The sequence below is a fragment of the Halichoerus grypus genome, chromosome 5 (genome assembly GCF_964656455.1).
Source record: "Halichoerus grypus chromosome 5, mHalGry1.hap1.1, whole genome shotgun sequence".
In the NCBI taxonomy this organism is placed as follows: domain Eukaryota; kingdom Metazoa; phylum Chordata; class Mammalia; order Carnivora; family Phocidae; genus Halichoerus; species Halichoerus grypus.
The window spans coordinates 58,680,216-58,783,591 of record NC_135716.1 but is presented as its reverse complement, the minus strand read 5'-3'; the positions used below and the strand labels follow the sequence as shown (position 1 = coordinate 58,783,591).

The following is a 103,376-nucleotide window of genomic DNA, read 5'->3' as shown; positions in this document are numbered from 1 at the left end:
CCTCAATGGTACCCCCTTCTCTTTGCTTACCTTTCTTTTCTTCCCTTCTCTTTGTACCCCCCCCACCCAACCCCCCCCCCCCCCCCCCGCCTTCCTGCCTTCCTTCCTCCTTTCTCTCCTTTACAATCACCATATATCACCTGCATAACAAGGGAAAGAAATGATTAAGAGCAATGTCAACAACGTTAATCACCCCCACATGGCTGTTAGCTTCCCCCACTAAAGTCTGCACCGGGGCAGGGAGAGGCATGGTTGGGCTGGGCTCTCACAGCTTCCCTCCACCCTCGGGCTGGGGGGTCTGCCACAGGCTCCGTTTGCACTTGATCCGTCCCCTAAGTGCTGAGTTGAAGGTCATCAAGCCCTTCCATGTGTCCTGCGCTTCTCCAGCTGCCTGCCCTGCTTGCTAGGCATGGTATCATGCTCTAGCTGCTGCATTTCTTGGTCCTGTGTGTCTAGGTCCCCACCCCCATGGTGGCCAGGGCTCTGTCATCAGGGCAGAGCAGGGCAGGGCAGGAAGGCTCTCAACCCCTTTCAGTGGGATCATTCACTTCCAACCTAGACACTTTCTGTGCAACTTATTAAACAGACACCTCCTCTTGGTCTCCAAGAGCTCAGGGGGAGCTCTGTGCCACGCCAGCGAGATCACTGCCTGCCCCTGACTGCGGGAGTGACCAGAGTGACAGCAAATGACAATTCTCGTTTTCTTCTCTCCGTCGATACTGTGGATTGTATCACCAGGCCCTCCTGGTGTGAAATTCAGGATGTTCTTGTTACTGTTCGGTCTTAACATTTTTCTATTCTTCCTGACTTTGATAGTTCTCAGGTTTTGGAATAACTTCTTAGGGAATTGTGCAAGAATCCTCTTTTCTAGCAGTCACTCAGAACAAGACAGATCACACCCTCTGGGACATCAGGACAGCTGGTGGTCTTGGAGGATGATGCTTGGGCCTTTGCCCTGTGACAACAACGCCCTGTGGACACCGACACGAGCAGCAGGCCGTACCGTGGCACGATGAGCCGGAATGTTAGCCTATGGGACACTGCCGGCCAGAGCCTGAAGACGCTGCGCTCTTCCTTCCCCGCCCCTGCCAGGGCTCCTCTCGAACCCACTAAAACTTGATTTGCAAAAAGGAATTGAGAAAAAGAAAGGGGTTCTCAATTTTATTGTAAAGTGCTACAAAGTGGCTACGTATGTCATGTGATTGAATCGCTAAGATTTTACAAAACCAAGAGGCTTGCTGCGGAAGGCATCCCGCACAATATCCCGCAGCTGGTCAGAGAGAGCCTGGCATATTGGCTAGGTTTCATCCTTCCAAGAGGATGAAAATCGCAGCCTCAGGATCAGACAGCTGGGTGACCTTGTGGATAGCACTCAAATCTCCAATTCCTCAGCCTTAAAAAGAAGCTGATAAGAATGCCTAGTGAGAGAGATTTGTACAAATCCAGGGAGATAAGCATATACTGGGCTTGATACATGGTGCCAGCACATGGCGGGCCCGCAAAAATGTTAGCTGTCGCCGTCTTAATAAGCACATGCTGATAATGCTGATGAGAGCAAAATCATAAGAAAAACTTCTCTGCCTCTCAGCAGTCACTGTCCTCGGCCCCTCTAGGGTTGGCCAGGAGTGAGGTATTTTGAGCTGGGGGCAGGAGGCAGAACTGAGCCAGGGCGGAAGCAAAGTACCACAGGGCATTCTCGCCAGCTTTCTAGGCTGCGCGTGATAAACCCGCTGGATAAAAGGCAAACGTGAGTTGTACCTGCCTTTTCATTATCGATGATGCATCCTGAGAGATTGCAGGGAAAGCAAACTTTACACAAAACCATATTTTAAACTCACAAGGGAATTTTCCATTTTTTAAGAGCCTCTTTCCAGTTAGTCTTTTTATAATATAAATTATGAATAAGTTTATTAAATGCAAGTGATTGTTCCATTTCTTTAAAAGAGGATGTCCTGAAAGATTTTTTAAATTGCCACTACGTTGATAGCATTTTTATAGATGTAACTGAGTGGGGAAAATGATCATCTTAACATCTGGACCCAGTACTCCTAGGGAGGAAACATTTTTGCGCAGGAAAACACAGTGGAAGCCACTTAGGGACACAAAACTAGACTCAGAAGACTCAACCAAAAAATTTCACAGGGTTAAAAATAAGCAGGCTTAAGGGGCTCCTGGGTGGCTCAGTCGGTTAAGCGTCCGACTCTTGATTTCAGCTCAGGTCATGACCTCAGGGTCGTGAGATCGAGCCCCATGTTGGGCTCCGTGCTGGGGGTGGAGCCTGCTTAAGATTCTCTCTCTCCCTCTCTCTCTGCCTTTCCCACCACTCCTGTGTGTGCTCTCTCTCTCAAAAAAAAATAAAAAAATAAAAAATAAAAATAAATAACTAATAAGCAGGCATTTGGAGGTAGGAGAAGAGCAGGGACTCTGGGGTTATTGAGCAACTCAGTGTAGTAGGAATAGTAGGGGTGATGGTTAATTTTATGTGTCAACTTGCCTGGGCAATTGGATTCCCAGATACGTGGTCAAACATTATTCTGGATGTTTCCGTGATGGTGTTTTGGATAGATTAACATTAAAGTCAATGGGCTTTGAGTAAAGTACATTGCCCCCGGTAATGTGGGTGGCTCTCTTTTTATCAGTTGAAGATCTGAATAGAACAAAAGACTGACAGTCCCTCCTCCACCCCAGCCAGAGAGAATTCCGCCCGCAGGTGGCCTTTGGACTTGAACTGCAACCTTAGTTCCTTCCTGAATCTCCAGTCTGATGGCCTTCAGGCTTAAACTGCAGATTCTGGACTTGCCAACCTCTGTAATCATATGAGCCAATTCCTTAAAATAAATTTCTCTCAATAGATCAATTGATCCTACTAGTTTTGTTTCTCTGAAGAACCAGATGTATAATATTACATGTGAAGTTGTGCTGCTGTGAAGTCTATCTCCACTCCATTTTCTCAAACACATTCAGTCTGCAACCCACCAACCCACCCGCATGCCTTGTTCAAGTGGTTTTGTGTGTATTTGTGTGTGTGTGCACGTATTTGTGCATGTGTGTGACCCAAAGGAATGATCTAAGTTCTGTGTCTGGGTTGTCATAGCACAGAACAAAAATAACACCTGACAGATGGCAAGACGACCCTCAACCTGAACCAGTTCAGGAAAAGCAAGAATGTGAAGCCAGAAGACTCCATGAGAAAAAGCCTTTCTTTTGTCTCCCCAGGAATTTTCGTACCTTCAGGGAGAGCAATAGGTCCACAATGTTCAGCCAAACTCAAGGAGCTCTTAAAAGATGGCGCAAGAAAATTGCCCCTCCCTCCGCCTCCACCAATCTGGACATCTGTGTTCCATAAAAACCAAAACATTTTTTGCTTTTAAATTCAGACTACTTCCATGTTAATCATCTTCAGCTAACATGCTAAGAAGCAAAGCTAGGTGATAAAACGTCACTAGTGACCACAGCTTGCTTCTAATTATTCATACTCCTCTCTGAGATTAAGGGGGAAACACACCAGATAAATCAAACAAGTGAAATAAAACACGAAGAAAGGCAATGTGCCAAAAAGAATGAGTAAAGCATCTTGATTCTGTGAAAGAGGAAAGTGAAAAACGCCTCCCACTATGGTCCTGAGCACCCCACTGTGAATGCTGCGTTCCTGCTGGACACCTCAGTGGCCCCCTGGCCCAGGCAGGGATGGAAGGAGAGGAAGAGCCATCTTGGATATTGCTGGTACGGGGGCCACCCACGACCGGGCTAGCGTGGGGGCCCATTCCCTGGGGTTAGCAGAGAGGACCAAGGTCCTTAAGGCGGCATGAGACGACAGAGATGCCCAAACTAACTAAAAGTAATTATCTGAAAAAAATGACACTGTACGTGTCAAGGGGAAGGACACAGATCAGGATGAACTTCAAATGTATGTATCTTAAGGGAGGAAGAAACAGTCACCTAGGGACTGAACAGTGCTCTCTAGTCCAACAGAATTCATTTCCAAAGTGTGTCTTGACAGGTGCGTGGCTCAGTTTGCAGTATGCCAGGTGCCTACCGCAACAGTGGCCTTTTCTAGTTGCTAGGAAACCAAAGTAGAAGTGATGGTGTTTGGTGCTCTCAGACAAAAACTCGCCCTCCTCCATACAGCTTGTCGCATCATTCTCTCCATCCGGAAGTTTGAGAGGGGCGGAACACCGTTCTTAACTGCCTGAAATTAAATCCAACCTCACACTAATATTTTTTTTTCTCTCTCTAAACCTTGTTACACAGAGTAAGTCTGTATGTGACTCAGAGGCCAAATGAAAGAAATGGGAGATTTATGACTTATTTTTAAAACCCAAAACAGCACATTCTTAGGGTTAAGTAGAAAGATCACAACCAATAAAAGCATCTAATCAGTCTCATTAGTATGTTCCTTTAGCCACATTTCTCTTACTCAATAGAGCATGTCTCCCCTGAAGAACCGGATTTCACAATAACACATGCAAAGACCCGAGGAGGAATCTCTGTGATGCAGCCAGGACCCATCAGCCCAGGGAGCTTCTGCCTCAGAGGGAGAAGAAGGAAGGGCAAATGTTTAAAAAGGAGCTTCAAGCCTCTGACATGTGCACCTACCCACCAAGCTTAATAAAGTTTCAACAAGGGGCGCCTGGGTGGCTCAGATGGTTAAGCGTCTGCCTTCGGCTCAGGTCATGATCCCAGGGTCCTGGGATCGAGCCCCGCATCGGGCTCCCTGCTCCGCAGGAAGCCTGTTTCTCCCTCTCCCCCTGCCTCTCCCCCTGCTTATGTTCTCTCTCTCTCTCTGTATCTCTGTGTCTCAAACGAATAAATAAAATCTTTTAAAAGTAAATAAATAAATAAAGTTTCAACAAGGTACCCTTACATGGATCTACAGGTGAGCTGTACTGAGCTCCAAATGAAGGGCTCATTCTGATCCTGTGGGAGCTGGAGCAGGGTTTCTTTCAAGAACCAACTAGACTTTGTCTACAGTTGGTCTTGGAAAGAGAGAGACTCTGGCCCTCCCCTCAGCGATGGTAGACTTCTGCTTGGTACTGTGAAAAGTCCTGTGCCCGAGAGTCCAGAAGCAATTGGCAGTCATTTGCCTAATAATCAAAAGAGTTAATACAGTTTTATTATCTCAAGTTTCTGTGGAATGAAATAGTGTTTTTGTGACTTACAGATGCTTACCAAATCTAAAATCTTCCTCCAAGGGATCATTGAAGTCTTTCCTCTGTGTTCCTGGCCACAGCTTCTCTGTCTTCTTTATGCTCCCTCCGCCTCCTCCATCTTATGTCAAATGGGTGACCTCTTCTATCGCCCTCCTTTCCCTAGGTAACCCCATCCAGGCCTGAGACCTTAAATATCATTTCTGCACTGTTAACTCCCACAGGTGAATTGTCAGACCAGGACTGTCCTCTGACTTTGGCTGTGAGTCCCCAGCTTCTGACCTGATACCTCCACTTGATGTAGAACTTCACATGTCCAACACGGAACTCTTGACTTGGCCTCCACATCTGTTCTCCTACCAGGAGGTGACATCAGCATTCATGCCATTGCTCAGACTAAGCCTGGGAGGCATCCTCGAGTCCTCCCTCTCCCTCCCTCTCTTCATCTAGTCCATCCTCAGATCCTCTCGGCTCACTTCTAAAATGTGTCCCAAATCCCTCCTTTCCCTCTGGCGCCACCCGAGTCCAGACGAGCATGCTTTCCTGACTAAACCGCCTTGCTAGCCTCCTCAATGGTCTCCCCACTTCCACTCTTACCCACCCTAAAATGCATTCTCCACAAAGCAGTCGGAGGGAGTTTTTAAACATGTAAATGAGATCATAACACTCTGTTGCTTACAACCCTCCGGGGAAGCTCTGTTCCCACTGAGGTTGTAGAAAGCCACGGGAGAACTGAGGTCCCCTAACAATGCGCACATGGCAGATAATCCACACAATCATAATTTTCTTGAACCCATCAAGGAGCTGAGGTCACAAGGCAATCAAATAAACGAAATCCTAAAGAGTAACAAGCCCTGTGAGGGAAGACGAGACACAAATATTGTTTCACATTCAACAGAGCAAGGATGGAGGAGGTGGCTGCCTTATAAGTATGTGGAAAAAAATGATCTAAAATTGTGACATATTCTTAAAAGCCAGTGTGGGCTAGCACATCAGTTTGGAATAAGTAGGATCACCAGACACAAGGAAAGTTGGCACTCCCTCACAAGGTCTTTACCACTGGCCTCCACACAGGGTTCATGAGGAAAACTGGGGAAAGAGCAAGGGACCAGAAACAGACCCTCTTTGTCGTATGAGAATAGCTGAAGTCCCAACCAAAAAGATAAGAAAACTATATGCTGTCTATAAGAAACCCACTTTAAAAATAGGGAAATACAAACCGATTAAAAGTGAAAGGATGGAAAAAAAGATATACCATAAAATTACTACTCAAAATAATCAGAAGTGGTTACATTACTATTAGAATATCAGTATTTCAGAAACAAAAGAAACTTACCTGGAATAAGGAAACACATTGCATAATGACAAAGTGGTCAATTCATCAAAAAGATATAACAATCCCACATGTGCATGCACCTCACAGAGCTTCAAAATACATAAGCTGATTGAACAAAAAGAAAAAAATAGATAAGTATACAATTATACTTGGAGATTTTGACATTCCTCTCTCAATAATTGATAGAAAAAGTAGACAGAAAATCAGTAAGGCTATAATGACCAATGCTACTAAACAAATTGGCCTAATTACATTTAAAGAACACTTTAACTAACAACATCTGAATACATATTCACTTGATGTGCTTAGGAAATATTCACCAAGACAGACCATATTCGAAGTCATAAAAAAAGCCTCAACAATTTTTTTAAATTAAAATCATATAACTGTCTCTTCTCTGACCACAGTGAATTAAAAGTAGAAATCAATAACAGAAACATATTTAGAAAAATCACACAACACATTATATTAAACAATATCCTTCTAAATAATCCTTGATTAAAAGAGGAATTCACAAGAAATGTTAGAAAATGTTTTAATAAGATTAAAAAGAAAACATATCAAATTTAAGGGATGCAGTTAAAGTCATTCTTAGAGGGGAATTTATAACATTAAATGCTTACATTAAGAAATAAAAAAGACGGGTGCCTGGGTGGCTCAGTCCATTAAGCATCCGACTCTAGATTTTGGCTCAAGTCATGATCTCAGGGTTGTCAAGTTGAGCCCTGTGTCAGCTCCACACTGAGTGTGGACCCTGCTCAAGATTCTCTCTTTCCCTCTCTCCTGCCCTTCTCCATCCCCCTCTCCGCACCCACGCACACTCTTTCTAAAAAAAAAAAAAAATAGTTAAAAAAAAGAAAGGAAAAATGATCTCAAATCAATAATGTAAGTTTTGACCTTGAGAAACTAAAGAAAGGAGAGCAAATCAAGCTCAAGCAAGCAGAAGAAAGGAAACAATAAGAGCATATATCAAGTAAAATGAAAATCAATACAAATCATCAATGAAACCAACAGCTGGCTTTTTGAGAAGATCAATAAAATTGATAAACTTTGAACCAGTCCAATTAAGAGAAAACAGAAATTTTGAAAGACAACACAAACTGCTAATATCAGGAAGGAAGGAGAGATCACTGTAGATCTTACATATATTAAAAAGATAATAAAATATTGTGAACTATATATCAAAAAGTCTGATAAAGTCCTTGAGGGGCACCTGATAAAAGAATTGTATGCAGAATATATAAAGAGTTCTCAACACCTTATAAAAAGTGGCTCAGTCTGTTAAGCGTCTGCCTTCGTCTCAGGTCATGATCCTGGGGTCCTGGAATCGAGCCCTGCATCGGGCTCCCTGCTCTGCGGGAAGTCTGCTTCTCCCTCTCCTCCTGCTCTCTCTTGCGTGCGTTCTCTCAAATAAATAAGTAAAATCTTAAAAAAAAAAAATGGAAGTGGAAAGAATATTTCCCAAACCATTTTATGAAGCCAGAATTACCCTGATACTAACCTAGACAAAGATATTACAAGAAAAGAAAGCTACAGGCCAGTATCCCTCATGAAGATAAATCCAAAATTTTAGCAAATCAAATCCAAAAATATATAAAAGGGATAATATATCATGATCAACTAAGGTTTATCCTTAGTTAAAGGGAATGGTCCAACAATAAAAACATCAATCAACTTAATCAATGCAATATTAAAAAGAAAACTGAAACTAAAACAAATCTATGATTATCTTAATAGATGCACCCAAAAAAGGGGACGAGCACTTTACAAAATCCAATACTCACTCCTGAGAAAAGATCTCAACAATCCAGGAATAGAAGGGAACTTCCACATTCTGATAAAGGGTATCAGTGAAAGACCTACAGCTAACACCAAAATGGATGATGGAAGACTGAATGCTCTCCCCATAAGGTCAGGAACAGGCAAGAATGTCTTCTCACACCAATGTACTGTAGCCAGTTCAATAAAACAAGACAAAATATAAAAGATTGGAAAAGAAGGAGCAAAGTCCTTTTGCAAAAATGTTATTAGAATAAGTGAGTTTAGCAATGTGGCAGGTGCAAGGTCAATATGCAAAAGTCAATTGTATTTCTATATCCTAGCGACGAATAATCAGAAATCGGAATTATAAAGAGCAAAATCATTCATAATCGCATCCCCCAAAATGAAATATTTAGGGATAAAAGTGACAAAACGTGTAAAACTTGTAGCCTCAAAATTACCAAGTATTGCTGAGAGAAATTTCAAAAGATATAAACCAATGGAGAGACATATGTCTATGGATTGAAAAAAAAGTTGATGTCAATTCATCCCAAATTATCTATAGATTTGATGCAATCTCGTTCAAAATTCCAGCAGATTTCTTTTGTAGAAATTAACAAGCTGATTCTAAAATCTATACGGAGATTTGAAGTACTTAGAAAACAACTTTGAAAAAGAACGAAGTTGGAGGACTAACACTATCTGACCCCAAGACTTACTATAAAGCTACAATAATCCAGACAGTGTGGTATCCGTGCCAACACGGACAAATAGATCAATGAAACTGAATACAAGTTCCAGATACAGGCCGCTATATATGCTTAACTGATTTTTGACAGAAGTGCAAAGGCAATTCTGTGGAGAAAAGATAGTCTTTTCAACAAATGGATATCCATATGCAAAAACGTACTTAGATTCACACCTCAGATCATATACAAAAATTAACTCAAAATGGATTATGGATCAAAATGTAAAACCTAAGACTATAATACTGCTAGAAGAAAACATAGAGGAAAATTTTCACAACCCTGAACTAGGTAAAGAGTTCTTAGATATGATACCAAAATCTCAATCCATAAAAGAAAAAAAAAAATGGTATGTTGAATGTTATCAAAATTAGGAACTGCTTTTCAAAAGACACTGGTAATAAAAATTAAAAGATAAACCATGGACTGGGAAAAATCTACACCTGATAAAAGAATTGTATGCAGAATATATAAAGAGTTCTCAACACCTTATAAAAAGGAAACAATCCAGCTTAAAAAAAAAAAAATGGGCAAGAGAGTTGAAGACCCAGTTTGCCAAAGAACAAATATGGACATCATAGAAGCACATGAAAATATGCTCAGTAACATTAGTCATTAGAGAAATGCAAATTAAAAACACAATTAGATACCACTATATACCTATCGGAATGGCTAAAATTAAAAATCTTATACAAAAGATCTTACCAAGTGCTTCTAAAATGTTGTGATTATCAACTGCTGGTGAGAATGTGAGCACCTGGAATTTTCTTACTTGCTGGTGGGTATGAAAAATGGTACAGCCACTTTGGAAAAGTTTGGTAGTTTCTTATAAAGTTAAACGAACTCTTACAATATGCCCAAGCAATCCCAGTCCTAGGTATTTATCCTAGAGAATGGAGAGCACATGTTCACAAAAAAATCTGAGTTATGTTATAGCAGCTTTAGTCACAACCAACAAAAACTGAAAGTAACAGAAATGCCCATCAACTGGTGAACAGATAAACAAATTGTGCCCTATCCATACAATGGAATACCACTTGGCAATCAAAAGGGGCAAGCATGCAACAACATGGATGAAAAGCATTATGCTAAGTCAAAGAAGCCAGACACAAAGGGTGACATACTGTAGGATTCCATTTATAGGACTTTCTGGAAAAAGAAAAACTAAAAAGCCAGATTACAGTGGTTGCAAGGGTGAAGTTGGGGAGAGGGGATTGACTACAAAGGGTCACAAGGGAACTTTTTGTGGCAATGGAAATATATCTCTTGGTTGTGGTGATATATTATGTGACGTATGTACACTCATCAAACTTATCACATTGTACACCCCACATTTCCCAAAGAATACGATGGATGAGGGTGGGATTGACTCCAGGTTAGCCGCTTGCAAGGGGTATAAGGGACAAGAGGCTGAGGAACTGGGGATGCTGCAGGAGAAATTCAGTCAGGGCTTCTGAGAACCCAGCCCATAGCTCGTAAGATGACCAGAAGTCCTTACCAGAAGCTTTGTTCCTGTGTTCCCAGTGTACTTAGAGACACCTCAACCCAAGGGAGGGAGCACTGTCCAGTGAGAGCGAGAATCACATTACTTTCCTCTTGGTCTTTGATTCACAGTTAAATTTAATCCTAATGCTTTGATAATGTTGGTGATAAATGTGTTGCAGCCCTTTCATAAAATAGGGATCTAACTCATCTGAACTTTACTTCCTGATGTGTGGACCAACAAGACAATGGGCAACAGTGAATTGATGTCATTTCTAACCAGGATCTGTGAAATCTAAATAAGTATAAAGGATAAGATGATCTAAAAAGGAAGCCCTCATCATATCTGATGAAATTATTAATGTCTAAAAGACTACCTTTAAAAACTAATGACAACGGAGAGGTAGTTTGGTAACAACATTAGGAATCAGATGACTTGGGTTTTAGATTTGGTTCCATAATTAACAAGCTGTATGACCTTGAGAAAACCACTCATCGATATACAGAGCAAAAGGATCAGGCAAGGTGCTGGTTAAAATTCCTTCCAATTTTACAGATTTATCTTTTTGAGGATTTGTATCAAATCTCAGGCCCATCTCAGTACAGACGTATAACAAGAACTTCATAAATGGTATTGAACCGAACTGAGGTGAACATTAGGAAACCACGCAGAAAACACATAGTTACCCTTGAGAGAAGTCATGGGTCACATCTGTGCACACATGTGAAGCCGGAGACCGTCACAGAGAGAGAGTATCACCAGGCTCCTCGGTGTCTCTCCCCCTCTCCCTTCCTCCCTCTCCCTCCCTCTCCCTCTTTCTCTCTCTGGTCTCTCTCTCTATCTCTCTCAGGTCTCTCTTTAAAAGCCTTCCAACTGATTAGGTCAGACCCACCCAGGATACTCTAACTTGAAGGCAACTGATGAGGTACTTTAATCGCATCTTTAAAACCTCATCACAGCAGCTCTTTCTGCCCACAGGTCCTGTCCCCGTGCTATAGTAAAACCACCTTTGTGCACCAAAAGAAAAATTTTTTTAATTAAATTAAAAAAATAAATCTCTTCACAGTAGCATCTTGATTAGGTTTGGTTGAATAACCGGGGAGAAGTGTGTGTGTGTGTTACAGAAGCTTCCCTTCTATTTTCCAGCTCTCGTGAGACAATATCTCTTGTAACCTGCTCTACTAGAAGCATCCTAGAGAAGGAATTCTGGATATGGCTGTAGTTTAGCCCAGCCAGTCTCTCTCCCACCAGTGCCTAGGAAAAGGTCGCGGAGGAAACTAATAGTCACAGCCACGCCACAGCAACCACCAAAAAGCAGCACAGTGTAGATGTTAAAATACCAGCACTTGAAACCAGGTTGTCTTGGCTCGGAGCTCAACTTGTGGGTAATATTGTTCTTGGCAAGTTTCTTTTTTTTTTTTCTTTTTTTAAAGATTTTATTTATTTATTTGACAGATAGAGAGACAGCAAGAGAGGGCACACAAGCAGGGGGAGGGGGAGAGGGAGAAACAGGCTTCCCGCTGAGCAGGGAGCCCAATGTGGGGCTCGATCCCAGGACCCTGAGATCATGACCTGAGCCGAAGGCAGTCGCTTACCGACTGAGCAACCCAGGCGCCCCTCTTGGCAAGTTTCTTAATCTCTTTTTGTCTCGGTTTCTTCTTTAGTAAAATGAAAGAGGTAAAATAGCACCTAACTCGTGGAGATGCTGGGGGACTAAACTGAAAAACTGCGTGGACCAGGAAGATGAGATTGCACGCTGGTACCACAGCAGCACGCACTATTATTATCATCGTGTGCTTCATACTTTGCACACCTTTCCTCATTTAATAGCTCACTTCATCGTCAATAAATGGTACACATCTACTGTGCAGCCACTGGGAACAGAACGAAGGACAACAGCCTTGGTCCCTGCCCTCAAGGAGTTTGCAGTGAACAAGTGGAGAAATCAGAAGAAGTCATTCTAACACACGTGATAAGCACTATTAAATTCACCATAACCCAATGGGGTAGGTGATACTATCACTCTTTTATAGGTGAATGAGCCAAAATGTATTGAAATTAAGGAGTTAGCTCAGAATTATATAGCAGACCAGTTTGCCAGGGCTCCCGTAACAAAGTACCACAAACTAGGTGGCATGAACAACAGAAACCTATTGTCTCACAGTTTTGAAGGCTAGAAGTCCAATGTCAAGGTGTCAGCAGGGTTGGTTACTTCTGAGGGTTTAAGAGAGAATCTGTTCCATGTCTCTCTCCGAGCTTCTGGTTTCCTGGCAATCTATGCAGCCCTCGGCTTGTAGAAACATCACCCCGATCTCTGCCTTCATCTTCATTCACAGGGTGTTCTCTGGGTGTGTGCGTGTCTACATCCAAATTTCCCTCTTTTATAAGGACACCAGCCATAATGGATTAGGGGCCCACCCTACTGCAATATGACCTCATCTTAAGTAATTATATATGCCTGACTCTATTTCCAAATAAGGTCACATTCTGAGGTATGGGGGTTAGGACTTTCACATATACATTTGGGGGGGACACAATTCAGCCCATAACAAATAGATACAAGGTAGCAAAATCAGGGGCCAACCCCAAGTCTGTCTGATCTGTCTGACTCAGAGGCCACGTACCATGCCTCTTCACTCTGGGTAACAGATGTGTAATGGACTATTGAAAGAAAACTAGGGACCTCGGGGTCCATCCTTGACCTGTGAGAAAGCCCTGTGAACAACAGCCTACCTAATCTCCCAATCAACATTTTGCATGTGCATCAGACTGAATGGCCCACTGGTATTTTTGACTGATACTCTAATTTGTGAAGCAAAATGTCACTCCTCATTTGGTGAAATCTAAAGCTCATGTGCACCAGAAACTTAAGACCCATAAAAGTATCAATGTAACCAATTTTGAATGTGAAGCATCAGGCTAATATATTTGGCAACTGTTTGCCCAGGTAAAATTAGCCTGATCCTTTGCAAGAAAGATTAAATTGGTCAGTTAAGATGTGGAGAAAATCTAATTTCTAGTTTAGACAAATCCAAAGGTGTTAGCTGAGAATACTTTGATTACATTTCAAGCATACTGGTGGTGTTTGAACCATGCTTCTGCTTCTCTCTTGAAATTGCTTCATGATTTTATTGTTACTCTCTTTTTGCTTGTACTAAATATTGGGGAGGTAGTGCTTAGGCCAGTATTTTTATGTGATTTGTAATATTCCTAACCATAATTTTAAAGCTTCAGTTCCATACTTGTGGTACATACGTTTGCCTGACTTGCTATCTACGAGTCCCTAAAGAAAAGCGTTTCCAACATTCATCTCAGAGAATGCCATATGGAGGCTATCGATAAATATGTGGAGAACTGAACCATATTTCCAACATCTTTAGGTACGGAATGTATCTGAAGACTAATGAACAAATTATAATCAATAAAAATTCATTTATTAGTTTCTGTCACTTGAAAACTTTTTAGGGAAGATTTAGGTTCTTTCACTTTGAAAGAACTAAAGTGTACATTTAAAAAAATGAATAAATAAGATGTATGCACTTCTATTTTAGCATCAGTGATCATTTAATTAAAGTCTTTTGCTTTCTACAAAAGTATGAATAAAGACTGCTATTCATGTTTCAAAAAAAACCAAGCAGGATCTGGAGTTTTGTTTTATACAAGAATATCAAATTTTATGATTTTGCTAGCAAGCCTTTCCTGTCGTAGATATCACCTATTGTTTTGTCTTTAACCTTGACCATTCATTCTAACGTGTGCACAAGGGCAGGACAAATGCTCACTAAATGACTACACGAAGGCCAGGCCTCACCATAGAGAAGGCCAGTAAAAATCTCACCCAATTCAGACACATGGGGAATAAGTTTAACCACGGCATGAATACAGTACATCATAGTGGCTAAACGTTTTGGGTTTAGAATCAGAAGGATACGAATTTGAATCCCAGTTCTACCATTCACCTGCTGTGTGAGATGGGGCAAGTTACTTAACCTCTCTGAATCTCATCTGCAATGTAAATATCATATTTATACTTGCTTCATAGGGCTGCGAGAAAATTAAATAAGGTAGTGGATATAAAGCATTTAGCATCCTAATAAAATAAGGGTTTAATAAATGATAGCTATGATTAAATACTTTATGAAGGGAAAAGTTTGAATTATAGAATTTTTATTACAGATTTATTACTTTAATATACATTTAGTAATGGGGTGCCTGGGTGGCTCAGTTGGTTAAGTGTCTGCCTTCGGCTTCAGTCATGATTTCAGGGTCCTGGGATAGAGCCCCACATCAGGCTCCCTGCTCAGTGGGGAGTTTGCTTCTCCCTCTTCCCTGGCCTCTCCCCACTGCTTGTGCTCGCTCTTGCTCTCTCTAATAAATAAATAAAAAATCTTCTTAAAAAATATACATTTAGTAACTAAATTACACACGATGTCTAATTATCATAATTTTTGACATAATTATCAACAGACATTTCTTTTTTTTTTTTTAAGATTTATTTATTTGAGAGAGAGAGAGCAGGGGAAGGGGCAGAGGGAGAAGAGAGAATCCCCTGCTGAGCAGGAGCCTGATGCAGGGCTGGATCCCACGACACCAAAATCATGACCTGAGCCGAAACCAAGAGTCGGACGTTCAACCGACTGAGCCACCCAGGTGCCCCTCAAAAGACATTTCTGAAAACCTATTTTTTTTTTTTAAGATTTTATTTATTTATTTGACAGAGAGAGAGAGAGAACACAAGCAGGTGGAGTGGGAGAGGGAGAAGCAGGCTTCCCGTGGAGCAGGGAGCCCGATGTGGGGCTCGATCCCAGGACCCTGGGGCCATGACCTGAGCTGAAGGCAGACGCTTAACGACTGAGCCACCCAGGCACCCCTGAAAACCTATTTAATTCAGGGCACTCAGTGCCCTGGGCTAGAGAAAAGAAGGGGTAAATAATTATTTAGTTGAAGAGATAGGTTTTAGTATAACCTAGTAAAGATCTTGAAAGGATGTCTTTAAATGACTATGTAAAAATGACTTGAATTAACATTTTAGTTGTTTGTATGTCAGCTAGAGCTTATAAGTACCTGGAAAAATATTTTCCTAAGTAAAATAATCTTTTACTTGTATATAAGTATATGCTACTAAAGGTCTATGAAAACTCATTTTATTACAGAGACTACAAAATTAAATTCTAACTAGTATCTGTGTGGATGGCACAAAATTGAAAATGAGCAGTCTGAACTAATGTGGGGTTTTCTCCTTACGTGTGTTTGTAAGCATGCAGCATGACATTTATCTATAGCACACACAGGGATGTGAACAAGAGTGCTCACAGGAGATCCAAGCATTTGGGTTCAGTCACTTTTAATCAAATTAGTGGAAACTTAGCACAAGAAAAACCTCCACTAGGTAAAGGCATGTGTGAAAGGCTGGTGGGCCTGTGGGCTACTCAGATTAGAAACATCCTTCATCCATTTTACGACTGGCAACTTCTAAATTCTTTGTTATTTCGCGTTTTAGGAGTGTAGAACTATGTTTTTGTTCCCCCTTCTGACAATTCTGGACATATCTCTGGCGCAGAACATTTCTCTGGTTGACAGGTTGGAGCTGAGCCCTCAAGATATGTCTCTTATTTAGGGCTCAGGAAATGGATCCTTTTCAGAGTTCTGGGTTATCATTAACTATGGACTGCCCCAGGATGAATAATATGGTGCTGGGCACGATGCTGTTCATTTTGTCAGTCCCCTGACATGATCTCCTCCTTTGGATGCAGTCAGCTATTAAGCATCCAAGTCAGTGCAGAATTCAGTATTCATGAGGATTTGAGCGGGCAGCAGCATAGAGGGGATTCCAACACATTTTCATGACTGAGACACTTTGAGGGAGCCTGGCTGACTAATAGAGAACAGCCTTGACCTTCAACCCTACAAATTCAAATGCAATTTGTCATCCAATATAAAATGAATTTGACCATGTGTAATCCTGCATGATGGAGGGATCTTGTCCCAGAAACACTCACAAACATGAAAGAGGGGCATTGAAAAATAAAATCCACAAAATGCTTGAGAAGACTCATCAATATGCTAATAACAAATTCCTTTTCTAAAATAATGGGCAGCCCTGTGATGCCATGGGTCGTAGAGACTCCATCATCACAAAAAGCTTGGAAGTGGGAAATTGCTGCTCCTTTTCTTCCCTCCGTGGAATTTGAATTTTGTTTTTATATTTATCGTTCATGCTCTCCTTTAATAATTTAAAATTTATCATCGAAAATTTTGTTACGATTTTTGTGTTCTACCTCTCTCTGGATAACTGAAGAAGAAAGGTTGAATTGGAATAGTCTTTCTGGTGTTTAAGAAACTTCTTCTCTGAGGACTTTTCTGAGTGGATCAGGAGCCAGGACTGGATGGAACTCATCCTCTGGGAGAGGCTCAGAGACCCAAACCTGAAATTAAAGCACCAAATCCCTCAAGCTCTGTGAGGAGGTGTCCTGGGGCTTTCAGGAATTCCACCTAGGGACTTTTGACAGCCTCAGCATTATCTTACAGAGCATTCTCAAAGTAAATCCCCTTTTCACTTCAGTTTCTAACTGGCTTAAGTATCACCATTAATTGTGTAGCAGATATAAAGACTGGAATGGCCTGGAAGCCCCGTGTAAATCATGATACGCATCAAGTTCTTTAAGTTGGTATTTGGAGTTCATTATCAATGTGCATGTGAAAGCTTACAACAATGAAATAGAGCAATCTTATATATATTAGAGCAATGTTATAAATAGCTACAAATAATTCTCCAGTGGATTCTTTGCACTTACACTTGGATGATAAGAGTAAAGAAGAAAACTCCTCTGGGTTTACTCTGTCTTATTTTATCATGAAGTGTTGTTTTTTTTTTAATTTCTTTCCTTGCAAGATCAAGAAAATATTCAAAAGTCCCACTCCCATCTGCCAGAGACATCTCTTAAGGCATAATAAGTTATCCTCAGTCTTGTCCTCTGTAATTATAAGAGGAGTAACTGTACTTTTCTAGAGTTCTACTTGAATGGGAAACTCAGTGGCCAAAAATTGACCGTGACCCAAAGGAATTATTATGCTGTTGAATGTGTGAAAATGTGGATCTTTTTCTAAAAAGAGCAATCATGGAAATTATATTGCAAAGCTTTCTTTCCCCCCTTTTATAGATATGAAGCTGGCCCTAAAATATAACAGGAAGAGTTTTGCTGCATATCTTTGTCATAAACCCTATTTATGGGGGTCCTGTCTTCCTCACCTCCCCATACACATCTCATGCCTTTGTCACGAATTCCTCATTCCCCCATAATAACAACGTACACGCTCATACCTCCAAGCCATTGAATAGACCGTTTCCTTGACTTGACCTTCTTTTCTCTCCTCTGCCTGGTAAATCCTCCTCCCAATGTTGAGAATCTCCTGCAGGCTCACAAGCAGAATTAGCCCCTCTAACTTCTGCGCTCATGCAGAACTGTACACACACTTCCATTTCTGCACTTGAAACTCAGTGTTAGAACTGGTGGCTTGTGGGTCTGTATTTTCCTCAGTGAAGAACTAAAGGGACAAATTATCTCTGTGTTCCTAATTTCTATCCCAGTCCCTATCCTTTTCCCTTCCACAACATAGCTAGTGCTAAATCATTCCCTGACAGAAGTAAATCAGTGATAATTAGGGGAACCCGTCTTTCTGTCACACTATGGGCCCAAACTTTGACACTCCTGGAGAAGACTGTACTTCTCATTCAATAAAAATACTGGGATTTGTCTGCAGCACTTCATAATCATTGCCAAATCGTTCCATCATACTCAGCGCACTCCAGCCCCCAGCCTGATCCTCACCTAGTGGGACTGTACTGAATTTGCCATTTGTGCCTACAGAGTCAATATTCACATCTCTATACGATTGGTGCTGGGGAAAGGGAGTCTAAACCACACACTGGGATGCGAATTGATAAGTGCGACTTCCCTCACGTGGCAAAATCAGATGCTCCAATTGTTCTTTTTTTTTTAAGATTTTATTTATTTATTTGTCAGAGAGCGAGAGAGAACACAAGCAGGGAGAGTGGCAGGCAGAGGGAGAAGCAGGCTCCCTGCTGAGCAGGGAGCCCGATGCAGGGCTCGATCCCAGGACCCTGGGATCATGACCTGAGCCAAAGGCAGACACTTAACCAACTGAGCCACCCAGGTGTCCCTCCATTTGTCCTTTTTGATAAACAAATAGTGAATATAAGTTCAAATACCACATCAAGATATAATTACACATGTTGCAGCTCATTCTAGGCTATATGCTGCTTGAGAAGAGCAGCCTGTCTTTTCTACCATCTCACACAGGGTCCCATGTCCTGGAGTGCAGCAGAGTGGTTGAGAGCATGGGCTTTGGCACAGGACAGACATGGGCTCAAATCTCAGTTCTACCATTAACTAGCTATGGGACCTCAAGAAAGTTACTTAAATGCTTGCGCCTCATCAAAACATAGATAAAATAATAATAATAATACCTGGATCATTGGGTCATTGTGAAGAATCAATGAAATAAAATAATGTTTGCTAAGTACTTGGTACAGGACCTGACACAGACTGGGCAGACGACAATGATCGTTACTAACCTGAGCACCCCCTAAACATTCCCTGCTTTGGTCTATCCTCGTCTCACGGGTCTCCATGGAGATGTCATACTCCCTCTTAGCAACCTAACAACTCTTACGGTTTAGTGTTCTGACTTTGGGTACTACTTCCTTGACAACCAGGGGGCAGAGGTAGGGAGGGGACAGTGAAAGTTGCTGTTTTCAAGACGGAGGCATGATACAGTAAGCCACTCACTCACGGATGATTTCAAGTGCATGATTCATAAATGTCTTTTCCTGTGCCAGTGTTGAGCATTGGACAATGCGGCTGTGAATAAAGACAAAACCACTGGGAGGGAGGAGAAAACCACTACGGAGCTGGCAGGGGTGGGTGTGTGGAAGGGAATCCTAGATTGTGTGCTCTTTTCTTGAATCAAATATTGGATATTGGTGTCCTTCACTTGGAAAGTAAAGGTGGAAAAGAAGGGGCCAGTGTAAAGGTTTATTTAAGAGAATATGCATCAACATTTAAACTCTGATATGAGCATGTACTTATTATCTTTCAAAAACGTCCTCATTTTTCCCTAAGTCAGAATTGCCAACTGTCACCAGGTAATTTAAGGAATCAGAGCTTCTACCCTGGTGGGACAGAGTTCAGGAATGCTCAGAAATGTGTAGCTAAACACACTCGCACCCCCACCCCCACCTTAACAACAGCAGTTCTGGGAAAAGGACTTGAGCTGGGTTCCCCTCCCATCCCGTGCCCCCGAGAGGGAATGCTGAGTCTCAGTGGAGGGCATCAGTGTCAGCCCTCCACCTCAGATTCCTTAATCTGATCCTTAAGAGGATGCAGAGAAATCACAGCGGCGGCTTGTGATTTTCTTTGTTGTCAGGAGCCTGCAAGCCTTCTTTCATCTTATTAAAATTACACCCTTTCTGCTAAGATAGAAAAGAAAACCAGGAATTGGTAATTGTATCCCAGTCAACCCCTTCCAGGACAAGGGTATAGAAAGGGGACGTGGCTGATCTGTCCTTCTCGGGTTACCTTACCATTCACACCATGCTTCCATTTCCCACACCACCCCGACACTCCAAGGGTTTTGCTCAACCCCCGAGAGGTGGGAACCATCCTGAAGGATTAAAATAACACAATCAAACACCATGTGGTGGCCACTGTGTTAAAAACTTTACATACGTTATTTTACTTAACTCTCCCCATACTCCCAAAGTAGTAGGTGTTGTTATTACTTTGGGGTTTTTACAACTCCAGTTTCTAGATGATACTTGGGGAGGCAAAGAAACCAGACAACAGTGAAAGAGCTAGCGAGCGTCAGAGTGGGGATTTGGCCCACAGGCAAGCTTGCCCACAGGCAAGAACTGTATCCTCCTTACCTTTAAATGTGCGCTGCATTGCCTTGCACATGGTTGACTCAGTGGTTGTTGAGTCGATTTAAATAATTTCTCTCTAAAAAAAGAAATCTCTCTATAAGCAGAAACTATACACTTAGATGGAGATACTCACCCAAAGCCATCTACAACTTCTACTAAAGAATTCAGGAGGGGCCCCCGGGTGGCTCAGTTGGTTAAGCGTCTGCCTTCAGCTCAGGTCATTATCCCAGTGTCCTGGGATCGAGTCCCACATCAGGCTCTCCGCTCAGTGGCAAGTCTGCTTCTCCCTCTCCCTCTGTGATCTCTCTTGCTCTCACTCTCTCTCAAATAAATAAAATCTTAAAAAAAAAAAGAATTTAAGAGTAGGCGTCTCTCTAATTTTGCCAAATTACAAGAAAAACTCCTTGAGCTATTACGGCTTTCATAGGAATTCACAGAGTGAATTGTAACAGGAATATCTTTTGTTCCCCACTTAGGGGGCCCCATGTCCAAAGCATAGGCTTGCCACATCGTACCACTTGGGTTGAATTTTCATTTCAGTATATGACTGGGACTCTATTTGTCCTTGGCCTTATCTAGTCTATACAAGCAATACCAGAGTCCCTATATTTCCCTGAGAGCTTGCAACTCCTTCTCCAAGACCAATTTCCGTTGTTGTTGACGTCATGATAATTCTACTCTTTCCACGAGCTCTGCAGTTGAGATAGATGGATCTTCTGGAAACCACCCTTTCTAGGCACCAGCACAAGCGTTCACCAGCCCTAAATGTCTTGAGACCTATGCTGACTCTCAGGCGTCTTGTTGGGGCTCAAGCATCTGATCCTCAGGACACAGAGACCTTTTTTTAACTCCTTCCCACCTGTTTGGATCAGAGTCCTCCGCAACACAAAGGAGCTCGTTCCTCCTCTGCCACCGTAGAACCTGACAGCCCATCAGCTAGAGTTTAGCAACAGAAGGATCCTGATGCCTAAATAGGTCTGGTTGGCCTCCCTAGGATTAAGGAAAACCTGACCTTAGAAACAGAAATTCCTTCCACTCTGTCCTGGGAAGTTAGTATCTTCCCTCCTCTCCACTACTGGCCAGCCCATCACTGTATCCCTGCCCAGAAGAGGGGGCCTCTTACACCATGGCAGTGGAAAATAATACACAAGTAAGGCCTCCACAGCTCACTCCATGACTTGTGGTTTTGCTGCGCCATCCTGCCGTGGGTGCCGTGTGGATCATTCTTTTTCCCCTTTTGTACAAAGCTTCAGAATTTTTTGCCTATGTGTTGAGATGGCAGGGGTCAAGCCAAGAAGAGAAAAGTAAAGTAGGACAGAAGAAAGGAAGTTAGTCCTGAACAAAACAAGAGAATTTAAGACTGTCAATGAGAATGTACTTAATGCCACTGAATTGTACACATAAAAATGACTAAGGTGGTAAATGTTCTGTTATGTGTATTTCACCCAACACACGAAAGGATTATACAAACAAAACCTGTAGTGCGGGAGGGATAGTTGTCAGAAATTGTTTCAAGTGTGTGTGGCATTCCTTCTAATGTGTAAATCATCTTGTGAATATATTTAATCTGCTAAAATACATTGACATTGAGTGAAATTGACTTGTCATAAGCCAGAGGTGTCTTGTCTTTTCTTCTTTTTGTTGTTGGTGTCAAAACAACACCCCATAAGCATAGACTTTAAGTCTGTCACCTACCTCAGAAATCATCACTTTTAGGATGAGGTCCCCTGAGGCATTATTTCACCAGATCCAGTTTTTGGAAGATAGGTTTTTGATCTCTGTTCATTGTGCACATTGTCTCAGATTACACCGAGGCTTATAGCGTTGTTGAAAATTACACACTGATATCTCTTTAGTTTCAGATAGAAACATAGCACAAGCAAAACACTCTTAATGTCTCTCATTACTGTCTGTTTTGTGTAGAGATCAACTTGCATTCCCAGAAAAGGAATTGTGCCCACAGCTGGGCACGCACACACTTTCTGTGTTTCGCCAAATACCTTGGTTAAATCACCAGGTACCAGTGGCAATTTCTATACTTCTTTAAACACAGGCATCAGTCAGAGTACAGACCATAAGCACTTTGAAAAAGACATACATTAAGAGGAAAGAACTGCTCGAGAAATCACAAATATTTATTCTAAAGCAGGTCTTAGTTTAACTTTCTTCTGACTCAGGCTGTCTGCTGACATCAGCCATTTATTCAACATCCCAAACCCATTCAAACAGGAACCAGCTCCTCCTAATTCCAGTTGGCAGTCCTCTCTTACTTTTTTTTTTTAAGATTTTAGTTTAGTTTAGTTTTAGTTTTTATTTAAATTCCAGTTATTTAATATACAGTGTAATGTTCGTTTCAGGTGTACAATATAGTGATTCAACACTTCCATATATCACCTGATGCTCATCACAAGTGCATTCCTTAACGCCCATCACCCAGTTACCCCATCCCCCCATCCACCTCCCCTCCAGCAACCCTTAGTTTGTTCCTATAGTTAAGAGTCTCTTATGATTTGCCTCCCTCTCTGTTTTATTTTTATTTTTATTTTTATTTTTCCTCCCTTTCCCCTATGTCCATCTGTTTTGTTTCTTAAACCACATGAGTGAAATCATATGGTATTTGTCTTTTTCTGACTTATTTCGCTTAGCATAATACCCTCTAGCTCCATCCACATCATTGCAAATGGCAAGATTTCATTCTTTTTTATGGCTGATTAATATTCCATCATGTGTGTATCTATATATGTATATACCACATCTTCTTTATCCATTCATCAGTTGATGGACATTGGAGCTCTTTCCATAGTTTGTCTATTGCTGATAATGCTGCTATAAACATCGGGGTACTTGTACCCCTTCGAATCTGTACTTTTGTATCATTTGGGTAAATACTTAGTAGCACAATTGCTGGATGATAGGGTAGTTTTATTTTTAACTTTTTGAGGAACCTCCATACTGTTTTCCAGAGTGGCTGCACCAGTTTGTATTCCTGCCAACTTTGAAACCAAGTTCCCCTTTCTCCACATCCTTGCCAACACCTGTTATTTCTTGTGTTGTTAATTTTAGCCATTCTGACTGGTGTGAGGTGATATCTCATTGTGGTTCTGATTTGTATTTCCCTGATGATGAGTGATGTTGAGTATCTTTTCATGTGTCTGTTGGCCATCTGTATGTCTTCTTTGGAAAAATGTCTATTCATGTCTTTTGCCTATTTTTTAACTGGATTATTTGGGTTTTGGGTGTTGAGTTTTATAAGTTTTTAAATATTTTGGATACTAACCCTTTATCGGATATGTCATTTACAAATATCTTCTCCCATTCCATAGGTTGCCTTTTAGTTTTGTTGATTATTTCCTTCACTGAGTGGAAGTTTTTTATTTTGATGAAGTCCCAATAGTTCATTTTTGTTTCTGTTCCCCTTGCCTCAGGAGACATATCTAGTAAGGAGAAGCTATGACTGATCTCAAAGAGGTTACTGCCTGTGTTCTTCTCTAGGATTTTAATGGTTTACTGTCTCACATTTAGGACTTTCATCCATTTTGAACTTATTTTTGTGTATGCTGTAAGAAAGTAGTCCAGTTTCATTCTTCTGCATGTTGCTCTCCAGTTTTCCCGACATCATTTGTTGAAGAGATTGTCTTTTATCCAATGGATATTCTTTCTTGCTTTGTTGAAGTTTAGTTGACCGTATAATTGTGGGTTCATTTCTGGGTTTTCTATTCTGTCCCATTGATTACTACAGCTTTGTAATATAACTTGAAGTCCAGAACTGTGATGTCTCCAGCTTTTGCATTTCTTTTACAAGGTTGCTTTGGCTATTCAGGGTCTTTTGCGGTTCCATACAAATTTTAGGATTATTTGTTCTAGCTCTGTGAAAAACGCTGGTGGTATTTTGATAGGGATCACATTAAATGTGTAGATTGCTTTGGGTAGTATAGACATTTTGACAATGTTTGCTCTTCCAATCCATGAGCATGGAATGTTTTTCCATTTCTTTGTGTCATCTTCAATTTTTTTCACAGTGTTTTATAATTTTCAGAGCATAGATCTTTTACCTTTTTACTTGGATTTATTCCTAGGTATCTTGTGGCTTTGGGTACAATTGTAAATGGGATTGATTCCTTGATTTCTCTTTCTGCTGCTTCATTATTGGTGTATAGAAATGCAACAGATTCCTGTATGTTGATTTTGTATTCTGCAACTTTACTGAAATCATGTATCAGTTCTAGTAATATTTTCGTGGAGTCTTCTGGGTATCATATCATCTGCAAATAGTGAAAGTTTGATTTCTTCCTTGCTGATTTGGCTGCCTGTTATTTCCTTTTGTTGTCTGATTGCTGCGACTAGGACTTCTAGTACTATGTTAAATAACAGTGGTGAGAGTGGACATCCTTGTCTCGTTCCTCACCACAGAGGAAAAGCTCTCAGTTTTTCCCCCTTGAGGATGATATTAGCTGTGGGCTTTTCACATAAGGCCTTTATGATGTTGAGGTATGTTCCCTCTAACCCTACTTTGTTGAGGATTTTTATCATGAATGGATGTTGTATTTTGTCAAATGTTTTTTCTGCAACTATTGAAAGGATCATATAGTTCTTATCCTTTCTTCTATTAATTAATCAATCATGTTGATCGATTTGTAAATATTGAACCACTCTTGCAGCCCAGGAATAAATCCCACTTGACCATGGTGAATGATTCTTTTAGTGTACTGTTGGATTCAGTTTGCTAGTATTTTATTGAGAATTTTTGCATCCATTTTCATCAGGGATATTGGCTCATAGTTCTCTTTTTTAGTGGAGTCTTTATCTGGTTTTGATATCAGGGTAATGTTGGCCTCATATTATGAATTTGGAAGTTTTCCTTCCATTTCTATTTTTTGGAATAGTTTGAGAAGAATAGGTATTAACTGTTCTTCAAATCTTTGGTAGAATTCACCTGTGAAGCTGTCTGGCTCTGGACTTTTGTTTGTTGGGAGATTTTTGATTACTGATTTAATTTCTTTGCTGGTTATCGGTCTGTTCAAGTTTTCTCTTTCTTCCTGTTTGTTTTGGTAGTTTATATATTTATATTTATCCATTTCTTACAGATTGTCCAATTTGTTGGCGTATAGTTTTTCATAATATTCATGTAAAATTGTTTGTATTTCTGTGGTGTTAGTTGTTATTTCCCCTCTCTCATTTGTGGTTTTATTTATTTGGGTTTCTTGTTTCTTTTGGATAAGTCTGGCTAGGGGTTTATCCATCTTATTAATTGTTTTTGAAGAACCAGCTCCTGGTTTCATTGATCTGTTCTATTGCTTTTTTTTTTTTAGTTTCTATATCATTTATTTCTGCTCTAAATTTCATTATTTCCCTTCTTCTGCAGGCTTTAGGTTTCATTTTTTTCTTTTTCTAGCCCCTTTAGGTGTAAAGTTAGGTTGTTTATTTGAGATTTTTCTTGCTTCTTGAGGTAAGCCTGTATTGCTATATACTTCCATCTGAAGACCACTTTTGCTGCATCCCAGAGGTTTCAGACCATTGTGTTTTCATTTTCATTTGTTTCAATGTATTTTTTTATTTCTTCTTTGATTTCCTAGTTGACCTATTAATTATTTAGTAAGATGTTGTTCAACCTCCATGTATTTGTGATCTTTCCAAATTTTTTCTTGTGGTTGACTTTGAGCTTGATAGTGTTGTGGTCAGAAAATATGCATGGTATGATCTCAATTCTTTTGTACTTGTTGAGGCCTGATTTGTGACCTAGTATGCAATCTATCCTGGAGAATGTCCCAAGTGCACTTGAAAGGAATGTGTATTCTGCTGCTTTAGAAAAATGTTCTTTTTTTTTTTAAGATTTTATTTATTTATTTGAGAGAGGAGAGCAAGCACAAGCAGGTGGAGCAGCAGAGGGAGAGGGAGAATCAGGCTGGGGGAGGACCCTGGGATCATGACCTGAGCCGAAGACAGATGCTTAACTGACTGAGCCACCCAGGCACCCTAGGAGAATGTTCTGAATATATCTGTGAAGTCAATCTGGTCCAGTGTGTCTTTCAAAGCCATTGGTTCCTTGTTGATTTTCTGCTTAGATGATCTGTCCATTGATGTAAGTGTGATATTAAAGCCCCCTACTCTTATTGTATTATTATCAATTAGTTCCTTTATGTTTATTATTGTTTTATATATTTGGGTTCTCCCATGTTGGGGGCACGAATATTTACAATTGTTACATCCTCTTGTTGGATAATCCCTTTTATTATGATATAGTGCCTTTCTTCATCTCTTGTTACAGTCTTTGGCTTAAAGTCTAGTTTGTCTGATATAAGTATTGCTACTCCAGGTTTCTTTTGTCATCCATTTCCATGATAAATGTCTCTCCAGCGCCTCATTTTCAAGCTGCAGGTGTCTTTAGGTCTAAAATGAATCTCTTGTAGGCAGCATATAGATGAGTCTTTTTTTTTTATCCATTCTGACACCACCTGTCTTTTGATTGAAGCATTTAGTCCACTTACCTTCAGAGTAATTATTGATATGTATTTAGTGCCATTTTATTACTTGTTTTGTCATTGTTTCTGGAGATTTTCTCTGTTCCTTCTACTCTTTGTCACTTTTGGTCTCCCCTTTTCATTCAGAGTCCTCTTTAATATTTCTTGCAGGGCTGGTTTAATGGTCACGAACTCCTTCAGTTTTTGTTTGTCTGGGAAAATCTTTATCTCTCTTTCTACTTCTCCTCTCTACTTCTACTCTGAATGATAGCCTGGCTGGATAGACTATTCTTGGCTACAGATTTTTCCTATTCAGCAAGTTGAATATATCATGTCACTCCATTCTGGCTTGCCAAGGTTCTATGGAGAGGTCTGCTGCTAAACTTATGGGTCTTTCCTTGTCAGTTAGGGACTTCTTTTGTCTTGCTGCTTCTAAGATTTTTTTCTTTATTGCTATATTTTGCAAATTAAACTACAATATGTCTTGGTGTTGGCCTGCTTTTGTTGATTTTGATGGGAGTGCTCTGTGCCTCTTGGATCTGGGTGTCTGTTTCTTTCCCCAGATTAGGGAAGTTTTCCCCTGTAATTTCCTCAAATAAATTTTCTGCCCCCCTTTCTCTCTCTTCTTCTGGGACTCCTATAATACAAATGTTATGATGTTTGATGGAGTCACTGAGTTCCCTAAGTCTATTCTCGTGTTGCATAATTCTTTTTTCTCTCTTTTGTTCAGCTTCATTATTTTCCATCATTTTATCTTCTATATCACCTGTTTGTTCCTTTGCTTCTTCCATTCTTGTTTTCATTGCATCAAGCCTGTTTGAATCTCAGTTACTATATTTTTCATTTCTGTTTTTTAACTCTTTTATCTCTGCAGTAAGGGCTTCCCTGAAGTCTTCCATTCTTTTCTCAAGCCCAGTGAGTATTGTTATGATTGTTGCTTTAAATTCTCCATCAGGCACATTACTTGTATCTGTTTCACTTAGATCTCTGGCTGTGACCTTATTTTGTTCTTTCATTTCGGATGAATTCCTCCACCTTAGCATTATGTCTAAGTCTCTGCCTTCTTCTGTATGTTGGAAAAGTCCATTATGTTTCCTGCTCCTGAAAGAAATGGCTTTATGAAAGAGGTCATGTGTCCAGAGCCTGGCCCTTTAGGGAGTGTCTCGGTGTGTGCTGCGTGCACTCTGCTGCTGTGTTTTGACTGCTTTATCCTTCAGACCAGTCATCTGCTGAGGCTCCCCTGGCCTATAGTGGGCAGTGTTTGGTTCTTGGCCAGAGTGTAGCAAGTTTTAATTAGGTGTGCTCCGGTCTGCTTATTAAATGAGACCTGATACTACTTCCACTAGAACTGAAGCCTTGCAGAACTCTCTGGTCGGGAGACATGGTGTGGGCAGGGGTTCCTCCTGGTCTTCTGGGGGAGGGGCCTGACATGCTGGGACTGAGGCAGACTTGACCAAAAAGGTCAGTACCACCAGAGTACAGGGGTGTGGGACTTGGTGTAAGCCAGTGTCAGCACTGTGCTGCTTCCCACAGGTGGCTCTACCTTTACGCTGAGGGGCAGGGGAGGGAAATGGCACCTGCTGGCTCCTTTGTCCCTAGAGAGGCATCTCTGTGAACACTACCTCTTAGAGACATGCTCCAAGAAGAGCAAATAATCTCCCCGCTGTGTGCCCCAAGCATTCTTCAGATCGCTGTCTCTACATCATCTGTCCCAGTGTTGCTTGCCTGCCTACCTTCTCTTCAGGAGTAGGGCAGGAGCCCCAGGTCTCTATCCCAGCCAAGCCCACTGACCTTTATTGTTGTTTGTAAGATTTTATTTATTTATTTGACAGAGAGAGAGACAGCGAGAGAGGGAACACAAGCAGGGGGAATGGGAGAGGGAGAAGCAGGCTTCCCGCAGAGCAGGGAGCTCGATGTGGGGCTCGATCCCAGGACCCTGGGATCATGAGCTGAAGGCAGACACTTAATGACTGAGCCACCCAGGCGCCCCTCCCCCCCACTGACCTTTAGAACTCCAGTTTCTGCTGGTTGCAAGAACTCATGAAAATCAGCCCCTCTCATTTTCCCAGCCAATGGCTTTGGGGAAATGTTCTCCTTGTGCATTTCCCTGTGCACTCCACTCTCTCTTACCTTTCTCCATGACCAGGGCTCCCTCCTCTCCACAGCACCCATGATCCATTTCTTCCCCAAACCATGTCTCTGCATTTCCTACCTTCTTTGATGTGGCTTCTTCTCTCCCTTTAGTTGTGGAGTTTGTTCTGTCAGTCTTCAGGTTGATTTCTGGCATATTTACAATGATTTGATAGTTATCTAGTTGTGTTTGTGGAACTAGATGAGCCTAGGGTCCTCCTACTACGCTGTCATCTTAGTTCCCCTCCTTCCACAGTGTAGTAAGATTTTATTTTTAAGTAATCTCTACACCCAACGTGGAGTTTAAACGTACAACCCTGAGGTCTAGAGTTATATGCTCTACTGACTGAGCCAGCCAGGCAACACCTCCCTTCTTATATTTAAAAGAGAAAAAGCCAGATAGAAAAACTAAATAAATGTTAAGTATTTAAGATTACATGGCTCATTATATGAATCTATGATGGACCTAAAGGAGATTTATAAAGTGTTCCTGATGACAGAGTACTGTGGTGAGCTGCCTCTCAGTAACTGTGTGGCAGTAAGGGAGCCATTGGCTTGGGAAACCCTCTGTTGTCCTCATCCATGAAATCATCCATATGTAATGTCCCTGTGTGACCTTATCTTCCAAAGCTCTAGTGGAATCGTGTGAGTGAAAGGGCTTTGTAATCCATAAGTCACTGTACAGAAGCCAGTTATTATTAAATTTTTAAATTATTAATTAGGTTTCTACAATATGTCTATTTATTTTCCAAGATGGGGAAGCTAGACTTTCCCTCCCTTAATGCATCAAGCCCTAAATGGGGTGAGGAAGAAGGAATTAGTGATAATCAAATTTGTATCCACAGCTCTAATCCAGTGATCAACACAAATGGCCCATCAATTACATGTTGTTCATGAGTGAGTCTGAGTGGAGGAAACAAGGACCTGCCCATGAGCCAGGAATACAGAAGAGCACTTTTTGAACTGGAGGGACATTAACAAAAATGTTCAAAGAGGAAGTAATATGATGGAGAGAGCAGGGACTTGGGAGTCAGGTGAGCCTAGGTTCAACCCCTAGCTCTGCAATTTATGAGCAGTGGGAACGTGGGTAAGTTACTAACTCACAATTTCTTTGTCTATAAAATGAGAAAACAATACCTTCACTTTGCCAGTCATAGTGGGGATTAGAAATGATGCATATAAAGCATTTGTTCAGATTCCTAGGGCCACTGAAACAAATTACCACAAACTGGGTGACTTAAAACAGCAAGAATTTATCCTTTCAGTTCAGAGGCCAGAAAATTAAAATCAAGGTGTCGGAGGGCCACCTTCCCTCCAAAGGCCCTAGGGGAAAATCCCTCCTTGCTTCCTACAGCTTCCAGGAGTTCTAGGCCATTCTTGCTTGTGGGTACACAACTCCAATCTCTGCTCCTATCTTCACATGGTCTCACCCTCTTCTCCTGTGTCTCTCTTTGTGTCTTTTATAAGGACACTTGTCATTGGATTTAGGGTCCACCTGGATAATCCAGGATAATCTCATCTCGAGATCCTTAATTTAATGGCATCTGCAAAGACCCTTTTCCCAAATAAGGTCATATTCACAGCTTCCAGGGATTAGAACATGGACTACCTTTAGGAGTGAGGGAGCAGACACCATTTAATCCACCACAACATCTAATATGTACCCAGCACAGAGCAGCCACTCAATATATAACCCTCTGCTCAATAATTAGCCACTAGAATAATAGTTATTATTACTATTCTCAGCGTGGAAGAACAGGGCTTTCGTCACCCTCACCCCATCCTTCCTTCTTTCCTGGACTCTCTCCCGGTGGGAAGAGAGCCTAACCTGAATAACACATCAAAGCAGTGTTATGGGAGTGGCCATATTTACCAGGAGGGATGTGTGTTTGTCTTGTAGGTGTTCCACCGTGACAAATCTAAAAGACCAAGTCTACCTCTAAAGAGGACTGTTTATAAGCTACCACCTTCTCATTTTCTCAGGAAAAGTCATCTGCAGAGCCTTGTCCTCCCACTACCAAGACGGAGCCAAGATGGGGATGGGAGCAGTAGGGTAGAGGGGCTAAAAACAAAGAGGGAGGAGACCAAGCGGGGAGGAATCCCCAGATGCCTGACTCAAGCTGACTGTGCAGGAAAAGGAAAAAATATTTGCTGCCATCATTTGGACTTCATATGCGTTCATTATGAGATGCTGGCAAGTATTTTTATAATGATGGACTGCAGCTGCACCCCCAAGCCCCCTCCCTATCCAGTTAAAGCTTTCCTGTTTCTCTACAGCTTTTCCTTCCCCTCTCTACAGCTCAGATTTTTCAGGCTACATGATATATTCAAGCTTGCCTCCCCAAGTTCACTTGTTCAAATGCATCTGGAAGGTCCTCCATATGATCCCTGTGTTGAGACCTTAGTTGGAGACCAAACAAAAACAACAGGGCTTGGTGGGAGTGGAGGCAAGGTCAAATGGCCTCTGAATTCTGTGAGGTTTGTTGATTTCTTGGGCTTTACATTACTCTCCATACCTTCTTTCCCTCAGTCCTTCAATCCTTCCACCATCCTTTGTTCAACCCTGCTCCCTTGCTTTAGATCCAAACCTCACATCAGAGAACCCAGCCAAAACTCAGTCCCATTCCCAGACTCTAGGTGAGCCTCAGTCTTCATCAATAGAAAAGTCTGGAAGGCAGGGTGGAGCAGCATCTCAACCTTTGTCTCTGGTTGTAATCCCTGGACTGTTTTTAACTTGTGGCCTTTGTTGGTTGTTCCCCATTTGCTTACCCCAAATCCACTCTATGTCCACCCTGCTCTGTACCAAGAAGCTGACTCCTCTGGAATGCCTCACCTAGGCTCCATTGCCAAATGACTTTCAGCTGGGTTTGACTGATAGGAAGCACTGGCATGAGGTGGAGAGTGGTAGTAAAAAGAGGTCGAGGACTTACCTGCTCCCATGGCACCCTTCTGGCATCCCTCATGACTGTGGTTCCTGCCAGACAGTTGTTCTTCTGCAGCTCAGCTCCCACTGGGCTCAGGTCTACTACTTCCCTCCCTTAGCCCTTCAGCCATAAGGGTGGTAACAGCCTTCCAGGGTTGGTTATCTCTGGGTACTTCATGATCTTATCTGCTTCCTTGACATTGACCATGAAGTCTCTTCATTCGAACATTCTCCTAGGAGGAGCCTGACCAGTGCGTGGTCAAGTCATCTTCTCCCTTCTTAGGTGCTCATCTTCATTCTCTACCTGTTACTTTGGTTGTCTCTGGGGAAAGGGGTAGTGGGTACTGGACTGTACCACCCAGAGCTCTCTCTTAGGACTGCGGTATTCACTCCTCTGTTGGGGGGGGGAGGGGTGTTGGTGGTGCTCATGGCTGACGGTGCTCATGGCTATGTCCTTCTTCAGGAGAGCCACTTTGCCCAGGGTCACACCCTTCGCCAAACATGGTTCACATCCAGTGATCCAATGGTTGATCAGTAAGGAGAGGGGTGAGGTTTATAAAGTGAAATCTCCTTGCTTCAGGGTTGTACAACCCTGAAAGGCCTTTCCAGCTCCAGCGCTCCATGTGAGATTGGCTGAAGATTTCAATGACACTGCATTGTTGTTCAACTCCTCTGCCCTTCATTCTGCCTGCTTCCCCTCATCAGTGCTATTCCTGATTCCCCAGTGAACTTCTTGGGCATATATATCCATCACAGTGTCTGTTTCCTAAGAACCTGTCCTGAGACAATGGGTTCCTGACTAAAGACCAGGAAGTGGTCTCTCGGCTCCATGCTGCTAGCCTCTGACAACAGTGCCTGCCAGACTAGACCAAATTTCCCTCTGTCAAGTCCTAACCACAGTTTGCCACTCACCTGTCTGGATCTCCCACTTGTTCCCCACTCCTCAGAAATTCGATTAATTGGTCCTTTCTCCCTCTGTAACTAGAGAGTCCAGTGTCTCTGGTTTGAACCATCTCATCACCAACTGACCTCTAGCGCTGATGTTCTTTCTCATAAAATAATAAAGTTCACACTATGTGCTCGGTGCAGTGCCAGGTACTAGGGACACAGAAATTGGTAAGAAGTAGTTTCTGCCTTTGAAGATTCAAATCCCAGATATGCCACTTTACTAGATGTATGACTTTGTTAAGGAGACTGAGAAGAAGTGGCTAGAAATGCAGGAGGAGGATTCAAAGAGAATGGTGCTCTGGAAACTTTTTCAGGAAGGAGGGAGAGACCAGTTGTATCAAATGCTGCTTGATAGGTCAAACAACATAAAGACTAAGAATTTCATTGGCTATGGCTATGGCTACATGGAGGTTACCAGAAAGCTTGACAAGAGCAGTTTTAGTGGAATGGTGGGGCAACAGCTTAACTGAAGAGTAGTTCAAGAGGGAAAGGGGGTCAGTAATGTGGAGATGGAGTGAATGATGTGGAGATACAGTTTTGCTTTAAAGGGAAGCAAAGCAATGCAGTGGCAGACCATAAGAGGTTTATTTGTACATTTAAGACAGGAGATTTTGCAGCATGTCTTTATACTGGTGAAATGATCAAGAGGAGAAATTTCAATGATTTGGGGATACGGTTGCTGGAGTGAGAGGAGAGAGAGATGTGAGCACAAGTGAGGATGCTGTTCTTAGGAACATGAAGACCAAATGTAGGAGGACAGAGGCAAGTAGGTTCATAGAGGAGAGGCTGCCCTTCTAATTGCTTCCATTTTCTCAATGAAATGAGGAGAATGGTCATAAGCTAAGAGTGAGAGAATTTGGGAAAAGGCACTAGTGATTTGAACAGAAAAGAAGTACATAGTCACTCAGGGGAATGGAGGCCAAAAGAGTTGACTAGGGCTTGTAAATTGGGTTGTTGGGATGATTTGATTAGATAATAAAAGAAAAGTGTTTAGCACAATGCCCTGTACATAGTGAACATATTTAAAAATAGTTATTATTAAGTCAATCTGGTGGGGGATGACCATGATATCCCTCCAAGTACTTTCAGAACATGGAGGAAGTACCCCTCCCAGGGAAGCTGGGGAGCTATCCCCAGAGGCAGTGAATTGAGAGTTGGTCATAATGAGGAAAAAAGGAACAATATAACAAAGAACACTATGTGCCACACGGCTACTGAGAATGAACCAGCTGGTGACCTGTTTGTAAATAAAGCTTTATTGGAACATAATGAGTCCTTTTTTTTTTTTTTTTTTTACAGATTGTCTATAACTGCTTTCATGCTACATCAGGGTTAAGTATTTGCAATAGAAACTGCATGGCCTGCAAAGCCTAAAATATTTACTATCTAGCTTTTTACCAAAAGAAGTTTGTTGATCCCTGAACAGAATTAGATAATGAGTGACTGTGGACCTAAGAAAACAAATTAGAGACCAAATAATATCATTATAGAATGAATCCATTAGAAACAGTGAGGAAGAAAAGCGATACCATTAGAAACAGAATTGCTGACCTAGAGGAAACTGTAAAATCATCAATAGCCAATGCAGTTAGGGGAGAAAAAGAACTCACAGGTTAAAGCAATCCGAAGGAAAACAGAAAAATATTGACAAATCTTATTCTCAAACTCTCCAGAAATTTAGAACAGCTGAAGATGATCTCAAGGATATTTGGTGTTCCTGACGTAGAAAATTCAACAATATGGAACAGAAAGAGTAAGAATTAAGATATAATCCAAGAAATTTCCAAAAATGCAGAAAGAATTGAATGTGTAAAACATACTATGTTCCAGGAAGTCTTGATCTAGGACAACCCATAGTGAGTCATATTCTAATTCAGTTTCAAGAATCAAGAACATCTTCAGACATCCAGGCAGAAATTGCAAATAATCCACAAGGGATGAAAAAAGAATTGTGATGCCAGGACAAGATGGAATGATATTCATAAAGTGCTGAAGGGAAGAAAATATTCTTAATATTTTTCATAGTCTTTCAACCTCACAACAGTAGTTCTCAGACCTAGCTGCACATTGGGATCTCTGGAGAGTTTTTTAAATGTTCCATGTTTAGAGCCACCCCCCCTCCCCAAACCAGCTAGATCAGAATCTCTGGGAATAGAGCTTGGACAAGGGTATTTCTCAAAAATTCACCAGGTGACTCTAAGTGCAAGTGATTCTAAGGCAGGATACTCTAAGTGTGGACCCTGGTTCAGCAGTAACAAACATGGAGCTTGATAGAAATGCCAAGTGTCAACCCCAACCCTAGACCTATAGAAATAAATACAGATTTATCTGTATTTTAACAAGTTCTCCAGGAAATTTGGATGCCTGCTTAAGTTTTAAAAGCCTTGAAGAAGAATCTCTCTCTCTCATAACATTTTGTTCACTTTATTGTTATAAAGACTCAGTGGTTCTGTGAAAGGGTTCATTATCTTTTGGTGTGGTGACTTACTGTCTCTTAGAAGACCAGGGAATAACTTCTGTGTGATTGACCGAATGAAGCAGAGGCCAACGCTAGTGGAGAATGCCATTCAAGTCCCAAGGTCTCTCTCTATGACTTATGCTCAAGTTTCCCCTGCAACAAAGATCATATGTGGAAGCTTTTGTTTGTTAACTCGTCTTTAGAAGACTTCATGTAGGTTTTTCTAAGTTGACAAATGTTTTAGATCAGAACCAGAAGTTTCTTGCAGAGGAATTTTTTAGGAAAGAATATCTCTTTTAGGAAAAAAGGTTTAGATCTAGATTCCGAGATAAATCTAAAGATGGATCTAAATATAGATTAATAAAATATTTTAAAATTAATAACATTTGGATTTTAGCAATGTCTTCAGTCGCATTTAAGTTTATTTTTCTTATAGCTGAGTAAAATTAAGTTGATTAACTTGGATATAGCATGCATAGAATGATCCCATTACAATAAAAGTAGTTCTGTATCTATCTGCAAATATACAGAGAAAGATGTTCATCTGATGTTATTTATGACTGGTGAGATTTGAGGTACTTTTTGAATTTTCTTCTCCTGTACTGTTGAAATTCCTGAAAATGTAAATTATTTTTCCAAAAATACTGAAGTGATTTTTTAGTAAACAAAACAAAACAAACCCAAATCCTCAATTTATTAATTTGACCAGGATAATCAGGATCTGTGTACCAGCTCACACCAACCAGATTCACAGAGACTGTGAATCAGAATTGCAATACATTAATTAACATACCCAATCCTAGATCTAAGATATGTCATCCAGAGATGACTTTTCCAGGACTATATTTACTCAGGATTCTAAACTACGTAGTAGAGGGTTGCTTAATAGAAGACCATAGAATTAGAGAAAAGGCAGTAGCTCTAATCTTCTTAGGAAATTTCTTTGAAACTATCATTGGCTAAAGATTTGTCCTTCACTGAAGCAATTATCCTTTGTCAAGAACTGTTTTCTCACCCTAAAATCAAGACTCTATCTTCCCATCCTAAATATTTACTATAAGGTACAGTTTCCCAAGATTATGATTGATATTGCTTACACTGGAGGACTTTCCAAATCACAAATGCAAAAAAGTCATTTCTGACAAGATCATCTTCAACTCAAACCTAAATTTAATATCCATGGTAGCTACGATATCAGAAGTTGGCATCTCATATTTATCTCTGCAACCTTGGGTTTATCTCACTAGGGGGTTGTTTGAGCCTTCTGGGTACTGAATACATCCTGTTCATGAGGAACAAAAAGAGTACATGCAATGTAAGGAAGTAGAGCCTGTGGGGCTTTTTTTCTTTTTAAAAATTTAATGAAAAACATAAGTTAAATTCAATCCAAGGTTTAAAAAGTGATTAATTATTGTCAGTATATCTCATATCTTTCTTTATTAAAAAGAAATAAACATTCCACTCCTTTCTTGCATTGACTTGGGTTGAACTCTTTCATGGGGGAGTGGGGGGCAGAGATTTTCCACTCCACTAATATAAATGCTGCAGGATGTGTTAGTGTCATAACTTAGAAATTCAACTCAAGATCGGGGGATATTTTTCTCTGGGCAAGGACTGTCTTCCTTTAAATTTTAAGTAACTAAATCATGATGTATCAAATAAATTTAAGTTTTTAAAAAATTATTATTCCATTAAGTTTATGTATATGGGCTGTGAATCCTAGTAGGATAGAATTCTAGCTCTCCTGTTTTCTAGCTAGAGATCCAGTGTAAAACAAAAACCCTTTATTTACTTCATTTATAAAACAGCAAAAACATCACTTACCTACTTTTTAGGGTTTTCCTAACACTTGCAAAGTAATATTAAATGTTGAGAGTACATAATAGGAGCTCAATAAATGAAATCCATTTGATAATCAAGGATGTTTAGAAGTGCTCATCGAAATAAGAGTTCATCAAATTTTTGTTTGAGAGTAGCTTTTCTCCTGTTTCCCATTTCTCAAATCACTGACCACACTTGGAGTAGTTGGTCAGAAGATAGAAAAAGTACAGGTAATATCTAAGTCATTCTCCTTTGAAATTCAGAAGTAAGCACAAACATATCCACATACGTTTACTTGGTTATCTTCCAGGAATGAATGCATTGTGATAATGCATACAAACACATACATATTCATAATGTATTTTACACATTAATATAAAGCATTCAAGGACATGGAACATGTTCATTCTCCTGCATCTGTTTTTGCTTTCTTCCTATTTCCTCCCATCCCTTAAGAATTTGGGCTCTCTTCTCTCTCTACTTTTTTTTATCAGGAGAAACACAGGCTTTGCTAGGCAAATGTTTCTCCAAGTTCTAGTTCTTGTCAGTATCTTTTTCCGGAACTACACACCTGCTTCCAACTACCTATTTGGCATCTCCGTCCTGATGGCACCCTAAACTGACTATACCCAAAGTTGCATTCATTATCTTATTCCCCCGCCAAATAGGACCTCCTTCAGAGAATCTTATGTTTAAAATTGGAAATGAGATGGTTTTGACTCTTCCTCTCCTGATACCCTATGCTAATCAGTTAATTTGAAGTCCTTTGCCATGATGTCTTAATTACCTAGTCTCTCCTTACCATTCCCGTTTCTACCTTTCTACTGAGAGATTCTTACCTCAATTTTTATAACAACCTCCTAAATGCTTTCCCTACTCCAGCCCCCTCCCGTTACAACCTGGCCTACCAACACATTATACCCGAGTGAACCTTCCTCAATCACAAACGCAATAATTTACTTTCATTCTCAAAATCTGCCATTGTGAAACAGGAAATATAAACTCAGGCTTGGCATCTGAGGTTCCCTACCAGGTGTCATCAGGTTATTTTGAGCCCTATCGTCTTTGATTCTTTTGATTCTGAGGGTGTATAAATGAATGGCCCCACAAAGGCAGATCTAGTTTGCACGTGTAATTTTCTTTGACCCACACATGATTCTATACATTTGGAATTAGTTGCTTATTTCACTTAGTTGCTAACTTTACACATTGCCACATGACACAAAGCTAGGCAGTGAGTGGCCTCTTAAATGGAGAAACATGCCCTGGTTCACCATAGCCTTCATCTGATGGGTGCTCTACCACTCGATCTGGTCCCGGCTGGGTGCCTGTAAGCACGTGAATTTATGACACTTGCCCTATACTACCTAGTGCCCCAGCCAAATGCATCATTCCCAAATGCACAGCATGTCTCTGCTTATGTTATTCCATCTTTCTAGAAATGCCCTCTCCCTCCATCTTTCCTGTCTTTAAGGTTCATTTCAAACACTGTTACCTTCTGTGAAGCTTTCTTTGACCACCCCAATGGATGTTACTGCCCTGTTTTTGAACCTCTGTAACACTTTGTGGTTCTCTTATGGCCTGTATCCCACTCTTCACTGGATCAGTCATTGGTATCCTTGATTTCTTCCCATATCTCAGGGAGGTGTATTGATGGGTGCTTGTCCCCCACTCCTCAAGGCTTTCTGAAAGAGGGGTTTTCCTCTTGACCTAGACCTTCCTTCCTCCTCCCTACAGAGATGGAGCAAGTGTCCATCTCTCCCCTCTGGGGATCTTCCTGTCCACACAGTAGAAATGCCTTGCTCTACTTGGCAGGAAAGGCCCTGATGTGGTGGGTGAGCTTGTCAGTAATGACTGAATGTGTACATTTGTCCAATTCTGAAGTTCAGGATTAGGAGGCTCACTGTTGCCACACACCTAAGACAGGATTTTCCTTCCAGGTTTTACCAGCAAACAAAGCTATATTTTTATCTGCTTGAATACTTATCTCACAACTGTTTTCAAACTCAAGCAGGGAAAAGGAGGTGTTCTCATTGGACATCTCTAAGCCCAATAATGATTCACTCTGTCTTGAATCCTCTGCAGCAACTAGCAAAGTCATTCACTGTACAAACAGGCCCTCAAAACACATGTATCAAATTGAATCAAAGGGTATAATCAATATGTATAAAATTCATGGAATGTAATTTCTCCTATGTCATGTCCCCATAAACCATAACTTAAATGTCTTTTTGTAGATGTTAAAGAAATGCAAATGATTCTGTATATTACATAAAATATTTATTTCTTATTTACATTTCCATTTTTATGTAAATCATTGCACATAATATTACATATCAAAAAAAAAGAAAAAGAAAGGAAAAGATATATAAACCTTAGACATCGGTGAAGAAAGCATTGCACCATGTGATACTTATCAGCAGTCTTGCAGGTCTCGTTTCTTGCTCTTTTTGGATTTTCTAGTAGTTTCTTGACGAATGGTATCATACTCCAATATGGCCATTTTGGAAAGTCTCTGTAAGTATTGAGATGATGCTCCAGCAAGAGGATCGCTGAAGCCAGAACCTGTGAAGAAAAAGAAATCAACTATTAAAATTAAGCACACTGAAATGATATTCTCTAAAATACAGGGCAAACAAAATCTCTCTTCCTCAAATGACCATTAAACACTGCTAGTTCTTGATATATCACATTAGTTGAAGTAAAAATAGAAAATATTTACTTTCTAAAGTGATTGTGATGTCAAGTCATCTCAAAAATATTTAACTAGGGGTGCCTGGGTGGCTCAGTCGGTTGGGCGTCTGACTCTTGATTTGGTTCAGATTATGATCTCAGGGTCATGGGATCGAGCCCTGCATAGGGCTCCACTCAGCAGGGGGCAGGAGGGGTCTGCTTGAGATTCTCTCTCCCTCTCCCTCTGCCTCTCCCCCCACTCATGCTCTCTCTCTAATAAATAAATAAGTCTTTTTTTAAAATGTAACTAAAAAATCCTATAATATTCATATTTAATTATATAAAACTAAATCTGAGTCTATAATGTACTTTTTAAAACATGGGATGGCTGTGGAATTTATTCCAAAGCAAAAGAAACAGTCTCCAAAAATAATTAACTTGTTTCATACCTTACATGTTCATCAAGTTATTTTCTCCAAATATACCATTTCTCATAAATGCTAAGTTTAGTAAAATAGTAAAACTGTAAAGGAAAATGAATCATTCACTAACTGAACAGCATACTCAAGTTTCTATTATAGAGTGGTAGTAATAATAGTAATACATAACATATAGCAAATGATCTCTCTGTGCCAAGTACTTATATTTATTTCACCCACACAACACTATGAAGTAGGCAGTTAGTACTCTCTTGGACCACAGATATAAAAAGATTTAGTGGGGCTAAAAAACTTGCCCAAGGGCAAAGGATTTGAATCCAGATTCATCAAATTCAAACTTCCCATGCAATCACTACATATTGCCCTAAATAAGTAAAGATGTATAAATACTTCTATTTTGAAACATATAAAACTTTGAAAATAATGTACTGATTCAAACTGTTTTAAAACATTATTTAATTTCAAAACAGTCAAGTGTCAAAAAAAGCTATCTACAATTCTCCAGTGTGGTTATTTTTGGTTTGTTTTGTTATTTGAGTGCATAACATGAGTAGGAAGTTCAGAGAAAGACAGAGGGTAGAGGGAAAGAATATGATCGGGATACTGGTTCTTAGCAGTACAATGACCCTGACACTTAGAAAAACTCTCTGGCTACAAATTAACTGGATTCTAGATATTAACCAAATGTCAAAAAGTTTCAAAAAACTTCAAAACTTTATACAAACCAATACAATTAAGTTGGACGTTAACAATAAGATAAATTTAAAATCCTCAAATAGTTAGAAATTTATACACACATTTTAGATTATTCATCAGTCAAAAAAGAAATCATAATAAACATTAAATTATTTGTAACTAAATGATAATGAAAATATTACAAAACTTCTGTGATGCAGCAAAAGTTATACATAGAGAGGTTTATACCCCAAATTCCTATGTTAGAAAAGAAGGCTTAAAAATTAATAAGTTAGGTATAAGATATACATTAGGAAAATAATAAACCCAAAGAACATAGAAGAAAAAGATAATACAGGAAAGAGAAGAAATCAATGAAGTAGAAAACAAATTTACAATAAGAAAGATTTTTTAGAAGATGAGTTCTTCATTGAAGATAATAATAAAGAAGAAAAGTCTCTGGGGAGATTAATTAAGAAAAAAAGGCAGAAGGCACAAATAAATAACACTAAAAGAAGAGGGACACGTAGAGCGTGTGACTCTTGATCTCAGGGTTGTGAGTTCTAGCCCCACACTGGGTGTAGAGATTACTTATAAATAAAATCTTTAAAAAAAAAAAAAAAAGAAGAGGGATAGAAGTACAGATAAAACAAAAACTAAACTTTATGCCAATATATCTGAAAATTTAGACAAAATGCAAAAAATTTTAGAAAATATAACTTACCAAAATTGACTGAAGAATTAGAATGCCTTAAAAATCCTAAAATTAAAATGATTGAATCAATATTAAAATAATAATTCTTGCCTTGCTGTCTGTTTTGTTTGATGTTAGTGTAGCTACACAATCTTTCTTTTTATTAATGTTTGCATGATTTGTATTTTTCCAACCTCACACTTTTGATCTTTCTTGCCCTTAAGTTTAAGGTATGCCTCTTGCAAACAACATACAGTTATTTTTCTCAGTCTGATACTTTGTTTTTTCATTGAAATATTTAGTCTGCTTATATCTAATGTAATTTTTGTTATGTTTAATTTTAAATCTTCAATCTTGCTAATTGTTTTCTATTTGTCCTATATGTTTTATGTTTCCTTTTTCCTCCTTTCTTGTCCTCTTCTGAAATGATCAAGTGTTTTCTCATTTTATATTTCCCCTCTCTATTAGCTTGTTACTTGTATTATTTTATTATTCTTTTATTGGTTACCATACAGATTATCACATGTCTCTGTGACACATTACAATCTACTTTACACTAGTTATTTTACCATTTTTCAAATAATGCGAATATCTTACAATACTTTAACTCCACGTATGCCCCATCCTACCTCTGTGCTACTATTGTCAAGTATTTTATTTCTACACAGATTTTAAACTTCATAATACTACAGTTACTGCTTCTCATTCTTTTCCAAGTTGTTGTACTTCCTTTTTGTATAATTTCTTTCTTAATATTTTTTAGTGAAGCTCTGCAGACAATAAACTCTCTCAACTTCTATTTGAATGAAAATGTATTTGTTTCACTTTTACTTTTAAGGGTATTTTCACTGGGTATCCAATTCAAGTTTGGCAGTTATCTCTTTTTAGCCCTTGAAAATGCTATTCCACTTTCTTCTTGCTTCCATTGTCTACACTTAAAAAGTCAGTTGTATGTCTTACCATTGCACATTTGAAGGTAACATATCTTTTCTCTGTTTTCTTGTTTTGTATGTGTTTTTTTTTAACTTAGTCTTTTTATTATGATGTGCCTAGCTATGGTTTTCTTTGTTTCTATCCTGTTGAGGGCTCACAGAACTTCTTGTATTGTTGGCTTTGTATTTTTCATCAAAATTGGGAACTTATCAGCCAGTATGTAAATATTGTTTCTGTCCTACCTTGTTTATACTGGAATTAGAATTACACATGTGTGAAGCAGGTTTACCTTGTCACATAATGACTTGCACACTCTCTTCTGTATTATCTTTTTTCTCCTTTCACTTTAATTGGGTATTTTCTAATGATCTTTCATTTTACAAATCCTTTCATCTGTTGCTTTCCATTTCTCCCCCAACTTTATTGCAGTATATTTCACAAATAAAAGCTGTATATATTTAAGGTTTACAACACAATGACTTGATATACATATATATTATGAAATGATTACCACAATTAAGTTAATTAACACATCCATCACCTCACATAGTTATCTTTTCTGGGAAAGTAACTGGGTTCTCATCTGGGAAGATGAGAACACTTGAGACCTACTCTCTTAGCAGATTTCAGTATACAATTCAGTATTATTAACTATAGTCACCATGCTGTACATTGGATCCCCAGAACTTATTCATCTTAGAACTGTAATTTTGTATCAACATCTCCCCATTTGCCCCACTCAAAACCCTGGTAACCACCATTCTATTCTGTATGTTCGACTTTTTTTTTTTTTTTTTTTTTTTTTTTTAAGATTCCACATATAAGTGATTGATTCCATTAGGAACAAAGTCTCATGCAGCATTTGTCTTTCTCTGTCTGGCTTATTTCACTAAGCATAATGCCCTGTGGATTTAACCATATTGTCACAAACAACAGATTTCCTTTTTTACTGCTATATAATATAGGTGTCCCAGCTTTTCAAAAGTTCACGTTAAGCCATTTTACTTCTATGAAAGATCTACATTAGTATCTGTTTTTGCTAACTGCCAAGAAATCCAATAAAGATTTTCACTTTGATTTTAAAAAGGTAAAAACTGAAAATAGCGTTCAGTGTTTGTTTTGCAGCAAGCCATTATAGAGGTAGCATGCACCCTGAACAGTGAGGGTGGCACCATCAAGCTCCTTCCTGAACTACACTCAGCATCAAGCTGCCACAGCTTTCAAAAATTTCAAAGGTCAGAAACTCAAAGCAAGACTAGTATGCAGGCCATGCAATGGCCCACATGAGAGATGATGAGGGACTATCCCAAGGTCCTGAGATAATAAAGGTGTGTGTATAGTGAACATAACATCCACTTCGTTTATAAAATAAACAAAGCTTAAGAGAAACATTAAAAAGAATAAAGCAGTTAAATCAGTGGAAAGAAAGGAAGTTAAAAAGAATAAGTATGAGACAACCTAATAAGACATGTGGCAGGAGAAAAAAAATGAGCCAACTTACTCTTTGGTTTCTCCTGAAGTGGTACCACAGTGCAGGCCTTCTTAGTCTTCCTTATCCTAAAATTACATATTATCATAAAATCACTTTTACATAAACCCAGGGTACATTAATTTAAAAAATACAATAAGAGACAAGAAGCTGCTTTCAGCAAAACTCACTTGGTGAAGGACATCACATGGAAAGTAAATAAACATTAAAGTAAACTCATTCCATCATAACCAATCCAATCAGAAGCAGATAGGAACAACCCAACATTTCAGTTTTTGCTAACAAATTTTACCTGTAGGTAAGTGTTATGTCTAACTTTTCCCATATTTATCTTTATCTTAACTTTCTCTAAGATTGATTCAGGGAATGCTAAGAGGAAGGGAATCAAGATTAGATTAAGAGGGTATCTAGATAGGCCGATATAAACTATCGCCTACTTGTGCACATTTTACCTATTAACCACCACAATCTGAATTTTATCTTAATTAACTTTTGTTCCTACTGGAACAGACCTACATAACAAGTGGGTTATTAGAGGAAGTATGTCTTGACCGAACCTGCTGTAGGAGAGATAATCTATAAGAATTGCAAATTTCCTGTAACTATATTAAACTTTAGAAGTCAGCCGGAACTTTTAAATGCCCTTCACTTCTAGGATTACTACTATAGTTATATTACCAGAGCGTGCCTTGAGAGTCACTGAAAGTGTATGATTATAATTAAAGAAATTTGAGGGGCGCCTGGATGACTCAGTTGGTTAAGCGACTGCCTTTGGCTCAGGTCATGATCCCGGGGTCCTGGGATCGAGCCCCACATTGGGCTCCCCCTGCTCTGCAGGGAGCCTGCTTCTCCCTCTCTCTCTGCCTGCCACTCCCCATGCTTGGGCTCTCTCTCTCTCTCTCTCTCTGTGTCAAATAAATAAATAAAAAATCTTTAAAAAAAAAAGAAATTTGAAAAAACAAACTTTTATCAGCATTTTAAAAATAAATACTCACATATGGAGGGAAAAGAGGGGGTAAGGGGTTGTACACAAGACAAACAAAAATGCATTACTTTCCTGCTTTGCCATGACTGTTCATTCATGGGGCGCTGTGCAATATGCAGAGGAGAATAAAATACTTGCACGCAATTCGACATGTTCTCACTAGACTGGCTAAAATAAAGACACTTGTTTCAAAAACAGGGAAAAGAACTAACATTTACGTTTACCAAGCACTTCATAAACATTATGGCACATAGCCACCACTCTTCCACTTTGTATATGAACAACACTTGTCATAACATGAATTTAATATATTCAAATTATCCTTCACTGGCTAGGTAAATTCACACTCAAGTCGATGTAAAATGGCGAGGAATCATTTCACAAACAGCCAAATTGCAAATGAAAAAAACCAAAAAACTGAAATAGAGCAAAAACAGTAGGAAGCAAAAGGAAGATTAAGAGGTAGTTGGGCTAATTTAGGGGGTGCTTTCTGGGTTTCCAGTTTCTTAAAGATGAGCATATGCAATGAAAGAAGGGTAACAAGCCTGATCTGTACTGAGACAAGTCCATTGCCAGACTCAGCCCTACATCCTCCTCAGAGGGCCCTGAGACTCCCGATTAAAATGACAAGGGTGAGGGGACTGTTAGGGACAAGGGTGTCTCCGTAAGGATGGAAAGTCACTGTCCTTAAGTAGGTTTTATATTCATGTTCCCAACTGTCTCTGTTCTTTCTACATCCCTGCCATCCCTCCTCTGTACCTGTTACCATCTACTCCACTAGCAACTCACTCACTCTCTTCCACCATCCCTGATTCTGCCTTATTCCATTATAATCTCATGGAAGAAAGAGTAATTTTGCTTTTTATATTTTTACAGCTTGGAAATCTGTCCTCAGATAATATTAAGAATGATAGGGAGTGGTTAAATAAACTATGGATCCATTAATGAGATACAATGTAACCAGTAAAGACTGTTTGAAGATTATGCAGTGACATGAAAAGAATGACTATGTGTAATAATAAGTTAAAAAGGCAAAATAAAAAATTGTAAGTACACTAAAATCATAGCGAAAACAAAAGTCCCCAAAAATGAAGAAGAAAAGAAGAGAATGAACACCCAACAATAAAAATGGATATGTTAGGATGGGTAAATTATCGAAATATTGTTTATCTTTTTTTCTCCAAATTTTCTGCGAAGTTCTTATCTATTTTCATAATTTCATAAATTATGCACAACTTTTCATTTTTAGTGTATTTTCATATGACCAAAATTTATTTCAAGAGTAATTAACAAGAACAATAATACTAGTAGAAAACTCAATAAGTATATTTTAAAACTCCTATATTTGTGTGCTGTGTGTAACTGGCTGACTTTAAAGCTCAGGGAATATGAAAATACAAATTTTCCCCTAAGGAGAGTAGCAACTCAGACTACTATAAATGAATCATCTTTTTTTTTAGGCTGGCAAAGTGAACAAGTCCTGGACATTCGATAAATCCCTGATGAATAAATAAATAAACCAAAGCAGCCACCAAATAGAATATGAGACTGTCTTACTAACTTATAGATCCCTTTGGAGAAAGGGGTTTTCTTTTAACAGTATGTCAGCCGTCTGATTTATAAAAAGGAAGGTAATTATGATAATGGTTTTAAATGCCAATATTCAAAGTGAGTGGGACTTTTCTTTGACAGACTCCTTGTCCAATTGTCAGCGCAATTCTTCATCAGGCTGTCATCTCATTTAGAACCTCCCCTCACACTACGTCAGTCAGACTAGAAACAAAACCCAAGGTACTATATTTAGCATACAGAAATCTGTTAATATTGCAGAGAGTTCATTTATTTTTATTGCTAAAAATTCCAATATTCTCATGGGCAATCCATACTAGGGCAACGAATATTTTTAAAAGGAAGTCCTTAAGTCCTTTCTGGCAATGTCCCTTGAAAACTGAGAAAAGGTGTACTTGTCAAACCAAATAAAATTGCTACCTAGATTAAAACGTGAGATCCTTTATGAAAAAAATATCAGTGGGCAAGAAAGACTTCAATTCACTAGGCAGGAAAACCTCTACCTTTAGCAGTATTACTACAGATACGTGTCGAACACAAGAGAACTGAAGAGCAATGGTCTACCTGACTGGAGGCATCTCGGTATCAGCATGAAGCAGTCTTGGATGAACTTCCAGTGGAGCTGAACTTACACTTTTTGGGCAACTCTGCAGTCCTGGTAAATATGGCATTTTGACACATTCCTTGAACTCTTCTAGACCAAATGCTGTGGTATATTCTAATTAAAAATAGTATCATAATCAATGGTATTAATTCTTGATGAAATGTATATAACTTCTTTTACCACATACTAAAATGCATAATACAATATACTTAATCAGTCATTAAGTAAAGAAAATAAAGCTACTGTAATTTATCTAGTATCTTTCCCAAGAGAATACCTTTCAATTCCTACCATAGGGATTGTAGTGAAGAGTTGATTCAGGGGCTGATTAAGAAGTAGAACAAGGAAAAAGGACAGCTTCACAGATCTCCCACAGTTGTCACTGTCCTCTGCCCTCATTATTTTATATAATTAGAATTTCCAGAATATTAAAGAAATTCACATTGAAAGAGTTTAAAAGCACTTTTAAGAGTCTTGTATTATCTGCTATTTTAAACCTTTCTACCTTCCTGCTTTTATGTAAATAAGAGGTATAAATACTTGATTATTGAGTTAACAATGAGACATAAAAGAATTTTATTTCAGGCATTGGTTTTAATTTTCTCAGGGATGCCTGGGTGGCTCAGTTGGTTAAGTGTCTGCCTTCAGCTCAGGTCATGATCCCAAGGTCCTGGGATGGAGCCCCGCATTGGGCTCCCTGCTCAGTGGGGAGTCTGCTTCTCCCTCTCTCCTTCTCTCTCTGTTGCTCCCCCTGCTTGTTCTCTCTCTCTGTGAAATAAGTAAATAAATAAAATCTTAAAAAAATAATAATAATTTTCTCTCTGCAAAATTTCACACAAATCTATAAACACTAACATTGAAGCATCAAGGTTGCTTCTCCTACTGACCTCACATAAAAGAGATTATCAAATTATTTAAAAACAAAACAAAACTTCAAAATGAAGGCAATAAATGGGCAAAAACAGATTAAGAAATTAAAGGTTCAGGTGATCATTAAACTAATTGTAGAGAATTGTTTCTTAAGCTTTCTCTACTAAGCAAGTCTAACACAGCAATAAAAATAGTATCTAATGGGACTGGAGTTATATTAAATGCTCCAAATGCTATTTTGCAACCTTTAATTTTTCTTCTTCTGGAAAAAAAAAAGTTTCTCCTGATCAAAAAACATACAAATTCTCTTTTCCGCAATTGTATTTGGGGGTAAAGGACAGATAAATTTATGTCTTCTGAGTGTCTTTAATGGGAATCTAGTGAAAAGTTGAAAAAATAGAGCAACACACTCAAAACCAGGAGCAATGAAATGGGTTGAGGAGTTTGGATTTTACCATTTTCAAGAATTACATCTCTATTTATAAAGCTGAAGGCAGAATTCAGTGTAAACAAGAGATACAATTATAATTTGAAATTTGAAATATAAATTGAGATTAAGCTATTAATATATTCATACACATGTCAAAAGTCCTCAGATTAGTCTTCATTGAGCAACGGTAGAATATAAGATACTTTCCACATAAAGTTTTGGTTAGAATTATGAATACAAAAAGATGCTGTTAAAGATTTGGCTTTCTTAAAACATAAAAACCAACTTGAGGTGTTTAAAAACAAACACAATTTGTGAAAAGTAATATGACCCAACAGAGATAGCACTGCACTGATACCAAGAGAAGTAGTTCTTTAAAATTTGTTTCCATCATGAGCTACAGAATTACATTAAGTAAATTAATTTTAATTTGCTTCCATTTTTATTTTCCATAAACTTAGGATATTATCCTTCCATAAATGTTACAGAAATTATAAGATGTCTCCTGACTGCTTAAAAAAGTACATGTGTTTGTTTAAGGCACTATTTCTATATTTTCTTCAGTAAAATAATTGTAAAAATGAAGTTACCTTTCTTCATCTTTTGTGTTTCTAAAACTGCTTTCCTCCAACTACTCTCAAAAAGAAAACAACTGTCAAGGGAATTTCTGGTGACGTTAGAAGTAGCAAATTTGATTTCAGGAGAGAGGACTGGCATTTTTTCTTCTTCTTTCAACAGTGCTGATGAAAGTGAGATGCTGCTTCAGATTCAGGACACAAAATGAAAAAAAAAAAGTATTTCAGAGATAGATATTTTTTCTAATTTGTTTTCCATCATATAGATTAAATACTAACATAGGCTTACATGGAAAGTTCACTTATAACATGTAAATACATATTCTTGGGATTTTAAAGTAAGAGGCCTTTAATAATAGAGCTAAAATTGGTAGTAAGAGTTTTTTCTTTTAAATATTTTAATAAGTTCTTTCAAATCCCTGGTCACAGATATTTAGGAATATAAAAAAAAATTAAAGTCCAACAGCAAGTTATGGTGCACAAGACAAGAAAATGTTTAGGATTCTCTCAAATATATTACCGTTGCACACAATGACCAAGTGGGACTTATCTCTGGGATGAAAGGTTAGCTCAACACACAAAAATTAATGTGATATACCACTTTAACAGAATAAAGGATTAAAAAGTCACATGATCATCTCAATAGATGCAGAAAAAGCATTTGATAAAATTCAACACTCTTTCATGATAAAAACTCTCAGCAAACTAGGAATAGAGAGAAATTATCTCAACATAATAAAGGCATGTAAAGCCCACAGTTAACGTCACACTCAATGGTGAAGAATCAAAAATTTTCCCTTTAAGATAAGGAATAAGGCAAGGATGACCACTCTTACCACCTCTATTCAACTATAAGTCCTAGCCAGAGCAATTAGGAAAGAAAAGGAGTCCAGACTGGAAAAGCAGCAGTAAAACTGTCCCTGTTTACAAATGTCATGATCTTAAATATGTGGAAAATCCTACAGACTCCAAAAAATCACTTGCACTTTTATACACTAACAATAAACTACCTGAAAAGGAAATTAGGAAAGCAATCCAATTTACAATAGCATCAAAAAGAATGAAATACTTAGGAATAAACTTAACTAAGCAATCAATGAACAACTTATACACTGAAAAACACAATGAAAAATTAAAGAAGACACAAACGGAAAGATAGCCCATGTTCACAAATTAGAAAACTTAATTTTGTCAAAATAACCATACTACCAAAAATGATCTACAGACTCAATGCAACTGAAATCCCAATGGCATTTTTTTTTACAGAAATAGTGAAAAAATTTCAAAAATTCATATGGAGGCACAAAGGATCCCAGATAGCCAAAACAATCTTGACAAAGAAGATCAAAGCTGGAAGGACTAACCCTAACTTGCTAATTTCAAAATACATCACAAAGCTAAGGTAACCAAAACAATATGATAATGGTATAAAAACAGACACATAAACAACTGGAAGAATAGAATCCAGAAATAAATAGACATATACACAGTCAACTGACCTTTGACAAGGATGCCAAGGAGTACACAATAGGGGAAGGATAGTCTCTTTAACAAATGGCATTGGAAAAACTACATATCCACATGTGAAAGAATGAAACTGAACCCTATCTTACACCACACACAAAAATCAACTCAAAATGGATTAAAGACTTAAACCTAAGACCTAAAAGTTAAAACTCCTATAAGAAAACAGGGGAAAAGCTTCATGACATTGGTCTTGCAATGATTTTATGGATATGATACCAACAGCACAGGAAACAAAAGCAAAAATAGACAAGTGGGACCTGCATCAAACTAAAGAGCTTCTGCACAGCAAAGAAAACAATCAACAGAGTGAAAAGGAAACCTATAGGCTGGGAAAAATATTTGCAAATCATATATCTGATAAGGGGTAATATCCAAAATATATAACTCCAAAGCAAAAAACAAAACAACAACAAAACAAAACAAAACAAAAAAACCCTAATAACCTGGTTTAAAAATAGGCTTAAAGACTTGAATAGACATTTCTCCAAAGAAGACATACAAATGGCCAACAGGTATATGAAAAGATGCTCTGGCCAAGGTCAAAGAGGCCTGTGTTCTCCTCTAGGATTTTGAGGTTTCCTGTCTCACACTTAGGTCTTTCATCCATTTTGAATTTCTTTTTGTGTATGCTGTAAGAAAGTGGTCCAGTTTCATTCTTCTGTATGTTGCTCTCCAGTTTTCCCAACACCATTTGTTGAAGAGACTGTCTCTTTTCCATTGGATATTCTTTCCTGCTTTGTTGAAGGTTAGTTGACCATATAGTTGTGGGTTCATTTCTGGGTTTTCTATTCTGTTCCATTGATCTATCCGTCTGTTTTTGTGTCAGTACTATATTGTCTTGATGACTACAGCTTTGTAATTTAGCTTGAAGTCCAGAATTGTGAAGCCTCCAGCTTTGCATCTCTTTTTCAAGGTTGCTTTGGCTACTCAGGGTCTTTTGTGGTTCCATACAAATTTTAGGATTGTTTGTTCTAGCTCTGTGAAGAACGCTCGCAGTATTTTGATAGAGATTGCTTTAAATGTGTAGATTGTTTTGGGTAGTATAGACATTTTGACGATGTTTGTTCTTCCAATCCATGAGCATGGAATGTTTTTCCATTTCTTTGTGTCCTCTTCAATTTCTTTCATAAGTGTTCTATAGTTTTTACAGTATAAATCTTTTACCTCTTTGGTTAGGTTTATTCCCAGGTTTCTTATTATTTTTGGTGCAATTACAAATGGGATTGATTCCTTGATTTCATTTTCTGCTGCTTCATTATTGGTATACAGAAATGTTCCATCTAGGGCGCCTGGGTGGCTCAGTTGGTTAAGCGACTGCCTTCAGCTCAGGTCATGATCCTGGAGTCCCGGGATCGAGTCCCGCATCGGGCTCCCTGCTCAGCAGGGAGTCTGCTTCTCCCTCTGACCCTCCCCCCTCTCATGCTTTCTCTCTCTCAAATAAATAAAAAAAAAAAAAAAGAAAAGAAATGTTCCATCTATCCCTACTTTGCTGAGGGTTTTTATCAAGAATGGATGCTGTATTTTGTCAAATGCTTTCTCTGCATGTATTGAGAGGATCATAGGGTTCTTACCTTTTCTTTTATTAATGTGGTGTATCATGTTGATTGATTTGTGAATACTGAACCAACCCTGCAGCCCAGGAATAAATCCCACTTGGTCGTGGTGAAGAATTCTTTTAATGTATTGTTGGATTCAATTTACTAGTATATTCTTGAGAATTTTTGCATCCATGTTCATCAGGGATATTGGCCTGTGGTTCTCCTTTTTAGTGGGGTCTTTGTCTGGTTTTGGAATCAAAGTAATGCTGGCCTTGTAGAAGGAGTCTGGAAGTTTTCCTTCCATTTCTATCTTTTTGGAATAGTTTGAGAAGAATAGGTATTAACTTTTCTTCAACTTCTTACTAGACTAGTAAGTCTACTTCTAACTGACTAGACACACCACCAGAGGCAAAGAAAACAAAAGCAAAAATGAACTATTGGGATTTCATCAAGATAAAAAGATTTTGCACAGTGAAGGAAACAATCAACAAAACTAAAAGGCAACTTATAGAATGGGAGAAGATATTTGCAAATGACTTATCTGAAAAAGGGCTAGTAACCAAAATCTATAAAGAACTTATCAAACTCAACACCCAAAAAACAAATAATCTGGGTAAGAAATGGGCAGAAGACATGAATAGGCACTTTTCCAAAGAAGACATCCAGATGGCTAACAGACACCTGAAAAGATGTTCAACATCACTCATCATCAGGAAATACAAACCAAAACCATGATGAGATACCACCTCACAACTGTCAGAATGGCTAAAATTAACAAAAGAAACAACAGGTGTTGGCAAGGATGTGGAGAAAGGGGAAACCTCTTGCACTGTTGGTGGGAATGCAAACTGGGGCAGCCACTTTGGAAAACAGTATGGAAGTTCCTCAAAAAGTTAAAAATAAAACTACCCTATGCTCCAGCAATTTTACTACTAGGTATTTACCCAAAAGATACAAAATACAGATTCAAAGGGGTACATGCACCCCAATGTTTATAGCAGCATTATCAACGATAGCCAAACTATGGAAAGAGCCCAAATGTCCATCAACTGATGAATGGATAAAGAAGATGTGATGTAGATAGATAGATAGATAGTGTATATATATATATATAGAGAGAGAGAGAGAGAGAGAGAGAATATATATATATAATGGAATATATTATATCAAAAAGAATAAAATCTTGCCATTTGTAACAATGTGAATGGAGCTAAAGTGTATTATGCTAAGTGAAATAAGTCAGAGAAAGACAAATACCATATGATTTCACTCATCTGTGGAATTTAAGAAATGAAATAGATGAACATGGGGGGAGAGTAAAAAGAGAGAGGGAAACAACCCATAAGAGACTCTTAATGATAGAGAACAAACTGGGGTGATGGAGGGAAGTGGGTGGGGGGTGGGCTAGATGGGTGATGGGTATTAAGGAGGGCACTTGAAGTAATGAGCACTGGGTGTTGTATGTAAGTGATGAATCACTGAATTCTACTCCTAAAACCAATTATTGCACTGTATGTTTAACTAGAATTTAAATAAAAATTTTTTAAAAAGATGTTCAATGTCATTAACCATTGGGGCAATGCAAATCAAAACCACAGTGAGATATCACCTCACACCTGTTATGATGGCTATTATAAAAATTTTTTTAAAAGACAAGTGTTGGGCAGACGCGGCTGCCCTGGAGCCGCCCACAATGCCCAGCCATGGTCAATCCCACCGTGTTCTTTGACATCGCTGTGAACGGCAAGCCCTTGGGCTGCGTCTCCTTCGAGCTGTTTGCAGACAAAGTTCCAAAGACAGCAGAGAACTTCGTGACCTGAGCACTGGGGAGAAAGGATTTGGTTATAAAGTTTCCTGATTTCACAGGATTATTCCGGGATTTATGTGCCGGCGGGGGAGGGGGGACTTCACATGCCATAAGGGCACTGGAGGCAAGTCCATCTATGGGGAGAAGTTTGATGATGAGAATTTCATCCTGAAGCACATGGGTCCTGGCATCCTGTCCCTGGCCAATGCTGGACCCAACACGAATGGTTCCCAGTTCTTCATCTGCACTACCAAGACCGAGTGGTTGGATGGCAAGCATGTGGTCTTCGGCAAGGTCAAAGAAGGCATGAACATCGTGGAGGCCATGGAGTGCTTTGGGTCCAGGAATGGCAAGACCAGCAAGAAGATCACCATTGCTGACTGTGGACAGATCTAATAAATCTGACTTGTGTTTTATCTTAACTACCAGACCATTCCTTCTGTAGCTCGGGAAAGCGCCCCTCCACCCCCACCTGCTCGAAATACCCCAGAATCTCTGTGCTCTTGCTGCAGTTCTGCGGGCTCCAAGGTCCTTTATCCCCAGGTCTAGCTGGATTGCAGAGTTCAGTTTATGATGATGAAATAAAACCTAAACCACACACACACACACACACAAAAGACAAGTGTTGATGAGGGTAGAGAAATTGGAACTCTTGTACACTATTGGTGGAAATACAAAATGGTGCAGCACTAAGGAAAAAAGTACGGAGTTTCCTCAAAAAAGTAAAAATAGAACTACCATATGATCCAGCAATCCCACTTCTGGGTATTTATCCAAAAGAACTGAAATCAGAATCTCGAAAAGATACCAGCACACCCATATTCACTGTGGCACTTTTCACGATGGCCAAGATGTGAAAACAATCTAAATGTCCATCAACAGATGAATGAATAAAGAAAATGTGGTATAGATATACAGTGAGATATTAATCAGCTATAGAAAAAGAACACAATCCTGAAATATGTAATGACATGGATGCACCTTGAGGACACCATGCTGAGTGAAATAAGCCAATCACAGAAGGACAAATACTGAAGATTCCACTTATATGAGGTATCTAAAACAGTCAAACTCATAGAAGCATAAAATGGTGGTTTCCAGGGGCTGGAGGGAGGAGGAAACAGGGAGTTGCTAATTAGTGAGTATAAAGTTTCAAGACAAGTAAGTTCTAGAGATCTGCTCTTCAACATTGTACCTATAGACAACAATACTGGATTGTACACCTAAAAATATGTTAAGAGGGTAAAGCTCATGGTAAGTGTTCTTGCCACAAAAAAAATAAAAATTTTAAAAATTATTACCATGATAATATGCATTTGTGCCTGAAAAAAAAAAGATAGTTTCTATGTCCCATGGAAAATAAATATGTCCTCATGATAGCCATTACTTTTATTCTAAACATGGACACAGAAGAATAATTATGTATTTTACTTAATTTGCCACTGGTCAAATTAGGTTAAGGTCCACTCTAATGACCTCATATTAACTTGATTACCTCCAAGTAAGGTCACATTCTGAGGTTGGGGTTAGGACTTCAATGTATGAATTTGGGGGGGGGCAAAATTCAATACATAACACTACATCATAGCCTAAATAAAATATGTGTTGGAGGTAATTTTTAAAATTCCATTTAAATAAGTGGAATAAAAATTTATTCACTCTCTTAAAACCAATTTCTAAAATCAAAAAAAGGATAATATACAACAATTGAGACCTACACAATTCTACAGCACAATAATAACTGTTGATGTTCTGGGTAATATTTGAGGGAGAAAAATATTCTGAAAAGCCTTCTGTATCAAAGACAATAATAAATTCAGTAAGATTTTGGTATTAAATGCATTTACCATATACTAATCATTTAAAAATTGGAAATCCCTGGTACTTCCCTGTATTATTTGGGCTTCAAAGGACAGAAAATCCAAAATATGTGCTTAAACAAGATTTGCCCTCAAATAAAAGCCTGGCCAGACACCTCAAGTCTGGTGCTAAGCTATCAGAGACCCCACCTACTTCTCTACTCTACTGCTCCATTGCCCTGAACACATACTATCTATAGTTCAAGATAGCTGATTGAGTAAATGAACATTCGTACTGGCATTGATGGGAACCAGGGTTTTCATTGAGAGAGAAAAAGATACAGATTTCACACCAATAAAGAGTAAACAAAGCCTTTGAAGTCCTAACTATGAATTGGAAGTATAAGACTTTCATCTAAAAAAGAAAAAAGACCAAAAAAAAAAAAAAGAAAGAAAAAGAAAACCACAAAAACCAACCAGAAATAGCTGATTCCAGGTCTGTCGAAGGAAATGTACAAGATGAGCCTAGAACATTTTGTCATTCCAGAGATCTAGTAATCTATCAATGAAGACTATAACCATGGTAGTCATCAACTTAAAAAGGCTCCAAGCTGACCAATAATGAGAGTTATAAACATTAATAAAAACATTAACTGCAATGAATTGAAATGTATTATATATATATATATATATATATACATATATATGTACAGGCATACCTTGTTTTACTGTGCTTTGCTTTATTGCACTTCACAGATAATTGTTTTGTTGGTGGTGGCTTGGGGGGGTGGTTTGAGGATTTCTTTGTGTGTTTTTTTGGGTTTTTTGTTTTTTTACAAATTGAAGGTTTGTGGCAACCCTGCGTGGAGCAAGTCTTTTAGTGCAATTTTTCTGACAGCATTTGTTCATTTCACATCTGTCACATTTTGCTAATTCTTGCAATATTTCAAACTTTTTCATTGTCATTATATTTGTCATGGTGATCTGTGATCAGTAGTCTGTGATGTTACTACTGTAACTGTTTTGATGTGCAATGAAGCGTGCCCATATAAGATAGTGAACTTAATCAGTAAGTGTTGTGTGTATTTTCACTGCTCCACTGACCAGCTGTTCCTCCACCCCTCTCCCTCTCCCCGGGCCTCTCTATTCCCTGAGACACAACAATACCAAAATTAAGCCAATTAATAACCCTACAATGGCCTCTAATTTTTCAAGTGAAGAGTCACATGTCTCTCACTAGAAATGATTACACTTAGTAAGGCAGGCAAGTCAAAAGCTGAGACAGGTTGAAAGCTAGTCCTCGTGTGCCAAACAGCCAAGTTTAAATGCAAGGGGAAGTTCCTGAAGGAAATTAAGAGTGCTAATCCAGTGAACACACTTATGGTAAGAAAGTGAAATAGTCTTATTGCAGACATGGAGAAAGTCTGAGAGGTCTGGATAGAAGATCAAACCAGCCACAACAGTCCCTTAAGCCAAATATAGAGCAAGGCCTTGACTCTCTTCAATTCTATGAAGGCTGAGGGAGGTGAGGAAGCGGCAGAAGAAAAGCCGAAAGCTGGCAGAGGCTGGTTCGTGAGCGCTAAGGAAAGAAGCCATCACCGCAACATCAAAGTGCAAGGGGAAGCAGCCAGTGCTGATGTGGAGGCCGCAGCAAGTTCTCCAGAAGATCCAGCTAAGGTAATTAACGAGGGTGGCTACACTAAACAACAGATCTTCAATGGAGATGAAACAGTCTTCTACTGGGAGAAGATGCCATCTAGGACTAGATGAGGTGAGAGGAGAAATCAGTGCCTGGCTTCAAAGCTTCAAAGGACAGGCTGACTCCCTTATCAGGGACTAATGCAGCTGGTGACTTTCATTGGAAGCCAATGCTCATTGACCATCCCCCAAATCCTAGAGCCCTTCAGATTTATGCTAAAATCCACTCTTCCTGTGCTCTGTAAGTGAAACAACAAAGCCTGGATGACAGCACACCTGTGTATAACATGGTTTACTGAATATTTTAAGCCCACTGTTGAGACCTACTGCTCAGGAAAAAGATTCCTTTCAAAATATGACTGCTCGTTGAAAATGCACCTGGTCACCCAAGAGCTCTGATGGAGATGGCCAAGGAGATTAATGTTGTTTTCATGCCTGAGTACAACAGAAATTGCTGGTTTATAGGCCTGTAAGAGAACTGATCTCTGAATTTTTTAATTAAACAACTGAGGTCTAGCAGGGTTATTAAATGGTTTGCCTCTAATGTTATACAACAAGGAACAACAAGAGTATTAGTTTATCAAACTCTCTTAATGGAAAGGAGAAATGGACAAAGGAAAGCGATTAAAGAAGTATTAAAATTGAGCTCTAACAAAATTAAAACTAAGCATGTAAAATATTAGGAAAAACAATTTAAAAAACTATAGACAAATTTCCCATCTGGACAATAGGGGACTTCCCATATCCTAAAATTCATAAGCAGCCAATTTGCCAGTTTGTGTTTAAATATTCAATTCACAGGAAGAATTACATGGAAGCAGTCCCTAAGTTAAGAACCCCCCAGGCTGTGAATTGAGAAATGAAGAAATATAGGAGCAATGGCACCTACAATACATCCCATCCACCTATACATCCCAGAGCCCTTTGTTACTTCCCCTTTCCTGTCGCCCGTTCCTGGGTGGGACAAAATATTTATTTTCTTGTTAACCTTTCTGTGCCTCAGTCTCCCTACCTAGGGAACTAATAAGCTCTGTCTTACAGAGTTATTATGAAGTTTGAAGGTGATTTAAGACAAGCATCTAGCTAAATGCCTCATATGCTGCTTTCTCAAACAAGAATCTTCAGTTCAGACTGCAGTAAGGTAGCTTTACACACAGAGACAAATGATGGCTGCTATCATTATAATCATCATGATTATTACCCTAGGCCAAGAATCAGCTAATGGCTAGGTACGAGAGGTACAGCTTGACTCAATGCCTCTTCCTCTCTTCCTCTTTTCCTTTCAGGGGAAAGGTGCACCCCTAGAACTCTCCTGTTTTTCTTCATACTGACCTGTTCTTGCCTTATGCTTTCCATACCCTTCATCTCCTTGCATAGTACAAATTTAAATATTTTCCCATGATGTTCTATTCAGTTTTGTGGTACTCATCTCCCACTCACTGCATCTGCCAAGTCTCCTTCTTTGTGTTCATTTCCTCATATAATTTGAACACTTTGACTGTGAGCTCATCTTTAGAGAGATTGCTACCTATGGGAGTCCAGTACTCCCTGAGCTCTGGAAACTTTGCTATACAGACTTTTCTATTGGTCTCTGCTTGGCCCTGGGTTTTGGAGGTGCCAGAGCAGTTAGTATGTCAGTTTCTTGGATGGTGGTCCACGAAGCATGTAGTCATGTGAATTCAGACCCCAGACTTGAGCTGTATGTGTATGAAGCTGTGCAGAGTCTATGTGCCGGGTTTAACCGCTAACCCTTTTCCTGCCATAGTCCAAGTGGATGGCAAGCTTCCTTGCAGTCTCCTCAGGCCAATGGGGGCATATTTTTCTATTATCACCTCAGTGTCTGTAGCAGGTTGAATTTTTCAAAGAAGGATGCACTAATACATATCCATTCCTACACGTTCTTCCTTCAATGTGATATTGACAATCCTTCAAGAAGTGAGGTCTGTGTTCCCTCTCCCTGAAACTAACTTCCTGAGTAAATAAAGTGCCTTAGAAGTGACACTGTGTGATTTCCAAGGCTAGGGCATAAAAGGCGATACAACTGGCTCTCTCTTGGGATACTCACCTGTGAAATCCAGCCACCATTTTGTGAGGAAGCCGGGTGACAGGAAGAAGCCACCATACAAAGGATCCAGCTGACATCCACAGCTAAGGTCTCAGTCCACAGCCAGTATCAACCACCAGACATGGGAATGAATGAGCCTGCAGGTGATTCCAGCCCCAAGCTTGTGATTCTTCCATCCAAGGCCCCAGACATTGTGAAGCAGAGCCAAGCTCTCCCTGCTGTGCACTGTCCGAATTCCTGACCCACAGAGCACAATAAATGGTTGTTTGCCACGACTAAGTTTTGGAGAAATTTGTGATGCAGTCATAGTAACTGGAAACAGTACGCCTTTGTGACTTCCAGCTTTCGGCAGATGCTCAACAGTGGCTTCCTATGTGAATGTTCCTTCATTTCTGGCACCTGGGGATTTCCTTCTCTTGGTCCCTAGCTCAGCCACATTTCCATAAATTATCTTATTATATCTTACCCGGCATATGAAATATACCAAAGTAGAATGGAGTCCCATCCATGTCAGCTTCTTCTGCCACACCATCCAGAAGTTCCCATAACTTTGCAAATGAGGACATAAAAAACTGATGCTTTTAATTCCTTTTATATATAAAGATACTTAAAAATAAAAAAGAGAATGAACCCTATAGAAAATGTATTTATTAAAGGACAGATAATTCATTCCAGAAAAAAAATACAAATGACCAATAAAAGTTCATCCTCACTAGTTCTCAAATAAAAGCAAAATAATATAATGAGCTATGATTTTGCCAATCAAAATGGCAAGGATTTTTCTTTAATACTAGGCAATGTAAGATGAGGTTCAAGGAAAATAGGCACTCTCATAAGGTTTCAGTGTATATATCAGTATCATATGTCCAGAAAGCAATTTGGCAATATATATGTCCTAATAATTTTATATACTTTTGACCCAGCAAGTCCACTTCCAGGAATTTATCCTAAAGGAATAATCATTGATACATACAAATATTTATCTTCAGGGATGTCAAATCCTGTATTTTTTTATAACAGAAAAGAAAAAAGGCTGAAAATAAGCCAAACATCAAAGAGCAGTTGGTAAGACTATCTTTATTTTTAGCTTTGTTTAAAGAAAAATAGTTATCAAGTGAACATAAAGACAAGTTGTGGATTCATTGAGAAAGCTAGTTATTTATTTATCCACAATGCAGGTCATTGTGCTAGGAGCTGAAATACAAAAATGATGAAGATGCAAAAGCATACAGTATGTTGGGGGGGAACAAAGTAAACAAATAATTAGAGTTCATTATGATAAATATTAGTGATAAAGGTATGTTTTAATTCTGTGTATAACAGAGGGTTTGCTAACCTAGCCAGATGGGGGAAATAGGAGTTTTGCTTTTGTTTTTCAGCGAGGGATGTTCAAGCCAAGTCCCATGGGTTTTCATAAGTAGAAATTGACTGTGACGGTCAGTAGGCTAAATGTTTACTACAATTCTTGCTCCTCCAGAGAATACAGTGTTCCTAAGAAATGCCTACCTCCCTGTGACTGGAACGTGAGTGAGTGTAATGTGTAACGCCTTTAAGAAGCAAGTCTGCTTTTTCCGATCTTCTCCTTGCTACAGTAAGATAATAGGGAAGTGTTAATGAATGGTAGAGCCTGGTCCTACAACCAATTGGGAGAAAGCTGCCTGCTGACCAGGACTATCTGCTTTGGAATTGTTACGTGAGCAAGAAACAAACTGTTACACGTTAAGTCACTAAGATGTTGAGGTCCATTTGTCATTACAGCTAGGAACAGACTAATAGATGCAATTTTTTATTCCCAAGGGTGATTATTAGTTCACTTACTCAAATACATTCACTAAGCATGTACTATGTGCAAATCTTCATATCTGAAGAACTAAACAGATTTAGATGAAGATATGAAGAACTAAACAGAGATTCTGCCTTTACAGAATTTCCAATGCAAAAGGAAAAAGAGCAGCCACTCACACAACTGTAATATAAGGCAAAGTGTGACCTTACAGCCCAAGGAGGGAGCGATGTCTCACATCAGGGGAGTTAAAAGAAGGCAGATGTTATTTTCACATGGAAGTTCAAAAAAGACTTGGAAGAAGCCAGAAAATGACGAATAGAATTTAGACAGGCAGAAATGTGGGTATAGGCATTCCAGGAAAAGATATAGATGTGAAAGTTGCCACGGAGAATGGAGCGGGGTTCAGATAAGGGCGCTGTGAGAGATAACGAAATGACAGTTTGGGGCGAGATCACAGACAAATCTGCATGCTAGCCAAAGTGGTTTGCACTTACTTCTTTGAGCAATGGGAAGACACTGACACGGGTTTTGAACCGAGGTGTGGCACATTCACAGGTATGCTTTAGGAAGATTAATCTGGCAGAGATTGGAACCAAGTTAAGAAGCCACTACAATACTAATAGTCCAGAGTGCTTAAATTAGAGTAGCAGCAGTCAGAATACAACAGTTGATTGAATTTAGGAGGTTCAGCAAAGAAAAGAGTCAAAGATGCCTGAGACTGTGAACTAGGGTGACTAAGAGAATGATGAATTACATTCAAAGGGAAATTGCTAGTCTGGGGGTGGAGAGAAACAAAAAGCTCGGTTTTAGATAAAATGAATGGCGGACATCCAGGTGGAGCTATAGAACCTGGATCTAAGCTGTAGGAATTGAGGACCGTAGCTTCGTTTGGGAGAAGAAATTTTAAGAGTCATCTATTCACTAGTGAGAATTAAGGCCAGAGACTGGATTAAAGTTGCCAAAGAAGACTTGAGAGGGAGAAGAAAGCCAGATTTCCTTAAAATGTCCACAAAGCAGGAAGATAAAGAAGAGGCTGAGAGGTGACTGGAGAGGCAGAGAATACAGAGGAACCAGAATCACAGGAAGCACTGGACCGTGTCCAATTCTATAGAAGTTGGTAGTGGAAGAAACTACTAACAACACAGCAACACCAAAAGCACAATCTCATTTAATCCTCAAAGAACCCAATGAAATACAATTCCCAGTCAATTACTGACCAGGAATTCCCACCCAACAAAGAACACATTTTATTCATCGGGGTAAAATGAGCCTGGATTCTAATCTTGATTCTGCCCTTCAATAGCTGCATAACCATAGGTCATGAAGAAAATAACAGTGCCTCTGATTCTCATAGGGTTAGTGAGGATTCAATTTCAAAATGCATGTAAAATGTTCAGCATGGTGCTGGACATGTAATAAATACTCAATGAGTGGAAGCTGTTTTAAATAATAATAAACACAGATTTTTCTCAACACAGCCTGTTGATGGAAATGTAAATCAGTGAAGACTTTTCAGAACACAAGATTCTATCAAAAATTTTTCACATACATACACCTGACCCCACAATTCTGCTTCAAGGAATTCATTTTATAGAACTGTTCCCATGTGTAAGAATGTTCATTGTTGCATTGTTTGCAATAAGGAAAAACTGGAACCAATCTTAATGAGGAATGGTTACATAAATTACAATACATCCATACCATATGGTCATACATCTGTATGATACATCTACCATATCAATGCAGACCTAAGTAAACTGATATGAAGTTATTTGTCACATCCTTTTAAGTGAAAAAGACAATTTCTCAAAAGAATCCAGATATGATTCCAATGATGATAAAAAAAACAAATGAAAAAAAGAGTAGAAGGATAAACACTAAATTAACTCAGAAGTTTTAGAAAGAAAGGAGAAAAAGGTAAAGAGAGGGCTTTCACTTCTAACTCTATATATTCTTCTGTTTGAATGAGAACTACTAATGTGTCATAATGTAATTTTAAAAATGTAAAAAAAGAAATGTCAAAAGTTTTTTTTTTTTTTTAAAGATTTTATTTATTTATTTGAGAGAGAGAGAATGAGAGACAGACAGCATGAGAGGGAGGAGGGTCAGAGGGAGAAGCAGACTCCCTGCCGATCAGGGAGCCCGATGCGGGACTCGATCCCGGGACTCCAGGATCATGACCTGAGCCGAAGGCAGTCGCTTAACCAACTGAGCCACCCAGGCGCCCCGAAAGTATTTTTGAAGAAACGTCACTGTAACATAGGATTTAAACTCACCATTAGCAATGTAGATAAAAAGCCAATGAAGATGGAAGAGCAGGGATTCTTGTGCTTCAGAGAGTACAATACCCTGAAAATGGTTGCAAAGTTGCATTTCTCTAGACAGAGGCTCCAGTTTTCATGTCTGTGGCCCCCAAAAAGCTGCAGGGGTAGAATGACCCATACAATAGAACAGACTACCTGTATTACACAAATCTTTTCTAGTATTTGTAACCCCTCATGAAAAAAGTAATAAACACACAAACTATAGGTAAATCAGAAATGGCACAAAGCTAAATTGGCTGTGAAAACGGAGCCCAGAGCTAATTAACACGGTCAGTGTCCCAAGTCCTGCTCCACATGGCTGGGTGCAAGAGTGAGGTACAGTGGCAGTCAAAGGTAGAGGGGAAACACCTAGCCCACACCCCGCTTCAGTTTAAACCCTGGGCAGGTTGGAGGGAGACCCTGTAAGGGCGTGTCCACTTGACGCAGGGATGCGCGTGCTAGCCTGACCCAGCTTGAGGAGTGCGGAAACATACAGATCCGGCAGGCAGGTCCTCGAGTCCGGGGTTCCTTCCCATCTCTCTGCTTCACCCGACCCCGCCCGGCAGCTCCCCTCAAAGTGAGTCAAGAGAATCCTTGGAGTGCCTCACTGGGCTAGTTTCCCCTGCCTGGAAGGGGGCCTGACCAGCTGACCTCTCGGCCCCACCTCCCCTTCAGCCCTGCCCCTGCAAGGTCCCCTGGCCTCCGCCCCACCCGCCCCACCCTACACCCCCACCCCGCTCCCGCTAGGCCGGGGGTCCTCCGGAGACCACCCGCACTCACTGTCCCCGCAGCTCCACCTCGGAGGAGAGAGGCTTCTTCGAATGCCTGGACCGTGGCAGTGGTGCCCAGGTCTGAGGCTCCGGCAGCGGGGTCAACAGGGGCAGCGGACAGCGCGGGAGCCAGGGGCGGCCCGCAGCCGAGCCGAGCCCCCGGCCCAGCCTGGCCGGGGCGCGGGGCTGGCCGCGGCGGCGGGGCAGGGAGGGCGGCCTGGCGCTCGTACGGGCGCCGCTCTCGGGGCGAACATGCTCGGCTGCCGGCAGCCCGGCGACGCTCGAGAGCGCGGCACGCCCGCCGCTCAGCCCCGCCCGGCCCGGCGAGCGGCTCCGGTGGCTGCAGCCCTGCCCGCCCGACGCGCGCGCGTTGCCAGGCGCCGGGAGCTTCCGGACCGCCTTCCACGCGCGGTCACCTGCCGCAGTCTTCCCACGGCAGGTACCGACGGTTAGGGTGCCGCGCCAGGAAGGCGCCTGGGCGGCTAGAAGGCCGCTTAGGACTCACTCGACAACTAGTATAGGTGCCACCGCCTTTGGGGTCACTGCTACAGGGGGGAGGGGTGGGATGGGAGGGTGCTGAAATGAGGTTGGGTGTCCGGGAGTCAGACGTGGCACAAGTTCAGTGGGGCACGAAAGCTGCGCCATGCGCCTGTAGGGTGGGTAGTAGGCAGTTAGACTAGGTTGATGTTCAGTTCTCTGGATTGCATTTTTAAGATTCAAACTAACCAGGTTCTCCAGAGTATTGATGAGTCTGGAACTTTCAAACAGCCCAGCAATACCTGCCTATCCCAATCTTAGGTTAAGTGACATAGTCATCCCCGAGTTCCCTCACCATGCCCGCCCGAATTCCATGTTCTATGTCTCCTTTGTCTAGGTTCTTTGGTGAAAGGTTAGGTGCGTGTCCCCTCCCCAGTAAATAAGCCTAGCACCCTGACTTGTGCGGTAGGACCTTAGCATCTATACTTCTGCCAAATTATGTTCTAAACCCTCTGCCTCCATTTCATGACCCCAAACAGGGCTGCAAGTTTAGCCCTAGTAACGATGGTTTCAGATCCGACAAAACTGAAGCTGCTCTCAAACACACTTTTCTGTTTTCATCAAGCTCCACACTCACATTTCCTAGCTTCTCTGGTTAAGAAAACTCAAATTAGATCTGGAACCTAATACTTGCCCCACCACTTGTGTGATCCTGGGGGACGGAAAGTTAACCCCTCATCTAAAAAATGGGGATAGTGGTATACTTACCTAATAGAATAGGCTGCACATTAAAAATGACATGGAGAATTTAAAGAGAAAGGCCTGGGACCCATCCCCCCAATCAATCGGTTCTGGGATTGCTCTCAAAGTGGAGAACCAACCAAGGATTATGTAGATTAAGTGTACACTAGCAGTCAATGCGTGATCAAATGTTTATTATTAAATGGTCTGCTTGAGTCTGCTGTCATATCCTGAGCTATCACAACTGCCACTGCCTCCCAACTCTTGACTCTAGCTGTTCTATCACCAGTTGTCCAAATTCTACCTCCTTTGTGAAATTTCCCGATCTGCACAGCATGAACCATCTCCTATATTCCCCTAACATGCTGTTCTATTTTCACATAATAGATTCCTACACAATAAAACTCATCTTTGAGTCTTTTACAGTAATATGTATGTATACATACATACATACATACAATCTCCATGAACCCACCACAGTGCTGCCAACTCCTCTCACCATTCACCAAGGACAATGTGCCAGCAACTGGAAAATCAAAAATTTAAATTCCTATTGCTCTTAAGAGGCTTGATTCACTCAGTCAAAAACGTAAGGACTGCAATGCACCAGGCATTATTCTAGGGCTAGAACAGAGAAGGCAAACACTCAAACCTTATAGCAGTTTCAGTACATATTCTCAAAACCTTGAGTGGCTGTGAAAAGCAACAAGAACAAATGGAAAAAGTATTTCCAGGAGTAAGAGATGCTGTGAAAAATACAGGGTTATATTAAGAGATGTGTGAGAAAAGACATTTTTCCAGAATTAAGAAGTGAAATACACAGACCTGAGGGCCTTGTGTTTCAGACACAAGATTACAAGGGCCAAGACCCTACATTAGAGAAGCTTGTCATTTTTGAGAAACAAGAACAAATATAGCTGGGAACTATAAATTAAAGATCAAAGAATGGCCCTCCCTAACATTTCCCTGCCATTATTCCTGGAATATGCTGCCTACAGTAGGGACTACTAGGTAGGAACTTTGCTGATGTACTTAAATTAAGGAATTTGAGATGGAGAGATTATCCTGGATTATCTGGGTGGCTCAATTTGATCACAAGGGTCCTTAGACTTCAAAGATGGAAGGGGCTATAAGCCAAGAAAAGCAAGTGGTTTGCAGAAACTGGAAAAAAAAAAAAAAAAGAAAATGAATTCTCCTGTAGAGCCTTCAGAGGGCAGGAAGGCAGGCCTGATGACACCCTGACTTAGCGAAACCAATTTAGGACTCCTTACCTCTGAAATTGTTAAAGACAATAAATCTGTGTTTTAAGTCACTCAAGTTTGTAATTTGTTACAACAGCAATAGGAAACAAAAACCTAGTGCCTACTCCATATAAAATACTAGGTTGAAAGGATTAAAAAGCTGGCCTTAAAAAGTTTTACCCAAGCAAAGGGAGACAACTGTATGAAAGCAATGTTTTGCCTGGTTCGATACCAATCTGTAAAGGAAAGCAGTGGGGACAGAATGTTGTCAGTCTTCCCTACAGGTGGTTCCCAGACACCCCAAAAAGCTGACACATCCTAGACATCCCTGTAGCACTTATCTCACACTATTTGTGTTATGTCTAGCTTACCAATTAGACCAACACATGAAAGTATAGGCTCTTTTCCTTTGTACAACCCTGCTAGGTGCTCAAGTTACAATATGTAGTAAATAGTATCTACTTGTACTTTGAGCCAGAACTGCTCTAAACACCTAACATCTTCATCAAAATCCTAGATTAGGCATGACAATCTCCCCCATTTTACTGATAAAGACTCACTGGCCCAAGCTATTAAGTGAAGGCTGGATACGAACCCATTTTGGTTCCAGAGTCAGCACTCAATCCAGCCTATGGTAAAGGAACTTCCAAAGATAAGCAATATGAGGTAACACCTGCTAAAGATCAGTGAATGCAATAACTAAGCTTCATGACTTGAAAACCGGGGTAGCTAGTGTAAGATCTTATAATGCTGGAACACTGAAGGGCACAAATGTAAATTTACATATGAGGTGAATTTTTGTAGAACCAGCTGGGTGGGGCCCAGACTTTCAAAGGTTGGTTAGCCTTCTAGGGGACAGTACCTTATAGGTGACACCATCTTTTAGGAGGTGGGTTTTCTAAACAAGGTGTTAACCTGCATTTCAGTAGGTTCTAACAGTTCACAAAACCTTTTCACACCCTTTTAGTCCTCACAATCCTGTGAAGGCAGACCAATTACCCTACTTTACTCCCTAGAATCTAACAGCAGAAATTATCACTCTGACATGCCTTCCTCTATTCCCACTCTTTGAAACTGCCTAGGTTCCTTTACTCTGAAGCAAGCGCTTTAGACTTTTCTATGGCAATATTAAATGTCTGCAACTCCTCCCTACCCCCAAACTCTCACCCATTTGTTTCCCCATCCTCTGGGCCCCTGGCCCCACTCGGAAAGTAATTTATATGGAGAACTGAATTTCCCAGACTGAAAACAAACACGTCCACAGAGGACATGTATTGCCAATACACTGTTTATCCTACGTATTCCCAAAGATGTTCCTATCCCTCACCAGCTTCAAAAGCTTTGCTTCTTTGGGTAATGTGTCCATTCGTGGGCTATAAACAAATGTACCACTAATTACTGATAGTGGGCGTTTACTAAAAACAAATTTCTTGCAAAACACTGGCACACTCAGTGTGTAACATGTAACACTGACTTTACATAAAGAACCTTCTGTATTTCCAGAATTCATTGACCATAAACTCACTAATCCAGAGAGATAGTTTCTCAGACTAGAGAATTTGAGATACATACAATACATAGGAATGTTATTTATAAAATAACAAAACGTTTCATGTTTTGCTCACTACTGCTATAGGTGCTACAAAACAACTTGCATCTATGGGCACCAATTTCATTTCTTCCTTTATAACATACACAATGTATAATGGAATTATTAAAATCTCACCTAAATAAGCACAGAAGATGCAAAACAAAAAACCAATGGAAATGCAAGGAAAACATGTTCAGAGTACTTTATAGAAAAGCCAAAGCCTCAGAGGATAGAATTTCAGCAACAGTATTTCTATTTGTAAATCATGCACAAAGGCCTATGAAATAGGTTTTCTTAGAACAGACCCATCTTGGCTAACTCAGTGGCACAATTCAAAAGTGAAAAATTAAGATATATTCTTTGTACAGAAGAGTCTTTAATAAACCCAAGGAATGTTTTCCACCAAGATACAAACTAGACCCTAGTTTTTGCACGCAAAGGCTGATGACTTTTATCACACACCAAGATTTGCTTTAATAGTTAAGGGACAGCAGAGTCAGGCTAGCAAAAAGTCACCAAGACAACAACACATTTCAATTTGAGCGTAGCCATTTATTAACTGACCAGATTACAAAAATAATCATGGTAGATACCTGAAAAGGGAAAAAAAAAAAACCCACCTTAATAGATTACAATTAACATAAATCAAGAAATTTTAAGAAAGTGCTTCAGTTTCCATTCTTAAGGAAAAAACCACAGGGCGCCCGGGTGACTCAGTTGGTTAAGCGACTGCCTTTGGCTCAGGTCATGATCCCAGAGTCCTGGGATCAAGTCCCACATCGGGCTCCCAGCTCAGCAGGGAGCCTGCTTCTCCCTCTGACCCTCTCCCCTCTCATGCGGTTTCTCTCTCTCAAATAAATAAATAAATAAAATCTTAAAACAAAAAAAAAAGAAAAAGAAAAAAACCCACAGGTTTTCTTTCCTCCATAAATGCCCTCAAAAGGAGTAATCAAACCAGCTGTAATCAGATGACTGGCTCCCCCCCCCCAAAAATATCAGAACCCAACCCAACCCTTATCAATATTTAAAGATTACCACCACTTTTACTCTTATTATGAAGTAAAATTCTATCAAGACTTAGCCGCTCACCTTAGTTCATCCTTCTAATAAGCCTATTGATCTGGTCTTCCCTGTTACCAGCATCTCCACCTTCTACAAAATGGGTGGTCTTTTTCTTCATTCCCCCTCGTGGAGAAGATAATTTGAAGGGCCATAAAAAGTTGTTTGCTTCTTTGAAACGTTTTCCAACAGTATAGATCTCGTGAATCAGATCCTCCATGCAGATGATGCCATATTTACCTGAACATTTTAAGATCATTAAAATCGTTAACTGTTTTTTACAGATTTTAGGATATTCAACAAGGACAATTACAGGCCATGAGACTTTAAATCAAGAGTAAAGCAACAAAGAGGGAAATTCATGGCTGTCTTTACAAAGATGAGGCTTCAGCCATGAAATCATAACTTACATTTTCCATGGGAAGATTCATAATAGAATGAATATAAGGCCACAAGATGCCAGAAAATGTCAACTTTGTCTAATATCAAATTTCTCCTAAAATAGGCAGAACCTACCAAGAGATCGGGCGATCAATGTGTTATCTGTCAGGGCAATTCGCTTCTTGTTGATTTTGCCATAACCACGCTTGTAGATCAATTCATTCACCGACTTCAGGTTTGGGTACCTGAAATAGGAAAAACCAGACATGAATGACCAAAGAATAGGGTTATCACCATCAGAACACCTAAAATCCATCTTGCTAACAGCCAGTTCAAAAGGAACTCTTAGGAAAGGACAGACTTACCCCCATGCTATATAAGGTTCCACAATCCTTAGCATGTTAACTGAAGCCTTGTTGAGCTTAACAAAGGTGCCATTGAAGATCTGGCGAAGGCGAAGAAGCTGCAACACCTTTCGAACCTTTGGGCTCACACCATTGATACTGCAGTGGGAAAAAAAGACAAAATTTACTTAGCTATCAGAATTTTTATTAAGAATAGGAAACTAACAATTATGAATTTTGGACAATACAAGTCCCACCTAAAACCACCCAAGTCTCACCTAAATAAATAGAAATCTTCTCCTGTTACAATGACCACTGGCATTTTTCCTTTAGTTAGCTACTTTGACATTTAAAACTTACAACCCCCCCTTTTTTACCTCCTGAGCATTTATTTTATAAAGTTTGATTTTCAAAGCAAATGACATGTCTTATCTAATGCTGTCTAGAAATATTTAACTATGTTCTGCAGTTTTCCGCAACGTCCTTTCAGTCTGAAATTTAATTATGAAGTGATACTTTAACTCATTCATTTTCAATAGGCTGGTTCTGAAATACTTGCACTTCCAAAACTTTTAAGATTTAAGATTAGATTTAATTTATTTAAGATTAAAAACTACAAAGACTTGATTTTATCCTAGAAAACTCATTGCTTCTGAGTTGGTGCATCACAATATGGCACATTTTCTACAAGGAGTTCTTTCCTAGGGACCAATTTCAATGTATTGTGGTCTGTGTGAATACCTTGTCTAACAGATATTCTGAGTAACAATTCAACGTTGGAACCTATTTCTATTAGCTTAAAGATACAATTTCTGTGGGTTTCTGGCTTGGTTCAGCCGCTCTTGCTTTGACCATAGCTACATCCATGTTCTGTACACTGGCAACTTGCTGTCTTATCCCCTGACCCTTTTACCACTTCCTCGTTTTGTATGCATCTTTGTAAGAGCACTTATAAGCCTACACCTCATCTGCTTTTGAAGTTAATCTCCAGGACACTGAATTAAAATTCAAATGCTCAATTAGAGAATGGATAGGGGCTTTGGGCACAGACCTTGCAACTAAACCATTAAGACACCACCGTCCATGTTCAAGCTATACCCAAAATATCTTTATTCCAGTGCTTCAGAACCAAAGCCTTTAGAAGTAATGTGAAGTCTTGCTGAGACCATGTAGCTTTCCCTTCAAAACCAGAATGCAGTTAAAACTGAACTTACCCTCTGATCCTAATGACAAATGCCAATTTGGGTTCCGCAGGTACGTAAAAGTTGCCAGCTTTTCTTGCCATCCTTGCCATTCGAATCTCAGTTCTGTACATCTGCCTATATTCCTTGTGGTAATGCTTAGCTTTTTCATAGATAAGCTTCCTTCTTGCCTTTCGAAGCTGAAAACCAATACCAGTTATTCATCTGATTTTTAGCTCCCAAACCCAATTAGCAATACCAGTTTTCTGGCTTATTTATTGCAACACCAATTCTATTAAAAAATGTTCCCTTGAAATTTTTTCCTTGCCACAGCATGCATTAATATATCAAAGTGCAGCTACTACCTTCATTTAATATCACTTTTAAGAGCTAATAACCAAGCTCACTGGTACAAGTGGGTGAAGTTAACAAGTCTTGCTGAGAAAGAACACCTGTTTTCCAATCCAACCACAAGGCCTTTACATGGAAAGTGCCTCAAAAGTTTACTTACCATCTTCTGAGCAAACTTCTTCCTCAGACGCTTGATCTTCAACTCTGCGAAATTCCTTCGCTTCTTCTTAAGGGTTTCTGGCACAGCAGGAACCTTCTTTTGCTTCTCTCTGGCACCAATGAACAGAACTTTATTAATAGTTCAAAAAGCACACAGCACCACATTACTCCTAATCTGTACTGAGCACGCTTTGTCATTTAGCACTACTACTGTCACTGGCTCTAAAAGTTTGTATCTTTAGCTGCTCTAGCAGATTTTAGGGAGTTTCTATGCCAGGAATCCTCGCCTTTTAATACTGACCCCTTCACTTAAATAGCAGTCGGAGACCACAATAAGTTCACATCTAATGCACGATCAGCCCCGGCCTCCGATAATTAAAACATCTACAACAAAGTTAACAAAACGTACAGACTCAGAAACTGCTGCAAGACACTCTCTCTAGACTCTTAACGAGGCTGAGTGTAAGGGGGCTTAGAATTCTCAGGAAAAGAAATTTAAAACACCTCCCAACTACCACCCTGATTCAGGTCTGAAGTTCCACATGCTAAAAGCAAAGGCCTGACGACAGGGACGACTGGGCCAAATACCAACTAAGGCTGAACCCAACTGAGACGTTCTGCGCCTCTCTTGAAAGACAGAAATACCCACCGGTCCCGCACACATTCGGCTCTCACACCTCGTTCCGGGTTCATCTCCAAAACCTCCGCCCCAAGGCCGCCTGCATCCCACCTTAGCCTGGCGCCCCCACTAGTGTCACAGAGCGTCACAAACACACAAACAAATGGGTAAAGATACAGGCTACCGCCGGATCAAGGTAAAGTGAGACAAAGATCTCTGGTTTCGCGGATGGAGAAGGATTCACAAGCGGACGAAGAGCAACTTACTCTGCACCCTCCATGATTCCAGCCGGAAAAAAAGAGGAAGTCAGCGCATGCGCGCGGTCCACTTAAAGACGACAAGAGCGAAGCCCCACAATTCATAGGTGTCCCAGGATAAGCCAGAAAAGAACTCGGAACTGAGAACTCGTCTTGCAGACGCAAAATTAAGTACTGCCGGATTCTGCCCCTTACGATCAAGTTTCGGGTAAAATTCGTATGAAAAAATGCATGCATTAAATAGACTCTTTAATCAATATCACAAGAGCAAAGAGTGCTGACACCTTGACTACTCGGGGTCCTAGTCCCTAGGCTGCGTTGACTGGGTACTTCTCGAATTCCACCCAGTTATGTACGCAAATGACACGCCGCACCAGGGCGAACTACAAATCCCGGCATGCAGCACTTTCATTGCCAGCCAGGAGGGAGGGCAACGCTTGACTGGGACTGTGGGCACCCAGCGGTGGTGATTTCAGCCAGGAAAAATGAGAGCCTTTCGGCCCACGTTCCAGAGGGCTAGCTGCGATTCTAAGTTGCTGCCAAGATCCGGCTTTTGACGGCCTTCTCGGCTCTCTGCCAGCCCTAGCCATAAACCGGCACCCTACTGCCGCGCTGCCGAGGTCCTTCTCTTGGCTCCTCCAGCCTGCAGGGCTGTCTTCCTCAGCGCCTGATCGCAGGAGGGGCCGTCCAGAGTCCCATGCTCAACGAAAGTGGCGAGATAGGGACTAGCGAGGACTCGACGGCAGGAGGAGGATGGCCCGGACACTGCCGACCGCCAGGCCTGGCAGGCGGAGGCCGGGACACCCCACAGCAGGGGCGTAAGCTGTGAAGGGAGGTGCGACAAGGGCTGGAGGCTGCGGCCGCGGCCATGTGAGAGGGGCTGCCCCGCCGCGGTTCGGCGGACGGCGGGCTGGGGGCTGGGCCGGGGGCGGGGTGCGCCCGGGGGCGGGGAGGGCCGAGCGGAGGGAGGGCCGATGCCGCCGCCGGCTCTTCCCGGTCGAGGGTTATATAGCGCGGAGCGTGGAGCCCGCTCAGAGGCGGCCGGGAGCGCTCCGACTTGCAAGCGGGGCTGCGCTGCGGAGCCCAGTGCCCAAGTGACAGCCGTGGGGAGTGCAGGGCAGGGGACACGAGACCGCGGGGGCAGCTGCAAGCCGTTGGGCAGCGCTCGACTGCACCGAGCGAGGAGTCGCCCCTTCCTGGCGCTCCCGCTGCCCCGCACCCCACTCTCCCACCCTTTCGCAACTTGGGTCAAGTTGACAACTCCCGCGGCGGCCGGCGGGCCCGTGCGGTCTCCGCTGCGCGCCCTCCCCCGGGGTGAGAGGGAGCCGCAGCGCCGGCTCCGGGGACGCTCGGGCGGCGGCGGCTTGGCCATGAGGGCAGCGCGCGCCGCCTAACTCGCGGCTGTCACCGCCGCTGCAGCGGGACCGACCGACCGACCGGCCGGGCGGGCGCTGCGGGACGGGCGGGCGGCCGCCGGCAGGAGGCGCCGAGCCGGGCGGCTGCCGCGGCGGGCACAGCCCGGGGCCACCGCGCCGAGCCCGGGCGGGAGTGGCCCCGCGCAAGCAGGGAGCGGCGCAGCGCACTCCAGCCCGGAGGGCACCTCGAGGGAGGGCGCGGGGCGCAGCCCTCTGGTCTCGGCGGCTCTGACAGACGCCCGGGGGGCCGGGAGCCGGGCTGCCCTGAGCGGGGTGGGCGCGGACGCGGACGCTAGACTCGTGCGGGGTTCCGGGCGTCGCGATGAACATCGTGGTCGAGTTCTTCGTGGTCACTTTCAAAGTGCTCTGGGCGTTCGTGCTGGCCGCGGCGCGCTGGCTGGTGCGGCCCAAGGAGAAGAGCGTGGCGGGCCAGGTGTGCCTCATCACGGGCGCCGGCAGCGGCCTGGGCCGCCTCTTCGCGCTCGAGTTCGCCCGGCGCCGGGCGCTGCTGGTGCTCTGGGACATCAACACTCAGAGCAACGAGGAGACCGCGGGCATGGTGCGCCACATCTACCGCGACCTGGAGGCGGCCGACGCCGCGGCGCTGCAAGGTAACTCGGACCTGCGCCGGATCAAGCCTCTCCCCACCCCCGAGCCGACCCCGGGAGGGCCCGAAACCCCACTGCCCGGGTCAGCCTCGCTCTCGAGGAAGAGAACCACCCCCTCGTCTCCTGCGAGTGGAATTTGCCCCGTGAGAAAGGAACACGGTCACCTCTGTTTTAGAACAGGGGAAGGTGTGGTGAACCGTCTTTACGGAGGTCCTGTCTCTCTGGGGACGAATGTCGGGTTTCCTAAACCCTTTGAGGATAGGGAAGGCAGAGGGAACTTGCTAGCACAGGTTTGAGTCCTAAAGAAATGCCTCACTCCCGTTTGCGGTGGGGGACTAAAGTGTCTGGGAAGTTGTTCTCACACTCGACTGATGCCTGTATCTATGTTACTGTGGTCTGAACCGCTGAGGCTCGGGCAGCATTGATGATTTCACTATAACTTTAGCCACAAGAAAATAATTAACATTGTTTCACCAGAGACAAGTAAGTGCTTTAGTTATATACTCAGCCTGATTGAAAGATGTCCTACCTCTTTCAAAGCGCTTGGAAGATTTAAGCCTCATTGTAAATTTATTTCATGTTTTTGATAACCTCAGGAAATCTGCCTCGCTGTGTATTTATTAAATAATCTGAATCTGAGATTTTTTTTTTTAAGCCGAAGCGGAGACCATAACCAGCCATAAATATTGGTCTAAGAAATTTGATAATGGCTCTTACTCTTTGATAAAATTTTTCATTTCCAGAGAAAACATATGAACTATACCGAGAAGATTAACTTGGGACACCACCCCTGCCCTATATCGATCATTTTTCACCAAAACTATTGGCACCTGCCTTTTAGGTCAGAAAATCAAAGGTCAAAAATGTTACATTTTCAACAGTGGTATGGAGGGGTAGCAAATACAGATTTTTGTGCTCCCTTCCAAAACCTAAGAGAGAAAGGTATTCAAAAACCAGGAAAGAGAATTTTGGTTTTTAAATTGAGATCTTATGTGGTAAAATTGCATATTTACCTTTAAGTTTGATTTATGTGAGGTGCTTCTTAGGAGAGCTCAGCTATTCCAGTTAGAACAAACCAGTGATCTCCATTCTTTCATGAGAAACTTTAGGTACATTTCTTGGCTTTGGATGACTTCAGATTGTTAACTACAGTTTTGATTTGTGAGCCTTAAGGAGAGTTTCCATTTTGAGGGTGCTGGTACTAAAAGAGTGAAAGCCGGTTCTGGCCACTATTCCTCAAAAAAGAGAGGAGTGTGTAGTGTTTGTGTTGGGGGGGGGAGGGTGTTACTCTCTGGGCTGAGATCAGTTCTTTCCAGGTGTCTTTAGCTCCAGGAAGCTGATCCCATGAGGTCTGACTTGTATGGGGCTTGTCACAATTACATGATTTTCCCCTAAGCAAAGTTATCCAGTAAATTGCTGTAATTCCCAAAGACTTTTGGGGGAGGAAGGCAGCTGTAAGTTCAGTCATTGGCAAGCCTCAGGGTGTTAGAAATTTGAAGCTCACTGTAGTATTTTTGTTTTGTGTGATCTTTGTCCTACTGATTGCCATGTGACTCACATTTTGCACCCCCCACCCCCTTCTCTGTTCCATTTTTTTCCCCTTCATCTGGACTTCTGAGGACAGCTGGGAATGGTGAGGAAGAAATTCTGCCCCACTGTAACTTGCAGGTTTTTACCTACACCTGTGATGTGGGAAAGAGGGAAAATGTCTACCTAACGGCGGAAAGGGTCCGCAAGGAGGTCGGCGAGGTCTCAGTCCTGGTCAATAATGCCGGCGTGGTCTCTGGGCATCACCTTCTGGAATGTCCCGATGAGCTCATTGAGAGAACCATGATGGTCAATTGCCACGCACACTTCTGGGTAAATATAAACATCCTTGTTTTTATTACTAGGCCCTCCTCAATGAGAAGGTTGGGAAGGAGCCAGACTTCAGTACCAGCCTGAAAGACACCTGTACTGTTTCACCACAAAGCTTCCTTCTAATTTGTTATTTCCTCGTGGTAAATTACACTGTATTGCCAGTTACTATCAAATAATTATTTTCTACCCTGTCCCATGCAGTCTTTCTGAAGAGGGTAAAGGACTGAACATTTTGAACTAGTTTTGAAAGATTGCCATAAAAATAACAAGAGGGAGCATAAAACCCTGGGTTTGTTTATTTTACTTTCTGTTGAGTTTGTAAAACATTGGTTGTTCTTATGAATTCCTGAAGTCAGAGTTTAGGCTTCCAAATTACTGCTCAGCCACATTTTAGAAAGTGCCAGAGATTCTGAGATCAGCATTTGTGGTCCATTGGGAGTGGTCAGGCCACCCTGGCAGTCACTTAACATCCATTGACCATCCACAGGGTCTGTGGCATTGTCCTGATGGAGTACATCTCAGAATTTTCTCAGCTTACAAGATGCCTCTCTTAGGAGAACAGAGGTCACCCTGATAGGACCACAGAGTCACTATATAAGGGGCAGGAGGACTGTGAGACTTGGGGAACCAGGGACTTAAACCACATCAGCTTCTAACCATCAGAGCTACTACAACATCTAAGGATGAGAGGGAAGGAGGGCCTTCTTGCTCTGGGGACCAAACGGATCCCAGTTTTTCAGCTAAACTTCAATAATGGTAGGTGTGAAGTTCTCCCCTATAACTGTACCCTGTTGACCTTCTTTATCCTCTTCTTCCTCCACAGTAATTCCCCTTTACTTTTGTAGATAGGTAAGAGCCAATAAAGAAAGGGTAAGGAGATAGGATTTTTGTTTTTGTATTTTCCATAGGCGGATTAGCCTTCTAATGGAACACAACAAAGAACTGTTTCTTCTAAATAGGTCACATTAAACCTCATTAATTTTTTAGCAACTGCTTAAAAACTTAATCTGGCTTTAGAAGTACTTACTCAAATGTTCCTTGAACATCAAACCATTTCTCTGATCCTGAAAGAAGCTTACTTTAATGTTTTATTTTAAAACATGAGCTTTGTTTAATTCATTTCCAAACCTCTAGAAATGAACACACAAGTGATATGAGCTAACTCATATGGATGTTTTAAATGAGTAAGGTGATTACCAAATACAGTTTGGGGGCATTTAAGTATGCTTGTGCATGTGGGCGTGTGCATAGGTGTGTGAGAGAGAGAGAGAAAGTGTGAGTGTGTGTGTGTGTGTGTGTGTGTTGTGTGCAGTGGGGTGGGGAACTGAATAGAAGTCCTTGCTGCCATGGGGTCCATAAGAGCAAGTGGCAAGGGGGTGGATCAGGTGAGTAAAGGCCGGTACAAATGAATAAACTTGGCAATATGGTTTATCAAGAATCTTATGTATTTTTAATTCTGAGTAAAACAATCACCATTTGAAATAAGACATATGTGAATTGCAGGTGGACTTGGAGTTTTCATAGTGGAATGGTAAGGATGAAGCTGCCTTAGAAACTCCAGTTGATTTTAGTCAACCTGTCATCTTTAAATAGATATACAGCCATTGGCAGGCTAGTTGTGGACCACCAACACCAGGACTGTTTTTTTCCAATAACCTTTGATTGAGATGACCCTCGGTTTCTGAACTATAAACGATGCTCTAAAGTTTAGCCATCTTGTCTACTTTCTCTGCATGATTATTTTGCTGAATTATAAAATTTCAAATGTAACCACACTTTTAAAGAAACCCCATACAATCATCTGCAGTTAAAGACTTTTAAGAGGAAAGCAGCCTCTAGACATTCTATAAAATGAGAGCTAATTGAGAGTGTGTTAAGCACAGAAAATCCATAGCTTTGGCTTTGAAAATGCACATCAATTGATAAACCGTATCTTAACATTAGACTACTTTCTAACCTAAGGAGAAAATTGAATCAAATCTCCAATAGAAAAATTATTGTGGAATTGAATCTATATACTAAGCAGGAACATACCACCTTCCCAGAGTCCTTACTTTGCTTTAAGATGTTGCTTAACTACACAATTTAGGGAGTTCTTGGAAGCCTTGACAGTAATGACGTCACTTCATATTAAAATATGGGAGGCTCCTGAATTCTCCAGCTGTTTTTCCCCTAAGCATCTAAACTGAAGAATTTATTTTCAATATTGAGTCAGAAAATTCATTTTAGAGTTGGAATTTCTGACTTCTTGCCGAGCCTGACAAACCCTTTAAGAAATTGAGTTCTAGCAACTAAAATTTAGAAGAAGACTTACTATAATTTTTACAGCGATTTGGTGGTTGGGTGGGGGGTGGTGGTGTTAAATGATGTAAGAGCTACCTGAATTCAGCTTCCCTTCCAGTAGTCCTCTTAGGCAAAAATGTCTGTGACAACTGTCTAAAGATATATTAGCATGTGCTGTTTTCCTTCCAAAGAAAATAACCAGTGTGTCTTTTTACTGTATCTGGGTGGGAAGAAGAAGTTGCCCCATACATTTTATTTAAAAAGTAGATCAGCTGAGCAAAGAGTCGTTTAGTCATTTGAATGGGTAGTCTTGAGCCAGACTTGTAAGTAGCAGTTGCTGTCTGTTTTCATAAAATACTGAATGGTATGTTGATCCTGACTCAGCGTTAAAGTCCTGTGCAATGACATAGAAAACCGTGTGGACTTCCACTGAAAAGCTGAGGGCGCTCCTACTTCCAAACCCTTCTACTACTGCCTTTGCCTTCAAGACCCTCTTCCTCCACTCCTGTACCTTTTAAGGCCTAGCACATTTCCTAATATAGTCTTCCCTCCCCACTCCAGCCCTTGTCTGGCATTTTTGCATATTAGAGCTGCAAGGATCCGTAGAGTTAATTTTGTCGCATCCCTTGTTTTCTGATGAAGCTGCAGTTAAATGGCTTGTCTAAAGCTTTCTCTCTTCTTGCCATTAATCTCTTGCAGCATCTGTCCATTCTCACCCTCTGTGGCATAGTATGTGCTCTTTGGTATAATTTTTTTTATGCGTTGTGCCCTGAAATTCCAAAATAGATGGCAAGCTGTCTGAAGGCAGTTTGTTCTATTCTTTCTATTTGTTTTCCCCTGCTTGGAATAGAACTCCACTCCTAAGACTCAATGAACAGTCAATAAACGAGTGTTCAATAGGCTAGACTTCTGCTTAAAGATTCAGAAGATCACCTACTCAGGATGCTCACAGAAGCCTGTCTTCTGAAATTTCAAAAGGTAAGCCTTATGGTGGACTAACTCAACGCTGTGCAAGACTGAGGAGATCTCAAATTGGGGCTGGCTCACATTCATAATGGTTTGTATCTCCTTTTGTTTTGCTACACAACTTTTCCATTCTCCCTGCCCCACCCGCGTGCTCACATTTACTGTAGCGTATTAACTCTGCTCATTGATGCGAGGCTAGTGACTTTGAGAAGGCCAGTGTTGATAACCCAGTTGGAATCAAGCTCAAATCGAATGTATGGCAACCATTCATACGTCCCAATGGCTGGGCCTCAAGGAGAGGATTCCCACTGCAATTCCCTCCTTGATTCTTAACCTCATACGATTTCTTTCCCTGCACATTGAAAGTTTTGGCTGTGCTCAGCATTATTCCAAACAGCCCTCCGGTCTGCTGTGATGCTTCCACCTTCCAGGATTCTTCTATCACTAGCAGCTCTCCTAGGAGCCTGTCTTGGTCACCAGTCAAGAAGTGATAGGTTTGGGGGGCGCCTGGGTGGCTCAGTTGGTTAAGCGACTGCCTTCGGCTCAGGTCATGATCCTGGAGTCCCTGGATCGAGTCCCGCATCGGACTCCCTGCTCGGCAGGGAGTCTGCTTCTCCCTCTGACCCTCCCCCCTCTCATGTGCTTTCTCTCTCTCATTCTCTCTCTAATAAATAAATAAAATCTTAAAAAAAAAAAAAAAAAAAAAAAAAGAAGTGATAGGTTTGGGGTAGGCTCCAGTTAGTATAATCTGTTGTGCAACATTCACGTCAGGGTTAGCACAAGACCAAGAAGAATGTATGCAACACAATGCACTTTAATGTTGGCATAATCATAGCAACCATTCACTTAGGCGCTCTCTGTGGCTCTGTGCGATACAAAAGCTTGAAAATACCTTCTTGCTCGTCTCCTTTGAAATGTGGCAAGTTGGCCTCCATACAGGAATTGCAAGCCTGTATTTTCCCCAAAACATTAATATTGCTTTGCTTGTTATTTTTTAAGAATCTTAGCTTGCTATTTTTACAAGACAGACTTTATCTGTAGATCCTTTTTGACCAAAGAGCTGCATTTGGCCTTTATACGTGAGCAGCAAATTGATCCCTGATTAACCAAAGGGGGGAAGCCAAAGCATTTAACTCCAGGCCTTTTATGTTCTGAAGAAATTTTGCATGGTAAAGGGCTAAATCTGTCAAATAGCTAGTCGGTAATTTACTTCTATTGATATGGTAGTCAGACAAGATAATTGGTAGTTAATTAATAGACCACTTAACTTAAAAGGTTTCACAGTTTTAAAATACTAATTACTGAATTAGGCATTTATCTATATCCAAATGTCTAAAGTCTATTTAGTTAAAATCCATCCAGGAAAAGTAAAAGCCCACCAGCTAGATCTGAGTAATGTAGCACTTAAAGACATTAGTGCTGTGGTACCTAAGATCTCATGAATGGTCCCTAATCATTAATGTTTAAGTTCCTGTGTGATTTACTGGGTTTTAATCTCAAATGCTGTATTGTTCTCTGGTTAGAGAAACCTAGTTTTGTTCGAGGCCTCTTAGATTTAGAATCTTAAAAAAAAAAAAATCATTAAGTATTCATATAAAACTACTTGGCCAGTACTTCCTCCTTCAAACCATAATATTAAGAATTGTTATACCATATACTTTATGAAATATTATTTTCCTATCTTAGGATAGCTACTAAAAAGTTGGAATTCACGGCCAGTTTTTAAGTCTATACTAGAACTGGCTTCTGTTGTTAAATAAATATTATATGCATAAAAATCAAGCTTCAGGAAGACTTTCTAGGTCTTGAACTGAACTGTAAATTGACATGGAGTAAGCATACTTTATCTTATTAATTCTTGTGGTACCATTTAAAAACACCTCTCAGGTAGCAACTACTCGGATACTTGGGACTGTATCCCTGACAGGGTCTTTTCATAGCCTTGTTTCCTAACACAAAATAAGATCACCTGCCCCTTAAACATCGAGTTTCTATATTTGGTATGTTACATGGTAGGCCCAAATTGCTTCTATTGCTACTAGAAATCAACATCTATGACATGATAAAATGTCACTTTATGTAACTGGTATGAGCAGGGCACCATCCTATAAAAATCTTTGCAACGTCTTTGATGTGTGTTCGAACCTGTGTCCGGTTATCTCAGTTGTTTAGAAAATATTGCTAAGTAACCAAGATCATATGAAGAAATAGCAGTGCCCCCCTCACTGCCAAACCCAGCGTGCAGCTTGATCTTGCTACAGAATGTGATCCTGTTAACCATCTCTGAAACTCCAACCTTTAGTTTCCATGATAAGCCCACTTTCTCCTGCTTCTCTTCTGTCTTCCCGGTCCTCTCGGCCTCCCTGCTTCTGAGATGGAATGACTAGTACTACATGCTCAAACCTCTTCTCACTGTGTACCCCTAGCGGGGTAATTTGTTGATTTCAGTGGCTTCGTCTGATTTCTGAGACAGTTCCCAAGTTCACACAACTGTCTTGGCTGTTTCACTCATTCCCTAAAATCAACAAGTTTCAAAACTTTTTGCCCCTTCTTGAATCCCCTGGTATGGCCAGGACCAGGCTTGGGAACATCAGCAGTATCTTTAATTCTCCATCCTACCCACATCCATGGGTCCTGACTGTTGTGTTGCTACCATGTACTTGATCCCCTCCTTCCCAGTCCTGTGTCCTCCCCTGTGCTTCCATCACCTCTTGCCTGGACTTTGGAAAGAAAGTTCTCTGAACTTCTTTCCCCGTTCCCAGCTTTTGCTCTTCAACCTATGGTTATCTAAGCAGACTCGAATTTATTACATGCGTGCTTAAGGATTATGCTAAGAACCTACTCCAAACCTTTGGGTAGCCATATTGTTCACAGCATGAAGTCCAAGCTCATTAGCATGGCAGCTTAGATCTTCTAAAGCTGATTTCCACCTGCCTTCCAAATTCATCGCCTATTATATCTCCTGGTCAACCCTAAACTCCCGGTGGGCTGGACACCTCACTGTGCTCTGATGGAGCCCTGTGCACTCGGCTGTTCTGCCACCTGAGACCTGTCTTACTGGGAGACAAAAGAAGTTGAATAGTTTAAACATGTATCACTACTTCTGGGAGGGGGAGAAAATATTCAAAATACTTTCATGTTGACTTAATAGTATCTTTATGGATTAAAGGGGCGGTCCTTGTAGAGTAGTTTAAAAGTTTAAAAGTCCCAGTTCAGGGAATGGCCCACTCTTGTTTGATTATGTGCTATTTATCTCGATTCCTAGAAGCGAAGTTGGTGTTTGTTCTTTTCTCCCTTGTTATTTCTACATCTAGGACTTTATCCATTATCTGTAGATAACGTAGTAGAAATTAATCTATAGGACACGTCAAAGTGAAAGCATTCTTTAACCTGTGCTAACACTGATTGAATACCTTTTTCAGAAAGGCTGAATGGAGGAGTGTTCCCCAGGTGGGGTCCTCAGCCATTTATTGCAGGATTGGGTGACAGGGGCCTAGAGAAGAGCTACAAGCCCCATGGCCAAATACTGAACTGTTCACATTCTCCCGATTTATTCTCTGCCCTTAAATTTGTTTTTACCCTAACCATTTTTCAGATTTTTAAGATCTTTGGCAAATTCTAGTGAATTGACTTTAGTTAACTTGAATAAAATTATTTTCAAGAAGTTTAATAACCTCATTGGGGACTTAGAATAATTTTTTGAAGTAGGAAATGCCTTGTATGTTCACTAGCTAAAATTTAAATAAAAAAATAAAGTAGGAAACCCCTTTTTTTTAAGTTCCTTCAGTTAAGGAATATTAATAGCAGACTCATCTAAACTTTCTGTTCTGTTTCAGAAACTAAAATTAAGCCTCATTCCTTTATGATAAATAGCCAGTTTGCCTCCATTTAATCCAGATACTGGCCTATATGGATAGATGTGTAGATGACATGTTTGTTTGCTTGTTTTAGAATGCTCAGTGAATAAAAGCCTCGTTACTACGGTGCAGTTAATAGCCAACAGACTGGAAAAAGCCAGTTTGAGCCACTGTTTAAGTCCTAAATACCCAGGATGTTTTTGGAACCCCAAATTGTACTATGCTGAATTTCCACTAGGGGGTGTCCTGGCAGGGTGGATTTGTATCTTATTTCCTCCTGCACTCACAAGCAGTAATTTTCCCAAGATAAAGGGCCTTTTGTAGCTAATCTTTGGAGTATGACAAACTCTGATAGTCCTTAAGAAATAGGGAACTACTCCCTGTATCAACTGAATGAGTTAAATCCAATGTTTTGAGCCTGGAACTCTGGGGATCCGATTAAAATGTGTTAATCTCTCTTGGTTTAATTAGTGATTTTTTTATCTCAGAATTTACTATAGGAGTTAGCTATTCACAGAACTAACCCTTTCTTATAGTTTCTATTAACTGACCTAAAAAATTCCTTTTAGGCTGCGACCTCTTGTAAACATAATGGGAAAATAACCCAGAGAATGGAATCTTGTAATTCTTTCTTTGAAAATACTGAGTGGACAGGTAGAGCATACAGCCAGTCCTTGTGGTAGGGCAGCCTTAGGGAACTTCCCTGTGTTGTGACCTAACACTGTTAAGATACCATTGTGCAGAGCAAAGGTTGTCAGAGCATGGCCTTGGGATTTAATCACGATCACCCTGACACTTTTGGCCAGCCAGTCGTCCCCGTCCGCCTGGGTTTGCAGGCTTACGCCATCCCAGCACCGGAGGGTATGCCTTTCAACACGAGCAATGCTAACATCGTTTACTTGATTTTACCCAGCATGGCCCATTCTTGAATTCCTTTTTCTTTTTACTTTATTTGTCAATTCTCTTAAAACTCAAGTTCACACCTGTCAGGGACCATTTTCCTAAATGCTCTGAAACTAAAATTAAGTGAACCACGGGGAAAAATTGAATATCCTCTCATAATGATCATAAAACTTTCAACACTGCAGCAAATGCTGCTAGAATATTTAACAAGTGAGGGCAATTACTGCCGCAACCTTGAGTGCTGTCAAATTAGCGCAACTGACAAGCCACTTACAATGAATTCACATTTGGAAACAAAACATTACTTGGTCTGTGAAACTCTCAAAGATCACACAAAGTTATGTGTGAAAAGATGGCAACTGTGTTAACATTGTAAAGGTTGTATTTTTGTTGTTGTGTGTGGTTTTTTTGGTTTTGGTTTTGGTTTGGGATTTTTTGGTTTATTGGTTTGGGGAAACCGTGGTGTTTCTCATTTGCTGCTTGCATAAAATATGAGTTTCTTGCCTTTCTTTCAAATAGCTTAGTACTGGAATTTTTAAATATTAACAAGGTTCAGCTTCTTAGTGTTATTGTAAACAATGGGGCTCAAAATAACACTTCCCAAATCAGTGTAAGTGGGAAAATATTTGTGGTGTAACTTATGTAAGCACATGGGTATTTTGAGGACAAGTGAAACTTAAAATTCAAAGCCTGAATTTTCCCACCTGCAAATTGCACTTAACATACTGCCCCCTACTGATTTCTCAAGGATTTTTAAAAATGGGATAGTTCTACAGTCTCTTGGGAAAAAGAAACATCAGGTATAATAAATTACCTTAAAATAGTTCTGTGCTAACTTTTAGTATTTTTATGTCTGCTGGATTCTTCTCTGTCGAGCGTTGTAATTTATATTTTAAAACTGTTGTTGCCTGCTCCTAGTAAAAGAGGACTAAAGGAAAGGATTAGAGAAGAGGTGTTACTGGAAAGCGTTGTTTCCCAGCATCGGCTAGGATTCTGGATGAAAGGGGTTGGGCAGCCGAAGCAGCTGCTCAGCACTATGGTTTTGAGGCTTCTTCTGGTGGTCAGGTAGTGGGTTTCTGCCGGAAGCGTAGTCTGGCACTGCCTGGAGGGCAGGGAGGCCTGGGAGCCATACAAAAGAAGAACCAGGAATTGCAGAAACTTGAAGAAACAATATAACCAAAAATAGATAGCACTTATAACCAAAAGAGCCTATAAATATATGCTTAATGAGCCTGGAGTGCATTTACCGTACTTTTATATAGCACTTAAATTTTACAGACCCTTTCATAAACACTCTTCTCTCATTTGAGCCTCAAAGCAACTCTGAATTAAGTAGAGCCATTATCCCCATTTTTATGGATGAGGAAACAAACGAGAGAGGTTATAAGAATTGCCTAAGGTCACCCCTGGGGAAAGAAGCTAGGACCCAGTCCCTTATCCTAGGACTGTAGTTTAGAATCTCTACAAATACTCACCTGGGTTACATGTTCAAAGCTCCTAGTAGATTTTCTTATGAGTCACTTATGCTTTTGCCCTTTGGTATAATGAAAGAATCCACCTTCAAATGTTGATTTTTTTTTTTTTTTTTTTTTACTAGCATAGTTCATTTAGCAATGACTAATGAACACCTAGCTTAATACCACCAGAAAGTTTGTTCCATAAATTAGACAAGAATGTAAAATTCTAGACTAAAGAGCCAATACCACATTAGAATTTTATTACTAAAGGCCAATTCATGTGTTTTTCCATGCTTTTTCTGTAATTTTCCATGGTTCACATCTGAGGTGGTTACTTAATTGAGAAGACTAGGATATCCTTGGTCACTTAGCTTCCTTGCTTTTCCTAGTTCACATGTCAACACTGACAAGCTGGACACAAAAAGCGAATAAACAGAGCACTTCAACAAGGATTGGCTGCACAAAGTTCTATAAATACTTGTTACCAAAATGTCAGTAACAGGATGGTTTTAGTTTTTTGTTTTTTGCTGTTATTTTTTTTTTTTAAAGCTTATCTCCTAGAATATATAAAACCTTTATTCTGTTACATAATAATCTTATGGGATTAGAATTCCAGATAACTCCGTAAATTTTTCCTTTGGAAATGCTAATTATGGATTTTCAAAATGATGCACTTTTGCCCAGTTGATGGCGTCCAAACTTAATGGCCCAAGCATCTGATTTGTAAAGGGCTAAGTTTTTCCTACGCATGATTTCCTCGCAGGCTTACCAAAGCATGAAAGCTTCAGAAAGTAAATGAGAAAAACGGAACAGGTAAAGGCTAAGGCTGAAAGCCCTGTCTTGAAAGCTGAGCCTTCAAAGCCTCTGTGGATGTGGGGAGAGGACATTGAAGCCTCCTCGATCTGCATCTGTGAGGTTGTTCTAATGGCTCTGGGGTGTCTTAGTCCATTTAGTCCATCTGCACTGCTAGAACAGAATGCTGGACACTGGCTGTGTTACAGACAACAGGAATGTATGTCTCACTATTCTGGAGGTTGGAAGTCCAAGAAGATGAGGGTGCCAGCAGATTCCAAGTCTGGTGAGGACCCACTTGGTTGGTAGACCACAAAACCTCACATGGCAGAAGGGGTGAGAGGCCTCTCTGGGGCCTCTATTAGAAGGACACTGGTCCCATTCCTGAGGGGTCCCTAAGGCCCCACCTTCTAACCCATCACAATGAGCATTAGATTTCAACATGAATTTTGGAGACACAAGCATTCAAACCACAGCAGAGGGGCTTGCTAGTGCTAAAAATGGATCCAATGCAAATATACAGAGAATCTGTCCATAAACTCTCATAGTTGTCCATAGAAGATTCTGGGTGAGCTTGACGTTGGTTTGAACCAGCCCTTAGCTTATAAACATTGTTGGGGAAAGGGTGTGGGGAGTGGAGAGTGGGGCTTCCCAACCTCTAATATGCTGGTTCAGAGAACACGGGTAGGCTAGAGGGTAGTGAAATCTTGCAGTTTTGCTGAGTTTCTAGGAGAAATTGACGTGAGGCCACTTAAGGTTTAAAGTAGACAGATTCCCCAGCCCACCCTAGAACCTTGTGCTCACCCTGTGGGCCAGGGCAGCGGCATCAACAGCATCACCAGGCAAGCTACACGTTAGAAAAGCAGACCCTCAGGCCCCCTCCCAGACCTACTGGATCAGAATCTGTAGTTGATTCCAGATCCCGGGTGATTCTTTGGCACATCAAAGTTTGAAGAGGAACTGGTCTTGAATATGCATTTTCCTTTCCACTTTCTCAATATTCTTCTTCCTGCTGCCTTTTTGTTTTTCTTTCCTGAGCTAATCAGCCCTTTAGGAATCTCGTAGACAAGAAAAATGCCAGACCACACACTCTGTGTTCCAATCCTAGTCTAGGTTTTTTGGGTTTTTTTTTTTTTTTTTTGGATTCCGGTCTGGTATCTAAAAGGAAGAGTGCAGGTGCTATCTTGCTCACTGTTCCCCTTGGCGGCTGTGCCCAGGGTGGAGTTCCCAAAGCCATAAGCATCATGAAACAAAGTCAAGACCCTGCAGTGAAGAGCTACATTCTTCCCACCCAGGAAGTAAGTTACCACCTTGCCTGTTGTGTATACCCCCTTCCTCCACTCCTGGCCCCTGGCATATCGTTGGCTTCCAGTATTGGATAACAGAGGGCATGGTGTCTCATACACTTGCGATACCTAAGGGGAAGTCTTCCTTTTTAGTTTTCACAATTTAGTAATGTTTTAGGTGGTTTAGCCAGAATTGTGATTGACAAGTGATTACTGCTGTCTTCTATTCCACTTTAGTACTGTTCTCCCATGAGGAAGCTAGAATATACCAGACCAGTTGCTGGATCTGCAATTACTGTCCTTGAAGATATTTCTTAATTTAGTAGTGGAGTGGTAGTTCGAAGGTATGGACATATAAACTAAAACTAATAGGCTTTTGAGCCCAAATTTTAAGTTGTGAGGTTTTTTTTTAAAGCCCAGGATGCCTTCCGAACCTAGAAAAATGTCATTATGCTATGAGAACCAAAGCTTAGAAAAAAATCATCACTGGACTGCATGGAACTTGATTTGCTACTGTGCATGTTCTTTCAGAGGTTCACAAAGTTTTCTCTTTAACAGTGCCTAATACAATATAGGTACCCCTCAGACTCTCGTATATAATGAGTAAATTCTATGTTGCTACCGTGCAAGCTTAAGAATCAAATAAGTTTTCAGGAGTGACCTCTTGATTATTTTACCTTTCATTTAGGTAAAGATTTTAATTTTTTAATTTTTATTTTTTTTTAAAGATGTTATTTATTTATTTGTCACAGAGAGAGAGACAGAGAGTGAGCACAAACAGGGGGAGCGGCAGGCAGAGGGAGAAGCAGGCTCCCCGCGGAGCAAGAAGCCTGATGCAGGACTCGATCCCAGGACCCTGGGATCATGATCTGAGCCGAAGGCAGACGCTTAACTGACTGAGCCACCCAGGCGCCCCGCAATCTTAATTTTTTTAAAGACTCCACAGTAAGCAAACTAGGAAGTGAGGGAGAATTTAAACTGTTCAGACATACGAAATACAAAGGATGATGGAAGGTGATCTTGAGGACACTGTGGGCCATGCTGTTGGAATGGGGGCGGAAGGGACAAAGGAGTCCTGCCCCTTCAGATGGCCTGAGCAGTGGCTGAGCTTGTGTGCAGTGTTTATGCCTCATGGAAGTGGTTACTCGTCACTAGAGCAGAACCGGAGCCTCTGCCCTTTGGAAGATCTGTCTTTATTACAGTTTCTGGGATGTGATTTGAGTTTGGGGCAAAGCAAAGGCATTAATGACAACATGTTTAGCAGACTATTTGGCTGCAATTTTGTGGGTTATTTTCATTATTCTATAAAGCGTTATTAAATAGGGAAAGGGGCCTGAGCTTGAAGGAGATCATGGAACACTCCTTTGATGATCTAGGACTCAGCCAGGGGGAGGGTCCAGGAAAACAGCACTTCAGAAACTGTGTTCAGCATTCAGTTCCTTTTAACATCCTGAACTTCCATGAACTCTAAAACACAGAAAAACGATTATTTTGCAGAGAATGTGTAACTTCGTTAATATGTAAGAGGCATGAATTCAAGTTACTTTATTTTAAAAGGCAGAGTCATGACATCATATAAATGTTTAATGAACAGATTTTTACTGCTCACCAGCTGCTGGCCTCTGCACTAATGGACCTGATACCTTGCTGAGTCATTTACGAGAGTCTTATGCAAGGTACACCTCAGTGTTACAACTTGTATTTCCAACGCGTGGTAGGAATCGAAGAAAGAATTATTGGACATAAGTCGTCATAACATCTTTGAACAAAGAAACCTTGGAGAACCTCCTCTTTTTGTCTCACAAATGAGTTAAAATCAAGATTCAAAGAGGTCAAGTAACAAGGATGGGTAGTTGATTGGCAGCTGGGACCATATGGTTTTTGGACTCCAAAGACCAGTGTCCTTTCCAGACAGATTGAGTTTTCAGTCACCTCCTTTCTGGTATTTCTGCATAGCAAACCCTAAAATGCAAGGGAATGTCGATGTTTGAGTGGCTGCCTTGGGCTAGATTCATCCCATGCATTAGCAGTGGGAAGGCAAGTTAATGAAGCATTTATTTTTGCTGAATAACTAATGGAGTCATCATCTAGGTGTTCCTTTGAAAAGCCTAGCTCTTTTATTAGCTTCTTGGTTGTAGGGGAACTGTAGGAGTGTACCAGCGCATGTGTGTTAAGCATTAACTGCTGATGCCTTCAAGTGTTACACTAATCCCTGTAGCCTCAAAATAATAAAAGTATGGTAGATGTCACATTGGTAAGAATTCAATAGTTAAGACATACTCTGTAGTCTCTCCTCTTGGCTAAAGACAGAGCGGTATGTGTCAATCTGATAGGAGATTTTGTGAAGTCTAAGAGAGTAGTTCCAGGCTTCACTGTCTTGGGGCTGTGTTGCACAGTTTGTCGGGAGACTTTTCTGTCTCCACAAACACACCCAACTAGGAAAGAGGGGAAAAAAGCTGTCATTTAGTTACATGAATTTCAGAATTTGTGCTGTCAAATGCAACTAAAAGATTTAAAGTCAGTACATTGCTAGCAAGTATAGATTTAGTTTTTACTTCCTAATTAAAGATAATTTTATAGTGAAAAATTTCAACTATCACGTTCTGTGGTCAAAGTGAAATTTCTTAGTTTGGTGGTCAGTATGTTTACTAAGCAGATAGCCTTTAGATCTACAGAATTAAGAGTATTTATCTAGCCATATGTTCCTTTCCCAGGTTAGCTTGGGGGTATGTCACCATTTTTCTATCTTTAAACATGCTAATGATTTATCCTATTTGTCTTTTTTTTTTTTTAAGATTTTATTTATTTATTTGACAGAGACAGCGAGAGAGGGAACACAGGGAGTGGGGGAGGGAGAAGCAGGCTTCCCGCTGAGCAGGGAGCCCGATGTGGGGCTCGATCCCAGGACCCTGGGATCATGACCTGAACCGAAGGCAGATGCTTAACGACTGAACCACCCAGGCGCCCCTATCCTATTCGCCTTTTTAACACCATTCCCTCTATTTGCACAGAGCCTTCAATAGTGTGTACTACTGAATCACAGTTTTCCAGGAGCAGTGACTGAGTGTTCGGAGAAGAGTGCCACCAGATGTCATTTTAGCCTTGTAAATAAACAGTACGTTCCTTTGTGATTCTGATAAAGATAAGTTACTCTGGTAGCAACAGAGGCAGAAGGAGCAAAACACCAAGTAGAAGTATTGAACTACTTGGAGGGGTACTATAAGGATGTCCAGTTAGATGTTCTTTGTTCAGTGGAGTCTTGATTGTCGTTTTTGGGTTTCTTTTTCCTCAGATTGTTTATATACTGCTCTTATTTGGAGATTCTGAAAATCCTTACACATCAGAAAACTATTATACATGTGCTGATGGTGTTAATCCTTTTCCCATCATAATATGATTTATGGCCCTCCTTAGAAACAAAAGTCTCCTGTTTCTTGGGTGTTCAAATGAGAATTAAACATTTTAAAAGGATTCTTTTTAAAAGATGCCTTTTCTGGAATTGACCATAAGACAGTTACATGAACACACAAAAATACGGTATGCGGCCTTTTCCTTCTTCGAGAAATTAACTTGGCTTTTTCCTTGGTGTCCATTAACCTGGAATGGCTTACAAATACAGAGAACACATTCTGGGTGTTTTAGCTACACCTTTAAAATGTCATCAGTCTCAAACATTTCAAAGCCAGACTTTGCCGGATACCACATTTCTTCACATTCTCTTTTGTTTAACTTTAGGCTAATTTGCCCTGACAGTGCAGCTGCAGGCCCTGCATCCCAGTGTGTCATTAAGAGCACCAAGAATGATCTAGAGGGTTAGAACTGTTGGAAGTTAATTTGGCGTAAACCTAACTTTCAAAGATTTCTCGAGATAGGACATGTCATGTCTATGTCCAGTCACACTTCTGTTTAAGAAATTCTTGTTCATATTAGAAATATGACCTTTACATTATCTTTCAAAGTGCCCAGGGCTTTGAAGAGGAACCCTGAGGAGCTATAGCGACATTAGACTTAAGTATGTTTCATAAGAATGTCAGGGTCCATTTCAATGTCCTCCCCCCGCCCCCCTTCTTTTTTTTCTTTTTAGTCACATAGCAACCCAGTCAGCTGGTGGCCGATTATGGTATTGGGAGTCTTGTGATAAAATTACTCATGGGTGTGCAAAGGTCCATCTCCACACTTTTTAGCCAGAGTTCATTAGTATGAGTGCTCTCTTTTTGCAGATAAAGTGATCCCTAGGTCCATTCCAGCTTTAAATTCTCCCACTGACCATACCGATTAGTGCATATGGGTTGCTGACTCTGAGACCCCCCTAGATCAAGAGTCAGCCATTTTTTCCTGATGAAGAACTACAAGGCCTCCCCTGTTTCATAGACATTTGAACAAAAGGCCATAGCGATGGAGTGCAGTTCTCTGGCTTAGGTTAAGCATCTAGCTGACCTTGCCAGCCACCTCTGGCGCCAACTAACTCTGTACTTTAGAGGTCATTGTACTAGGTGGTCACTTGTGATCCAAGTAATCCATCCTTCTAGCGAAGATAACATGGCAGTCCAGGTGTTCGGTGAGTGATCTGAGTTGCCCCTCTCAGATTCACTGATGGCGGCACACGCGTGAATTTATACTTAAGCCATTTGGGTGTGCTCTTAGATTTGCCCTTGATGTTCTTTTAATGACTCTTTGAGACAAAGTTAAAGATCATGAACCTTAGCTTGAACTGACTGGTGTCATGGCAACTGGCACTTCACCTTTTGCTGGTCCCCATCTCGTACATGCTGCAATATTTGTGCGCATTAATAATTCATTGCAAAGTGCCAGATTTCTTTGTGCTGTCAAACTGTGTCAGGGACGGAATATGCTGTATCTCAGATGTCATCTACCAGACTGTTGAGGGCAAGAGTAATTAGAAAAGAAAACTAGTCAGGTTTCTTGGGAAAATTCCTGAAAATGTGATGCTTTTCTAGCCACCCATTTATAGCATTTTTCCTGTAAAGTAAGGGATAGAATTAGTGTTGATCAAAGTTTATTTGGTAATGTGCCCCAGACATAAGGCAGGACTTGGGGTTGTGGAAATAAGGCACGAGCAGTAATTGCTCGCCTGCATTCAGGCAGCAAAGGAAATGATTAACAGCCTTCGTGCTCAGTCACGTGGATCCGGCTCCAGGGTGAGCCCTGAAAACCCAAGTTTAAAAAGAAACCCGAATGGTCCTGATGTGAATGCTCTTATCCCAGGCTTGCCTGGCACACAGTAGGAGCTGAATGTTTGACCCCAGCCTTAGAAGACAATGAGTCTGGGTTCCCAGGCTGACCCTGGCCTTGGATGGCTTTTTTCAGCTCCTAGTTTCCTGAACCTTGTTGTGCTCAACATGGGTAGCGGTTGTTGTAATTGTAGTATTAGACCTATGATCGGTGCACTTCCTAAACAAAGAATATAGGCCTTTGTCTTAGGATGTAGAAAATGCAGTGACACATTGGATTTCATTTATACAGAAAGCTGTGTTTGTCCCTTATTAGGCAAAGAAATCACATATTTTAAACTAGACACTGCCCTGCCACCTACCCTTTTTTTTTTTTTTTAACTCTCCCTCTCTAAAGAAAGCTTTATATTAAAACAAAACTGTGTCACACTTTACTTAGTTACTCAAAGTGAAGCATATTTCCCGGAAAAATGTTTACAACCCACAACTGGAGAAGATTTTGGTCACTAAGCCATATTTGGATTCTTTTGTTTCCCTTCTCTTTTTTTCTTTTTTCCTTTAAATACAAAACCAGTAGCTTAAATGTCCCTCCAAACTAATTGGAGGGAGGGCAGGGAGTGAAGAAAGCAGACCCAAGTCACATTTTTTAGAATATGCAGCCAGAGTACCCTGTGCATAAACTAGAACTATTATACTTGATATACTGATTTAACACAATTAAGTGCTGATAAGTGTAAATTCTGCTTAGAGACAAGCACAGAATCAGCTCCCATTTTAGCCGTCATTGCTTGGCCAGATCATAAAACAGTACCTGCATGTAATAGATGTTCAAGAAATAATCGTTGAAGGAGTAAGTTAATACCACAGACTAATTTCAGGAAAAGGGGAGGGGTCATTAATCAGTTTCAGAACCATGCAACAAATTAAACTTAAAAAACAGTTAAGAACTTGTTAATCTTCTATCACCTACCTTTATGTGGTGCTGGGGATCTGGATTAGTCATTTAACACCTGCAGGCAACAGCATCGCACACGAGTCCGGGGAAGTCATTAGCACCAACCTGCTCGGTGCCCATGTGTTTCCAGCCAGGGCCAGCCACCAGCTAGAGCGAGTGGTCACTGGCGATGTGAAAAAACAGGATCAGGGATGCGGACTCGCCAGGTAATTAAGCAAGTTCTTATTGGTGTTCTATATTGTGTGTAATTTCTTGGGATTTAATATTGAGACTCCCCACTTAAGAACTTAACGGTAGGATCCTTTGTACTAAATCTATCCCTGTCTTTCAAGACTAGGCAAACTTTTAATACTGAGAAATGATCTCTGAGTCGCATCAAGAATACATTTTATACTTTTTTTTAGCTAACCTGGGAACAGTTAACCAGATACTTAAAAGAGGACTTATAGATTTGATTACTTAAGGATATGTTTTCTTATTTAAATTGGAATATATATCCTTCTTTATGATGTTACTTTATTGCAGTTCTGTGATATGATGGCCATATATAAGATGTAGGGCTTAAAATTGAACATATAATGACCTAAAGTACCAGTTCTTGCCTTTTTTGGCTAACAAGCACACCAAAATAATAATTACTATCCTAATTACCCTAACCATTCCCACTTCTGCAAAGAAGTAAAATCCAGCTGAAACATATGTCTCTTGGAAGAGAGACACTCCAGCAGTAAGCCAGGTCTCCGAAGTTCACAAGGAATGTTATTCACATTCTCTCCTCCACAGTGCCCATCACAGGGTAGTAGTCCTCCCATAATCTTTGAAAAAATAGTCAATATCTTCCAGCTTAGTCTGAGGCAGCTGGGCAAATAAATATAAACAATTAAAATCAAAATACCACAAAACGTATAATTGCAAATGGTACTGACCACGTCTTAAAGAAATACAAAGTCAGGGTGGTGTAGAATTACATAAAGGCTCAACACCTTCAGTAGAGAATTATTTGGAAGCCCCTGTAACATAAGCACATTGAAAAGCGCAAGAGGCTTTGTAAACATGTGATTAATATTATACTTTGAATTACGTATGAGGGCATTGGGAGTAGATTGTCAGAGAAGAGAAGAGTTCATGGGTAAAACCTCACAGGTGAGAATAAGTGTGCCCTGGGTAACCACAGTGAGGAGGCCCAGACAGATGGGGTATGAGTCGGTGGTGAGGGGGATTGCATGATGATCAGGAGTCGGACCGGGAAAGACCTTGGGACACTTCACAGACATTCATCTGGCAACTGTGTGCATCATGGATTGGAATGCGGAGAAATTTCAAAATAAATGGAGTGACTGTTTTTGATCTTGTACATGCAAAAGTTATTGTAACAAATTAGATATTTATGCAAAACTTCAGTGATCCCTTAGCCAGGAAATCCTCAGAGAAGGGCATGCAAGTCTTCTTTTAAGTCCACTGTGTATTGTTTGGGTTTTTTTAACTTCATAAATCATGGGGAAGCTGTGTTGGCAATGGGATATAACTCAACAGTAGACAGATTGCTCTTTGCTGCTTTCTTTTAAGAAGCAGGTTATAAAACTGTTGGGAGCCTGGTAGAGTAGTTAATAGATCATCTTAAGCAATTTGAAGTAATTTTTTTTTAATTTTTAAATACAGCCTTGTGTTTTGAAGGTGAAAGAGCCAGAGGGGGAAGAAAGAGTTTAGCGAATAAGAAATAAGGGTCTGTCGCCCTGGAACTGCCACGTGCTCAGCTACACTGAGTGGCCGGGTACCTGCTTCTGTGGGAAAGTCACTGCCCTGTAAGCCCCCCAGGGGAGTGTGGTCATTCAGAATGCTGGAAGCTCCTGTCCGTTAGCATAGGACACATTTCTCATTATAATGATCCTGTACTTTTATCCTGCATTTTTACATCCTGAAATACTCTACCTCCTGTTAGTACACTTCGGTAAAGCTTTGGATGCTGGAAGATGATGCTGGACGATCTCTTCATTCAGGGGTCTCTTCCTGTTTAGACATAGCCATAAGGGAGACATTAATACAAGGCACTTATTCGTGGGTAAGCTGGAGGCCCCTCACAGACCGTGAGATAGCTGTGTTAAAGTGTCATGAGCATAAAAAGATCCCTGACCTGGGAGTAGTTTAGATTAGCAGATAACTATCACTTGAAAGGTGATAAAGAGCCTTCGACTAATGGCTTTCTTTTCATCTCTGGCGATTGTCCCCAAAAACTCTTGTGTTACGGTCTTGTTGGTCACGGCTTCTAATAGGCCTGCCACACCAATGATATGGTGTTATGCTAACCAGACAATCAAAGGATCTTCTCTTTTAGTAAATGTGTAAGATCTTGAAACAAATTGGAAAATGTACCATTATGTGGGTAAAACTGATTTCATCATGTCGCTAAAACATTAGGTAGGATTGGCTTTTAAATGAAATTCACAGTGTCTGTTCTAAAGCTTGACTCTTACTTTTCTTTCAGACCACAAAGGCTTTTCTTCCTACCATGCTGGAGATTAATCATGGTCATATTGTGACAGTTGCAAGTTCCTTGGGATTGTTCAGTACTGCTGGAGTTGAGGTTTGTGAGATATAAAGCATTTCCTTCCTTCAATCGGTTTATCTTGTGTCGAGTATACCAAAGTCCTCCGAAGAGTGCCTGCTGCCCATACATTCATGAGAGCACTCTGCTCGACCTGTGTGCTGTGTGTGGAATGTTCTGCAGTAGCCCAGGGCCAGCTGCTGAAGCGTACCTCTAATACCTTCTGCCATAAAATCACTTACCCTAGTTTGAGAAAGCCTCAGCAGCAGGAAAAGTAGGACTGCTAGTCCTCAGTATGCCCCACTTTCCTTAGCAGTTTTGCTTGATGATGGCGGGGAGGCACAGGGTCAAGAATGAAACCGTGGAGGGCAGTGGCAATACCCCGGGAAACAGATACGTGAGGCCAGAGGTTGACGTCCTGTTTGGGTCAACTTGCCAAAAGTGAACTATCTTGTATCAGTCCATCAGAGGAGATGGTTATGGTGGATGTGAGGTGTCTTGCATTGTTAAGTTTGCAGAACTGGGCTTAATCAAACCCCATTCTTTACCATATTCCAATAGTAAAGCATGTGTATGTGTATCGTTCTGTGTTGTTTGTCCTCTGGGTGCTTCTAGCATAAAATTGAAAACCTCACCCCCATGCAGATAGGCAAAAGGACACAGAATAGATGGCTTCCACGTTCTACATTTCCATTCCTACATTTAAGGTGGGGTAAGGGATAAGAACTTTCTATACCATGTGTTCTTAGATTAAGGTCTGGCTTAAGTTTACAAGGTATACTTACCATTTCCATTTTTACTTTACCCTAAAGAGAAAATCAGATCATAATAACTTATAACCTAAGCTAGATTTGCCTTTCTCTCCTAGCGATAATGAAACAAACTGGATTTTCATTCTCCTTTACTGAACAAGAGACCATTTGTAAATTTTCCAGACACTTCAAAGTGAACCTCTCTCCATTTTTAGCTCCAGCTTGTTAGCTTTTATAAAATCCTTTATGGTAACTTCCCCAGAGTAATATGATACTTGGTCGATGTGGCAAAAAGTGTTCGTCTGTTTCTGCTGTTGCTTTGAAAGTATTATTTCTGCACTGAACCACATCAGATACCTGTCTTTGAAAATGCTTTCCTTTCCTTTGCTTAGTCGCCTGTAACCTTCCGTATCAAACATGCAACCAAAGTAGTAGGATCAGGGAAGCTTGGGTTTGGTCAGTTTGGTGGGAGATCTGTGCACATACTTAGTGTTTCTGTTCTCTCCGCCTCTAACTCAGGATTATTGTGCCAGTAAATTTGGAGTGGTGGGTTTTCACGAATCCCTGAGCCATGAGTTAAAGGCTGCTGAAAAGGATGGAATTAAAACAACGTTGGTTTGCCCTTACCTTGTAGACACGGGCATGTTCCGAGGCTGCCGAATCAGGTCAGTGAGAACCTGTCTTATTACTGATAAAAAGCTGTTTTAGAAACCATCTTTCCATATTGGGAGAATACGTAGAATTGGATCTTGCACTTTATCATTTGACAATTAAACCTGTTACAAACCTCATTGATCAAGGTTTGTAAAATTCAGGTGAATAAGATTAACGAGTGAGGGTCTGGTACCATGCTGATACTAATGTGAGGAAGTCAATCTGGAAGCATCAGACAGGAATTGGCCTCTTTGTACCTTCAAGGAGGAAACATAAATATCCAGGGTTTCCCTTAGAAGCTACTTCCTTAGGAGTTATTTTGTTTCTTTAGTATTAGTGTTGGTAAATGAATGTGACTTTGATTTGGATATGAAACAATGTGACTGTCACAAAAGATTAAGCCTTTCTTCTAAAAAGCCCTTTGAATATTGCCCTCCAGATTTGGGAGCTTTCTTTTCACAGAGAGTATATGTAGGTAGATTCACTGTAACAGAATGAGAAGAACTATTTAGATTTACTAAAAACGAAATAAAATACCCACACACTTTGAAAGGAGGCATATGGGAATATAAATGTAAGGTCACGTCTGACTTGAACTAGCAGAGTAAACAAAACCACGAATCATTAAAAGAATACTTGTAAAGACATGCTTACTTTGAGATCTTTGCTTGGATGAATTTGCAAGGCAAGGGTAGATAACCGAACCAGTTCCCCGTTGGTCAGGGCCGTTCTTAACACATCCTGAAGCTGGCCACACTGTGAAGTAGGTGGAGCTCCATTTGAGTAGTCATTCCAATCTCTGGCTGACTCCAAGTCTGGACTGGGAACGGACTTGAGCTCTGCCGCTTTTCCCAAGCGCGCGCACACGTGTGTGTGTGTTGGTTTGTTTCTTCATCTTGTATACTTAAGAGCCAATTGCCTAGGGTCTAAGGAGCCCTGTTTCCTATTTAGTTGTTTCCTATTTAGCATATGACAGGTGTCCAAAGCTGTGGTGGGACAATGAAAAGTGAAAGGAATAAATTATACTATTAGGTTATTTCAACGTGTCATGTAATGAATTCAGCTGAGGGTAGGATGTCTATATGCACTTCATTTCAGAGACCCCTGAGAGAAAATACCTTGGTTTTCCCTCTTGGGGCATCCAGGAAAGTATATAGCTGACTTACTTGACTCAGAAAAGTTATGCCAGTGTTACACGCCATCATTCTAACAACACTCAGCACTAAAACTTTGGTATCCTGTTTGGGTTTAGTGTTTGTTATGCCAGACACCCTCTTCTTTTTCTACTGAAAAAAATAGAAAAATAATATGAAATACATTTTAAGGCATTCTAAAAACATTGTCTCGGGGCACCTGGGTGGCTCAGTCGTTAAGCGTCTGCCTTCAGCTCAGGTCATGATCCCAGGGTCCTGGGATCGAGCCCCGCATCGGGCTCCTTGCTCCGAGGGAAGCCTGCTTCTCCTTCTCCCACTCCCCCTGCTTGTGTTCCCTCTCTCGCTGTGTCTCTGTCTATCAAATAAATAAATAAAATCTTAAAAAAAAATAAAAACATTGTCTCACCTTACAGAAAAGCAGGCCAATTTTGTTTTTTTTTTTAACCCATTTTCTAGACTATGCAAATAAAATATATTCATAGTAGGAAAATTTGGAAAATACAGAAAAATACAATGCAGAAAACAAAATGGACCTAAGATCCTGACACTTAGATAACCTCACTGTTAATGTTTGGATGTGTATTTCCAGTCTTCCCTACTTTGTGTTTATTCTTAATTTCATTTTTTGAATATTTAACTTTCAGGAAAGAAATTGAGCCTTTTCTGCCCCCTCTGAAGCCTGATTACTGTGTGAAGCAGGCCATGAAGGCCATCCTCACTGACCAGCCCATGATCTGCACCCCCCGCCTCATGTACATCGTGACTTTCATGAAGAGGTAACTCTGTGGGTTCCCTCCTGGGTCAGGTCTCCCCGTGCCCACCCCCAGAACCTACCGAGAGCCGGCGTGCACTCGCTAACAGACCCCTTTCTTTTTTCAGCATCCTCCCTTTTGAAGCAGTTGTGTGCATGTATCGGTTCCTCGGAGCAGACAAGTGTATGTACCCGTTTATTGCTCAAAGAAAACAAGCCACAAACAATAATGAAGCGAAAAATGGCATCTAAGGATCTTTTTTGTACGGAATATCATTTCTATCAGAAGACGATCAAGGTGTTTGTCTGATCCACATCAGCATTACTGACATTCTCTGGATTCTAAACCCATGTTGACTTTTTTTTTTAATCAACTTTAAAAAAATAAATAAAGTGCAAATTAACCGACTAGAATACTTGGAAAATGTGATCAGCAAAAGTGAGCTTACGTTGTTGCCAACAGGGTCCTTTGAGGCAGAACCCTAAAACGAGTCAAATCTTTTAGACAAGCACTGTGTGACATCTCCAGGCTACCATTATTTTTCTTAAAGAGCAGAAAGTCTAGAGATGATAACGACAGTGTGTTTCACCTGTGTGGTGTTTTTTTTTTTAATCTCCATAGAGTTTATTAATTCTTGTAATTAAACTCTAGCCAATTGACACCCTTGCAACTTCAAGGACTGATAGTGCTATATTTTCTCATGTTTTCTAAGTTTCAGTTTTGCAAAGCCCGTGTGGCTGTTCGTGGTGTTTGTGGGTACAGCTCTTTTAAAAAGGAATTTTGAAATCTCCATCAATTCGAAGTAAATGATGTTTGATTGTTACATTAACAGGGATCAGGTCTCTTTCTTAAAGTCATAAGGACTAAAGTGTTAGCCAAATTTTTAATTTTGTCTCTGAAATCTTTCCTTAAGGCTCTATTCCTCTGGAGACCTAGTTATCCACAAAGGTCATACATTTTCTACCTGTGAATTTTGCTGCATCCAGAAAGTGCCCTTTCCTCAGGAAGTTGCTGTGCTTCATTTATTTGAATGGACTTTTATCTAGAATACATAGCAGCTCTGCAAAGGAACAGTTTCTAAAAATGGGAGCTTCTGCATTAAAAAAAAAAAGTCCCCATTTTTGTGCCAACTATAATTAGTGAGGGGGAAAAAATCATATTCTATGGAGTACGTATGGAAGGTTGTAAAGATTCTTTTGAAAGTTTTATTCACATTGTAGAACAGCAATTGACATTTTTACAGTATTTTTTTGTAAAGCAAACTATTTTGTGCCTTGAATTTGGTAAATGTGTATTAGTGAAATGTTGTTAAAGTGGACTTCTACCTCTGTATCTAAATGTATACCATCCACTTGTAAATTACTATAAACTATTATGTGATTGCTTTTTTTTTTTTTTAGAATGTCTTGTTTAAATAGCGACCGATGTTTAAGGCTATTAAAATAAGCCATCTTTTACTAATTAATTGGGAAGTTTTATAAAGGACTGATTAAATTTAAAGAATTAACTTACATGCCACTGACAGTGTGATTCTTAGTGATCACCAATATTGTAGAGAAAAGCATTGTGTTCCCTTTTTTTCATATTACACCTTAAAGAAAAAAAATGTTTAAATGGGGTAATGTTCGGGAACAGCCATTAACAACTTAGGGCGCCATACACTCAAATTCCCATTGTTACCATCTACTTAGACGAGATGCTGTATCGGGCTTGTTTATCCTGAAAGTGGGAAAATACCATCTCATTACCTCGGTTAGTTTGCCCCACAGAGCAAATCAGCACTGTAACCACATACAGGAAAGTCCTGCTCACTGCGAGTGTCCCCAAAGCTGGTCTTAAAGAATAGCTTCATTTATGTTTGAATTTCTCTAAAAAGTATCACATTCTTAATATAATGCTACTTTGACGATGATTGCTGTTTTCTCTAAACATGAACTCTCCCCTCGTCAAACCTACATACTAGTGTTGATCACATAAGTAATTGCTGAAGTTACTTTTCTTGCTGATTAATAAACTACGCCCCCTGCCCCCCACCCCACTTCGTCATTCATGCTGACTCTCTGCTCTCTTTTTTGTCATCTGGCCCCTTCAGGCCAACGTTCAGGGCCACTGTGCTCAAAGCTAACACCCAGGGAGCACTTCTGTCCCTCACCTATAACTGATTTGTGCCCTCCTTCCCACCCCCCCAACCTTTCAACCAGTTTAATGATAATCATATTGAGTGGAATCAAAAGTTGTGAAGCCAGCAAAGATAAATTCCAACTATTTTTTCCCCCTTGATCTACCAGGTCTGCCACTCTGTCACAAAAGATTAGATTAGCTTGACAGGATTGAACTACATAAAGCCAGCCTGGGGGGGCGGGGGGGGCGGGGGCTGTGTGTGTGTGTGTGTGTGTGTGTGTGTGTGTGTGTGTGTGTGTATCCTGTTTCCTTGAAAGGCTATAGCTTTCAAATTTTTCCCAAGTTAAAAAAGTCAAATGTCGTTTTCAAAGTTTTCTTTTCCAACTGGCAGAAATAATTCTAAATTGGTGTTGATCTGAATCTTGGAAATTTGCTTTTGCCTCCAACAAAATTTAAAATCAGTGGGGTTTGGGGGAGGAGGGTAGTTCTTCCCATGCCAAATTTATTGCCTGTGTCTGATTAAAAAGAGGAGGAGGGAAAGCGAGGCTCTGTTGAGCCAGAAAGGCTGGGACACGGGGCCAGGGGGCCAGGAGCATAGTCAGCAGCCACCCACAGTTAACAGAGGCATCTACTAAGCCTGAGGGCCTAGCCGAGGGACTCGAGTAGCTTGCTGTTGACTCACCCATTCGAATACCAGTAACTATGTGAGTACGCTACAAATGAAGCCTCAGCGTGTGACGAGTTCTCAGCAAGGTGGCATTTGAGAGAAGCCTTGAAGACTGAGGATGTAGCAGATGGAGATGAGAATGGGAGCTTGAGCGTTCCAAGGAACTGAAGGTCAGGAAAGGCTCAGAGGGTGAAAAAGAAAGATTATACTCATTGCGCCTGACATAGGACACACGAGGAGAATGCCATGCGTTCCCTAAGTGGATCCCATCTTGAGGATAGCCTCCATTCCAGGCTGAGGGTGGAGAAGAGAGAAGCCCTAGGAAAGGACATGTGCAGAGTTGTGAAGGTAATAGAATCAATTCAGTTGCTATAA

General features: G+C 40.6%; 3 protein-coding genes, 1 long non-coding RNA gene and 1 pseudogene across 5 annotated transcripts; 2 read left to right on the top strand and 3 right to left on the bottom strand.

The window, feature by feature from the left end:
• Nucleotides 1-39,461: 39,461 nt before the first annotated feature.
• On the bottom strand, nucleotides 39,462-49,771 carry C5H8orf89 (chromosome 5 C8orf89 homolog). 2 transcript variants are annotated; one of them, XM_078071679.1, is made up of 5 exons: nucleotides 49,107-49,771; nucleotides 47,177-47,330; nucleotides 45,112-45,211; nucleotides 44,071-44,126; nucleotides 39,588-39,719 (listed from the first exon to the last, which is right to left on the bottom strand). In XM_078071679.1, exons 1-4 carry the CDS (start codon nucleotides 49,231-49,233, stop codon nucleotides 44,112-44,114), a joined length of 396 nt encoding a protein of 131 aa, XP_077927805.1. In that variant the 5' UTR covers nucleotides 49,234-49,771; the 3' UTR covers nucleotides 39,588-39,719; nucleotides 44,071-44,111. The 2 variants fall into 2 exon arrangements, with proteins under 2 accessions (XP_077927804.1, XP_077927805.1); XM_078071678.1 differs by lacking the exon at nucleotides 45,112-45,211 and having other exon boundaries at nucleotides 39,462-39,719.
• A 4,088-nt stretch (nucleotides 49,772-53,859) lies between these two features.
• LOC144381730 (peptidyl-prolyl cis-trans isomerase A pseudogene) lies at nucleotides 53,860-54,385 on the top strand (annotated as a pseudogene).
• Nucleotides 54,386-60,587: 6,202 nt separating this feature from the next.
• On the bottom strand, nucleotides 60,588-64,652 carry LOC144381849 (uncharacterized). Its single transcript, XR_013447852.1, has 2 exons — nucleotides 64,395-64,652; nucleotides 60,588-63,563 (listed from the first exon to the last, which is right to left on the bottom strand). It is a non-coding gene; the product is annotated as an uncharacterized LOC144381849 (long non-coding RNA).
• Nucleotides 64,653-68,965: 4,313 nt separating this feature from the next.
• On the bottom strand, nucleotides 68,966-72,948 carry RPL7 (ribosomal protein L7). Its single transcript, XM_036065325.2, has 7 exons — nucleotides 72,795-72,948; nucleotides 71,911-72,019; nucleotides 71,433-71,599; nucleotides 70,240-70,377; nucleotides 70,010-70,119; nucleotides 69,524-69,733; nucleotides 68,966-69,027 (listed from the first exon to the last, which is right to left on the bottom strand). Exons 1-6 carry the CDS (start codon nucleotides 72,806-72,808, stop codon nucleotides 69,525-69,527), a joined length of 747 nt encoding a protein of 248 aa, XP_035921218.1. The 5' UTR covers nucleotides 72,809-72,948; the 3' UTR covers nucleotides 68,966-69,027; nucleotide 69,524.
• A 786-nt stretch (nucleotides 72,949-73,734) lies between these two features.
• On the top strand, nucleotides 73,735-101,724 carry RDH10 (retinol dehydrogenase 10). Its single transcript, XM_036065323.2, has 6 exons — nucleotides 73,735-74,811; nucleotides 76,433-76,668; nucleotides 96,842-96,940; nucleotides 98,173-98,318; nucleotides 100,106-100,237; nucleotides 100,341-101,724. Exons 1-6 carry the CDS (start codon nucleotides 74,523-74,525, stop codon nucleotides 100,462-100,464), a joined length of 1,026 nt encoding a protein of 341 aa, XP_035921216.1. The 5' UTR covers nucleotides 73,735-74,522; the 3' UTR covers nucleotides 100,465-101,724.
• The last annotated feature ends 1,652 nt before the right edge of the window (nucleotides 101,725-103,376 follow it).

Bases quoted from the DNA above. Each gene is read 5' to 3' on its own strand.
- RDH10 (XM_036065323.2), top strand. From the start codon at position 74,523: ATGAACATCGTGGTCGAGTTCTTCGTGGTCACTTTCAAAGTGCTCTGG. The intron at 76,669-96,841 runs GTAAATATAAAC...CTTTTCTTTCAG, and splicing joins ATTGCCACGCACACTTCTGG to ACCACAAAGGCTTTTCTTCC. The intron at 96,941-98,172 runs GTTTGTGAGATA...CCTCTAACTCAG, and splicing joins TCAGTACTGCTGGAGTTGAG to GATTATTGTGCCAGTAAATT.
- C5H8orf89 (XM_078071678.1), bottom strand. From the start codon at position 49,233: ATGCCAGTCCTCTCTCCTGAAATCAAATTTGCTACTTCTAACGTCACC. The intron at 47,331-49,106 runs GTAACTTCATTT...ATTTTTAATTAG, and splicing joins AACACAAAAGATGAAGAAAG to AATATACCACAGCATTTGGT. The intron at 39,720-44,070 runs GTAAGTTGGCTC...TTTTCTTCACAG, and splicing joins ACTTCAGGAGAAACCAAAGA to GTTCTGGCTTCAGCGATCCT.
- RPL7 (XM_036065325.2), bottom strand. The intron at 70,378-71,432 runs GTAAGTTCAGTT...TTCCCACTGCAG, and splicing joins TTTGTCATTAGGATCAGAGG to TATCAATGGTGTGAGCCCAA. The intron at 69,734-70,009 runs GTAGGTTCTGCC...TAAAATGTTCAG, and splicing joins ATTGATCGCCCGATCTCTTG to GTAAATATGGCATCATCTGC.